The following is a 144179-nucleotide window of genomic DNA, read 5'->3' on the forward strand; positions in this document are numbered from 1 at the left end:
GGGGAGTGAAGTTGGGGAGCCAAGGCTGTTTGCAGGCCTCCCCTTCTTATCCCAGGCTTTTCCAAAGATGTTTGTTCTTAGGATATTGGTCTTCAGGTTGGAGGGTAAGAGAGGTGTCGTTATAAATACATAAGAGGTTTATTAATGGCTGGGCATGCACAGACTAATTGCTTCTTCCTGTTTATGCACAATCAATCACTTCTATGGTGGGAACCACTGGCGAGCGCAGAGTGGATCAGAAAGATGTCCAGGCGGAGAAGGGCCTCAGCTGCTCCATCCTTCAAGTTCAAGACTTTCCTGTCAAAACAAAACAACAGCAAGAAGAGCCAACCAAAACATGCTTGACCCCTTCCCGCTGTCCCACTGCCTTCTCCCCCTCTTCCCTTCCAGCAGTGTGGATGGAAGGTCTGTACTCCCTGTGTCCGGCTCTCATCCCAGCCCCTCCTCCTCTGCTCAACTCTCCTCTCCCTGTGATCCGTTACAGCCTCCTCCATCCTCAGTGCCACATGCCAATGGCTGATACCTCTGGTCCTCTCCAAGCTACACAAGCCAGGAACCTGAACTTGGTCTCTCATCACTCACACCTTGTGATGAGAGCGCAAATGAATCTGGACCACCACCATATCCCCATCTCGCCTCTGCTGCCTCTGGCCCCCAATTACCATGTTGTTTCTGCGTTGTATCTCGGGATCTGGGCATACTCTCTGGGCCCTCTGGCTACTACTCACTGCCCAAGATCATAGTCATCCAGACCCGTAACTTCATCTCATTTGAGCCCTTCCAGAGTCAGCTGTTCTATGCTGATAGAGGTCCACCCCGCAGGGCTCCTGCAGACCAGTCCAGGAGCTCTGTGCCAACAGCTCATCTCAGGGCTTGTCTTAGCCATTTCCATCGGTCCTGAGCTCCACTGGGAGTTCTGACTGTGTGAAGTAACCCCTCCTGGGTTGGCACAACCCCCCCCACTTCTGTTCTTACTGGACCTCAAGACGGAGGGGTCTCCTATCATAAATGCTTGGCCACGGCTCCCTCTGAGACTTGAGACAGACCTACAGCTCAGGCACCAGGTGACCCTGTGACTTCAGGCAAATCGCTCAACTTCCTATCTGGGGCTCTGTGCAGCCAGGGGGTGGGGGGAGCTACTGAGGACTTTCCACATCTGGAATCATGTGACAGCTCATGCACTGTTCTTATTAATCTTAATAGCAGCCCTTTGAAGTGAGTTCTATTCTTATCTGCATTATCTCTATAGAAATGAGAACCGGGTGGGGAGGGGGGTGACATAACTTGTCCAAGATGTCACAGATGTTAAGTGGCAGGCTCAGATCTGCCTGGCTCCACAGTGGGAGCACTTAGCCATGAGGTCTCCAGGAAGTGGGGGAGGGGAGCTGGAGTACTAGGGGAGTGCAGAAGTTCTAGATGAGGGTCATGGAGGCCCTGGGGAGAGCTGACTCCACACAGGTCCAGGCTATTGATTTATGGACTACTGGGCTTGCTGGCTGTCCCCTCACCCCTAGCCTGCCAGGGGAAAGTAGAACAGCTCACGTAGCCTGAGGAGAGGCCCATGCCGGGAAACCACAGGGAAGGGGTAGGGCGCTGTTGCAGAGACCACAGCTGGGCCTGACCTTCCTGCAGGCATGGAGCAGAGCAGGTTGCCTGGAGCAGAGCCAGAGCATGGACTCCTGGGCAGCAGCTGGAGAGGCCAAGATTTGTCAGCAGGCTGAAAAGAGTGTACGTTCTGGCCTCAGACCCACTCCAGACAGAGCCCTTGCTGTGTGGCTTTGGAAGGACCATCACCTCTCAGGGCTTTTGTCCTGGTTTGTAAAATGAGGACTCTACTACCCGGCCTTTAAGTTTATGGAGATTAAAAGACACCCAGCACACAGTAGGCCCGCGTGTCTCACTTCCCTGTCTCTGCTTTTCCCTCCCTATCTCAAGACCTTCCTCAGGGATCAGAAGGGAGCAGACCAGGGCTCATCAGCAGAAAGAGATGGTTCATAACCCTGATATTAAAAGATAACCTTCCTGTCACCCTGCCTTGTTGGGAGGGGAGCCCACATGGCATTCTGACAGCTGGGAGCAGCTCATTGTGTGTTGTGATGGCTTCCACAGATAGACAGACAGACTGACAGATGGACAGATAAATGATGAGGGGCAAAGCCAGGAGGCCAGTGTCTAGTGATAGGGCCTTGCTGGAGGTGGGGGGGAGCAACAGATGGATGGATGGTGGTGGCATCTCTTTAGACTCAAGACTAGCTGAGGAGGGGACCAAGGAGGTAGGACCCAGACTTGGATGCTGAGCAACCTGATGACCTGAGCCTGCTTTCCATTGTGAGGGTCAGACAGAGGGGTGGTGGCATGTCATTTCTGGAAAGTTCACATGCCAGGATCATAGCCAGGTCCATGTGGTACCAGCCTCCACCCTGCCAGCTACTCCCATCCAGGCCCTCACCTCAGCAGCTGTGTGGAGGAAGTTCTGCCCTCCCTTGCCCTGTGGTGCTAGTGGCCAGCACCAGTCATCAGTCACCGCTGTGGCAGCCCAGGGCTCCCTGGGGACAGCTTCCTCTCCCCCATCCATTTGTTACACAGGCAAGGACCCCAACTCCTCTTGCATTTCATTTCTTCTCCTGTGTTATTCGGGGCCTGCAGCCCGGGGCTACTGTAGGGCACACAGACCCCCCTTGGGACATTGCTAGCGTGATGGCGGGGAGACTGGACAGGCCAAGCCGACTAGTCACCAATTCATGACAATGAGACAGGAGAGAATGTGCAAAGACACTGTGCATGTGGGAGCAGAGGCGGTGACCTCAGAACCAGAGAGAGGAGATGACTCCCCTGAGGCCGCATGGCTGATCTCCCATCCCTCACTTACTGCTCTGGCCCCTCCAGAAAACCATCTCTCCACGGAGCCACTGCAGCAGAGAGGTCAGGCTGTTGGCCTGTATGCATGCCAGCTCCCTGAGTAGGAGGACTAGAGTGTGGCATGGTGAACCCCCAGCGGTGCAGGGGGACACACAGCTAGAAGGAGCTCTCATTGGTGAGGTGCTCATAGTGGCTGGGGGCTTTGCAATGTCCCTGTACACCCTTGGCCTTGCCCTGAGGCTGCAAGGGTCCCAGACCATTTCTATTAGGCTCCCTGGAGATTCATGGTGGGAAAGTGACTTGCTGAGGATCTGGAAGTAGGGAGGCTGAGATGTGGGCCTGAGATGCCAGCCCTGCGTATGCCCGATCAGCCAAAGGAGTCCCTGAGATGGATTTCTTGGGATAACTTGGAAGCTAGAGACCCATTAATGGCTCAGTTCTTGAGATGCCATTTTAATTTGGAATGGCCCCAACTGCAAACATGTACAGTGGGGAATAATGGAGAACCAGGGCTAGCCCTCCCCTCTAAAGAGCCAGGGCCTCAGGGGCCCAGCCAGAGGTCCCTGTGTCGGGGTGGCCTAATGCCTACCAAGCTAATCTGCAACTCAAGGTCATCTTTGAGGGAAAGAAAGCAGCTCCTGCCTGCCCTTGCTTCCCACTGAGCTTGGGCTCAGGCAGGGCTGACAGACAGCTTCTAGTGAAAGTCTAGGAAGGGGCTGGCTGGGGGAGGTGGTGACAGGCCCATGGTGACACAGTGTCTCCATGGGAAGCTCCCTGAGACTATGACAGCTTCATCTCTGGCTGTGGAGGAGTATCACAGAGGACAGAGATCAGCCCTCATGCTGCTTTGTGGCTTCCTGGGCAAGGGTTCAGCACAGGGTTTCCTCCCCAGGAACCCTGGGACTCATTGCTCTCCAGAGACCAGTGACCACATCCAACCCTGTTTAACTGTTGACTCTTGTCTCCTGGCCACAGCTTCAGGAGTTTTTCTGACTCTACCCCTGACCAGGGTGCTTTCCCAAAGCAGGGCATCCCCCTGCTTCTCAGCTGCAGCAATGCCCCGACCCAGGAAAAGACCTTCCATGTCTGTGGTGTGGCTTGTCCCTGTAGTTCACCCCACATCTCGCTGGCTCCGGGCCCTACATGTATGGTTCTTTCTGCCTCCCATGGACCTATGCAGGTGTCATTTGGACATCACCTCACCTCTTCCTTGATGCCTTTCCTGAACCAAAGCCCCAGTGGTGGGTAGAGTGAACCCACCCCCATCACATACCCCTTAATACCCCTTAATACCCTCTGTCATCACAGCAGGGTGCTCTAAAAGCCAGCTAACGGTGCTGTTTGCTGGGATGTGGAATTCCACCCCAGCACTGACCACGGGGATACTTGCTCATTTTTTACCCACCCAAACTAGAGGCCATAGAACTGCTCTTGCCAAAAGAGGAGGGGCGATGTGCCTACATAAGGGGGGAACCCAAGGGCTCCGACTTACCCAGCCCTCTTGCCACACATCACCCTCATGTCTGAGCTTCCAGTCCTGACTTCTGCTCATCTTGGATCTTCACGTCCTCACTTCACATGCCATACCTGCTGCTGGCTAGCTCTGTGCCATGATGGGCAGTCTGAGAAGTGCCCCAATCCTGGAGCCCACCCAGACCCGGCACTGGGTTTGGGCACGCTGTTTGCTGTCCCCAGAACAGCTTGTAAGCCCCGTAGGGGCTTAGCTCAGGCCCTGCCTCTTCCCCACTAGGGGAAGGGGCTGGGGGCTGGGCATGATGAAGTCGTCAGAGAAGGACGATGCTAAAGATGTAAACGAACCCATGAAATCCCGGGTGACAGCCGTGACCGCTGTAGCTCCAGCCATTAAGCACGGAGCTTTAGCGGCCCTGAAATACACCTGGGGCGCTTGTAGCTGCGCCTGCTCGACACAAGCACACACAGCTGAGCACGAGCATACCCCGCTGCAGCTCAGGGGGCGGAACAGAAGGCTAAGAGGAGGGCGAGCAGCCCCTTCCAGGGGGAGCGCGAGGCCTCAGACCGTCTTCTAGTCCGCACCCTCTTCCAGGCCACATTTGATATATGTCTGCAGCACTCACTCGTCCTCTGTGTCCTTCTAAAAAGGCTGTGGGTCACATGCTACCTGATTAACATCACACCTCCTTGTCCCTCAACCCACCCTCCAAATGTGTAGCCCGATGCCAGGCACTGGAAGAGATGAGCTAGGTGCCCTGGCCATCAAGGAGCAGTCTGGAGAAACTGGAAATCTGCCAAGTCCTATTGATGGAGCTGCAAAGCCTGGATGGGGACTCTGGGCTCTAGGTTCCAACCTTGGCTAGGGGAAAAGGGTCTCTCCTGCCCTGCCTTAGGGCGTGCTGTGGGTTTGTCTGAAATCGAGTACTGGGTGTTGGTGGGCAGTGGTTGCTGCAGCCTGGCGGTGGGCTCAGCACCTGCCTGGCCTCCCTGTTGAGTCATCTCATGCCATCATCTCTGCTCACTCAGCACTAGACATGAGGCCCATGGAGGTACCAGGGAATGCTGTGCTGGGGTGGCGGGGTGGGGTTGGGGGAGGGGGTGCTCGAAGGAAGGTGCCTTCAGCCGCACTGTTCCCAGCAGGTCTGTTAGGGACTCTGGCTCTTCTCCTCTCTGGCTGTGTGTCTCACCTCTCCTGTGCCTGCAATGGCCACCCTGAACTTCCCTTTGCCTGGCTGCTGTGGCCTTTCTCTAAGCTGGTGTGTTCTCTCTCTCCCCACCTCCCCCCTGCTCCGCCCTATTCATTGAATTCAGCCTCAAACCACTTCAAGTCTCCAAAAGACTCCCTGAGGAGGGCATGGTGCCATACTCCTGTAATCCTATCACTTAGGAGGTGGAAGCAGGGTGTTAAGTTCAGGGCTAGCCCGAGCTACATAGTGTAGCTCTGTCCCCCAAATCTAAAGCCTCCTGTACCTCTCCAGCCAGGCCAGGTGTGTCCTCAGGGTTTCCCCAACCTTTGGAATGTCCTGTCTTCTCAGACTGATCACGGTGGCACAGCGAAGTCAGGCCATACCGCCTTTCTCTTGAAGTGATGTGGGGACATCTCTAGTGCCATCAGAGGTCCTTCATTCCCTCCTGGACATAATTTCTGTCCTTTCCGGGGGTCACGTGTCACAGATGACAGGAAGAGAGTGTCAAGGACTTTTATTTTGAAGTCCACAAGTAGAAAACTGCCCCTTCATCTGGGCCTGATGGTAGTTGGTAATAAGACCAACACCCAGAGGGCTTTTCACAGCAGAAAGATCTGTCTGGCAGAGGCCAGGCAATGGCGGAGGGGCAGCCTGGTCTGACAGAGATAGATTCCAGATACCTCCAAATAGGAAGCCACCCTGTCAGGAGGGGCTGACAGCAGGATCTGTGACCTTAAAAGAGGCAGGTGGACATTTCCAGGGGACACCGCAGTGCAGGAAGTAACTGAAAACCAGACCTGGGCTTGGGGCCACTGGTGGTGTCTCTGAAGTGGTGGGCAGGGCAGGCATGTGGGATAAGAACTAGAAGTCACGTACCTTCTCAGCCCATTGGTGAAATGGAGATCGCGCCATAACATCATCTCTTGAAACAATGCCTAGGGCTTATGATCGGATGTTACTGATGACCGCGTGCTCTGCTATTGCCACTATTCTGCTAATGATCCTCTATGGAGCAGCTGCCATGGGCTGTGGGCTAGTCAGGTCATAATGAATTTATCCTCACCACGCCTTGGGAGTCCGTACTCTATGCAGAAGAGGCCTAGAAGGGCAACGTCAGTGGTCCTGGGTCACAGAGCAGCAGAGGTACAAAGACAACCCCGAAGCCAAATCTGACCCCAGAGTGCCCACTCAGACCTCACCCTCAGGCCAAGGCTCTAAGGGCAGGACCAGGGCGCCTCCCATCTCCTTGTTGCTTTCTGTTCCCCCATCTGTGGGAGAGGTGTGAGGCCCCAGCAGCGGAGCTGTGCCTGGGTGAGGCTGGTGGCTAACTCCCTGAGCCTGTTCTGTGGATGTGGCCAGCGGTATGGTCAGGAAGAGGGACCTCCCTCTCCTGGTGACCCTGCCTGCTGCCCAGAGCCTCAGCCCACGGCTTGCTTCCCACCGGGACTCATTTAAGAGCAGTGGCCAGCTTGCTAGGGGACTTCAAAGATAGTATTTGATGAGTTTTAGCAGCTTCAGCAAAACTCTAATTTGAATTTCAGGCGGTGGTGTGTGATTTCCTTGGTGACAGCTCCGAGGGACGCGCAGGCTCGGCTGTCATCCATGGGCTTCTCCATTGCTGCCGCCGCCGCGCCGCTGCGCCGCCTTCCCAGGGAGGAGAGGGAATCTGTGAGGAGCCCATTGAAGCTAGGGGAGGAGAGGGATAAACAAGTGACTAGGAGGGGACATAATAGCTGAGAGAGAGGGAGACAGAGTGGGAGGAGGAGGGGGAGGAGGAAGAGGAGGAGGAGGAGGAGGTCCTGATGACTGGAGAGAACAGGGGTGAGATTGGGGCCCGGGGGTAGCAACAGAGACCAAGAGACACCAAAGTGTGTGGGGGAGGGATGATTAGCTCCAGAGAGAAAACGAGAGAGAGAGAGAGAGAGAGAGAGAGAGAGAGAGAGAGAGAGAGAGAGAGAGAGAGAGAGAGAGAAGGCAAGGCAGACAGACAGACTGAAAAAGAGCAGAGATCCAGAGAGACTGGAAGACTTGGAAGCCAATGTTGACAGAGCTCTGAGGGAGACCCAGAGAACAGGAAAGGACGGGGAATGGCAGTGGACACCTACGGCGAACGGAGGGAATGCAGAGACACAGAGATGCCCACACAGCCAGCATGCATTTGCTGAACAGCTACTCTGTGCCCAGCGGACCCAAGACAGGTCTCATCCAGAGGGCATAGGGATGCCTGTGTGCTGCTGCCCAGCCTCTCTTACTTAGCCCATGGCTGTTCCCAAGATCAGAGGTGCCATGTCTATGTCACTGTCCTGCTGAGAGCTGTCCTGACCTTCATCTGATGCCCTGACCCCCTCGACTGGGCAGTTTACAGACAGGAGCTGTTTCTCTCTCTCTCTCTCTCTCTCTCTCTCTCTCTCTCTCTCTCTCTCTCTCTCTCTCTCTCTCTCACACACACACACACACACACACACACACACACACACACACACACACACAAACGCACACGCACACGCACACAGTAAGGAGACTGAAGCCAGAAGGAAGGAACTTTCCCCAGGTTCAGGAGCCAGAAAGGAGTGCTTGGAACACTGACCCGAGCAAGGGTCTTGGGGACAGAGCTAGGACAAGACCAGTAGTTGGTTTTCACCCTCTCCCCTTCCCTCCCCACCTCTGGCAAGTGCTGGCTGAGTTTTCATTAGGACAAGATTTGAAGGCATAATTTCCCAGAGTTCAAACACCTGCCAGGTGGATTAGGAACCTGAAAAGGCTCCTGCCAAGGCTGTCAGAAGATCCTGACCCCAGCCGGAGGCCTCATCAAAGACAGGGCCAGGGAATTCATGACACCACAGCCCGGAAGGAGTGCGCTCATTTCAAAAGCCACAGGGGGCTGGGGGGACCGGTCAAGCTGAACTGCAGCCGATTATGGTGTCTGCAGAGCCCTCCCATGGCTGAATAGAAGACAAGAATGAAGTCCTGGAGATATTAGCGGCGCCGTGCCTGGGCCCTGGGGACTCGGCTGAAGGCCCCCCGCAAAGAATAAAGACAGTGTCTTGAGCCAGAGCTGGCTGAATGACCTTGGCAAGGCCATGCTAGTGGGTGCAGGACCCTCTTTTGTGGCAGGAGGTCTGAATGTGAGCCTGGCGATCAGGCCAACCTGGCCACCTGAGTCTGCCACTTACTAGCCCTGGGCCAGCCTTTGTGGATCCCTACCTCTTCACCTGAAACCATGTGCTGTCTGCTCAGAGGATCAAGCGGTGACAGATGTGGGTGGCCACGTGGTGAAGGGAATTCACTCAGCAAGCATTTCCTGGGCACCTGCACCAGTCCAGCTGTGGGGACCCAGCAGCGAGAACAGCTGGCCATGTCCCTACCCATGGTGGGGACAGACCTAAAATGTTAAGGCTCAGTTCGGAGAGAAAGAAAAGGCATGTCGAAGGAAGGAGAATATGAGCTGTCCTGTGGGGCAGGAAGGCGCGCTGTCCTTGAAGGGGACAGCAGCGGAGTAGCATCTGGGTCCTGAACTGTGGCTTAGGGGGTCCATCACGGCTGCGCTGGCAGAACTGAGGCTCCGAAGCCTGATTTCTGGGGCTTTATCCAGTGCCACCTCGGAGTATGCCTTAGGCAAGTGATTTCCCAGCTCGGTTGCTTCAGTGTTGAATGGGGACAGTGGATTTACTGTGGGGGTGGCGACAGTCACTCTATCCCTAGAGGTAGCTGGAAAGATGGGCACAAAGACAGCAGAGCCCAGGTTCCAGGACCAGATGCTGCACAAAAGAGACCCCCCCCCCAAAAGCTGAGGGGTCATGTTTCCACACGGGGAGCCCTGGAGGCTCCCAGAGCAGAGCAGATTCTCTTTGGCCAGAACTGGGGCAGCAGACATGGGGGTGAGGTAATCTGAGTGAAGGATGAGGGGAGGGCAGAGTGATGGGGCTGGGGGACTGGAAGAGGTCAGGTCTCGGGGGAGCCTGACTGGCCAGTTAAGCTGCCAGGACCTCATCCTGGGTGCCACAGGGGTCCGTATCAGGCCTCTGTGTGGTCAGATCTGTGTCCAGTGTCGGATCTGACAGCTGAAAGACCTGTGAAGACAGCTCTGACCGCCTGGGCTCCCCCTTCCCTGCTGCGGGTCTCCAGGGCCTCCAGCTGCCCCAGCCCAATTCCTTAGTACGTGCCATGCTTCTTAACAGCTCTGGGAGAGCAAGATGGCGGCCCTTGGACAGACAGCCCAGGCCACCCCTAGGGAAGTCAAGCACAGGAAATCTGTGGGTGCCTGCCCCCGTCACATAAACACCCCCCCACCACATGCCCGTATTCTTAGTTGCTCTGTGCCTGCTTTCAGTCACTGGGCTAAAACCCTGGCTCAGTCCTACCTGGGTGACTTTTGAAAAGTGATTAACTTAGCTGTGCCTACCTCCTCACCTACAGAATGGGGCAGAATCTCTCCCTCACATGCGTGGACTCACTCATCCCTAGGCTGTAATCTTTGGTTTCCATGGGCTCCTCCAGTCAATAGTCGGGTGAAACAGGGGGTGGTGATGGGTGGGGTGAAGGGGGTTGTGTTCACCTCTCAATTCAGAGATAGCCAAGCCCAATCTGAGAGGGAGATGGCCTGTCTGGGGACACTAGACACCCACCCCCATACTAGTACTGGAATTCCGACATTAAATTAGGTAGCTACAAGAACACTATCTGCTGTTGAGGAACAGCAGGCCAGGATTTACCCCGAGCTGAGCCTCTGGGCCTCCTTCTCCTACCTGTCCAAAGGGATCAGCCTTCGTAAGCGCCAGTGTGCTGGCCTGTAGTGCCAGCCCGGTCCATGGAACCTTGAAGCCCAGCCTCTCTCCTCTCCTGGCCCCTGGCCTGGTGGCTCTGGCCACAGGGTGTCATGTTGCCTGATCTTGCATGCCCCTCACTAGATTGTGGGTGCAAGGGCAGTGTCCCCGAGCTTGCTCATCTTTATCCCCAGCACCAGGGTGGGCCACTGTATTCCCAGCCTTGACCCAGTCCTCCTTCCCGTGGCCTGGGCTGACCCATCTTATTTTCAGTGTTATTCCCCAATGATCCTTTATAAGAATTTTTCCTAATAAAAGTTTCATATTATTGATGGACTATATGTCTGTGTATGCAGCTTGTACACCTTGTGTATCTCTGTGCTTTCTAACAGGAAGCAAGGTTTTCCAGCCCAGTAGCTCATTATCACCCCCTTGAGGATGCACACCCCAACCCAAGCCGCCCTGGTCCTGAGCACACATGCTGGGCTGGTGTGATTGCCTCGCCAAGGCTAATCACTTCTCCAAGGAACTTTGTAGATGGCAAAATTGATGTCAGGGCACATTTTGCTGGTCAGCTGTGCATTCTAGGATGGCACAAGGTGCTGACACAGAGCCCTCCCCGAGCTTGAAAGATTAGGGCAGTCATACTGATCTTGTAAAGCCTGGGGCACCCGGAGACAGTCTGAGCCACATTTTACTGGAGGAACCTGGACATCAGAGACCTGGGGGTGGGAGCAGAAGCTGGAAGGGGAGGTTGGGGAGTCTGTAACTGGAGTGAGAGCCCCTGGAGTGGGGAGGTCAGGCCAGTACTTGCTCCCTGCTGAATCAATTGGCTGGGTCTGACTCAGGTTAGACAGGTCATATTGGGAGAGCAGATGGATGATGGATGGATGGACAGATAGACTGGAGGGTAAACTGACCCCTGTCTCTTCCTCACACTGAGGTGGTAAGTCAGAGCTGCAGCTAGGGTCTCCAAGGGGGTTTCTGTGATGCCAGGTGCCAGACAGGAGACAGCAGAGGAACACTGGCCAGCATGTTCTGTAATAGTAAACAGGCATCCAAGACTGCAAGCACCCAGTACATTCCTTCTCTCTCCCCAAAACATGCCTTTCTCCAGGTCCTCCCACAACCCCCAAACCCTGGGCAGCCATCCTGGACTCTTTTCCTTCCTTTGAGATCCCAAGTCCAACCCACCAGCAAATCTGCTTGCTTTCCTCGGCCACCCATCACTTTCCTCGCTCGCTCGCCTCAGAGTCTCAGAATTTTGTTGTTGCCCCAGTCTCATTCCATTTGTATATAGCACTGCTGTGAGGAGACTGAAGACCCCTTAACTAACCCCCCAGCACCCACCCTTTTCCTTCTGTTTGTTCTCCACACTGCCCAGTGCTTCTGCTCAAAACCCTTCTCTGGCCACACCTGTCAGAAGACCCACGAGCTCCCGTGTAGCCAGAGCCCTTGTTACTTACCTAGCTTTATCCACCAAGTGGTCTGCAGTTTGCCTACTCTGCCCTGGCCACAGCGACCACTTCAATATTCCACACAAAGGTTCCTGCCTCGGGGTCTCCGCACTAGCTGCTGCCTCCGCCAGAAACGTTCTAAGATATTTGTGTGGTCACTCCCTGAAAGCCACCAGGACTTCACTCGAATCCTTTGGCCAGCAAGGCTCGTCTTGATTACACTCACTGACATGGCTAGGATAGTTTGAATGTGTCATCCAAAAGATCACATGCAGGGAGCCTGGGCCCCAGTGGGATGCTTTGGAGGAAGGGAATCAGGTGATGGGATGCTGCCCTTGGAAGGTATTAACTCTGGTCTCACAGGATGAGTCAGTTCTAAGTGGTTAGGAGTCAAGGTCACATCACAGGCTTGTCTCTCTTTGCATTTGGCTGGCTCACTTCCCTTTGTCTGCCATGTAAGTGATGCAGCCTTGGGGGCTTCACTCACCAGAGAACACACAGATAAGCCACTGACTTTCTGCTTCCAGAGGTGTACATTAAATAAATTTCAGCTGGGCGTGTTTGCACATGCCTTTAGTCCCAGCACTCAGGAGACAGAGGCAGGTTGATCTCTGTGAGTTCTAGGCCAGCCTGGTCTACAGAGTGAGTTTCAGGACAGCCATGGCTATGTAGAGACTTTGTCTCAAAAAAACAAAAACAAAAACAAAAACAAAAAACCCTCATTTCCTGCCCTTTATTTTTATTTTGATATTAATGAGACAGTGTCTCACTGTGAAGCCCTGGCTAACCTGGGACTTGATGTGTAACCCAGGCTAGCCTTGAATTTATGATCCTCCTGCCTTTGCCTCCCTTGGATCACACCATGCCAGGGTTATAAATCTCATTTCTTTATGAAGTCCCCAGGCCCAGGCATTCTGTTATAACAACAGGAAACAGACTAAAACACCATCTAAAATGGTACACACTGCCTGACACCTGCCTACATGTCCTTCCCCATTTCAACTCTTCTCCCTGGTGCTTAACCACCACCAAGCACACTCCTCATTCCTTATCTGTCTGTTCTCTTAACATGAGAGCCCCACGGCACGGACTGCAGCCTGATCTTTTTACTGTGGTTATCCCAGAGCCATGACCGCCATCAAGCCACAGTAAGTGCTCAGTAAATCCTTGTGGGCTGACTGGAGATGTGTGACGGGTGTGCTAGGGTGCAGTGCTGGGTTGCGGCAGCCAAAGGTACGGCATTGCCTTTCTTCTGCTCTACTGCTGCTTTAGTGCTGGGGACCTCACAGATGCAGAGCTGCAGTCTTAGGATGGAACCCAGGACCTTGCCCATGCTGAGCCATAGTCCCAGCCGCATGCACTCTGAATCACTCGTCACAGGCTCTACAGAGCATCGAGACAACAGAAACACCACGCAGATCTTCTTCTGAGAGTTTGGTGAGTGACGGTCATAGTGAACCGGTGGCAGCAGGGCAGCGGGGGAGGGCTGACTTCTCATGGACAGGAAGCTTCTTCTGGGGTGATGAAAATGTTTCATGGGTACAGGGCTGTAATGTGGAAGGCTGGAAACAGCCTGGTAGTGAGGGGCATGGTGGGACTATGCCTGAAACTGCTCAACTTTTTACTTAAAATGAGGTGGTGAATTTTTATGCTTACATATATTTTATCACCCAAAAATAAAAAACCCAAACCCCCCAAATTAACATAAATGACCATGAGCTTAGTATTGTGTTTGCATATTGTCGGTGAATTCCAGGGAGCAGCCTGGTGAGGGGTAGCTATCTTAGAGTGCAGGCATTTGGATGGGTTGTGCAGGACATGGAGAAGCTGGGAGAAAAGGCAGGCAGTGGGTGTGGGTGGCCACAGCTGGGTCAGTGGCTCTGGGAATGTGTACATGTCTGGGGCACACCCTAGTGTTTGAAGTGCAGTGACTATCCTTACTCCCTAGGTTTGAACCCCAAGAAAGGCTTTCCCTTCTCAGGCCTCCTGAGTGATAGGATGAGGAAGCGCTCTGGGCTCAACTAGCTAGGCAGGTATGACCTAGAAGCCTCAACATCTGGAAGCACTGAATACCCCTCAGTGTTCAGCCCTGCCTCTCACAGCTGGCACTGAGGCCACAGCTGGAGGTTAACAGAAATCTCCTAGCAAGAGTCTCCCATCACTCATAGGCATCATGCAGCAGGCAGGAAATGCCACTGTCCTTACACCCTGCTGTGCTGGGCAGGGCTCTTCCCACTTTGGAAAACATCCTTCTTCCAGGCCACCTAAGTGGTTACGAGGCCCCACCTACGGAGGGGAGACCCCTTGGGAACTGTTCTCAGCCCTTGTCTGGCATCTTGGCCTAAAAAAGAACACAATCCCTCCACATCTGAGGACAGAGCTCTTCTTCCACCTCCTGAGTGTAGGGCCACGAGGCTGCAGGAGCACTGTACGCACAGCACAAAACCTAGAAAGACCTTCACTGCACACTGGCCCCGGGCACAAAATCTCACTCCTTCCTCATACTGCAAGTGGCATTACGGACAAAGAAGTGTTGGCATAGATGGGGTGCATCACGTGTGTGGTGGTGCATAGCTCATGTGCAGATCCTCTGTGCAATGGAGCCTTTTAAAGCTGTGGGAGGGAGAGCCTCCTGGCTGCCTCCTTGGCCTCCTCATTTCTCTTCAGTCCTGGTCTACCACTGGAGATAAATAGGATGGAGACTATGGGATTCTCCATTGACACCAGTATGACTCTGAAAGCTGAATGACCTTAAGCAAGCTCCTTTCCCAGTGTTCTGAGGATCCATTTGGTCCCTCTGGATGAGGAAGATGGTGAAGGCAGAGCTGGGATCCGTTTCCTAGGGGACCTCAGGGCAGGGGACAGCCTTAGGGCTGACACTGTCTTCTGAAGCTCACGGCTGAGCTGATGCCACCCATTCAACCAGTACCACCCAAATTAGGTGCCTCACCTTCCTGACCTGGTCACCAGTGGGAATGTCACGGGCTTTGGGACTGGATGGCAGAGCTGGGCTGGGAGGTGGGCTCTGCCACTTGTGGTCCTTGTCCCTGAGCCTAGTTCTCTGTTGTTCAGTGACAGTCACGACAAGCTGCATCTGATGCTGAGATGGAAATGAAAATCAGGTCCCTCGGTTGCACCACATTTCAAGTACTATCAGCCATGTGGGCCTAGTGATTTCCATACTGAATGACACGGTAGACTGCTCCCATTGTCACGGAGTCCCATGGGACGCTGCTGATCCAGGGCCCTGAACACAGATGTGGTGCCTGCACTGGGGATACTTACATTGGAAGGGAACAAACGGTGCCCCCATCACTGTGCTCTGCTGTGACGCATGCCATCACTTTTCCTTGGGAAGCAGCTGTTGTGACTGCTGGTCTGCTACTGTCTTCTCCTGTGACACAGTGAGCTGCCTTCCCAAAACAATGCCATGTCCTCCCAACCTCAGAGCACTGACACCAAGATCAACGAATAAACGACCAGAAGTGCCCTGAAATAAGGGGACCAGGACAGACAGAGGGACAGCAGGATGACAACCTGAGTCTGGAGTCAGGGAAGCCGGACTCCAGCTAGCTGAGGAAGCTTGAGAATGAGGCATCCATTCACTGCAGAGGGGGAGGGCTTCTGAATGTCCACATTGTAAGGATCAACAGAACACACACGTGAAACCGTGTGAAACAGCGGAGTGCTACCGGGAAGTGAGGCTCGACTTGACGTCTGTACCGCCCATCCACAACCGAGGCTGCCTTGTGGAGCCTTGGCCACTCTTCTGAGCTCTACCTGCCACAGAGCCGTGAGTCTTCTGGTGCAGACAGAAATACGGACAATAGATAAGATGACCTGTTTGGCCCACGCAAGAGGTGTCCCTGCAGGAGTGCTGGCCCAAGGCACCTACCTGCCCAGTGGCCTCTGCTATCCCTGTATACACACTTCAGAAGTTTCCAGGGTGCCAGCCATGGGCCTGGCACCAGGGAAGCAGGAACAGACAGACAGCTGGGACCAGGCCTTGCCCTCCGATACTGCTTCTCACCTTTTCCTCCAGTCCCACCCCACCTGAGCGCTAGCAGCACCTGCGGAGTCGCAGAGCCCGACTCATTACGTGACCGGTTACTATGGTCTCTGACGGCACCTCAGTGACCATGCCAGAGCCTTCCACATGTGACTGTCCATCTGTTTCTCCGCGAGTGTTCATCACCCCAGCCTACAGACAAGACCATCAGGACAAGACAGCACAACCAAAGGGACACCCAACGAGGGACAGGAGCCCAGATCTGAGCAACTCCAAAGCTGGCTCTGTCCTGATGCTTTCTAGTGTCTTCTTCAGATCTGACACTCTGGCGGCATGGATGTTGCCATGGGAAACATTTTGCTTTAGGAGCCCAAGGTGAGAGGGGAAGCCGGAGAACCTTCCCCCTAAGCTGCTCGGTAGGAAGGTCCCCAGTGTGCCGCACACCGTGCTGAGCACAGACACCCACACGGAGCCCTGGAAGGGTCTGTGACTGCGCTGCCTTCCAGGGGAGGCTTGGCTGAGCTGGTGGGTGTCAACTGAATACTGGTGAGGCTACAAGGGGTTCAGGGATCCAAAACAGGGACAGGTCACTGCTAGCTGAATACAGTGCCATACTGCATCTCAAGGGCAGGGCCAGGAGGGAAAGGAGAGCCAGCCTGCAGGGAATGCTGGACAGTATGCTGCCTGTGAAGGAGAATGGAGTCGGGGATCTGGCACTTACCTGGATGACCAGACAGTAAGCAGGAAACAGAAGGTTACAAACCATCTCCAGGTCAGACAGCTGGATTCAAGTTTTAGCTGTGCTCACTGCCACCGTGACTTCTCTGGTGTCCCCACAGTCATGGGGACATTAGTCTCTATAGCACAGTGTGCACTTGGATTTTATGTAACAGGAAATCTTTTTTTTTTTGTGCTGAGGACTGAACCTAGGACATTGTGTTTGCTAGGCAAGCGCTCTACCACTGAGCTAAATCATGGACCCCTGTAATAGGAATCTTAAAAGGTCCAGTATCCATTGTGTGGTAAGCACTCAACACCAATTACTAATGATGAGAATATTTTTGTGTGTGGTGCACATGGATGTGTGTGCATGTGAAGGCCAGGGGTCAATGCTGGTGTCTTCCTTAGTCACTCCTCCGCCTTTTAAGACAGGTCATTCACTGAACCTGGAGCTCAGATTGGCTATACACAAGCTAGGCATAAAGCCCCAGGATCCTATTTCCACCTCCCTGGCACTGAACTAACATAAGGGCTGAGGAGCTGAACTCACGTTCATGCTTGCATGGCAAACACCCCACTGGGTTATCTCCCCAGACAACTATGAGAGTATTTCTAAAAAAAAAAAAAAAAAAAAAAAAAAAACCTCCCCAAGACAAATAAATGAAAACTACACATCTGTAGTTCTTACAGCTTTAGTCTAGGCTGGCATGGTATTCTCGAGCTTGTGTCTGGTGTGTGGTCCCTTCCAGCTAACTAGTGGAAGTTTCCCAGGCACAGAAGCCATGCATCTTTTCAGTCTCATCCCAAATGTCCAGTGCATGTGTGTGGGATCAGTCCCTGCCAGGATCCCTGGTCTAACAGAGCCATGCAGTCAGACAATTGGTGAGGGAGGCCTGAACTCACCCTGTGACAATCTAATAATCTCACGGACCCAAGCTCACCTGTGTGCCATTTTACAACTTTCTCCCCTACATGCCACAGGAACATGAACACAGTCACCCTGTTCCTCAGCTGCAGCCCCTGGGCTCTGAGGCAGCTCCAGTGCTGGCCTTGAGGGTCCGCTTCTGTCCTGACATTGCCTGGATCAGGCACTTCTATCTTGCACAGGGTGAAAAGCTGCTGGGCCCCGTGCCAGTCCCCAGGGCTCTCCCCCACCCCGTCCATTTTTATCAGACCCTCCTGATGGCAGGACTACGAGATCTCTCCTGGAAAGGCCTGCGGGTCCCTGGACTGACCTTGTCCGGATGTGTTTGATCAGCTGCCCCTGGCCTGCGCTGGGGGAGCCCGGCGCGAGAAGAACGGCAGGCGTGCTGTTTGATCAGAGCAGCTGGGGAGCTCAGGCTAGCTTGCTCAGCCTTCTGCTAATCTCATCTCGGAGGACAAAGAAGGGAGGATGTTCCCACAGCCTCTCCCACAGGTATCTATGGGAGCAGCCTTGCCGGAGATGTGAAGCAGAGTTGGGATAAAGACAGCAAGCAGAGTATGGGTCCCCTTTGTTCCTAGAGAAACAGTTTGTCAGGTTTGGTTCCTTCCTCAAGGCTCAGAGTCCAGCAGGGATGGAGCTGCAGAACTGCGGCAAAATCTAACTTCTGCTGCCAGGAGTTTCCACTGTGCGGCAGCTGGGGAGGAAAGCCGGGCAAATCCCACCTCCGTGGGACTCCAGCAGCACTCGCCCCAGGCCAAGCTGCAGATGTGCTGAGAGCAGGGAGGAACGGATGGAATGATAGCACATGCCACCCGTGGGGAACATTTCCCGCAGGGCATGGGGGCACAAGTCCTATCCCTGCTCAACACAGTGTGCCTGGGCTGAGCTCCATCTCCAGTGGCAAGCAACACCTAAGCGCCCAGCGAGTATACTGTCCGTGACCAGTCCTGCAGACACACATGCCATAGCTGATGTGGGACTTATGTTCTGATAGCACTTAGCGAGGGAGCCGAGAGATGCAGAGACAGGGGAGCATGGTGTCTGCACATCCTAGGTGCCTCTTTTCAGAGAATCCTTGAGTTCTGGGCTCCCCCAAGCCATAGTGGTGATGATATCCACCCAGTACCTCATTCCTCCCATTTTCCTCTGTGTGTGTGTTTTGAGACAGGGTCTCATTATGTAGCTAGCTGGTCTTGAACTTAGAACTCAGAGGTACTCCTGAGTGCTGGGGTTAAGGAGTGTGCTACCTCGGCCGGAATTTATTTGTTTGTTTGTTTTTTTGTTTGAGGTAAGATCTTGCCAAGTAGCCAAAGCTGACCTCCAGCTTGCTCTGTGGTCCAGGCAGGCTTCTTGCTGACAATCTGCCTGTTTCTTCCTAGGAAGGCTGGGATTGTAAGGCTCATATCATCACACTAGGCTGCTTTTCTTTTTTTCCACCCAAGGACATCCATGATCACAGGCTCACAGAGACAATGAACAGTGGGCTGAAGATGCAGCCGAGCAGCTGGGAGCTTAGCCACGCTCACCAGACTTGGTCCGGTGCCTCTACTCTGGTGTGACCCTTCAGCTGAGCTGCAGAGGACTCCAGGAGCCCGTCTGTCCTAGGGAAGCTCTAGGCTTACTGCAGTGCAGCCTAGAGACCCTGTTCTAGCCTCCCTCCTCTCCAGTCCTTGGCCCTCACTCATTCCCCTGGAACCTATCACAAACAGCGACAACCATTTGGGAAGCTCTGTACTCAGGTACTTTAAAATGTTAATAACTGTTCACAATCACTCTTAGGAAAGGCTTGTCCAAGGTCATCTTCTTAGTAAGGGGTGGGAGTGGGGCTCCCATTTCCATTTCTCCCGTGTTGTGCTGCCTCTCTCAGCCAGCGACCCTCATCCAGGCAGAAGACTACTGGCTCACCAGGGATCCCTCAGCCCATTTCCTACCTCTGCGCACACCATCCCAGGCCAGGCCCCTCTGTATTCCCCTTCCTCCAGGGCCCAAGGACATGCTAGATCAGTTCAGTTAGATCTCACAGCAGTGCAGACACTCAGGACCACTGCCCTGGACGAGACCTGGCCAGCTCTGGCATCTCTGCGAAAACCTCATGTGGACAGAAGGGTGTCTGTGGGTTCTGAACACATCCATCTTTGTGCCCCAAGGCTGTTCCAGAAGTGAGTGCAGAGTCCCCCCAGTCTTGCCTTCGTAGCCTTGTGGGCAAGCTCAGTTCGAAGATGCAGCAGGCGTCCCCTCAACTCTGGTCCCTCCAGCACCACCTCTTGTCCCCTGTCAGCTGACAGCAATGTGACATCTCCAGCTTTGCTTACTTTAGTTATCTGCTGCACACCTGGCACTTCAGGGGCCACTGAGATTCAATCCATAAATGAAAGCAGTGGATGTCGTCAGGGTCTCAAGGGATTCCGGGACGGGGAGACAAGGAGAGGGGCAAGAAAAGATTCTCCTTGTATCAGAGAACACAGGAGGCCGGCCTGTGGGTAAATCTTCTGTACTAAACTCAGTAAATCCAGACTTTAACTTGTCCCCCAGCCCTCAGAGTAGCCACCATCCCCCTTCTTTCGGCTGGAAGCCCAGGAAGGAGCTGAGCAGGTGTCCCCCGGGGCCCTGCAGGTAGGATATCCCAGGACAACTCAGGTAGACACCAGATCCCATGCTCTGAAATGGGGCCCACACTGCTCCTTTGGAAAGAGGACTTAGAATGAAACCCCGCATGATCAGAGTTATCCCCCAGGCCACAAGCATAGCCTAAAGGTACACAGTGGTCTGAGGACACCATGCCCTTTGCCCAGAACCAAAAAGAAAAAGGGTCCACAACACCGGTCTCCTGAAATGTATTTTGCTTCCAAAGCACACACTTTATTTCTGTCCACAGTGCCTGTTGAGCAGAGTTCTAGTCTGCAGTCCAGTTTACACAACACTGCATGGGGCTGCTTGTCCTGGGCATGGGTGGGAACAAACATTATTGGCCTTGCTCGGGGAAATCATGACCATTTTCACAATCTGGAGGCCACGTACATTAGCCCAAAGAACAATTTCCCCAACAACAGTCCCCAAAGAATGTACCTACCACTCTCCTCTCTTTCAAAGGCCCAGTCAGACTGGAATAAGTTTGAGTTTCTTTCTGAGTTTTTAGAGTAAGTCCTCATTGCCCCAATGTTTCCATAACAACAAAACTATTAACCTGCCTCGGCCCCATGTCTTTCACTTTTCTTCCAGGCTACCAAGTGTCTGCTGGGACACACAGGGCCCTACAGAACCAGGCTGGGCTGGGAGAGCTGACTGGAGCAAACCAGTGTCACTGCCACCACCGGTCAACTTTCTAGTTCCTGAAGGAATCCTCCTGTCCCCTGGAAGCACTAGCCTGCTCTGAGTGAGGCCGTCAGTGTCTCCATCTTTTGTCAGTGCAAGTTCTCAGACACATGAAATTTAAAGGCACACCCTCCCATCCCCAAGAGAACAGAGATCCTTTTTCCTTATTTGGCATCTCTCTGTCCCTCATCTCATCCCTCAGCCCTGACCATCGGAACTCAGGCCCTAGGGACAAGGCTGAGGTTTCTCCTGCAGTCGGCATGGGCCAGAGGCTTCCTTGGAATGGCCAGCACAACACGCAGGCCTAGAGCCTAAGCTTGGGTACTGACTGAACTCAAAGCTTTTCCCACTCGAGCTTTAGAGACAGAGTCCAGCCTTATAAAACAGTTGAGAAAGACCTTTGTCTGTTGCACTGGCCCAAATGCTTGTGCATTTGGACAGCAAGTCTCACCTGCTCATGGCGGTCTCTGCTCTTCAGTCACCATGCACTGGTGACAGACCAACCAGACTTCAGCTTGGCATCTACCTTCCCCTCTTCAGCGGCTGGATCAGGAGCCCTGGCGGGGACTGGGGCCCATTGTTCAAACACACAAACTTCAAGGAAGCCGGAGACTCTGGCTGCAGCCCAAGGGCCAGGCAGGCAACATTCACGGGGATGAAGCAAACGGCACCACACTTCCATTGTAAAAGCAATGTGAACTAAGGAGCCCCTGACAATGCCCCCTGCAGCAGGTCAGGCCGCTGGGGCAGCCGCGGCCGACTTTCCCCAGGCTTCTTCGGAGGCCACCAGTCACAGCACACCACTGAGGACGGGGACGTACTCTCCGTGCTCCTGTGAGACCCAGCGCTGCAATGCTTCCAGCAGCGTGTGCTCCGGAGCTGTGCATCCAAGATGGGCAGCAAGCCCACCTGCCCTACGGCTCTTTACAGTACAGCGGACTACAGCTGGTGACTGGGGGGAGCATGTGCCTGAGCACCACCTGGGTCCCCAGGAAACCGAGACTGGGTTTCTCAGGCTGGGAAGACTCAGGTCTCTGACTTCCAGCTCTTTGTGTTCAGGCTGACTTTTCTCACATGCCCTCAGCAATGCATTATTTTGCCTTTTGTCGGGAAGAGACACTTATCAGTGGTGACACTGATAATGCTTCCTAACTCCACCACACAGCACGTGAGGTGCTGATCCAGACAGAGCCGGGAAGCATGTGCCGTTTCACTGTCTGTCAGTGGGTTACTTGATGCGGGGGGACCAGGGGACCATCACACCACTTACAGATCAAGAGCTCCCCTGGCCGACTGCCACAGGTCTGAAAGGCAGCAGGTCGGCGCATGTGGGAACGCTGAGCTTCCAGGGAGGTGAAGCCTTGATGTTTGAGCACCATCTTCTGGTCAGTGTTCGGTTTCTGAGGCTGACTGGCTTTGAGAAACATTTACTTTAGAAAGGGAAAGATTCGCTAGCTGATAAATTCAAGCAACCAGCATATACAGTGAGGAGGGTGGGCTTGACTGGGATAGGCTGGCCGAAGCTGGAATCCAGCTTGGAAACTCAGCAGGGCTGCCTGTGCTGAGCTGAGGGCAAAGGGCAGCCCTTGAACACTGCTGTCAGGTTCCATGGCGACCTCCCGACCTCTGCAGTGAGCCAGGTGCAGGGACGTAGCAATGCATCTCTACTATGACCAGACTGGACCCTCATCCCTGCACATGGTGAGCTGCACTTGGCAAGAAGGTGTGGGCTTCTCTCAGACAGCAGGTGGCTTAAAGGTAAATGACCACATCAGCGCATTCCCCTCTGTAGGGCGTCAAGCCACCTTAGGTGGCAGGGAGCCCTGGCGGATGGGCAAAAGCTGGAATAGCCCACTCCTATCTTTGGGCTTCTAGGAAAGGAAGATCAATGCAAGACCTTCTCTCTAAGCAGCAGGAACCAACATCTATCTAATCGCACTTCCAACCAGATCCCACAAGCCATCATTACCAGACTGTACTTGAGGAACTAGAGATAAAAGGCTCTGGGACACTCAGACTTGAACAGAGCACCACTCTGCGGTAAGCATGCAGCCAGGGGAAGTCCAGAGAGCAGGCCACCCACCAGGCATGTGGGCCACCTCGGATGCTTCTCATCCACCACATGCAGGCACAGGCCTGCCCCCAGGAGCTGGTTCATTAGGCCATCACATGCTCCAGAGGAAGCCAGCAAGAGGTCTCCAGGCTGAGGAGATGTTTCAGCCTCGATTACTGGAAGGTGTGGAAGGCCTGGGGATCCCAGGGAAGCTGTCCATAAGGAATGCAGTGAAGAACATCCAGGAAGGCAGACACAGCTGGACGCCCTCACTCGAAGCTGCCTCCCAGCAGCAATGCTCCAAAGCTTTGTTCTGGGAAGGGCAGAGCAGGAGGGATCCGGAACGACAACGAGGACTTGCTGTACGGTTAACACCGCCACCTGCTTCACAGCTAAACTCCGAGGGACACCTGAGCAGAGGGGAGGACGGAGGGGGGAAGGGGGGAAGGGCAGGCCGCCAAGCTGGGGTCCCTGGAGGCTGTGTTGGTGCTTTACTGGTAGAGGCACTGGTGGTGTCTGCAGGCTCTTTGTGGGCTCAGACTCAGGTAACCCCCTGCTCCAGAGGGTACCCAGCATGCTGTATATCTATCTCCTTGGCCACCCTGGCCACCAGCTCGCATCCACTAATCCTTCGAACTCTGATTTCCGAAGCCAGACTTCCCTGGGGGGTAGGTGGCATCTAGGCCTGAGCTGCAGCCTGGAGGACTGAGGCTGTCTGCCACCAAGGCGGTAGTGCTGGCGTCAGAGTGGATGTCTCAGAAGATCCACTGGATCCTCGGAGGAAGACGACGACGAAGCCTCTGATTTCCAAGTGAGAGCAGCAGGGTGGAGCTGAGCCAAGCAGCTCAGCACTTGGGACAGCAGCTAGAGCAGAGGCAGGCAGGCCACGAGCTTCCTCTCTGGTACAGTACAGTGCCCCTCTACTGGAGGGAGCAGCCATTCACTTGGCCTCACCACAGATCAGGGTGACGGTACCATCCAGCAAATCCTCCACCGTCACTGCTACAAGCTCAGAGCTGTTCTGAGAGGTCTGTGGATCTGGCAAGGTCACAAACACCTGTGAGCCAGCAAGCTGAGTCTCCTCTAAAGTGATCACCTGCTCAGCTGGGGCCGCTGGCTCTGGAGCTTGGATCACCTGAAAGGAAAGACAGGAAGGAAGGCTGCTCCGGGCAGTGTCCACAGTGAGCTCCCCAGAATTTACATGGCTCCCGTCTCATGCTGTAATGATGATATTTATGTTTTCACCTGAGGAGAGCAATTACTTACACCTAATGGGAAGAGGGAAGTTTCATACACCAGCGATGCAAAAGAGAGGCAGGCAGACAATTTAAATAACTCTGTGCACTAAATTGCTATAATTTCGCTCAGTACGCCACCTTGGGGTGCACGGACTCTGTGATTACACCCCAGTGAACACTGGTGCCGCGGTGTGCGCTGGTCTCTCCTGTCTCAGGGATGGCATTGCAGAGTAAGTGCCAAGCAAGAGCTCCCGGGAACAAGAGTACTCCACCAAGAGGATGAGAGTCTTCATGGTGAGAAACTGGCTCAACTGTGGCTTCTCACACTCACTCAGGCATTTGGCTCAGTGGCTGGTGGGGCAGGCATAGGCTCCTGTCCCCTCCACAGGCCACGGCTGCCCCTGCAAACCTGCACACTCGGTTAACAATGGCCTTCCCAGCTCTTCTGTGGTTCCCGCTGCACCTCCAAGCTGATACTGACAGCTTGATACCTTGACATTTCTAAGGCGGTGTGTTCCAAGGGCACGGCCACCTGGCTCTGGAGGACCAGCTAGGGGTGGAGAGTGGGCACTGAGCAGGAAGGCAGGCTCAGCTCTGTGGCCGGGTTGTGAGGATAACTGGTGGCCAGTCACCGGGTAGCTGGTCCAGGAGTACTGCTGTAAACTAAACTGTAAAGGAAGCTGCCTTTCTTTCTTCTCGGACTGGAGTCTTCTCCCACCCACCTGCAAGACACTCTGTCTACAAGCCTTGTTTCTAGGCAAGACAGAAGCAGAGTAGCTCAAGGTGGGATGACAACGGGAGCCTCACCTGGAATCCTGCCCACCTGACCTCACTGCTCCCAGAGGCTGCAAAACAAGACTGGCTTCCACCTGGACAGACAGTGTGACAGCCGGGCAGAGAAATCTCCGTGAGTACACAACCCTACCCCAACTTCTCTAGGAACCACTGACAGCTGCCAGAAGGCAGCTTCTTCTCCTTTCTGCTGCCTCTGGAGAAGGTGGGAGAGTGGGAAGCAGCAGGGAAACAGGCTGGCTCAAGCATGGCCTTCTCACATCAAGAGGCAGAATTTTCAGCAGGTAAGTGAAGGCAGAGGCTTACACGAATGTGTACTGTAACCATCTAGGGGGTCTACCCATGGGCCTTGACCCCCAGAGTACAGCCAGCCTTCTCCAGGGCTTCCTGACAACCCTCCAGACAGTGCTTTTCAGAAGGTGGGGAATGTGCGAGCTGGAAGAGAAATTGCTGTTCCGCCTTGGCAAATTCCTGGTCCAGGCTCCCTCCACCTAGGGGCCACCAACAGACTAGAATTTCCTGTTGTCGGACAGGCAGCTGAGAGATGCTAAGATCAGGAGGGCATCACGAAAAGGACCTGTGAGAGCCCCAGAGTGGGACTGGATGCCGGGACCGAGAGCCACAGAGGAGCCCTCGGAACTCTGTGCTCACGTTCTGCTCATCCACTGGCCCCAGACTCACCTGCACCGTCTGAGAAGCAGCTGCCTGGGTCTCAGTGCCCGTTACCTTTGGGTGCTCAGACTCCAAGTGGCTGTCAAGCTGGGCCTGGGAGGTGAAGAGCTCGCCACAGAGCTCGCAGGGGAAGGTGCTCTCCGACTGCTTGAAGTGCTCTGTGGTGACATGGTGCTGCAGCGCTCCGGGAAAGCGGAAAGTGGCCGCACAGTACAAGCACCGGAATGGCTGCGACCCTGAAGGAGGAGGCAGAAGACATTATCCGGCTGCAAGGGAAAGATGGCTGAGAGCAGGGGAGGTAGAAGGAGGCACAGTGAGGATGGGGGAGTAAGGCAGGGCTCACAGGACCTAAAGCTCATACATCCTCCTAAAACTGCACATACAGAGCAGGCTAGGGCCCTCGGGTCACAGTGCCATCTGCAGTGGATTCTGGCTGAGTCGCCTCTGCTAATGTCCGCTACTCACTCAATAGCAGACAGCCTGCCAATGGGACTACATTTCCTCAATCCAGGAAGCAGTTTTTTCTATGCTGGGAATTGAACTTGCAGCCTTCATATGCTAGGCAAGAAGCCTATCACTGAGCTATATTCTTCTCAGCCTCAGGAAGTGAGTGCACCTGAAGACTTCTGAATGGGGTGGATGGCACCTGACTGCTGCAGGCTGGACTGCAGTTGGGTGCATTATCAACAACTGTGCATGCACAAAACATCAAAGCTTGCAGGACCAGAGTCTGTGGCATAGAACATCTCTAAACAGGATGCAGCCCACTTTTACCTCCCAGGGATCCAGTGGTCTAAGAGGAAGAAGGCAAATGAAGTACTGGCTACAGTCTAAGACTGGGACCAAGGTAGCCCGATTTTTGTAAGGATTCAGGGCACCAAACCAATGGCTTCCTGTCCTTTGACAGAACCCTACAGCCTGTGCTCCGGATCAATGATCTGATGACAGAGTAACACTGGAAAAGAGACCAGAGAGTCTTCCCTTAATTTATTTCTTAGGTTTTCCTTCATACAAGGTTGGTACTAACGTGCCATCTTCCAGATGAAATGGAGGCACAAGTCAGTAAAAAGACTTAGGCTGGGCTGTGAGGCTGTGAATGGTGGAACCAAGACTCGCACCCCACTGTGAGCTCAGGGACACACAGAAGGGCCACTGACCTGAATGCTGGCATTTGACGTGAACCTGCAGCAGAGCTGGTGTGGGGAAGAGCTCCTTGCACTGGCCGCACTCATGGAACTTCAGATCTGTGAGTGTGAAAGGAAGGGAGCGGTGGAAAGGATAAAGGGTGGCAGGGCTACAGTGGAGGGGACAGGGCTGGTGGCCGAGGACCCACGTTCCACACAGCATCTGCCAAGTGTTAGGAACCCGTGCCTGCAGAGCTCTGTGGAACCTACTGGTAAAGAGCACTGATCTGGTCCAGACTGTGTGGATGCCAAGGGGGCTGGGAGAATTAAATGACAAACTATACAGAGCGCTTGGCTGGTGCCCTGCACATAGGAAATGCTCTGTAACTGACAGCTGCTGTGATTATCCCCAAATGTACCTGCAAGGGAGGTATTAATAACTTCCATTCTGAGGAGAAGAAAACAGACTCAGAAAAGAGATGTCACCTGCCAAGGTCATGCAGCTGCTAAGTGCTAGAGCCAAGATTCCCACCTGGCCCCATCTGCCATGAAAGCCGACACCCTTTCCAGGAGCTGGCTGGGAGTCCCGAGGCTGGTTGGAGCTTACACTGCTCCTTGCGTAGGGGCTTGAGAACTTAACGCTGCCACTTAAACTACAGCTCCTGATGGACAGGTGAGCCAGGGCAGAGCAGAGGCAATCACCACAGTGCCTGGACAGAGGACATGGCTCCCTCCACCCCCAGCTGCACCAGCGTCACCTGCATGCTCTGCTTTGATGTGCTTCTTGTGTTCGATGGTGCTGGAAAAGGTCTTGTCACAGGAGCTGCACTGCAGTGAGGAGAACTTGGGTGAGCGATGGTTCTGGGCAGCAAACACATCTGGATGGTGGGTCCGATTGTGGTACCACAGACCAGACAATTGCTGCAAGGCATTTGGCCAATGTTAGCTCCTAGAAAGTTTCAGCAATGACAGAAAGTTCTGAGACAAGCTCATGGATCGAGAATCAGGCCCCTGGAGGCTGATGTTAGTGAAGAGGTCACTACAGGCAGAACTCAGTGGATCCTCCGCTAAGTCCTCACTCACACAAGCTTGGAGGGGGGATGTAAGGATCCTCCCATCAAGGCAGACTACCACACAGAGGAGTTAGGGACTTGTCTAGGAACACATCAGCAAACAGTCAGACTAGAACCAAAGTCTGGCCTGATGGGAGCATTTATGTGTTCAGCACGCTAGGCTGGACCTCAGTGCTGCCAAGGCCCGGGGTGTGGAGAGTGACCTGCTGGAGCAGGGCCAGAAGCTGCATCCCTCTCTGTCTCCAGCTCTAAAAGTGCACCAGGAGCATCACTCTACAAATCCTTGGGCTCCTAGGGACCATACCCAGTCTTACTCCCCATCACAGCATGAGGCCTGGCACAGAGCGAGCCTTCCGTATCTCAAACAGTGGTTGCTCGGTCTAAACCTTAGTCATAAGCCAGCACCGGTTCTGTGACCAGTTTCTGACAGGTATGGTTTATTTCTGGACCTCTGTGCCATTTCACTTTAACTACACACAGGTCTGGACCCCTTTCCTGAGGCAAACAGCAAGCAGTGACTACAATAAGCACAGCAACCCTGGGTGAAGCTTCACTCGGCATGTTCTTCATGCCAGAGTCAACTGTCCACAGGACATGAGCACCCAGGGGAAAACACACTCACACAATGAGGCTGGGACCTTCTGCCAGCTAACACTTCCCCTCAGCATCATTCTGACCACGACTCCTCAGAGAATGTCTGCTGTTTTGGGATATTTGTACACTGTGTGAAGATATATTGCTGTGATTGGTGTGATAAAGAACTGACCAGCTAATAGCTAGTCAGGAGGTATAGGTGGGACTTCTGGGCAGAGAGAGGAAGTAGGAGGCGATAACAGAGGTGCACGGGGGATGCCAATGGAACAGATCGGACATACAGGACAGAGGAAAGGTAACTGAGTCATGTAATACAACATAGATGAATAGAAACAGGTTAATTAAGTTATAAGAGCTAGTTAGAAAAAAGCCTAAACTAAGGTCAAGCTTTCATAATTAATAAGTCGCCAAGTCATTATTTGTGAGCTGGTGGCCCAAAGAAAAATCCAATTATATATAGCATTCAACATGGGGGAATGTATTTCCACTAAGGCCTGAGAAAGCGGTCTCAGTGACTGCCAAATTTTGTCAAGATAAGGTAGGACAGTCCTTCAAAATTTCTGCTTCACAGAAAAGTCTGTCAGATATTCTAGGTCTGTTGGCCAAAGATGGATGCCCCAATGTTACAGAGGAACCTTGAGTGACTGTCCAGGCAGCCAGCTGTCCCTGTCGTTTCTATAGTTTTGGAAGCTGTTTGCTCTGTATTTCCCATTTACTTGGGTAATATTATATCCTTCTCAGGTCTCTAATGGAGTTAAACACAAGACAGTTATAGTTACAGTTTTCCTTGTTACCAAATTAAAAAAAGAAACTTACATAAGAGATGTAACATTTATAAAGTTGAGAAATATAAAAGGTTAAATTAGCCAGGTGGTGGTGGCGCACGCCTTTAATCCCTGCACTCGGGAGGCAGAGGCAGGCAGATCTCTGTGAGTTCGAGGCCAGTCTGGTCTACAAAGCGAGTTCCAGAAAAGGCACAAAGCTACACAGAGAAACCCTGCCTCGAAAAACAAAAACAAAAACAAAAACAAAAACAACAAAAAAATTATCTAACAAAATGTTTTGAGGTCTAAAAAGATAGTTTTAGGATGGTATTGCAAGTTATGATAAAAAAAAATGGTTTAGGTATAAAACTTTAAATTCATCAAGGTAAGATAGATAATAGAGTATTTTCTCCAAATACGCCAAATACAAATGGGCTGGACATTGTGAATGTAATTCTTACCTGATAATTGTTCTAATTGTATATAGCTTTACTATGTTAGAGTTAAAACTTTTCCTTTCTGTTTAGAAGATATATTGCTGTTATTAGTATAATAAAGAGCTGGATGGACAATAGCTAGGCAGGAGGTATAGGTGGGACTTCTGGGCAGAGAGAGGAAGAAGGAGGTAAGTGAGGCATGCAGGAGATGCCAATGGAACAAAGAGGACATATAAGACAAGAAGGTAACCAAGCAACGTGACAGAATGTGGATTAATAGAAAGAGGTTAATTAAATTATAGGAGCTAGTTAGAAAAAAGCCTAAGCTAAGACCAAGCTTTCATAATTAATAATAAGTCTCTATGTCATTTATAAGCTGGCAGCCCAAAGAAAAATGTGACTAGTCTGCTCAGGGTGTAACCCAGGGCCTCATGGATGCTAAGTGTGTGTTCATGCAGTACACCGCCAGGTTTTCTCAGAATCAAACTGTTTGTCACATCCTGGAGACAAGCTCGGACAACATGTAGGCAACAAACGGCAATGGGGAGTAGGCAGGGATGAGGGCATGCTCCTAGTGGCCAGGTCACCTGATAGGCCTTGTTGCAGATCCCACAGCTAAAGGGCTTCCCTCCAACATGGGTCACCATGTGCCGCTCCAGCATGGAAGGGGCGCTGAAGATCTTCCCACATGTGGGGCAGGGGTGGTACTCCTTGGAATGCACCTCGTGGATATGCTTCCGGTGATCTTGCAGTGTGGGGAAGCTCATCTTGCATTTCTTGCAGTCATAAGGATCTTCTATGTCTGCGTCCAGGCAGGGCATCCATGGGAGGGAGGGGCAGGGGGAGACAACAGCACAAGCAGCAGTCAGTGATGTGCCACTGCCTCGTACAGCAAGATGGAAGGCTGTTCAGCCTTCCTTCGGGGCCAGAGTCCAAGGACTCCAAGTCAGTGTGGCAGCACTCTGGCTCTACTCCCTTCCCCCGAGGATGCGGGACTCTTCCAGGCCTTTGGACTCACCACCTGTGCAGTGTCAAACTGCTCACCTCCACCACTTGCTTCCTGCTTACATGTCAACCCCCCTCCATCCTGGGTCTACTTTACAGGGAGTGCCATGCTTTTTCCTCCTGTCTGCAGCGACAGGTCTGCCTTCCACTTCCTGGCAGACCTCCCCAACACACCTCTAGAGTGTCGCTGTGTCTCCTGCCAGAGGCAGTAGGGGACACTTTTTTGGTCCCCACTTGGGACCCAACAGTAAAGCCTTTGCACAGACTCCTGGTGAACACTGGGTGGGTGATGTTCAGGAATTTTATGCATGTTAGTTCCCTCACAGCCTGGAGGGTCTAGTGTGAGTCTACTTTAGGAACATCAAGGTTTAGAGGTCAACCAACACTTTGCTCAAGGATCTAATTGGGAAGATATACATCCATGGACATGACAACTCCTCAGTGGGACCTCAAAAATACGAACTACGCCAGGAGGTGGTGGCACACGCCTTTAATCCCAGCACTCAGGAGGCAGAGGCAGGCGGATCTCTGTGAGTTCGAGGCCAGCCTGGTCTACAGAGTGAGATCCAGGACAGGTTCCAAAGCTACATGGAGAAACCCTGTCACAAAAAAACAAACAAACAAACAAAAAGGAGCTACTATTGGACACCTCTGCCATCTAGATGACAGAAAACATCAATCTTTTCTTAAAGTGACTGAAAGCAAAATATTTTGATAATAAAATCCTCTGCCCACAAGAAAGGTCCAAGCCATAAGCTCCACTTGTATACATAATAACTCTGCTTAATTCAGGAATCCTGCCCACAGCAGCCTTCAGAACCACAGGCTAGTTTCCCCATGGAAACGCCAGGTTCGCACTGTGTTTTAAGACACTTTTGACAGTTTCTATGAGCAATGCTGTGGTCAGGCAAAAGTGGGGCCTGAATGCTGAGCTTGTGTGAATGGTGTGCATTTTATGGTATGCCAGTGAGCTCTAGAGTATGAAAGATTGAGTGTGAAGTTTAAGTGGTCCCCTTTACCAATTCTCCTACTGCTGTGAAAAGAAGACTAAAGCAGAACATCATTTCTTGAGGTTGAGAAGACAGCGGAAGTGTGGCACTTCCACTCATCTGGAGGGCCACTGTGATTCGAGTTCTGGACAGTCTTGCTAACTCCTCGGGCGTACATGACCCAGGAGTCCTCACACATGCTAGGCACATAGGAGCTCTGGCAAAGTCCTCAATGGGTGGCTGACAAGAGATTTGGACATGTTTACAGAGAGCATATGCTGTGAGACACTGTGCCCACAGCTAGACACTAGTGTGAGAAAGAAAGTGGGGGCAGATGACAGCATGCACGAAACACACACTCTGCAGTGGCATATGGTACCCAACAAGGATGTGCTTACCACCCGTAACACCAGTCTCTGGCATTTAGTGAGCATTTCTGTCAGGCAAAGAATTTAGTCCTTTCCATGTGGTATCTCTAGGGTGGTCTGAACAGGAATGGCTCCCATAGCCTCATATATTTGGGTGCTTGGTCATTAGGGCGTGGCACTACTTGACAGGGATTAGGAGGTGTGGCCTTGTTGGACTAGATGTGGCCTTGTCAGAGAAGTGTGTCACTGGGGGTGGGCTTTAGGGGGTTTCAAATGCTCAAGCCAAGTTGCCTGTGGATCTGGATGTAGCACTCTCAGCTCCTCTCCAGCACATCTGCCTGCGTGCACCATGCTTCCCACCACGACGATGATGACCTAGACTTCATGGTGTTTCTTTACCACAACAGAACACTGACTAGGATAATCACATTTCGTTTTTGTGACAAGCCAAGGTGGTGGCATGACTATTGCTATTTATTCCAGTTCGGAAGGGGCAGAGAAGGCTTAGCAGGGCAAAGAAATGTATGTGGAAGGGTCAACATTCGAGTCTAAACTCATGTGACTGATTTCAGAGTATGTGTTCTCAGTCTACCTGCTGTGTTGTGTTGACTACATATGCTAATTCCATATATGTGACCATATATGTATATGGTTACAGCAAAGGAGGATGAAGAAAATGATGGGCCAATCACCCAACAGTGTTTCCTGGTGTGTGTGTGTGTGTGTGTGTGTGTGTGTGTGTGTGTGTGTGTGTGTGAGAGAGAGAGAGAGAGAGAGAGAGAGAGAGAGAGGCAGGCAGGCAGGCAGGCAGGCAGCTGGGGCAGCCCCAGATAACTCAGTGAAAGCCAGTGGCACTGTGTTTGGAGGGAACATGGTAGCACTGCCTAGCACAGTGAACATTAACTCAGAAGGAGCCAGGCTTGCTTCTTTAGAAAAAGTAGGGGTGAAAACAGGATGAATGTGGAGAAGGGGCAGGTAGAAAATGGAAGCTGGATGAATTGATGGAATTGTTCCAGTGCAGTGTCCTGGGAGCCTGACAGGGAAGACACTCTCCTTCCAACCTAATTTGCTTCTGCCAGCCAAACACTGTGAGGTGAGCTAAAGAGACAGGCTGGACAGAGAAGCAGGACACAGACAGAGACATGCTCAGGAGGGACTGAGGGTTTGACAACACTGGGAGGATAGGGGCCGGAATGGGGCCCAGCTCTGGTGCAGGGATCGCCCCGTTAGCACTGTCACAGGCCTCCTCAGTGCCAAGCACGGCCTGCGGTGCCTGACGCTGCGACGGCAGTACGTACTGTGAAAGGTGTGCAGGTGGATGGAGAGGCCATTGGCTTGCCGGAAGCCCTTTCCACAGTCCCTGCAGACATACGGCTTGTCCCCGGTGTGGGTCCTCACGTGCCGGGACAGCTCGATGGATTGGGCGAACACAGCATCACAGTACTGGCATGCATACATTTTCCCTGCAAACACACATGAGCGTGTAAGAACAAGCACTGAACACGGATGGCACTTCTGCAAACAGAACCTACGCTAAAGCACACACCAGAGAAATGTCACTGGGAGGTGACATTACCTCAGGCAATGCTGGGTAAGTCTGAGGCACCTCATCAAATGCATGTACCTCACAAACAACCCATCACACAGTGGGTGAGCACGACTGGACGGGGAACAAAGCTCTTGTCTCCGAGAGAACCTGCTTGTTTATCAGGTTTCCACAGAGAGGAAGAGTCCACTCCACTTCCAGCCAGAGATAGGCCCTGCTGTCCAGAAACATGAGTCAGATCTTACAAAACACAGTGTGTTCTTGCAAAACACAGCCTAGGTTATGGGAGACCCATCTCACAAGAGAACAAAGCAAATAACAACCAAATCTAGCATGGATTCCCACTACTACAAAGATGAGCCAGGGATTCAGAGGGGACAAAGCCTTCCAGAGACCCACTCAGTCAGCACACGGCCCTCAATTCCTTCAATTTCCCATGTGCATGAGAACGTAGCCAGAGTTAGAAACAGGTGAGGAGCAAGCCTGGAACCTGGCATCTGCACCAGGCCCCAGCTCCTCTCAGGCCAGGAAACAGCCACTGGGGAGGAAGGTTCCAGATCCGCAAGGCCAGTGCTAGGCCCCACGTCAGCTAGAGCAATGGCCTTGCTCTCGTTTTTTTTACTGACCAGGTTTTGAGTAAGATTTTGTACATGTACACACATGCATACAAACACATATGTACAGTATGAATCCCAGCCTAGCATCACTCTGATCCAAACTCTTTGGTGGCTTCTTGTAGCAAGAATCTGTTACTGTCACCTTAAAAGTCACTTCTGTGACTGAGTCATGTGTCTTGAGATGAGAGACTACACTATCCTATCCAGGTGGCCTAGGGGAATCCCAGATAAGAGGGAGGACACAGGGTCTAAGGAGGAGGCCTGCAATAGGTGCAGAGGCTGGAGTGAGGTGGCCTAGAGCCAAGGAAATGTCTAGAAGGTTCACAGGTCAGGAACTGAGTCTCCCGATGAAACCATCCCAGATGAAACCTTCGTTTTAGCATTCAGGACCCTTCTAAAAATAACTTCTAACTCCCTGGTGGTAACAACACGTGTTATCTCAGGCTATTATGTTCGGTAATTCATGAGGACAGAAGAGAAAACCCTGCACGTCTTAGCCCTCAACAGCCCCTCTCTGCTCACTGCCTCTTGTGAGGGTCCCTCATGATTCTGCTCCCAGCTCTCTGTGGTCCACCCGAAGCTCATTTGCACTGAGGAGAGGTGTGCGCGTCTTCCAGATGTCCCTCTGGCTGGACTGCGCATCTCTGAGGCCATCACTGATGATGTGAACAGCACACCCAGCCCTGTCCTTCCCCATGGCTCCCTAGCCTTAGTTTCCACCATAGCAACAGCTACCCTCTCCATTCCTACCACACATGTGCTATTTATCTTGCCTATTGAGATGTAAGTGCCACAGGAGCAGGGCAAGCGTGTCCACAATCATCTATGTCTGGAATAGCACTCAAGAAAGCCATTCACCAGCAAGTGTTTTTCTTTTTTGTTTGTTTGGTTTTTCAAGACAGGGTTTCTCTGTATAGCCCTGGCTGTCCTTGAACTTAGGGATCTACCCACCTCTGCTTCTGGGATTAAAGGCAGAGCCACCACTGCCTGACAAGCAAGTGTTTCTGAGGGCTCTTTGTTGCCATGCACTGTTCTAAGTTCCCTGGAAAGACTAGCAACTCTGTCATCACAGACCTGCGCTCTAACGGGACACTAGGGTGAAGAATTGTGGTGCCAATGCCCGTCACATGGTAAGCATGCAGAGAAAAGTGAAAAACAAAAACAAAAACAAAACAGGCTGAGGGCAGTTTCCACTAGGAGGCCAAAGAACCATCACAAGAAGGTGTGGGAGGGAAGGCCTGGAGGAGGGAAGAGAAGCAGAGACCTCTGAAGGGAGAGGCCCCCAGAAAGGAAACAATCCTGGAGGAAGTGCCTGGTGGGCCTGAGGCCTGGCAGGGAAACTAAGGCACACAGCAGATAACAGGAGCCATGAGAAGAGCTGTCAGAGTGGCGCCAGGGCTGAGTCAGGGTCGCCTGGCAGACTCCACTGCAGAGGAAAAGCACTGCAGTGTTGAGCAGAGGAGTGGACGGAGGCATGGCTACTCACACCTGGGGGCTCTGAGCCCTTCCCTGACCCAGCATTGGACTGGTCCCCACCACAGTCCCCTCCACCATGCTGGGATGCTACCTTGTGATGCACTGATAGTGCTCCCCCCATCTCTACCCCTCCCAGCCCTCAGGCCAGGAGGTTCAAGGGCACAAGGATTCCAGGCCAGTCATCTGGCACTTAGCATGGCCCAGCCACAGAAGTACTCCATCAGCTCTTTCTCTTGCTTCAACTCTATTGCAAGTGCAAACAATTCCCTGCTGTGTGTAAATACCGACCACAAAGTCCTGCTGCTGCTCTAGCCCACTCTTCAGAAGCCCTCCTGGAAAGCTTTCTGCTGCCTGTGCATACATGGTGACTTCTGCCTTTACTTCCCCAACTATTGTGCCTGCCTAAGGCCAAATGGATTTAGCTCCCCCAGTGGCACTCAGCACAAAAAAGGAAGGGTGCCCTCACCTTCTGAGTGCTTCTTCTTGGTGTGGTACGCCAGGGCTGAGGCCTGAGTGAAGGTCATCAGGCAGTGCTTGCACATGAACGGACGGTCCCCGGTGTGAAGGCGCAAGTGGTTCTTTAGGGTGGAGTTGGCTGCAAACTTGGCCCCACATTCTTCACAGGAGAAAGGTTTCTCGTCGAAGTGCTCGGTCAGCTTGTGGTACTGCATGCCTAGGTAGGGGTACCAGGCCCAGACGAAACACCATCAGTCACCTAGGAACACCGCCGGAGGATGTCCAAACAAGCTGCACTCGCCAGGCTCATGCCTGAGCCACACGCCAGGCCTCAGCGCTGCCCGCCAAGCCACTCATGCCCATGAGTCCACCCCGCTCCCCAGTCATCTCAGTCTCACTCCTGCTTGAATCTGACTTAGAGATTTTTAGCTGGCCTTCCCCACTCACTCCTCTCACTTTCATGTTTCATTAGGTTTACCAGACATTAAGGGCAAGGGAAAATGATTCTGACTTAATACCTTAGGGTTCGTATCAGTAAGTTTCTTATCAACAAGTAAATGGGACGTGGGCCCCAACAAACCAGACATCAAACATCTGGCTACAATTACAATCACCAGTGTGTGGTGCTAGGTGTTTTGTTCTTCTGTCTTTAAACTTCCTCACAGTGCAGAAGAGTGGGACGAGGGACCTCCCCAACAGCTGGGAGAGCAATGCTCTGGGGGGCCGACCCCAGTGCTTATGTTCTTCTCAGATACCACCATGCTTCTATGAATCTGTCCTAGAGCTGAAGCCACCACGCTCATGGCACACACACGGGGCCAGGCTGGAACCCACACTACAACATCTGCAGCCACTGTCCTCCACGACTGCCTTCTGACATACCTGAGGCATGAGCAAACTCTCTTCCGCAGAGGTCACATGCCACAGGCAGCCGCTTCTTCTTCTTCTTGGGGGCGTCAGGCTCTCCCGCCGTGCCGTGGGTCTGTAGCCGGTGCTTCTCCAGGCCCTTCTCCGAGTCCTTGGCCTCACTGCTGTCCTTACACTGCACCTGTCTGCTCTTGGCCACCCGGCAGCGCTTCATGTGCACCTTCAGACGACAGTAGAAATGGAAGCTCTTGTCACAGGCTTTGCAGATGAAGCTCTTCTTGGCAGGGTCCGGGGAGGCAGAAGTGTCTTTCTCCTGTTGCTCTGGCACAGACTCAGGTTCCCCCGGATCCTTTTGTTCCGTCGGCTGGCGGTCTTCTCTGGCTGTGTTGGCTGTTTTCTCCTCTTTGTCCTTGGCTCCAGAGTGAAAGCTATCACTCACCGTGAACCTCTCCTCTCCATTTTCCTTGGTAAGAAACCCTGCACAGGAGAACACTCGTGGCTCTAGGGCTCAGCTTCTATTATGCTTTGCAACTTTTCTAACACACTCTTAGAGGAGACTGGATTATGTGGATGCTCAGGAAACTCAGAAGTAAAATTGCTCTCATCTTTACTTCCCACTAAACCCAAATAGCATCATATCACACCTGCGCTCCTGGCTGCTAGGTACCAAGAGCACATAAAAGGAGTAAATATCTTGAGATACAACAACCTCTTACGTCAACCACTGTTTCTTCTACTCAATATAGAAAGTGCCCTGGGGTCTAGCAGGCCCCAACCCCTGTTCCTTACCACCATGGGCCAATTCCTGCATGAGGGGCTGCAGGCCAGAGAAAGACTTGTGGACACTACACAGGAGGCGACAGAGTGCAGTGGCCGAGACAGATTTCTCCATGCCCTTGCTCAGCACTGCTCTCAGGGCCACTTCAGGACTCACTGTCTCAGAGGATATGCTCAGCATCTAAATGAAAACCAGAGACAGAGCTGTGTTAACATCAGAGTTTCTCCATGTTCTTCAACACCAGGGGGTCGGGGTGGGGATGGGGTGGGTTGATGTGATATGAATTATAGAAGACACGGAGCTCTCTAGGTAGTTTACGTTTCTCCTTGAGACACTTGAAGAGCCCTGTTTTTCAAAGGACAAGAAAATTAGCAAAGTGCAAACCAGGGAAGCACATATCAAGACAGATGTGCAAACTGAGAAACAAATGGGGCACTGGTGTTTCCTACAGGACTATCTTCTTAGCACCTGGCACCTCTCAAGAGCCTTTCTAGAACTGAGCATGGGAAGCCTGGAGGGGGCAGGGTATAGGATTCCAGAAGTGAGCACAGGAAGCTTGTGTGTATGTGTGTGTGTGTGTGTGTGTGTGTGTGTGTGTGGCTATAGCATTTGGCAGCGGCTGTTTCTGTAGAGATCAGGGTAATTTTTCATAATATATAATTGTCTCCACATCTAGAAGTAATTCTGCATAGAGAGTGGCTTCATATTTTTAGACACTTAGATGTACCCTTTTAAACATCATTTTCTTTCATAAGAAACTCAGCGTTTTAAAGCAAGTTCAAATAGGGGCTTTAAAGAGGCCAGGAATATGATTTCAAAGCTGTCCTCTTTCAGAATGTTAGAGCTGTGGGCAGAGAGTCAGCACACTGAGAAAATGAAGTGAGACCATCCACAGATGGCCACATGGAACTTTCATTTCGGAAGGTATTTTATTTCTGCTCTTTTCGGGTCTATCTAAATAACCCTGATGCCCCTGGAGGCAGGCAGGAGACTAATTAGTGAGGCTAAAGCGATCAACGGCAGAGGCCCCAGCTCTGAAGTGCACAGCACTCTGGAGAGAGACGGGCAGATGAGCGTTGCCTCTGGAGCTCTGCAGGAGCGTGTGCCGCCTTCTTCCCGTCTGAGAGGCAGACTGAGGCGGAGCTGTCACCAGCGGGGATGGTTAGAAGCCTGCCCTTGTCTATGTGGATCAAAAGGACACTCCAGGTACATCCGTGGTTTAATTTTATGTTCTTTAGTATCCTCCCCTGTTGGAGATGTACATAGCCACGTCTGGGTATCTCTGAGTCTTCCTCAGCCCCCACCTAGATTCTGAGATGCTGGTCACATTGTGAGATGCCTCACTGAAAATGAGCTGGCACTATTTGCTGCCCCATATGGGTAAAGCTTTGTTCTATCTATGTTTATCTTGGCTCTTTCAAGAAGCCAGAAGAAAACATGCAATAAGACCAACTTCCTTCTTCTGAGACCAGCTGCTTCTGAGAACATGGTAGAGAAAGAGTCACCATTTCTCCAGCTATTCTAAGCTAAGGCAGTTGGAAGATGTGTTCGCTGGGGTTGTATTACTGGCTTCATTCAAATTCTGGCTTCAGCGCTTACTCGCCAGTGTCCTAGACCGGAAACACAAACCACTTACTCACCAGTTTCCAAGACTGGAAACCACTGTGTAAAGCCTGAACTCTTCTGTAAAGGCAGATGACATCACTTGCCACTTAGGGCCTGAAAGCTAAAGAGCAAGGGTGTTCTGTTGTGGAATATTATTTCAACTAGGCAAAGATGGGTTACATTTGTTTATGTGGTGGACTATTAGTTTAAGTGTGTGAAGGTGTGTTACATTTGTTCATGCTGCATTTGTTTAGTTATGTAAAGATTTGTTGCATTTATTTCACCTTGCCTGTCTAAAGTACCTGGATGGTCTAATAAAAAGCTGAACAGCCAATAGCTAGGCAGGAGAGAAAAAAATCTAGGCTCAAAAGAAGAAGAAGAAGAAGAAGAAGAAGAAGAAGAAGAAGAAGAAGAAGAAGAAGAAGAAGAAGAAGAAGAAGAAGAAGAAGAAGAAGAAGAAGAAGAAGAAGAAGAAAACAAGGGAGGAAGAAGGGAGACGTCTGGGGCCAGCAGACACATAAGGAAAGAAGGTAAAAGGCCCCAAGGCAAAGGTAAATAGAGAGAAACAGGTTAATTTAAGATAAAAGAGCTAGCTAGCACTGAGCATAAGCTAGGCCAAGCACACATAACTAAAACTAAGTCTCCTGTCATGATTTGGGAGCTGGCTGATGGCCCCAAAGGAAAAGCCTGGCACGGTGTTCTGAAGAGCTGGTGGAGCAGGAGGTGTGCAGTAGGCACACTGCCGCCGCCGAGGATGAAGATGGCTCCAGGCATGGACCCCGCAAGTTCCGCAGAACTCTATAATCACCGTCCTTTACCCACTCCTCCACTCCCCACCTCTTTCACGATCTCAGCCAGATGCTCATCCTCCGAAGAGAAGTGCTTGAGCTCCATCATCTGCTGGACGGCCTCTGTGACCAGCCTGCTATGCCTCAGGATTGTTTCCAACACAGTGCTCTCTGGGGCAGTCACTGAAAGAAAGGGAGGCCAGATACTCAGCCAAACCATGGGCATCATTTTCTCCCTCACCTCTCAACTCCACTCTTCACCAAGACACCACATGGCATCTGTTGCTTCATTTGGGCTAGGAGGGAGGAGGATAGCCAGCCACTGTAGCCAGAACATAATAATGAATAAGGGCTCATCAGCACCCACATCCCCGAATAGTTTTTGTCTTTCTTTTGACACACAAGCCTTTGTGTGTCCTGCCACCCGATGTTTACATGCTCGTGGATGCTGTGCCATGTTTGGATCAGGACTCTCTAGCTAGCTCCTCAAACACCACTTTCCTGAACACACACAAAGCACCTTGGTCACCTATGGTCACCCCACTGTGTAGGAGAACATGGGAACTTCATGCCACTGCTCCTGAGGGGAGGGACACAGATGGCAACTGTAAGGGAGCCTTCTTGTTTCCCAGGGGTCAACGGTTGTCTTTGTTGGGGCAACACAGTGGCAGAGGGCGGACAACTCACCTGCCCGGAAGAAAGCCCCGGCGCCAGGCTCCCTCCCCACTTCTTCCAGGAGCAGGCTCAGTGGGCGGGCCTGGGTCTCCGGAGCCACCAGCAGCAGCTGCCAAAGGGCTGTTGCAGAGAGAGTCTGCCTTTCCAGAGCTGCTGATGTCAGGGAACCGAAGGCTCCTGAGCCAGAGTCCTGTTTCACGAGAGTCTCCATAACCTTCGAGAGAGAGGCAACACAAACGTGAGTGGGAGACCGGTCAGGTGAAGGTGTTCTTGTTCTGGCAGGGGAGGTCTTTGCAACTCTCGCCTCTTTCAACCTGGCAGGCTTTTATAATCACATTTACTCTGTGTACAGGGGCTGGGGGATGGAGTCAGGGACACAGCCTAGTAGTAGAAAAGCTTATTTAACATACATGAGGCCTTGGGTGTGTGTATATACACACAAAATAATTTTAGCTCAAAGTGTCTCTCTCTCTCTCTCTCTCTCTCTCTCTCTCTCTCTCTCTCTCTCTCTGTGTGTGTGTGTGTGTGTGTGTGTGTGTGTGTGTATGGGGTTTGGTTTATAGGCAGGATTTCACGAGTGCATCCCAGGCTGGCCTTGAACTCATAATCCTTTTCTCCTTGGCAATGGGATTATAGGTGCGCACTACCAAACCTGGCTACTGACAGAGTTCTTGTTTGTGACAAAGTTCTTCATTCTTTTTCATGAATGCTTTTCTTTATTACTATAGAACTATTCAATGCAAAATATAGAAATACAACTCTTTAGGCCAGTGAGATGGCTGAGGGAGTAATGGCCCTGGCCACCAAGTCCAATGAGCTCAGTTTGATTCCTAGAACTCACCCGATAGGAGAGAACTGAGAGAAAGTTGTCCACTTTACAAACTAAATAAACAAAACTTTAAAAAAAAAAGAAAGTGTGAGAGAGCGGGATGTCCATCTTCGGGTCATAGTAATTGTGGTGTTGATTGGGAGCAAATTAAAAGTGGGTGATGTTGAGAAAGGCAAGAAGACTTTTGTTCAGAAATGTGCCCAGTGCCACACTGTGGAAAGGGGAGGCAAGCATAAGACTGGACCAAATCTCCATGTCTGTTTGGGAGGAAGACAGGTGTGGCCGCTGGATGATCAGACACAGATGCCAACAAGAACAAAGGGATTCCCTAGGGAGAGGACACCCTGATGGAGCATTTGGTAATCCCAAAAAGTACATCCCTGGAACAAAAATGATCTTCGATGGAATTAAGAAGAAGGGAGAAAGAGCAGACCTAATTGCTTAGCTGAAGAAGACTACTAATGAGTAATTCCACTGCCTTATTTATTATAAAACAAATGGCTCATGGCTTTTAATGTGTACCATAATTTATTTCATACACCAAAATTCAGGAGATCATGAATGGCTCACAGTGTTTTTGTTGGACAGTCCTGATTTAAGTAAAACTGACTTGTAGCAAAGTAGATATGATCTTTTAAAAGAAAAAAAAAAGAAAGAAAGAAAGAAAAAACTGCAACTGTTCTATTTGGCACTTACCCTTAGAAAACAAGTCACCTTCTAGTTCTCCTTCTTGGCATTTCTCAAGATAGTGGTGCATATGTATTTATAGAAAATGCAAATGTGTGTGTATACATAGCCATATTTCCCCTCCCTCCCTCCCGCTCACCTCTCTGTCTCCAGGGGCTAAGCTCTTCACATGTGAGATCATCTTCAGCAGCACCTGGTTGTCTGTGAGAACCTCAGACAGGTTTTCGTGATACTTTCTCAACAGCTCAGCACCATAGTCCTCAGGGCTAGGGAGGGCTGGAAGGAGAGCAGTACAACAAACAGTAAGGCCTGATGCTCAAAAGCAGCCACAGACAGGTGAGGGAGAACAGCAGCGGGAGAGCTGTTGGTGCCGCAGAGCGGAGGCCCGCGGCTAGCCCCCGGCTGCACACACAGCATTCAGGTCTCCTCTGGTCCACACAGAACCACCTGTGATTCAGGGTTGTTGAAACAGACTAGTGCCTGGTAGAAGGCAGGGATGCTCAGCGGGCGGGTAATGAGGAGGCTGCACTTGCAAGAGGCTCTAACGTACAGATTCAGGGGGTCGTCCTCACAACGCCCAGGGCAAAGGATCCATATGGTGATCCCAAACACCACCCGCCACCAGTCCAGGCTGTTCAGATGCCCTCTGAGCCCATCTGTTAGCTACTTCTTAAGTCAGATTTCCTTAAAGGTAAAGAAAATACAGGAAATCCACACAAAACTAAATCCCTTAGTTTATAAAGAGTTACGTTTTTTATTTTCCTCTTTGACCCAGTAAATCCACTTCTGGAAACTAAGCCAAAAAACCAACAATAACAACAACAAAAAAAAAAAAAAAACCCCGCCGGGCGGTGGTGGCGCACGCCTTTAATCCCAGCACTCGGGAGGCAGAGCCAGGCGGATCTCTGTGAGTTCGAGGCCAGCCTGGGCTACCAAGTGAGTTCCAGGAAAGGCGCAAAGCTACACAGAGAAACCCTGTCTCGAAAAACCAAAAAAAAAAAAAAAAACCCTAAAGGCAAAGACCCATTGCCATGTGGAGCCGTGGTGGAGCCGTGGTGATGACACTCACTGTGGAGACAGTATCTAATGTGCTGAGAGCCCACTGTGTGCCAGGCACTTTACTACATGTTTACTGGTGTCACTTCACAATGGCCACAAAAATGAATGTGACTGGTGCAACTCTTACACCCATTCCAGGGACTATGAGATTCATAAAGTGAAGCTGCATGCTAAAGGTCAAACAGCCACAAAATGGTGCCATGACTTCCAGGCTTCCCATCAGACCACATCTGCCCCAATCAGGGCACGTAGCATACCATGCACATCTGTGTGATAGAAAAGTATACGCCCTTCAAAAAAGATTGGAGTTTTTAGAAATGCAAGAGACTCTTTTGCTATTGTTAAGTGGGCAATCATACAACTAAAAGGTATAAGGTAATCTATAAACATGAGCACACATCTCAGTGTCAACAGTAAAGGACTGGGAGGGGGGTGGGTAAAGCAATAGCTGATTTTCTTCATTTGTGGAAACTGTCCCACTTTGTGTATATGTATATATAAATCACTATAAGCTGGAGAAAAGCCCTCCTGTTTCCCAGAAAGCCATCTTGGTCCTATATGCTCTGGGATGGGGCAAAGTAGTTCCAGCTGGGCTAAGAACGGAAATGAGCTCTCTCCCCCAAGCTGAGGGACACCAAGGGGGCTACCTGGGGACTGGAACACACAACTGGGAAGGGGGCAATCAGGATTTGAATTAGCCACTCACATTCACCCACACGGTCTGCTGGGATGCACAGCCTCCTGGGCTCCTCTGTCCTCCGTTCAGTTTCACAGGTGACCCTGGCTAGCCCTGTGGGAGGAGGGTCCATTAATAAGCCTGAACCATAGAGACCCTAGGAAGGAGCTTAATGAAGAAGAGTCCTCAGATTCCAACTGATCTGACAGCGAGCTTGCTTCGCAATGCAACGCCATTCCTTAACACAGCTCTTCTTCCCAGCATGGGGCCAGGAGGGAGCTTTAAACTGTGATTTTCTGTACAAGCAGCTCCTGTCCAGAGACTGAACAATTAACTAGTACCTGCAGTGCCAGGTGACTCCGCTACTTTCTGCAAATTCTCCAGCAGGAGGCCCAGGTTTGGGAACGCTGTCTTCACAGCCTGGAGGAGTTTTAGCAGGCTCTCCGCAGGCAGGGTCTTCTCTTCAGCCATTCTGTGCAACAGCTTCTCTATCGTCTCCTTGGGTGTTCTGCCCTCACAGCAGTTCAGAATCACCTGCAGGGGCATGCAATCAGGCAGACACTGTTACAGCAATTCAAAATGGATCGAACACTGCCGGAAAGCCAGCAAGAGAGAGCCTTACCGGATGCCATCTCCAAGCCCTCCCCAGCTGGTCTCCAGCACTACTTTTTGTCATAGTTCCTTTTGCTGGTTGTTTTTTTTTTTTTTTTTTTTTTTTTTTTTTTTTTTTTTTTAATTTCAAACATTCTCCAAACAAATAGCTCTATGAAATTCTTGCCCAGCGGTAAGTCCTTTGCTTCCAACAGCTTGCACTGTCTGAAAACCATTTTTAGAAACAGGACTGGCCTAGTACTTGTTATATAGCCCAGGCTTGCCTTGAACTCATGGCAATCCTCCTGCTTCAGCCTCTCAAGTGCTAGAGGTACAGGTGTGCACCAGAGCCAGCTGAAAGCCCTTCACACCTGGCTAGTATAGTCCAGGAAGTAGTGCACATCTGACCAGCTCTTTGGATCCTCTCTGCTTGAGACACCAAGACTGAGAAACAGGCCAGCGCTCAACACTGTTAAACACCTAACACTATCTCTGTTCCACATCAATTCTGTTTATGGACTTCTACTTTATTTGAACACTAAAAAAACTTTAGTCTCTGGTTACAAAACAATAAAGTGTTCTTTCAGATTATTTCTTGTAAAATCTTTTGTTTGGAGAGACCAGGTCTCACTATGGCTGTCCTGTCTGTCCCAGTACTCACTCTGCAACACAGTTTGGCCTCAAACTTAAGGAAATTCTCCTGCTTCACCCTCCTGAGCATTGAGGTTACAGTGTGTGCCCCTAGGCTTTTGTGTGTATACATGCCTGTACTCCTGTGCTGTCAAACACACACACACACACACACACACACACACACACACACACACACACACACACACACCCCTATGCTCTGTACATGCAAAGGCCAGAGGAAGACCTGGGTGTCCTGTTCTATCAACTTCTACCTTATTCCCTTGAGACTAGGGTCTTTCACTGAACTCAGATCTTGGCCTGCCAGCCCCATGATCCTCTCTGCCCCACCCCCAGCACTGGAGCTACAGGCACACATGGTGACTCTGCCTATTTAGTACCTGGGTGCTGGGATCCACACTCAGGTCCTCAGGCTCATGCAGCTCTCTTATCCATCAACCCATCTCCCCAGTCTCTCAATGGCCACACATTTCAGCTCCACTCACCACTCAACAGTCACTTTCCCTTGATCTTTCTTGGTTTGTCAATGGGTTTTCTCAACAAAAGGGTTACAAGGCTCTCAGAAATATGCTGAACAATTAAACATATGACAGACATTTTCCTACTGCCACAGAACTATTTCTTTTCTTTTGAGGCAGGATTTGTAGTGATATATTGTGTACCCTAATAAACTTGCCTGAGGATCAGAGAAACAGAACAGCCAGCCACTAGTTCTTACCTCAGGCAAGTTTATTAGGGTATACAATATATCACTATAAGGGTTTCTCTGTGTAACAATCCTGGCTGTCCTAGAACTTGTAGCCCAGGCTGGCCTCAAACTCACAGAGATCTACCTGCCTCTGCCTCCCAAGTGCTGGATTAAAAGTGTGCACCACCACACCCTGGCATAGAACTATTTCTTAATGGACCACGGTGCAATATGCATAGTATGGCTCTTACAGAATTAAGAGAGCAGATTATTTCAATGCATTTGGTTCATGGATCCACAGCAACTGAGCTGTGAGCCTTCCTCTGGGAAATGCCTGCTCTCAGGAGACAGTCAAGCAGATTAGTCACAGAAGCATGCCAGCAGCTGCCATTATCAAATTAGCTCTGTTATAAAATAACAAATTGAGCTTTAAAACCAAATTGGCTTTCTACATATGAAAGGAATATATATGATAATTAAGTTGTCATATTCCTTGTTAGTCATTTTTCTTTGGATAAAGTCTAATATATGGTAGATATCGACTAAGAAAATCATAATTTAAAATTTAAGAGCCTGTATTTTAAAACCTGCAGTGACTTCAGCACCAACCCTTCACTCTTGAGCAGCCTTCTGATGCCCAACGAAGCAGCTCAGGGATGGCTTTTATGGCCACACTGACCCAATTTGTACCCCAGTTCTAGCTATTCATGCTGTGTGACTTTGGGCAAGTTACATGATTCTTGGAAGCTCGTTTTCCCCACCTGCAAATGAAGATAACTGTATCAACTCCTGCACTGTCCTTCTGAGGAACCTGTGAGATGAGGCTGCTGCTTACAGAGCCTGGTGTGACTGCTAAGAACACACATGCTCCTTCAGAAGCATGCTGCCATTACCAACGAGACATGTGCACAGTGGTAAGGATGCTCTCAGTGTGCTCAGGCCCGGCAGAGCCCAGGTGAGCTCAGCAGAGCCTCGGCCTCCTCAAGTTCCCAGTTCTTACTTAGGAGGATCGTCTCTCTGTCCATGAGGTTACAGAGCTGCTCAGAAGGAAAATTTAGGAACAGCAGAGTCTTTAGTACATCACTTAGCAGGCCATATGCAGCAAGCAAAAGGCAACTATAGCAATTGCTATGCTTATGCCCTGAAGTAAGATATTTTTCTTTCTCATTTTTTCACAGAAAGAACTCAAGGCTTTTACAGATAAAGCATGAAAAGCATAATTTCATAAAAGAAGTTCTGAAAGGCCTGTGCTCCTTCCCCGTGGTGCCATGACACTGTGACCATGGACTCAACATTCACCTCTGGAGTCGGCTTGGCTGGGCTTCTGAGTCTTCTAGGAGCAGCTGCTGCGGCTGTATGACCCCAGCTTAAGAAGTGTTGCTGTGATTTGCAACTAATTTAAGTTCTGCCCAGCCTTTTCAAGTAAACTGAAAGTGACAGAAGAAAATGACAGTGTGGTCTATCCTGCAGCAGAGCTTAGGGCTGGGGCCGGTTCCACCTCTAAGTGCTGTTTTACAAGATAATGGAACAGCTCAAAGGCCACTTTCAGCCTAGCTCATCAGGAAAGAGCTGGGAGGAATAATCGAATGAAATCTCTCAACAGGGAATCAGAGGCTTCTGGTGCAATAAGCAACTTACTGAAACTGAGTGCCTAAGATTACACCTAATCTGAAACCTCAGGAGGAAAACACAAGCTCATTCCCACCATATCAGCACTGTCTATGAATTTTACAGAATTTTAAAACATCAATTTCTAAAATACATTTTTGAGATTAGAAGCTTCCCCCAACTATTTGTCTGCCTAGATAGTCAACCTAAGATGGCCCAGGCAGATGGAATCTAGGGCCCAGACCACTATGAACCCAGTGCTATCACACCAATGGTTTGGAAACCATCTCTCCTGAGCATCTAAGTCACTCTCTCAGTTTTAAGAAGTAATGCCACGAAAGTTCTCTCTCCCCACCCTTCCTTCTAGATAGACATATTTTTAGCACAAAGTTGAAATCGATAACACCAACAAATACAGTTATCTAGTTGCCCTAAGAAGTCATGCCAGCAGTTTTATGAGGGTTTTAGCAGCTAGCTGTTGGGAGAATAAACTGCTATGACCTTCCTGAAGGGCAATTTGACAATGTCCACAAAGACTTTTACGCTCTATTCTAAAATTCCATTTAAAAATTACCCTAAGGAAATAATATCGAGAAGTCTGCAGAGCTTTGCCTGCAAGGATGTCCTCTACAACATCATTTATAAGACAAAGTAGTGGCAACGAATGCCCAAGAATAAAGAGTGAATGAGTCATGGGATGCCCATTAGGATATAATGCTCCCCCATCCCTTAGTGCAGATAGAGATGTGTGGTAGCAGAGAAGAGCCACGAGTTTGTACTGCCTCATCCACGACTCCAAGGAGACAAAGGGAAGCACAAGCTACTAGCAGCAGCCTCTTGATTTTTCACAAATTCACTTTTGCTTGTTTTCTTCTGTATCTACACATTAACCATGTATCACTTCTGTAAACACGAAAAGCATCACAATCACAAATGTGCCACAACATTCAACTCTTGCTACAGTGGCGTCGCGTGAGGTCAGAGTCACGGCAGCAGTAGTGTCACCTGCCCATCCACCTGCCCAGTGGCCACGTGCTGCAAAGCTACTGCAAGAAACGGAAAGGAACATGCGGCAGGAACCTCCAGTCAGCCAAGGTGATTACTACGCAGAAGGTATCAAAACATCACAAGGCAGAAAGCGCCTCGTGCAGCAAAGGTGCCAGGAACACGCTCTGCAGAAGTTCAGAAGGGGCAGAGGCTTGACACAGTTACCCTTTTTTCGGAGACAGGCAGGAATTCCTCCTTGGCTGTTTCCAGGAACTCCACAATAGGTCTGAGCTGTGTTACACACTGGATCAGGTCCTCTTTGTGTTCCAGTAACAGAACAGACAAGGTCTTTCCCTCCCCTGCGCTCCCTGGGGGAGAAAGAATTAGAGACACACAAGAGAAGCTAGTCAATTTGAAGAAAATGACAGCGTGGTCTGTCGAGAGAGATCTAACAGAATAGTAAAGTGCTTCAGTGCACCTGAATGCAGAATCACTTTTGGAGAGGAAAATACTTTATTATTCTGTTTAAACTCTATGAAAGGAAAAATGTTTCATTTATCTGTCGAAATACAAAGCTTCAGAGGCAGCCAGAGGTTAACTTCTGGTAGGCAAGGCCACTGCTTTGTACCTAACCCAAATGAGAGCAACTTCAGCTTTAAGTGCTGGCAGCGAACCAGTCACTTGAGGCGCTGCTTTGGACATTTGGCTTTTTGAAAGGCATGAGGACAGTGACAGTAGCCTCAGTTTGTTGAGGTGCCAGCCTAGATAACTAGGGCTGAAATAGAGACTCACATGGAGCCTGTACATATTTAACATGCAGCTTCTGGGATGGCACAAGAACCTACATGAAAGCCACCAACGATACACATCACTGGCTGGAACTCTAAAAGCTGGGTCACCCAGGTGGCCAGAATGCCCTCCTACCTTCTGGCTGGAGCTGAGACACCTTCTCTGCAGGTGTGGACTCCTGGTACAGTCTCATCAGAGACAAGACCACCTGCACATCTAGGCTCCCATCGTGCACTTTGTCCAGGATTCTCTGGAATGCTGAGCCTCCTCCTTCATCCTTGAGACATCCCATTATGGTCTGTGAACCAAGTGCCCAGAGAGAAAGAGAGACTAATTACCCACAAGAACTACACCTATGGCGTAAGGGCTCTGACAACTTGACCTTACACCTCTCCCTCAGCCCTTCACCCACTGTACCAGCTTGTAGGTATAGCAACCCAACCAGCTCACCTGCCAGGGCACCCACTCCCATCCCCTAAGCCTTCCTTCAGGACCTCACAGGCCCACTTCCTCCCTGCTGGTCCTCCCTGAACTGGACACACACTGTAACTGTTTCATGACCGCTTTCTCCTTGGAGACTTTTGGGAAGGCAGCAATCATGCTCCCAGGACTCTACAGCCTCAGCCAGAAGCACAGCCCGCCACATAGTAGGTGTGCATAGATGTCTAACGATTGCAATGCACTTCTTGCCTAATTAGACCTTTCTGAATCTTAAGACACTGGATATTTCTCAGGCAAAGATATCTGAATTTCAAATTGAATGAACTGTCATTTTACTATTTGAGAATGCAATTAAAATCTTGGGAGTTAGGAAAAAAGAACACTTTAAGTCATTTACATTCTGAATGATAGACTATTTAGAAAGACATGGGCCTTATTACTTTTAGATATATTCTGTAATAAGGCTAACAATGTGTTGGCTTATAGGTGCCAGCTGTCAGAGAACATGGTTCACATATTAATTACCCCATGGTGATGGCTGCTTCTACTCTAGACAGGAAAGTGTCAAAGTTTCTTCTGGAAGCAACACTCACACACATCCTGTCCTGCCTCTTGCCCCGTGCTGACCTTCCAATAGCATTAGGCATTACTCCACCTTGGTGTCATGGTTTCCTGACATCAGGGATCCTGAAGTACTATGGTTAAAAACCCATTTTTGTGGCCAGCCCCTTTCAGCTTTCTCCCAAATCCATAAGCACAGCAGGATCTAAAACATTATTTGGAGGAGACTGGGAATTGTTACACAGCCTGGCTGGCCCCAGCCTCCTGCCAACCCTTGCTTCTTTCCCTGACAATCCTGTAAAGAGAGTCCAATCTCCAGGCCTCTTCTGATCCAGAGCCACACTACTCTGTGAGATATGCCTTAGACTGGAGGTCTCAGGACCACATCCTTGAATATTTCAGATCATAAAAAAGTATCAGCAACCCCAGTGGCAAAATAAACAAAATTAACATGCCTTTCTTTGATCTGACAGGACATCTCTTATGTAAATGGGAGGAAGGCCAATGGAAGGTGGAGTTAATATTTCCATTTTAACGAAAATTTATTTTGAAAACTTGAAGTTACCAAAACATAATTCCTTCATACAGTTGCATGTATACTTTTGTTTTTGTTTTTTCAAGACAGGGTCTTTCTGTGTAGCTTTGTGCCTTTCCTGGAACTTACTTGGTAGCCTAGGCTGGCCTCGAACTCACAGAGATCCGCCTGGCTCTGCCTCCTGAGTGCTGGGATTAAAGGCGTGCGCCACCACCGCCCGGCGGCATGTATACTTTTATATTAACCTTTAAAAGGGGTTTCTTTTATGGTTTTGGTCTCCTCCAAAAGTAAACGTGGACAAAAACCTAGTTTAATAATCTACACTTCCATGACTAAGAGCACTTGCTGCTCTTACAGAGAGGACCAGAGTTCAGGCTCCAGCACCCATGCTGGGACGTTCACAACCACCTGTAACTACAGTTCTAGAGGATCTGACACCCTTCTCTTCTGGCTTCTGCAGGCATCTGAACACAAACTGCATCTATACAGGTGCACACACATTAAAAAAATCTACATACACATTTTAGAAATAATTTCCATTAACCTTAGGTAGCATATTGTCTACTGTTAAAACAATGAACAAGAAATAAAGACATCAGGTGAATGCTTAAACCCCCTTTGGCCAAATTAATTCAACTTCTCATGCTTTTTGTTAGTTGGTCTACCATCTCTTTAGAACACCCTTCACTAATAGCAGTAGGCATTCTGGGGTCAACAACATGCAAAACAGCTCCCAAGACTTCCGCCTCCAGATATCTACACCCTTGGGCTGAGCCTCATGACTGACTTCTCAAGAAGAGCCTATGGCAGAAGCAATGGGATAAGCTTTGGGAGTTAGGTTGCTATGCTTTTCTGTCTGGCCCATGAGCACATGTGTGCATGTAAGAGACAGGGGAAGCATGAGCTTGCTCTACTCATCTGCTGTCCCTCTCTGCCTTGTTCTGGGAGATGCAAGCCACCATGTTTGAACTGCCCTAGGGAAGAGACCCCTGGGAAGAAGGATCAGGTCCAATTGCAGCAGAGTGCAGCGTGAAAACACACCTTCTGGAGCTCACTAAGGGAAGGATCAGGTCCAGTTGCGGCAGAGTGCAGCGTGAAAGCACACCTTCTGGAGCTCACTAAGGCCCTGGGGAGCTGAGCTGAGACAGCAACAGCTGGCTGACAGCCCAGCTGCAGCCTTGTGAGACTTTAATCAGGGACCAGGCAGGTTCCACCCCAACTCCGGACCTGCAGAATCTGTGGGAATAAGTACTGCTGTTCCCAGGCTGCTGAAGGGTGCAGTGGAAAAGGCAGCTCAGCGTCTCTCCTCACTCCTAACACCCTCAGTAAACACACCGCTTCCTGTTTCCTTTTCTTCCTTCCTTCCTTTCTTACTGAGATCACACAGCCATCTTATTCCACCCCAGGCCAGGCTGTTTCCTTTGTTCACCTACGGCTCTCTCACTAGTCCACACTCTCTGGGTATCGACTGTGGCTGGCATTATCATCTGAGCCGAGGGGAACGGAGCTTCCGCCAACAGTGGCTTCTGAAGTGCTCTGGTCTGCGGTCTCTCCCTCTGCAGAACTACTCAGCGGTGAAATGAAAACATTTGTTAACTTCATTGCTCAGCAGTGGTGCTGGGTGACCACCTGGGAGGAGAAGCAGGGGCGGGCTGATGGGAGGGCAGGAGGGAACCGTCAGCTGCCTGCCTGGACAGCCCTGCTCTTCACTCCTGCACCGACTGGGCATCCCCATCAGAGCTGGCACTCCAGGCTGCAGGCGTTCTGTAGCGCAGCAGGACCCCTTCTGCAGCAGCACTCTGCCCAGACAGCGGTGCCGAGGGGGTGCCATATATTGTGCGGAGCTGCTACCGTGTGACGTAACTCCAAGATCCCAAGTAAAGTACAGCCTTGTCACTGGGGCCAAGTTCTTCAACCAAACACTACAACGTCTTTGACTCTTAAGGGGTTAAAGGTACTTTAGTAAATCCACGTCAACACATGTTCACACAAGTAGTCAAAATTACCGAGTGAAATATAGGTACACACATTTAAAGATGAGGCAGCTAGTTCTCCTTCTACAACACAGGAAAGGCATCGACTCTGTCCCTTCACTCAAGCCTTTTCATTGGCTTTATGTACTTATCAACTGCTTCTGCCTAGGACCTTCACATGTGTTTGGGTGACAGCCAGGCCCTCCCTTCCATGCTGAGGGCCAGGGGACAGCAATAATGAGAAAGATGGGGCTGGGGTGTAGCTCTGTTTAGCATACATCAGGCCCTGCTCAATCGCTAGCACCAAAAATAAATAAAAAGAAACAATACAGACCATAAATAATAGTTCCACACCGTCCTGGACTGAGTGTAGACTTGCTATCTTCTTTACTCCTCACACTATCCCAGGATGCATTCCTTCTGCCAATCTAGATGAGCACTGCAGAGGCTAAGGAACTTACCAAAGGTCACAGGGCAGCAAGCAGAGTAGCCTGAGTGAAACACTGGATACATTAAATCCATCTGCACTGGATGCCCCCGGACCTACCAGAACCAGTCACTGAACACTGAGTAGGACACAGGTAATATGCACACCATCCTTCTCAGTCTCACTTCGGAGACCAGTACACAGTGCTCACACCAAGTTTAACTGAACCTTTTCCTACAACTGCAAGTCTTTCTAGAGCTCTAGCTGTGTGGCCCAGACTTGATGTACAGAGGCGATCTGAAAAACACCAACTGACTTTCACTTCTTGTAGACCTGTGAAATGATTGCCGGTTACTTGCTCTGAGAGGGTTAGCCCAGCCAGTGAGCACTGTCCTTACGACAAAAAGCTGCACCATACCACCACAAGGCAAAGCAGTGCCACTGCCGAGAACATCAGATTCTCAGAGCAGGACACTAGCTGCCTCTGAGATGCAGCTGAAGGAGCAAATGCTCCCTGGTCTCCAGTGCTGGGGGTCTTACTAGGACGTCAGATTTGAAAGTGAAATAAGACGGTCCAGAAAGGGCTGGAGAGATGGCTCAGACGTTAAGAGCACTGACTGTTCTTCCAGAGGTCCTGAGTTCAATTCCCAGCAACCACATGGTGGCTCACAACCACCTGTAATGAGATCTGGTGCCCTCTTCTGGCCTGCAGTCATACATGCTGTATACATAATAAATAAGCAAATCTTTAAAAAAAAAAAAAAAGACGGTCCAGAAATCCAATAGTGGAGAAGTTAGCTTCTTATTCCTGACAAAGATCGCTTTGCTATACACACAATTAACTAAAAGCAGAGACTTGCCAGGGATAAAGGAAGAAGACAATTAAAAGTTACAGCACAAACTGAAAGAAAGTATGGGCTGGCTTGAAACAGGTTTTACCACGTGCTTTCTTTAACGGTAGTGGCAGTTACAGTGCAGTCTGGCAGGAGATGCTCCCGCACCACAGCCCCAGGAGACCTGTTGTGATCAGTTCTGGCTGTGGAGATTCTCTGGGTTCCAGCGCCCAGCCTCTCTGTTTCAGCAATCATGCTTAGGGAATGGCTTTGCCACCTTTCATCAGGTAGCTTGGGAGATAAACATATCAGGACACCAGGAGCCCAAGTTCTCCCTGAACTCGGTCCAGGTCATCTGTACACCTTGCATCTGTGTGTTTCAACCAGAATCGGGTGCCACTCACCAGTGGCAGCAGGCCTCAAACGGCACACACAGTGGGGTACTTTTAATGGTGTCAAGGTACATCATGATGATTAGCCAATAACATTCAAAGTCCCTTGGGAGCTAAAGATGTAAGAACAGGAAAACCAGCAACGCCGATGAGAAAAGCCAAACCCTGGGGTTGTGCTGGAGCTTAAAACGTGCTCCCTGAGGAGCAGTTCTTGAGTGCTCTCCTCACAGTCTTACGGCAGGCCCCCCAGGAGCTGGCTATACTCGGAAGGATGGACACCCTGCAGTCACAGGGTCAGGGTGCCTGGTTCACAGCAGGTGCTCACTGAACATCTGCCGAATCAAAGGCAAGCAGAGCGACACTTGGAGAAAGTAGGTTCTCTCTGCAGCAGTTCTCAACCTGCGGGTCGGAACCCTTCACAGGGGTTGCCTAAGACCATCGAAAACACAGATATTTACATTAGGATTGATAAGAGTAGCAAATTAGTTATGAAGTAGCAGCGAAATAATTTTATAGTTGGGGGTCACTACAACATGAAGAACTGTATTAAAGGGTCACAGCATTAGGAAGGTTGAGAACCACTGCTCCACAGCCTTTTAGGACACAGGCATCATGTCCTCTGCCACCACTTACTATAGTAGTCTTGAGGCCATTAATTTCAGCAGTGCTTCTCAAAACAGGGTTCATGGCCCACAGACACCAAGGTGGCAGCCCACTGAGGACGCTGTTAAAGGCAGATTCCCAAGCTCTACCATGACCAGACTCTGGAGGCTCACATCTTAACAAGCACTCCAGACCACACAGGACACACTATTGTTCTAGACAAGGACTTTGTCTGAGACTCCACCCCTGCAATTCAGGAAGCTACTTCCACTCAAGAGGTTGGTACATCTCTGAAAACATGCCCGACAAATTAAGCCTAGGGTCACACAAACATCCCGTATGTCAGAGTGAAGCACTTAGCACTAGGACACTATGAGGCACTCCGTGAAAAGGGGGCACTGAGGCTGTTGAGGCCAACAAGCACGGAGATAATTACAAACCAAGGCAGCAGTTTCTACCCACTGAGCTCCTGCGGTGTGCCTGGCAGTTTGTAGATACCACATAAATAATCCTAATTATGTCATGATGACCCTACAAGGTGGTACCTGGTAACATTCCCATTTTATAAAATAAGAAACCAAGCCTTACAAAGACTAGGTTACTCAAGGTCAAAAGGAAGTAGTCAAGCCAGGCAAATAAACTATTAGGCTTGCAATGGAGCAACCCAGCCAGAAGAAGGAATGAACATATAATAGCATGGACAGATCTCAACAAAGTATGGGAAGGAAACCGACCCCCCCCCCCCACACACACCATTTATGTGATACTCTAGAAAACACAAACTAATCACAGAAGGCCAATCAGTGGTTACCCAGAGCCTGGCCCAACTGGGATCAGAGAACTGTGTGTGGTGGGGGAGGGGAGGCAGTATTACAAAAGATTTGGCAATAAAATGTTTCTGACCATGCAACAGTAAAAAAAAAAAAATCCAAGTTAAAATCAAAGGGGCAATAATCTGTGGGTTTCTGGCAGTGCTCACTGGGTCTGAGTGCGACCTCACTGGAGCCTTGGTTCTGGACACACACTGTGTACAGTTTGTTCCGCACACACCGGCCTGCCAGGCGGTGCCACCAAGGCTCCTTCAAGCGCCTCAGTGACCAGTCAAGACTCCTGCTTCTAGGAACTACCGGGCTCTACTGCTCTCACCACGTTTCTCATTACAGACACAGAGGGTTTATGGAAAACAAAGACTTGAAATATTTTTCTACCACACTGAATTAGTGCATTTGGGGTCGTGTTGTACTACAATGCTTGATTTTTCAAGGTGTTGTTTAAATTGCTAACTTGTATTTTATTTTTTAAAAAAAGGTCAAATGAATTTTGACTTGGGATTAGAACACTTTTACATCACTTCTGAAATGGCCTGAAACATAACTTGTGCCATTTTGTATTTAGCAGCACTCTGCAGTCACGACTGGGAAGCCCAAGTATTCATCAACTCGGAAAATGCTGAAGATGCTCTCTGCATCCTGTAGCATCAAATATTCAGCCAAGATTTACTGCTTCACATAAAAATAGACATCCATCTCATTAGTATGCAAATCTGCTTTTGTGTGTAATAAATGATGAAATTATATGTACACCAAAGAATTATCTTAAAATAAATTTCTTGATGATTTATTATCAGAAAATGTTAGATCTGCATATCTGCTTTATATACCTGTATACCCAGGGGTGTGAATAGAAAAGGGTGAAGCTTGACTGAAGGGATAAATGAATGGAGGGATGGATTACCAAAGGCCATGAGAAGGTTTGGGGTGCTGCATGTCCACCTTGACAGTGATAATGGTTTCTAGACATACACAAAAACTTGTGAAATTGTGCACTTCAAGTGAGCAGTGCACTGCAGCCAAGCATGCCTCTCTAGAGCTAGCTGAAAGGAACGAGAGCACGAGAACCTGGAACAAGATGGCTCCCCAACCCTAAACCTAAGCCAGTAATTCATTTTTTTGCAGTGATGGGGATCAAATCCAGGGCCTTCTGCTTACTAGGCAAGACTTCTACTGTGAGCTACATCCTCCGCTCTTATATTTAATTTAATCTTATGTTCTTAAAGACTATTTCCTTTTGCTTTCTGAAGTCAAAAGATGTATTATAGGCAGTTTAAAGTACAGCCACCAAGTGATTTTTAAAGCTGGTACTCTGACCTCTAAAATCGAGGAAGAAATAACATAAGCCTGTAATGATCACCAGCAGTGACTCACGGCTCTTCTAAAGCACTGTTAAAGTTACTGCCATTAGAAGATTAGAACAAGAATTAGAAAGGAAAGAAAGAAAAAAGATAGTATCCAACAGACCCACATAAAGATATATTTTTTGCAGTTTATTTTTCTTTTATGTATATGAGTGTTCTACTTGCATGCATGAATGCACATTGTATTTGTGCATGGTGTCCACAGAGGTTAGAGTTATGGATGGTTGTGAGCCTCCATGTGGGTGCTGGGAAGTGAACCCAGATCCTCTGCAAAAGCATGAGTATTTTCAACCACTGGGCTATTTCTCTGGCTCCTGCAATGGACACTTTTAGGTACAGTGTTATCCAAAAAGGGTGGAGACACAATTCAAATAATCTGAGCACTGCTGGTCTATGGAGTGCTGTCCAAGGGAAGTGGAGAAAGCCCTAAGGGAGGAAAGGAGGAAGTGTGTCTACAAGTTATCAAGGTAGCAAACCAACGACAAAAGTGATGGGTTAAGCTGTGAAGAGAACATGCAAGTGCCAAAAATATAAAAGCCATAACGTCCTTCAGAGCAATCAGACAAAGGGTGGTGGGGTTATGACTGAAACCCCAGGAGAGACGCCAGGGTTGACCCAGTCTTGTAAAAAGTATTACTCTCAAGGCAGAGACTTATGACTATGGACAGCTACTTGCTACTATGGTTAAAATCAATACTAAATCCTGAATTTGTGTTCTAAAATGTAACCTACAATGAGCCAGGAAAACAAGGAAATGCTGGGTGGCATTTCCTGACAGAATCAGCAGTCAACAAGCCTACAGCAGCAAAGGATCCTCACTCGACCACCCCCATCAGACTGTCGGCCTGCTGGAGGCCCCTGCTGGCGGCTCTCAGCAGGTTCCCCAGAGGTGCAGGTGGGATTCTCAGTGCCTGTGGAGTGAATCTGCAGGGTCAGGTGTGCAGAGCACAGGCGGGGATGGGTCTCAGTTACCTTACTGACGACAGAAAAGGGCAGCTAAGAAACAGCATGACAACCATCTGGCAGCTTCCTGGCAGGAGATTTCTAACGTGTTTACACATACGGGTCACTTTTGCCCTGCTGGAATCTGGATAACTCACTGTGCAGCTCTCGAATGTCAGAATTGGAGCTGAGGGCGTACTCAGCAGTACAGTACTTACTTTACAGCCACAAGGTAGGCCCTATGCTCTATCCTCAGGCCCAGACATAAAGTCAGAATCCTTGGGTTTTTGTTCTGACTCTGAGTCTTACGTGCTCTGTGTCTCAGCCAAGCTATTTCACCTCTTTGTATTTTCAACCATAAAACAGGATAAAAAATAGACCCATAATTTCTGTGAGGATTAAATGAGATAAGTTATGTATCAACCTTAGCACAACATTACCAAAGAAATGCCTATCATTGTGTTTTTAATGTTCAAAAGGGCCACTATATTCCTCACATGATACCATTTGCTGTGTGCTTCTACTAAATACTCTTTGTACATGTTCTGAGTGTCTGTTGTCTACCTCTCTGATCTGGGGTTATTTGAGACTACCTTGTTGTGGAATATTAAACTATGTAAATATGTGTTACATTTGTTTATGCTGCACTTGTTTAGTTATGTAAACATATGTTGCTGTTTTACCTTGCCTGCCTAAGGCACTTGATTGGTCTAATAAACAGCTAAACGACCAATAGCTAGGCAGAAGAGGGATAGGCGGGGCTGGTGAGCAGAGAGAATAAGTAGAAGGAGGAATCTAGGCTCAGGAGAAGAGAATGAGGGAGAAAGAGAAGGAGATGCCTGGGGCCAGCCAGCCAGACACAAAAAGCAGGAAGGTAAGACATACAGAAAGAAAGAAAGTTAAAAAGCCCAAAGGCAAACATAGATGAAGGGAAACTGCTGTGGATTATGCTCATTGGTTAATAAATAGCTGACAGGATGGTAACTGGGCAGGAAGTTAGGTGGAAAAGCCAAACTGAGAATGATGGGAAGAAGGAGAGCCGAGTCAGGAGAGATGCCAGCGAGCTGCCCAAGAAGCACAATGCTAGAGGACAGTAAAGCCCCAAGCCATGTGGCAATAGATAGACTAATAGAAATGGGTTAATTTAAATGTAAGAGCTAGTTAGTAATAAGGCCGAGCTACTGGCCAAACATTTTGTAATTAATACAAGCTTTTGTGTGTTTATTTGGGACCAGAAGGTTGGGACAAGAAAACTCCACCTCCATTTATAAGAAATAGGTTAAATTAAGTTATAAGAGCTAGCAAGAAATGTGCCTAAGCTAAGGCTGAGTATTCATAACTAATAATAAGTCTCTATGTCATGATTAGGGGGTTGGTTGGTGGCTAAAAGAAAGCTTGGTACAAGGCACCATGGTGCAAACCTGAAATTCCAGCACTTGGAGGCTGAAGCAGGAAGATGTTCAACACCAGTCTGGGTTACAGAGCAAGGCCCTGTCTCAAAACAAAACAAAACAAAATGATTAAAAAGTTGGACTCTCTTAGCCAGGCGGTGGTGGCGCACACCTTTAATCCCAACACTCGGGAGGCAGAGGCAGGCGGATCTGTGTGAGTTCGAGGCCAGCCTGGGCTACCAAGTGAGTTCCAGGAAAGGTGCAAAACTACACAGAGAAACCCTGTCTCGAAAAACAAAAAAACAAAAAAACAAAAAAATTTGGACTCTCATGGTGATCAAGATACAACTTCCTTTGGGAAATATACTGCTTAGCAGTCTTTCAAGACCCTTATTTTGGGAAAGAAGGGAGGTCATTTCATTAGGGAAAGTGAAACCCTGGGTGTTTTGCATTTTTCTATTTCCATCCTGTGAGGGATACTAACTTGATTCCTGAGATGTTGAACTAGAGATACCTACCTGCTTCTGAGAGTCTTTAATCTCTGGGCATTCTTCCAGTCTTTTCAGTGTGTCCTGGGTAAGCAAGACTGCATTTGAGAAGACACTTTCATGTTCTAGCAGGAAATTCAGCTGGTCCTGCTTCCTCTCACACTCTGAATAAAGAGCAGGGTGAAACAGAACAGGGCTTTATTACTTGAAAGGACGAAAGAGCAATTTCAGTTGAGGAGACCGTCAGTCCCAGACCGCCCCACCTAGCACATGGTGGAGAAGCAGGATGTCAGCATTTCGAGGCTTTTTTCTCCACACATCATCTGTTTGGTGACGGTCCTGGGGAGCTCTGGGAAGCAGAACACTGCTGTCTTAGTATTGCCTCTCTGCTCTGTGCTCACTTCAGCTTTCAATACCAAACACCAGGCATTTTTAAAACAAGATGCCAGTATGGGCTGCATTAGTTTCCTACCTAATGGTGATGTTTGGCAAACTACCAGTGAAACAAAGCATCTGCAGGGCATGCTGATGCATACCTGTAATCCCAGCACTTGGGAGGCAGAGGCAGGAGGATTGCCATTAGTTAGAGACCAACCTGCTCTACATGGTGAGTTCCAAGCCAACTGGGGCTCCACATGGGGACTTTGCCTCAAAATAACAAACAACAACAAAACAAAGAATTTCAAAAACTATAAACCATCAAATACTGTAATTGGCAATAGAGATCTGGACTTCAATTAAATATAAATTTATAAATGAAATGAAATACAAAATCAAACAACTGTTACCTGTTTCTGTGTTGGCTTCCTTTGCCTCACTTGGGATCTGTCCAACAGGGGAAAGGGAACAAACTCCAGCTGTGTGAAGGGTCACCCCTGTGACTTCTGCTGCCACCTGAACAACGGGAGGATCTGAGTTTATCTCCTGGGTCTTGGCTTTCTCAGGGTCTGCTGGCATGGCAGAAACTTCCAGGGAAGAAGAGGGCTCCTCAGGAACTTCAGAAGAAATGACTTCTACTTGAGGTTTCTCCGATTCCTTGCCACTTGCCTCTGAGGACAGCACTGAGATATCCCTTACCACCTGCCCCTGGACAGAGCAGTTTACAAGGTTGGTCAGAAGATTTTTACAACCAACAGCCACATCAAACATCTGCAGGCTATCTGCTAAGGAGATGATCTTGGAGAAGTTGTGTTTGCCCATGGGGAGCTTGCCCGTGTATGTCATTTCTAGCAAGAGGGCAAACTCCTCGGGGCTCACCACAGATGCGTCGATGGAGATGGCATCTGTGCTGTCCAGCAAGGTTTTAAACAGGAGGCTGGCCGCTGCCAGGACGAGCTTGTGGGCCCTGAAGTAGATGTTGCCAATGGAAATGGTGCAGTCACAGAAGCGCTGCTCCTTGCACAGGGCATAGAGCTGCAGCAGGAGCTGCTGGCTGTAGTTGGGGAGTTCCATGGTGTAGATGCGCCCTCAACACCTTCCTCTCTCCCTCCAGACTCCACCTAGCGAGGATCAGCCCTAGAGAGACCCACAAAGAACTGTGTCAAACAAACAGGCATTCAGGAAAGGTCTAGTGGGAGCCGCTCAACAAGTCAAAGGACAATTCACTCACTCATTCAATAACAGCATCCACTTCATTCATTCAGTGTTGCTCAACAGGGAGGGGCAGGGCACCAGGACTCCTGAGTTAGTGATCATTATAATAATTCTATGTGAATAGTTAGAGGCAGGGACTGTGCTTAGTGTCCTGCATGCATGGTCTCACTTGCTCCTCATGGTGACTCAGAGTCATCTTTCCTTCCCTATTCCCCAGAGTAGCTGAGGGAAAATCAGCTATGGAAGGGCCTGTCGTCATTACAGGCCGATCTGGAAGCTGTAATTGCTCCCTTGTATGCCATGTCTGCCCCCTAGGAGTGCTGGCCAGCAGGAGGAACAGACACAGACACAGACTGGAACTACAGCATCCTGCTGTGGGATGGTCTGTATGTCAAATTACTCTGGTAAATAAATAAAACACTGATTGGCCAGTGGCTAGGCAGGAAGTATAGGCGGGACTAACAGAGAGGAGAAAAGAAAGAACAGGAAGGCGGAAAGTCACTGTCAGCCACCCGCCAGGACAAGCAGCATGTGAAGATGCCGGTAAGCCACGAGCCACGTGGCAAGGTATAGATTTATGGAAATGGATTAATTTAAGATATAAGAACAGTTAGCAAGAAGCCTGCCACAGCCATATAGTTTGTAACCAATATAAGTCTTTGTGTTTACTTGGTTGGGTCTGAGTGGCTATGGGACTGGCGGGTGACAGAGATTTGTCCTGACTGTGGGCAAGGCAGGAAAACTCTAGCTACAGCGTCCCAGTACTCAAGCTGTCATAGTACTGGGCAGAGATCCCGACCCTATGGTGATATTTTATTTGTACTGAAATGTAATTTTAATTTTATGTTAATAAAGTTGCCCTGGGGTCAGAGCTATTAGAGCCATAGCAAGAGCGTGGTGGTTAGAAGAGCTAGGTAGATTTCTGTGTGTTCAGGGATACAGCCAGTATTGGAGACATATGCCTTTAAGACCTGGAGGGCGGTACTTACAGGCAGTGATGAGGCAGTCATGTGGTTGGGTTTAGAACCAATGAGAAGGCAGAACAGAAAGACTATTTAAACACAGACAAACAGGAAGTAGCTCTCTCTTGGGGAAGTTAGGAGCACTGCAGGAGGTAAGATTTTATCTCTGAGCTCTGACCTCTCGGTTTTCTCTTTTAAAAAAAAGAAAGAAAGAAAGAAAGAAAGAAAGAAAGAAAGAAAGAAAGAAAGAAAGAAAGAAAGAAAGAAAGAAAGAAAGAAAGAAAGAAAGAAAAGAAAAGAAAAAGACAATTACTAGTTTTAAATACTTTACATTATTACCAACTATTAGGATATAAAGAAATGAAAGTTAGTAGTTAGACATTACAATAGAACTTGTAGTCATATTAGATATGTTTTAAAAATTGAGCAGATGTATTTTAGACAGGTCATCTTCAAACCCTTCAGAGATCTACAGAATATGGCATTTAAAATGTTTTAATAACTTAGAAATTTTTCTTTTTTGAGACATGTCGGCTCCTGGCAGTACCAATCTACTTCAGAGAAAATATGGGCATTGAAGAAACTGCATATGGAGTTAACTTTCATTGTGGCAAAAGTTAGCCACTGGACAACAAAGTATCCTCAAATCAACAGGACAAAATGGACAGACAGAACACGAAACAAAGGACTACTGATTCTTGCCAAAACAAGTGTGGTTATGGCTTTATCAAAAGGCATCTTCTGAGGCCAGGACAATATGGCACCATCCCTGAAGTGGACTTCACAATCCGGAAAAGGTACAGTGTCCTTTTCTTTGAAGGCAGCTGAACAGGCAGTGGGCCGATGGCTTCTGTTGTGCAATGGAACAGCAACTGAAAGCTCACGCCTCTCAATAGTAGACTGGCATTTAATAGAGGGATGTGGAGAAGGGGATGCTTAGATGAAGCCATATATACACAGCCAAGAAGAATGGACAGCTGAATTAAAAAACCATCAACAATTTCCAGAATTTAAAATCCTGAATCATGACATGACACTAGTGGAATTCAGGTGTTTCTGGTACATGGACTGCTCTCACCCAATGTGAGGTTGAACTGTTGACCTTGTGTACAGCCTACTTCACAGATGAGTCTGTCGGATACGATAGGCCTATAGGCTGAAGATGATGCCCCAGTGCTGTGAAGAAACCTCAGGTGACTGTCCAGGCAGCTGGCTGTTTCTGTCAACTCAAAAAATTTTTGGAAGTTGCTTTTGTGCACTTCTTGTTTTTATTTTTGTTAGCTAATATTATTTCCTTCTTGGGTCTCTGAGGGAGTTGAAGATTAGTTAGTTATAGTTGAAGATTAATTAGGATAGAAAGTGAATTAGATACATTTTGGATTTACTAAAATAGGATAGATAAGGGAATTATTTTCTCTGATTTGTCAAATACAAATGGACTAGACATCGTTTAGGTATTTGTTACTTGTATATATTGTATATAGTTATTGTACTTTTGTATATAGTTTTTCTTTTGTTAGTTATAACCTTTTGCCTTTTTTCTTTTTATTAAAATAGAAAAGGGGAAATATGGTGATATTTTATTTGTACTGAAATGTAATTTTAATTTTATGTTAATAAAGTTGCCCTGGGGTCAGAGCTATTAGAGCCATAGCAAGAGCATGGTGGTTAGAAGAGCTAGGTAGATTTCTGTGTGTTCAGGGATACAGCCAGTATTGGAGACATATGCCTTTAAGACCTGGAGGGCGGTACTTACAGGCAGTGATGAGGCAGTCATGTGGTTGGGTTTAGAACCAATGAGAAGGCAGAACAGAAAGACTATTTAAACACAGACAAACAGGAAGTAGCTCTCTCTTGGGGAAGTTAGGAGCATTGCAGGAGGTAAGATTTTATCTCTGAGCTCTGACCTCTCGGCTTTCTTTTACATTGGCTCTGTATTTCTTATTTTAATAAGACGATTGGTTACATCTACACGACCCTCCCCTTGGACACATTTGTCATTTGGTTCATGCTTCCACTGACTCACGGGCCAGGCTCCCACTTTCTATGCTGGGCATCCTCATCACTTCTCCAGCTCCAGCCTCCTCTAAATTCTGGTGTATACTTCCAACAGCTGGTGTACCAGCTTCCTGGTGTTCCTTTTCAATGTCTCCGATTGGAAACCTAAAAGGCTTTTGAAACTTTATGTCTCCAAAGCTCCCGGCCATCTTCCCCACTTCCCAGAAATCCTATCCTAATTGCTCACACCAAAACCCTATAATGGGCTAGAGAAATGGCTCAGTAGTTAAGAGCACTGGCTGTTCTTCTAGAAGACCCAGGTTCTATTCCCAGCACCTATGTCTATAACTATCTATAACACCAGTTCCAGGGAATCTGGTTTCCTCTTTTGGCCTCCAAGGCTATCAGGCATGCATGTGGTACACAGACATACATGCAGACCAAATGCTCATACACATACAATAAAACAAATAAAAATCTATAGTTAACCCTGATGCCTGTGTTTCCTCATACACTAGATCTAATCCTTCGAAACCCCACTGGCTCTACCTGCAATATAAACAAATCCCAGCACCTCTCATTCCTTCATGGCCAGTCGAAGCCACCATCCCCATTTATCCAAATTTCCACAAAAATCGCACAGCTGATCTCCATACCTCTGCCTGCCCTACCTTCTATTCAACAGCCAGAGTGATCTACTTAGCACACAGCTAGAGCCTGGTATTTCTTTTACAGATGCCTTAAATGGCTTCAGTGTCAGATCAAAGTCAAGGTTCTTATAATGAACTGCACCAGCCCTTCATAATCCAGCTGTCACTGGCTGTCTAACCTCCTCTACATTCTGCTCCTCCGCCCTCAGCTCTAAGTGCATTGCCTTCCTTGCTGACCTAGGAGCACATGGAGTACACTTCAGCCATAGGGTTCCTCACAGTCCTGCCAGGCTGGCTCTCTCACCTCCACCAGCACACTGCTCAAGGGCCATACAGGTGGCGCATTTGTAATCTGAAATGCTTCAGAATCAGAAACTATTTCATTCTTTCTTTTCCTTCTATGAGACAGTGTCTTTTTTTATGTAGCCCAAGCTGGTCTGGAACTCATGGTCTTCCTGCCTCTGCCTCCCAAACTATAGAGATTATAGGGATATTGGCTTATAGGTGTGTGCTGCCATTCTTGGCTGCAAACCAGAAATGGCACCAACATGATATCACAGATGAAAAATTCCACAGCTAGGCTGGAGAAATGGCTCAGTAGTTAAGGGCACTGACTGCTCTTCCAGAAGACCCAGGTTCAATTCCCAGCACCCACATGGCAAGCTTGAAACTATCTGTTCTAGGGGACCCGATACCTTCGCACAGACATACATGCAGGCAAAACACCAATGCATTAGAAAAAGAAATCCACAGCTGACTTCATGTGACAGGTTCAAAAGTTAATACTCAAGTGTACTAACAATACTATATCTGTGTGCAATGAGCTTCAGGCTAGTGTGTAAGAAACAAGAATGATTACTGTGTTTATTTATTTATTTGAATACCATGTTTATATTTAGGGGCCTATCCTTAAGTCTCCATAGGCAGATGTTTCAAAATAGTCTGTGTCTGGAACATTCCCAGGTAAGAGCTCTTCACCCTGCCCTGCTTTCACCTATCACGCATCACCCACTGGTGTGTGGTGCTCTGGTTGTGCCTCACCTGTCTCCTAGGTAATGCCCAAGCTTTACTGGGAGAGGCTCTTTGCCACTCACTGTCTCTCAGTGCTTAGAATGCTGCCCAGCATACATATTGCTGGTAACCTGATAGAATAAAACACCAATTAGAGGGAAATATAATGATAGGGATTTGCAATATGCATGTAACAACCTAATTTTGGACAGAGGAGTCCAGAAGTTGGAGTAAAACTTGGAGGAAGAGTATTGACGTGTGTGTGTGTGTGTGTGTGTGTGTGTGTGTGTGTGTGTGTGTGTGTACACATATATGTATATTCATGTGTGTGAATGCAGACATCAGCTTACTTGGCCCATGAGTTTCTGGGTATTCTACTGTCTCCACCTTCAATCTCCCCGTAGAAGTACTTGGAGTATAGATGTGCTACACATTCAACTTGTATGTAAGTTCTAGAGATTTAAACTCAGGTCCTCATGTTGTGTGGCAAGCACGCTTACACACTGAGCCATCTCCCCAGCTCCCTGACCTGCATCTTAAAAAACGAGGAAGTAAGCCGGGCGGTGGTGGCGCACGCCTTTAATCCCAGCACTCGGGAGGCAGAGCCAGGTGGATCTCTGTGAGTTCGAGGCCAGCCTGGGCTACCAAGAGAGTTCCAGGAAAGGCGCAAAGCTACACAGAGAAACCCTGTCTCAAAAAAAAAAAAACAAAAAACAAAAAAAAAACGAGGAAGTAAGAAGGGTTGGGGGCTAAGACAGTGTGTGCAGGGCAGCTGGCAGGAGGAACACTGGGGTAGAGGAGGGTTATAAAAAAAGTCAGTGGTGTTAGAATATAAAGTAGGGGGCTGGGAGAGTCAAGATATGAGTCTGGAGAGGCACAGACTGATGACGAGGCCACTTCAAAGAACTTGGGTTTTCTCTTAAAGGCAAAGAGGAGCCATTGAAGAGATTTGTAGTAGAAAGTCACATGGTCAAGGATGTACTTTAAACATGTTATTTCTGTAATGCTTTTCTTTTCTTTTTTGGTTTTTCGAGACAGGGTTTCTTGTGTAACCTTGGCTGTCCTGGAACTCACTCTGTAGACCAGGCTGGCCTTGACCTCACAGAGATCACCTGCCTCTGCTTCCCAAGCGCTGGGATTAAAGATATATGCCACCATGCCCGGCATCAGTAGTGTTTCTACAGAATTTAAGGAAGATAACTTTAAAGGCAGACGCTTTCATCAAAGAAGATTCAAACAAACCAGTGAGGGTCTTCACCAGAGGTGAAGAGGAGAGTCCAAGTGATTTAGGAACTGAAGGGCATGAAGGAAGAGAAAAACATCACCCCAGGTCCCTAGCGTGGTAAGCAGATCACTGACAGGAAGGTCCAGATGACACTGAAGAGACAGGTAGTGAGGGCACAGTTCAGGTTTGGGTTTGTGGATTCTATAGTGATGATAAAATTGTAGCATCTCCAGAAAATAAGAAGGATAGAGAAACCTTTGTTTAAAAAGAGGAGAGAGAAACAGTAGCTGTCTTTGTTAAACAATCATAGCTGATTCTCTTTTTACCCACCACTAGTTTTTTTTCCTGATATCTGAAATGGACACATAAAAGCAGAAACAAACATATTTGGAGTCCAGGCTCCACTGTGCACTGAAGGGCTTATAAGGCACCATGGTCCTCACAATAATTAAAAAGCTGAATGACAGAAAAGCCTTGATTAGAGCAGAGATCACTGTTTCCCTAAGCTGGGTGCCAGGCAGACACAGAAAATTACCAGGATCTGAGGCCCAGTACAAAAGCCTCCCTTCAAACAAGCCTGTGTCAGGAAAACCTGATCCCTGCTGATGAACTGACCAAGGCTGAGAACCCAGGGCACAGGGCACAGTCACAGGGCACTCTTCTTACTTGCCAGAGTTCTCCCTCCTGGAGCTCCACCAGCACCCTAGGGTGACTTATACCCACCTGTAACTCCAGTCCTAGAGGTATGACACCCTCTCCTGGTCTCCACAGACATCAGATACAAACAAGGTGCAAAGACATAGACACTGACAAAAATACTCCTACACAGAGTAAATCTTTTTTAAAAAAAGGTTACAAAGTCATTTCCAAGAGACTGTAGACTTTGTTTCCACTTCTAGCCATTCTGCACCTCATGGGCATCATGATGGCTGGCATTTGTTAATTCATACAATTGTTTCAGTTTCTTCAGAGAAGTGGGCCAGTAGTAAGCACTTAGCCCTACCATTTGAGTTCAGGCTATCGTAACACTTATGTTCTAAAAAGGGGCATGGCTGTCTGTGGTGGTGCATGCCTGCAACCCCAGCAGGTAGGGATTACCCAAGTCTACATATCAACTGCCAGGCCAGCTGGGCCACACAAAAGCTCCAGAAGAGAAAAGTCCTGTGCGTTTCTAAATGCACGAACAGTCCCCAGGGCTGAGTGACCTGTGACAGCAGGCGGCAGCGTGAACAGCATGAGAATGTGTACCTATCTCATGGTACTTATAGCAAAAGAAAAAAGTTGGAGAAATTTAAATAATCATTGCCTATGGGATCTTATGGCAAACTATTTAGAAATAATAATGTAATAAGTTGATTATGAATAAACAGTTGGGAAGAATCTCTTTTAAAAAGAGTAACAAAGATTTTTATTTGTATTTATGTTATTTATATGGGTGTTTTGCCTGCATGTATGTAAGTGCACCACATGCCTGCAGTGCCCACGGAGGTCAGAAGAGTGTTGACTCTTATGGAACTGGAGTTATAGATCACTGTGAGCCACCTTGTGGGTGATGGGAATTGAACCTGGGTCCTTTAGAAGAGCAGCCAGTACATTACACAGTGAGTACACAGATACTAGCAATGTCATAAATTTGAACAATAAACAGAGAATGAAGGTAGTTATGGCCAAGAACAGTCAAGGGCAGGCAAGGGCTATTCAATCAATGTATAAGCGGACAATATTAAAAGTTAAAAAAAATACTAAAACTAACAGGGATGCTAATTTCAGAATAGACCTTTGGCAAAATAGCACACTGAGGTGATATAAAGTCATCTTTTCTACCACTACAGACACACAGAAATGCTAGATAAAACCCACAAAAATGCTTTTAAAATACATAGTCAAGTTTAAAAAAAAAATTCCCCAGGCACCTGAAAATGAAAGAGACATCAAAATCAAAGCTAGAATAGTAAGTGAGAGTTGAGACCAGCGGCCCTGTGGGGGATTCAAGCTCATATGCAGGCCCTGGACTTGAAGGACGCTGCAGTAATGCAGGCAAGAGATGTGACTTCCAGCAGGCAGAAGACAGGGAGAAGAACTGAGAGAGACCCTGTGTGAAGCCCGGGGCCTAGGCTCAACCCCCATGCTACAGTCATGCTGAGCACCAGCAAGTAGACAGCAGCGGCTAGTCATCTAGACCTGACGCAGAGAACCACACACAGACCCATGCCACACAGGCACAGCAAGCATTCTGTGTCTTACAGGAATCCCAATCTGAGAAATTACCACAAAAACTTGTCTCTGGTATGCATCAGAAGATACTGAGAAACTTTTATAATCCAAAGCAAATAGACTCACACAGAGAAACAGAAAAACCCAGGAAGGATGCTTGCCACCACAGACCATGTGAAGAAGGCAACTGGATGCAGGGTAACAGAAGAAAGTTTCAGAGGGGACCTTTGAAGTGGGGGTAAGAAAAGACTTCTTAAGTAGTGCCCTGAAAGAAACAGGAGGCTCATATTTTGAGTGTATAGATATCAACAGAGCTCTCTACAAAGATTTACAAACGGGAAATAACATCTGCAAAGTTGAAAGGCATCAAGGAATTTATAACTAGAAAATAAAACAAATTCCTATAATCTTAGAGAAAAAAGTTGAACTCCGCAGAGGCGGGCAAGCAAAGGGGCTCACAGACAGTGATGATGCTGTTATAAAATAATGACTCATTTTGTTGATTAACTCATTTTATTTTCATAACACTAAGGAGGCAGTCCCTGACACCGTCCCTTCTTTGAAGCATATGCTAATACTATCTATCCTCTTTAGTGATGAGAACACTAAGGTCCAGAGAAGTTGCTCAATTTCTTCACAGTCAAATAGAAACTGTAGCAGAACCTGGGTTTAGGCTATCACTGGGGGTATGTAATCCATACAGCTGTTTGGGGAAGGCGGTCTGGTCAAGAGTTCAGGAGACAGGCAGCACACATATGCCTTGCAGACTGGGAAACATTCTCCTGTGCACACACACGGGCCCATTAGGAAACAGCACTCACTGAGCACTGTCTGTGGTAGCAGAGAGACAAGAGGCATTTGAAATGTCCAAGTCTGAGAGAATAGGTGAGCAGACATGGAAGGTGTACACCATGGAAGACAGGCCACCAGACAGGAAAACATCCTGTCGTCGAGACATAGACATGGGCAGAACTTCAATACCCAACAGTGATTAAAAATACAAACCAAACCAGCAGGACGAGACAGCAGGCAATACCATGAGCACAGGTTACAAACATATCCAAGAGTATTATATATCGGTCAAGACCACACACACACACACACACACACACACACACACACACACACACACACACAGGAACAAAGGGAGCTAGTCACAGAAATCCATTCACTGCTCGACAGATTAGACAGCTGAAGAGAAAGGTACTCACTTGAAGAGAAGTCTGAGACAACTGCTCACTACAGACAGTAGAATTAAAAAGACAGAGAACAGAAAAGGAAGGCTGAGACTATAGAAGACTGAATACCAAGCCTGACAGGCATCTGGTGGGCATTCTAGATAGAGACATGCTGGGAACATGTAAGAAAATACACCATTTCTGAGAATTTTCTAAAATTAAAGACGGAGCTGAGAAGATGGCCCAGTGCATCACAGTGAATGCTGTACCAGCACAGGGATCTGAGTCTGAATCCCCAGCACTCATGTAAAAGCTGGCCATGGTCATGTGTGCCTAAGATGCCAGCGCTGAGAGGTGGGGAGTAGGCAGAGACAGGCAAATTCTGTTACTCTAGCCCAAACGGCAAGCTCCAGATTCAATGAGAGAGGCCCTGTCTCAAGGGAATAAGTCATCCAGTGACAGAGCGGGACGCCCACAACACTCCTTGGCTTCTGCCACACTTCTAAGAACATACAGGGACATGAGCAACCTCCCCAAATAAACAAACAAATAAATGAAATTACAGATAGACATATATCTTTAGAATTATTAACAGAAAAAGAATTTAAGCAAAGGGCATCCTGGGAACAGCAGACACGTTACCGACTTCCCAATCATGGTAATGGTGTCAAAAGAAGTGGAGAAGCGGTGTTCTCACCTCCAGGGACTGGCCTATAAACCAAGCATGCACAAGACGATCAAGTGCCACCTGAGATGAGCCTCCGAGTGTGAGACTAGGAGACCGTCAGTGACAGCCACTGTGAGGGAAAATGAGCTAGAGAGAAGAGACAGGGTACGAGAAACAGCAGCAGCAAAGACAGCACAAGGCTCCCAGCTCAGCTAGATAGGAAACGCTGGGAGTACTGAGGACTGGGACCTCTTCTGTCGGTTCATATATATAACTATCTGAGAAACCACACAATTATACTGATGGAGAGACTCCTGGCTACACAACATCATGGATGCATTTTAAAGAAACTGCCAGAGAAAGCAGACACAAAAGAGTATCTGACTAGATAGTCCTGCATACAAGACGCAAATGTAGGCAAAGCTGATAAAATCAGGTGGTGGCATCAGGAGGCTGTTGCTGGGCACAGAAAGAGACAGAATGAGGAACATGGGAGAACTCTGGCAGAATGCAGATGCTCTCCATACTTTTTTGGGCAGTGGTAATTCCTACTGTTTTCTCTTTTAGAGTGCCAGGTTTGGAAGTCAGGGCCTCACAAGGCTGGATAAACAAGTACTCTATCACTGAATTATCCCCACCCCCACCATGTGAGTTAGGTTTTACAAGCAAATCTGCCAAATTTCATCAAATACAGGCTGGGCATGGTGATGCATGCTTTTAATCCTAGCACTCAGGAGGCAGAGACAGGTGGATCTCTGTGAGTTCGAGACCAGCCTGGTCTATAAATCAAACTCCAGACCAGCCAGGGCCATACAGTGAGACCCTGTTTGTCTCAACCCTGTCCCACTGCCCCACCCCCACCCCAAAGTGTCAAACACAGAATACTTAAGATCACTAATGGTGATCAATGATGGTGTGCACCTATAATCCCAGCTACTTGGAGGGGTGAAACAGAGCTCTGAGTTCAAAGCCAGTCTGAGGGGTGTGGTTTCAGACACCAACCACTGACTCTTGGAATTAAAGATCAGCATCACGGAAGCTAAGAGAAGTGAGACCAGACTCATTTTCTGTAAGTCAGAAGATGCCCCAAATAACGTTGGCCTGTTAAGCATACATGGTGACATGTAAGAACATAAGGAAACAAAAGTCAAGGCTAGGGACAGCTCAGTGACAGGGTAGTCCCTTGCCTGGCATGCATGAGAACCTTGCTCTGATCCCTTAACAATGGACACAAAGAAAGAAGGAATTTACAAAACAGAGGTATAAGAAAGAATAAGGAAAATAGCAGTGAGCGGAGGAAAAGGAGAGCAAGAGAAGTGTACCAAACAGAAACAAAAAAGATGGAAGCAATAAATTGTTAAGTATTAGCAATCACAATAAGTAAACAGATGACAATTTTCTTATGAAGAAGTAGGGCTCCTCTGCTTGAATTTTTAAAAACTATATTGTTGTGTGCATGCATGTATGTGTCTCTGTGTTTGCACTATTAAAATAGTGTTGTGTGTGTGTATGCTTAAAATAGTGCTGTGTATAGTAAACATTAATGAATTAGCTATTTTTACTTTCAAGAGAGGCTGTGAAACTAACCTTCTGGCTTAAGCATCTGTCTTTAAAGAAACTAACTATACAGCCTTTGCAGACCACTTTGGGAAAGTGGGCTACAGAAAGCCCAGAGCTCGCTAAGCTACACTTGAGAAACAAATTATGCAAACTATACAACCTTTGCAGAACACTTTCTGCTACAGAATTCTATTACTAAGTAAATGCATGTGACAGCCATACAGATGTGACTTGGGGGAGGGAGCAACAGAAAGTCCAGAGGCTAAGCAACACTGGCCACAGCTGCCAACATGCTTTTCTGTTTCAGCCTAACTCCCTTTGCAGGAAGTCCCACGGAGAGGGAACAGAACACTCACCACAGTGTGGTTTGGGAGGTAAAGAAACTTACAACAGATCACCGAGTGTTGAAATCTCTAAGTCTTGAAGATTGACACAGGAGCAATATAAAGCATGTTACAAAGCACTTGCAGAAATTGCTAGGCTGGGGAAATTGTCAAAGGTCCCGTGGGGAAAACGTTTAAGCAACAAGAAAGAACTCCAGAAAGAAGGATGCTTCTCAAAGGAGCACTATTAAAGCCTCAAGAAAAGGCTATACTGACTCAGAATAAAGACACCAGACAGAAGAAACTTAATTGGCTGAACCAAGTGCTGTATAATGACCCAAAACACAAATGGGAATTCAACACAAAGTAGAAAACTAGGCCAGCTTTCTAAAAGAGGCACAAAGAATATTTATTTAAATTTCTATCCTGACTCCTTCCAAAGAAGATTTGGAAGTCTCAGGTTCCTTAGGTTCCAAGGAACACAAACCAGAGAAGGCAAGTGGGAACAAAGTCCAAGGAACACAAACCAGAGAAGGCAAGTGGGAACAAAGTCAGGGTCTGGAGGGAAGGTGACAGCTCTTTAAAGAACGCAGAAGGAGGAAGGAACACTGAGGACTCCAATGTCCACACTCACTGTGGAACTGAAACAGTTCTGCTTCGACAGCCGCAGGCAAGCTCCCTGACAAGGCACTAGTGAAGGCCTTTGCTGCCTCTACCAGAGAGCAGAGCACCAGATCTCCTGCACTTACTTTCCCATGAGTCTCAGGGCAGCAGCCCACACACCACCATCTACTTGGCACACCGCTAGGTGCTGAGTGGGAGCCAAGCGGAACATAAACCAAGTCCCTTGTCCACAGGGAGCACGTGGTCCACCCAGCCCCGGAAAAACTGAAAAGAGAACTCTCAAATGGGCTCAGTCTCTAAGAGACCAGAGAGGGGAAGGGAAGGAGAGAATGGACGGGCATGGCCCCTGCTGAGCAGGAAGGAAAGGGAAAAGGTTGGAGCTGTGATTACCACTTCAGTATAACCTCAATAGGTGAGGGCAAAGGTCAGGCATGCTAGCCAGAGGAGACACTTGGGCCCACTTCTTGAAGGGATCCTATGGCACTGCACCAGTGACAGAGGTCTCCAGTACACCATGTGACAACAGCGCATTGGGTGTGGCCAGCTACAGAGCAGAGGAAAGGGCGCCTGTGTTTAGAGGACAGAGCCCCCAGAATAGGAAGAGTGAAACCAAGTCAGAGCATTAGGAGTGAGGGGTGGGATGAGTGGATGCAGGAGAGAGACCAGTAGCGAGGGTGGATGACCTGATCCCAGCTGCATCGTCTACCAGCAGCCAGCTACAGGTGCCCAAAGGTTGGATTTCTACTGCAGGAGAGAAAGCAATTCTAATTCTTGGTCAAGGACTGTTAGCATGGGTCCCCTACTATTTCTACCTCTTGCGTTATCGTCTCTGGTGATAGTTCCCGTCTCCTCTGCAATCTTGCCTTCTGTCTCACGGCCTGGGTCTGTGGTAGCCAGAGAGCTGAGGGACCTTGGAGAGCCCTTTCCGTTGCTTGCACGGTGCAGGAGTTCATTACTTTCTCTGTCACGTACTCCTGTCACAGGACCAGCTGACCTTAGTCCTATCTCCTCCTTTTCAAGGGAGGAAACTGGGGTCCTGAGAGGCTGGGCTGCTCTCTGATCCTAGTCTGCCTTAACCCTGTGGCTCTTCAGTATCTCACAAACAACCAGGGCCAGGTGAAACAACTGGGCTCGCTCAACATAATTAGAGCAAAGATCACACACTCAGAGACAAGAAATGGGGGATTGCTCCACACGAAAAGATGATTTAAAATGTACGGTATCTGAGGAATCAGCCGAGTTAAAAGAGAAGCCCTGGCAATTATTTCTGAGAATGCGAGGAGGATTGGAGGGGTTAGCAAAGGGTAACTGTAGCTTTCAGCAGGCCTGGATTTCTCAAGTTCAAAAGCAGCTGTCATTTGGTATTTTCTCAAACACTGAGTGCCTGATAGGCAGAGCTGCAGTGTAAGGAATGCAGATTCCCCTGGGCTACTCTCTCACGTGTCTCTCACGTGGAATTGTTTCTAATGTTACCATCATCATCAGTCTGCCCCAACCCCCATGCTAGCCTTCTTTGGTTTCAACCATTGATCCTTTGTAAAGGTCACTGGGAATTCCGAGCAGCTACAATAGTTCCAGAGAATTCCAGCATGGAAGGGTCTAAGGGCTGACCCAGGCATAGCACACACCTTCAGATATTTGGGAGGCTATGTCTGAGTAAGGAGAAACATAGATACACAGCTTGCTTATGTACTGGGATTTACAGCTCACAATCCCATCTACCCTTGTGTGCAGATGCAAACTAAGGCACCGAGATATTAAATTCCCTGTGTAAGGATCAAAGAGCTAAAAAATTAGGGCTAAGTTCTGACTTAAGTCCAGGCCTCAACACGCAAGCCATGCTTATGTGCTCTACCATGCAGGGACACACTGGTTAGCCATCCACCCCTCTGCCGGCAATTCTCCTCCCAGGAACTGAGCTGTCAACTACTGGTTACTTAACAGAAGCACCTCTAGTCTCCTCCAGGAGACTGACTGGTCAGGGAACCCATCGTATCTACCGCCCAGCAGCTCAGGAAGACCGCATCTTTCTCTTCCCATTCATTCTCCATTTATTTCTTTGTTGAGGTTTTAAGGGATCAAACTAAAGGCATTCTGGGTGCTAACTAAGCAAATGCTGTACCACTGAGCAACAGTCCCAGGACTTGGTTTCTTAAAACAGGTTCTTGTTATACAACCCAGTGCCACTATATCTGGTGGCCAATTTATCTAAATTGCCAAGTCATGCCTCCTGTCAGGATTAACAACAACAGCCTAGTCTTCCTTTTTCAGATTCTACCAGTTTATATGAGGCTGTCACTTTTTTCAAAGAATCACTAATAGCCACCATAATGATGTACCATCCTACGACTCTAAGCACTTCTTAAGCTCTTTAACACTAACAACCCAGTAAGGTATTAAACTCCATTCACAAGAAGGCCTTGACAGTGAAGATGTTAAGTAACAGCCCAAGGGCACAGGCACTCAGTACAGGCAGTGAATGTCTCATCCCATCTGTCTGACTTGGAACTCAAGTCCTCTCATCCACCAGAACAACTTCCCAGGCTTTAATGTGCCCAAGAATCACACTGGGATCTTATCAATGGAAATTCTGCCCCAGAAGTTCTAGTGTGAAGCCTGAGATTCTGCATTTCTAATAGCTCTGGGTGATACAGATGCTGCGGAGGAACCAGGTACCGTCTGTCACGGCCTAACTTCAAGTCACATCCGTTCATGTCTAATTATTTTCAACTATGTTAAAGCAACATTTCATGTCTATGAAGTTACAAGTCATCCATACATCCCTCCCTTTTGCACTGGCTCTAGTCAAAACAAGAAGAGCCATAACACTCTAGTATCTCTGGGAATAATCTAGAGAATATCGAGAATTCTATAGCCAGACCAGTCTTAGGCAAACAGCTCCATAGCCTCTTGGCACCAACTCAAGTGCCTCTGGCCCGCATTCCAACAACCTGGTCTTCCAAGACACTCGCACTTCCCCGGCTGCTGCCAATCTAACTAGACCCAACAAGGTTCACTTTCAGGGCAAATTGCTCCTTACCTAAGGTGAAGAAGCAGTCGCCGGGACCTGGTTAGGCCTCTGAAGAGTCACTGATGGCACACTCAAGCCATAAATATATGCAGAACTGAGTACAGTGAACAGATCTTGGCTTATGCCACTATACATGACCAACTGCCGCATTTCTTTTCTAAACACAATACATCTGTCTTCCTCCACACAACTCGACCTCTCAGCAGCCTACTAGACAGAGCCTGGAAGCTGCCCTTAATAGCATTCAAGACCACTATTCTCTTTTGTGGTGTCAAAAATTAAAACTTAATATCGTATGCTGCTTTGGAATTTGGCACTATTGGGAAGGCTTCAAAGGACCTAACCCCAGTCCCTCTCCCCACTCAGCTCCAGGTTACTCAGCAGAACAATTTTCCTATCATAGACCACGTGCAGCTCCTAGTTATCCCTCAGTAGTGGTTTCAGCTTCCCCAAAAGTAGCTGAAGAAGCCAGTCACGTCTTCTGAGCTCTACAAAGGCTGCCTCCCATATGCACTTGGTGTTCACTGGGCTCCTGCACACTGCACATTGTTCTCGCCCTCTAACTGTCAGGCTTTCTGTGTAGGGCTAACCCCAGACTCCTAAGACAGGAACCCCTTCTCATCAAGGGGGTGAGCAGGAGGCAATTAAAACATCATTTTTGGCCAGCCCACTAGACCTGCCCTTTTCCATATCCTTTACTCTCAAATGCCAATGCCACAAGCACAGGACAAACGTCTGGTGCATGCTAAGCACTTTCCAACCCCTGTTTAATTCCCCTAACATCCCCATCAGATGGAAAGCTCACTATCTCCATTTTACAGTGGAGGAAATTGGTATCCAGCAAGAGAACTTGCCCCAGACTGCACAGGAGTCATTAATGTTAGACACAGCTCAAATGCAGATCTTTGGCTCCTTGCCCTTAAAAAAATTATTTATTGGAGAGTGGAAATATGTTACAGCATGCATATGGAAGTCAGAGGATAACTCTGGAGTCAGTTCTTTCCTTTTAGCTTTATGTGATATCCTAGTTAACTGTCACAGCCTAGAGGAACCTGGGAAAAGGGGTCTCAGAAAATTGCCCTGATCTGGCCAATGAGCATTTCTGTGGGGAACTGTCTTAATTGCTGGTTGATGTAGGAAGAGTCTGGCCCACTGTGGGTGACAACCTTCCCCAGGCAGCTGGCCCTGGGCTATATACAAGGAGGCTAGCTAAGCCTGAACCTGTGTGCAAGCCAGCAAGCAGTGCTCGTCCATGGTTTCTGCTGTCAAGTTTCTGCACTTGAAAACTCAAGTTTTTGAGTTCCTCCACTGTTTTCTCTCAATGATAGACTGTACGCTGAAGTGAACCCTCTCCTCCTTAGCTGCTTTTGGTCAGTGTGTTTTAGGACAGCCACAGAAAGTGAGCTAGATAGAACATATGGTGTATGAGATGGAGCTCAAGTCATCAGACTCACACACTCAGTGCCTTTCTCCACTAAGTTTTCCTCTCAGTTCCTGGCTCCCTGCTCTCATTTACAGCCTCAGTTTCTCTGGTTGCCAGGGCTCCCCAAGCCTCTCCCAGGAGAGATGAAGTGCTAGCTGGCCTGATGGCAGTGCCCATTTGAGGAGCCTTACTGCACTTTGCTAGAGACTGAGTGACGCTATGCGTCTAGGAAAGTGCTCCTGGCACAGGCCAGCTAACTGGCTGCCAAGAAACTTCCCCAGATGGCTTGAACTTAATTTACCAAAAGGTCTGACTTGGCTTTCAGCCTTGCAGATACATTAACCCTAACCTTGCACTCTCACAGTTGGCTGGACTTGAGAAACATAAATAACTCAATATAAATCAGAGCATCAATTCATAATGTGAGCTATGCCTATTCTTTGTAGTTATTTGGGAAAAGATAGCCAGAGCAGAAAACACCAGAAAGTCCTTTACAGATTACAGGTGAGAACCAAAGGAGGCTGGCTATATGGAACTGACATTTAGAGAAAGCCCTGTAAATCACCTTGGTCATTAAATAAATGCCTGGCTCCAAATTCAGCAGGCAAGTTTTAGGATCAAGGTGCAATGCCAAATGACAGTGTCTTGTTCTTTCCGCCACTGAGGTCCCATACTCTTCTGCACCCTGGTCTCTCCTGTGATAGGTACACACAGAACGCTGTTGAGCATTGGCCATGAGTTGAGGTTTTGATGGCTCCATCAGAATGCAAGGACCCTCACTGACTTTGGCCAAAGCCTTTCTTTTGCTCCGAGCATCTATCTGTTGCAGATCAGATCTCTCCCTCTTCCAAGCTGCCTAAGCCCAAGGAAGCTCCCAACTCACTTCAAACTTGCCTTCAGCCTGTTCCCTTTCATGTTGCCAACCACACATTGGCTGCAACAGACTCGCCCCTCATCCCACTCCTCCCTGGCTTTCTCCACATGCCTCATTCACAAACTACTTGGCCTACCTTCCTGTCATTCATCACCAGATTAAAATTTGGAAATTAATTCATCAACATATACCACCATGAAATGATCCTTTATAAGAAGGTGATGAAAGCGGGTGTGCCTGCAACCTCAGCACACAGAAGGCAGAGGATGGTGAGTCAGATGTCAGCATGGGCTACCCAGCAGGATCCCGTCAAAAACTAAGAAATAAAATTCAGAAAACTGTGCAATTAGATTATGCTTAGAGACCACGTAACTCAACCATATCCATTCATGGATGAAGGGACTGACAGAAATTAAGTGGCCTGCCCAAGTCACTCATGTATCTAAGTAATGCTAGGGCCAGAATCAGGATCCCGGTTTCTGGATCTTATGTTTGTATTTGGGCCAAAACTAAAACACCCAACAGAGGCCCTCAGCAGGGAGGGCTCTGTGTCACAGAACTGGACATGGCACACAGCACGGTTTTTACCCCTTCTTTGACTACGATTAAAATACCAACCACTGGGGCTGGAAAGATGGCTCAGTAGTTAAGAGCACTCGATACTCTTCCACAGGACATAAGTTCTATTCCTAGTACCCACATGGCAACTCACAACCATCTGTAACTCCAGTTCCAGGAAACCTGATGCCCTCTCTGGCCTCTGTGGGCACCAGGCATGCAAATGGTGCATAGACATACATGCAGGCAAAACATCCACACACATTAAAAAAAACAATTAAGAACATGAATACATTTTGGAGGCAATTAAATCAGGAATCTTTTTCAGTGATAATATTTAATTGGGAAGGAGTTTTATGACACAGGACTCACTGATAAACTTCCTTGGAAAACTCCATGGCCTGGGTAAGTCTCTTTAATTACTGAACTTAGCATCTTAACAGTGCTATCAACACTAAACACCCAGTAAGCATTAAAGAGAGTGTGTGTCTCATGTAGTCCAGGCTGTCTTCAAACTTGCTATACAGCTAAGGCTAACCATGAACTTGTGTCCCTTGTTCTTCTACCTCTCAGAGCTGGGATTTTAGGCAATGAACCACCCCAGCTTAGATGCTCACATTATTAAAAAAAAAAAAAATGCCAGCATGTTAATGCAAAAGAGGAAACAATGAGCTGGGCACTCATGAGGCCGAGGAAGTACATGCTGGCAAGTCATGTGGAACCTACCTGCTCATCTAGACCTAGAAAAATACCCTTTGACAAGATAGGAATATTTGGGGGTGGAGAACAATGTATTTTCTTGTGCCGCTGCTTGACTGTTTTACCAAAATGAATTCACATATCAATTATATAATTACGGAAAATAAGTAATCCCTGATAGAAAGAAAGCATTTCTCTAGATCCATTTTAGAATTCCGTCAATGCAGAGAAAGGAAGTGAAATGTTCACCTGCACTGTATTCAAAACAATAGTATTAATGGTAAAAAAAAAAACAACAAAAATACAAAAAACTCTGAATACTTAAAATACAAGAGATTTAGAAAAAAGAGATTTAGCTGGGCAATGGTGGTGCACGCCTTTAATCCCAGCACTCGGGAGGCAGAGGCAGGCGGATCTCTGTGAGTTCGAGGCCAGCCTGGGCTACAGAGTGAGTTCTAGGAAAGGCTCCAAAGCTACACAGAGAAAGCCTGTCTCAAAAAACAAACAAACAAACAAAAAACAAGAGAGATTTTTAAGTAAACATGGTATAGTGCCATATTGGGGAATATTATGCAGCCATTCAAACAGGCTGTTGGCTAGGGTATAGCTCATCAGGAGTATGCTTGCTTGACTAGCGTGTTAAGGGCCTGGGTTCAACACTCAGCATTGGACAAAGTTCTCTATGAAACCAAAGGACAAGTAACCATTGACAACAGAGAACCTGAATATCATGTCATCTTAGCTTTTCAGAGCCAGACATGGCTGGCACACACCTATGATCTGTGCACCTGTGAGGTGGGGACAGGAGGATCAGGAGTTCAAGGAAGCCTAGGCTATATAAGATCTCACAAACAAAACAACCAACTCTTCCGTATCAAAGGGCATCATTGCGAAAGTAAACAGGCAACTCAAAAAACATTACTTAGAAATCATCAATAGGAAAAGGACAGCATAGCAGAATTAGCTTTCACAACAACAAAAGGACCAATAAGCCAACCAAAAGTGAGCAAAGGATTGGACAGGCCAGACAGCCAATAAGCGCAGGAAAGGATGCATGCCAGGCTGTAAGGAAACAGACAAGGAGAGAATCACAGTGCTGCTAAGCATGTGGCGGCGCTGGAAGCCTACAGAAGTGCGGGTGGGCATGTGGATGGTGCAGCAGCCCTGGGGAGCCATGTGGAAGTTCCTCAAAAAGCTAACCACACTCACCAGATGTAATGGTGCACACCTATAATCCACCACTCGGGAGGCTCGGGCACATAGTGAGACTTTGTCTCAAGAAAACAAACACCAAATGACCCAGCAATTCCATTGCTAGTATACATGCGAGAGAGCTGAAAACACATCCACACAGAAACTTGTGCAGTGGTATGAACTGGAACATTAAACTCAGCAGACAGTGCCAACAATCAAACACACACACATCAGTACAACACACACCTACAACATAGAATAACATTCAGCCATAAAAAGAAGTGCATGCTTACCACACGCTACATACTGCATGAGAATGTCCACAGAAGGCAAACTCACAGAGCCTGCCAAAGGGTGAGTGGTTACTACAGACTGCAGGGAGGAAGTGAAGAGTGTCTGTAATAGGATTGTTTTGAAGTGATCTAAAAGAGGTCCTGAAATTAGCAAGTAATGGTTACAGACATTTAACCATACAATTTAAACTGAATTATATCTAAATAAATTAGATCTAATAAGTTAATATTAATAAATTACATTTAAATAAATTTTCGGAAAAAAATTAGACACTTCAAGATTTTTTTTAATAGCGTAAGGGAAATGGTTTTTTTTTTTTTTGGTCTTTTAATTTTTTAAGACAGGGTCTCATCGTGTAGCCATAGTTAGCCTGGACCTTGTTATGTAGACCAGGCTGCCTCAAATTCACAGAGATCTGTCTGCCCCTGCCTTCTGAGTGCTGGAATTAAAAGCCATGTGCCACCACACCCAGTATGTGCACATGGGTGTGCACACAAACACAGGGTTTCATGTGGCCTGGGCTACCTTCCAACTCCAGATCCTCCTGTTTGCACTTTGAAAGTGTTAGCATTACAAGCATGCACCCCCATGCCCAGTTTGGAAAAATGTTCTCTATCTACTAAATGGAAAGCAACCAGTATCTGATGGAATCTAAGTGCAGGTGTACTTTAAAAGCATGTGTGTGTATATATGCTAGGCAAGTTCTCTACCACTGAGCCTTACCTCCAGCTCAAATATGTGCTATATAGTCAGGAAATTTAAAAAATAGAAGCCCAGGGCCTAGGGTGTGGTTCAGTTGGTACAGCGTGTGCCTAGCATGCTCGAAGCCCTACATTCTAGCCCCAGCACCATATAAACAGGTATGGTGGTATATACCTATAAACATGAAGTCACAACTCAAGAAGCAGAAGCAGGAGGATCAGAAGTTCAAAGTTGTCCTTGGACACACAGTTTGAGGTTAGCCTGGGATACATGAGAATCTGTCTTTTAAAAAATTAAAAACTTGGGCTGGAGAGATGGCTCAGAGGTTAAGAGCACTGACTGCTCTTCCAGAGGTCCTGAGTTCAATTCCCAGCAACCACATGGTGGCTCACAACCATCTGTAACGAGATCTGATGCCCTCTTCTGGCCTGCAGTCATATATGCTGTATATATAATAAATAAATAAATCTTTTTAAAAAAATTAAAAACTTTAGAAACCCAGGTAAGCCTGTGTAGATGGCTTCAAAGTCAGGGTCTTCTCCAACACAGTCCACTCACTAAGCATTTACACTACTACTACATACCAATTGCAGTAAACAAGCCATTGTGCCAGAGTGGAGTTTCCTTAAGTGTAGGGTGGGGCTTAGGCCCACACAGTGTAGGGAAAGGGAAGTCCCAAATTCCTTACATTACCCACAGATGCCCAACCGCATCGTTTTCTGGGGGGAGGAGTTTTCTCTCCCCAGGTGTGGCTTACTACTCAGTGTGGTGTGAATTCCAACTGAAAAACAGACTATGTTACAAATTGTGGAGTCTAGGTGGCTGTTTCCTCACCTCCCAAACAGGGCTACTGAAAGGCTGGGTGAGCACAGCTAACACACTGACTGCCAATCTATCAAACAGCTGCTAGTCACCACCATCAGCATCACCTCCTCAGATCCTCAAGGAAACAGAGACGGAGAAAAGGGGGCTGGAGAGATGGCTCAGTGCTTAAGAGCACTTCTACCCTTCCAGAAGACGGCAGCTCACAACCTCCTGTAACTCCAGGTCCAGGGGATCTGATGCCTCTGGCCTCCCCTGGCACCTGCACAAATATACACTAACCCACACATATGCACACAATTAAAAATAAATCTTTAAAACTATTTAAAATTTTAAAAAGAAAATTAAGGATCACTGGGAAGGCTGGTTTCCACAACTCCAAGCTGGGAGCAGACATCTGATTCCTCCCTCGCCTCTAACAACCACCCTAGGCAACTAATTGCTTTTCTCAGATTCTCTCAATTTCTAATGAAACTCTTCTTGAGGCGTTCTAAAAGACAACGACGCAAAAACATTAAAATAGCATAGCAAACTGCTCCTCGCCTCTTATCGTCTGACTAATTCATAGAAACAAGCGATTCTGCAGGCCTATTACAACAGAAGGAGGCTCTGCAGGACTTAGGTGCCTTTCTGGGCACGCTGCTCTGATCCAGTTCATCCAAGATTACTCTTCACAGACTCCACTGCAAAATCCCCTGAGCAGCACAGCCGCCTAATGAGCGACTGGGGATTGTGACTGCATTATACTTAATGCCAACTTTTCCATCTTGCAGTCAAGAGTCTCAACAAGCAATCACTGCTTTAATGCTTTCAAATCCAGCCTCTTAGGTGTACAAAAGACCCTCGGCTTTGTCACTGATAGGCCTTTTGCTCTGACCTGAAAACCTGGATGACTTACAAGTTCTCATAACTTGATTATCTGAATACATCTTTCTTCGGCAGGGAATACATCTGGACTACACATTTAACACAGGGCCAAGCTCTAAACTCCAAATCCCCATCTAATGTACAAATGAAAGCACTCTGGCAGGGAACCAGTACCCCACTAAGCACTGTGATTCCAGAGGCTGTGCATTCAACAGTAAAGGTCTGGAGTGTGCTCTCTAGACATAGTGGCCCAGGGGTGAACACCAGCTTGGCCCCTTAATGAGCTAAGGCTTGAAGCAGGCTGATTATTCATGGGAACTCAGTTTCCTCAGTAAAAATGGGGATGACATCAGGGCTTGCCTCATGAGGTGTTGCAAGCTGATACATATTAGCAGCTCCAGTAGCCTCACAGACACTCATCAGAGTGAGTTGGTATTGCCCAGCACAGGACACTGCTTCAAGGAGAGAATACAAAAGTCCCCCTGCTGAAATGTTTGTTTTTATTACTGTGCATCATCATTTTTAAGTTATATTTTTATCTTTGATATAGGTGTCAGATATTATATAATGGCTCTTGAGAGCAAAGACTTGGTACAATCCTGCTGCTCATCTAACACAGCTGATTTGGGATGAAAGACAGCTAGGAAAGGATGACGCAGGATAACGTGAGGCCTCTCATAGACACACCAGGCTATGATCTGAGAAATTTCATACAAAATCCAGCATATAATGGGAAGGAGGAAGTTCTCAGGTGACCCTGGCCCAGTTCTCACATTTCACAGCTGAGGGTTTCATCTTGCAGTTCCTTAATGATAGAAGTCTAGAAAGACCCTTCCTGTTTCCTATCTTACATGTGCAGCTGCATCTCACAGTAATTGGTCCAGGACATCCTGTGGATACCTACCATTCCTCACTGATGGTCAACTGGAGCTGGGGATTAAACCCAGAGTATTAATACTGAGTATAAATATTCACCCCAGCCCTAAGTCTATATTGAATTCACAGTAATAAATAGCTGCTCCTTGGTACCCATCTGTATTGATTCTAGTCCCCTACAGTTATCAAAGCCTTTGGATGCCCAAAGCCTACAGAACATTGTGCAGAACTCCAAATAATCCATGCACATTCTTCTGTAAGTTTTCATCTCTTAAAGATGCAAATGCTATGTAAATAGCTGTCTTCTTCCCCAAATATTGTCAATGCAAGGTTGACTGAATCCATGGATGAAAAACCCATTGGCAAACAGGGCCAACTGTATATTCTAAATGGTAAAGCAATGAGGAAAACAATCTGGAAAGATGAAGACAGTTGTGAGGTTGCCATAGGGACCTATCTATAGTAGGTAACATGTATCAAGCATTTCTCGTGCCCTAAGCATGGTGGCAAGTATCGTATACAAGTGGCCTTACACAATCTCTTCAAAACCAGTGAGTCAGTTACTAATATTAACCTCTTTCCACTGAGGAAGTGGAGGCCTGGCAAGATGAAGGGATTTGCCCAAATAACCAAGTCAGTGAATGCCAGTCAGTAAATGACTCACACTGTCTGATGCCAGAGATGAAACTGTTTCGAGAAAATTATAAGGTCCTAGCCTGAGGACCTCAAATTCTATGAACCTTGGCATCTTAGTCTTCTCACATCTGGACAGCTTGCCACTGCTCAAAGGTATAGTACACACACAATAAACAAGGAAGTTTTAAATAACGGCAGGAAGCAGTGTGAAACTCCTGTGTGCAGCACTTATCTGGCATGCCCGAGGCCCCGGATTCCATCCCAGCACCAGTGAGGCTGAGAATAGAGTAAAACCTACCTATTCTCTGCTGTGTGAAGCCCTGGCACAGTGTGGACCTTAAGTGCTTTCACAGGCTCACAAGCTGAAGACTTATATTTCAGAACAGAGCTCCTGGGAGGTGGTGAAAATGTAAAAGGTGGGGTATATGGGAAGTCTGGGCCCTGGGGAATATCTAGAGGGACAGACAACTCTTCCTCCACGTGCTCTTAGCCTCACCACGGGCCCCAAAGCACAAGGCAACCAGCCAGGGACCAAACCAGGAGCCCCAAACCTCCAGACAATGAGCCCAAACTCTTCTCTTTATGACTTGCTATCTCTCGGGTATTCCATACAGCCCATGCTCAGTTTCCCAGAAGTGGCTGTGAATGGGGTCTGCCTGTGCACCCAGCAGAGCTCTGCCCAGCCCAGGCCAGTGCCCTTCTTGATGCCTGGCACTACATCGACAAGACACTTTGCTTTCAGGAAACTCATGGCCCAGCTGGGAAGAAGAGTCCTCTCTACCTACATCCGCCTTCTCTTCCACCTTTGTAAAGAAGAACGGAAGCACAGAGCGACTCCAGACGCCTGTCTTTCTGCACCATGTCCTACTGCAATGCTCAGATCATTCAGCCCTCAGTGCCCTCTGTGTGAGCTCCAGAGCCACGTCATTCTCCTCTCCTGTGCTGGTAACTTCTTCCTTTGTCTTTGAAGAATTGGGAATTGCTTTTATCTCGAGCTTTCCCCCAGTCCACCACAAGGGAGTATAACAAGAGGGTTATCTTAAGGAACTAACAAAAAAAAAAAAAAAAATGCAAAAGTGTAGCTTCTCCACCGCCTTTAACTCTGGCAAAGAGCCTGTGGGATTCCATCGTTATTTGCTCAAAAATGTTCAAAGAGAAACACAGAAAATTTCATCCTCATCATGCTGCAGCCCAGGAAAGAAACCCAGAACTCTAGGGGCCAATTACTCCACCGTCTGGACTTTGACCTTCAGAAGTCTCCCTCTGGTTCTAACCTGCCTGGAACTGAGGGCAACTGACAGCAGAGGGCCAGCTGAATGAGCAGCTTGTGTCCAGGGTGGTCACACTTAATGACTGCCAGGCCCTCAGAGAAACACTCCAAAGTTGCAGGGCCATGCCAAACCTACGGGCTAATCGAGCAAATTTCACTGTCACTTACTTTAAAGTCACTACCTTCGTGATTTCGTGACATCAGGCTAGGAGCCAGGCACTCAGAACAGGGGCAGCCCTGTGAAAATCAATCACTACCAAGGGCTCTAATGAAACCAGAGGGAGGAGCCAGAGCAGGCAGAGCGCACAGAGGCGGTGAAGCATGATAAGAGCTGCTGACTGCAGACAGCAGTGAGAAGCATTCTGGACCAGGCTCTTGCCAAAGCTGAGAATACAGCCAGGCTGAGGACAGCGCTCCTGTCTCCCTCCCTTCAGCCTTTCCCAGGACAACTGAAGCTGAACATTTGAAGAGGGAGGCCTTACACAGAACTAAGCCTAGTTTAGCTTTGCAGTTCTCGTACAGAGCCTTCAACATGTGCTTTCCCAAGCCTAAGAAGGAGCTCTGTGCCTTATCCTCAAATGAATACACTGGGAATTTTTCTTTAGTTTTTAGAACTGGGCACTGGGAGAAGTTGGAAGACTCTAGATCAGTGGTAGGGCACTCCCTAGCATGTCCAAAAGGCCCTAGTACCACCACAATAGTAATAATTTTAAAAACAAGACTAATAATTGCAACCTTAAATTGTAAAAGTAGACACATACAAACACCAAATGGACTCAGTAGGTGGGATTTATTTATATACACATATATGTAACAATAACATTTCAGAGGTCATGAAGTTGAGAAGTAGTCGGGTGACATGGGAAGAATAGGAAAGGGGAGATTGTGGTCAGGAAATGATGTAAACATTGGATTTGTGTATGAAATTCTCAAAAACAAAATGCTCAAATAATCAGTACCAAAGAGCTAAAAGCTGAAGTCATTTTGTACAGTGGACAAGGGACTACTGTACGGCATTTTCTTTGAAATGAGGATTGGCTCACAGGCTGCACACTTTTCCTGGAGCAAACTTGAATGACCCTACTCATCTTGAGTAAAACCTGTATTCACTGGCTTCCACTTTTGGTTAGAAAATGTGAAAATCTAAATAAAATAGGTGAAAGCTCCATATTCAGGGGAATATACCAAAGGAGGTAGGGGTAGGGCTAATAGTATCCAATGCCTAGTGGCTGTGAGGGACACACAGTTACATAGTTATGTAAAAAACCTAGTTCAGTGCATGGCACTTTGCGTGTGTTCAACAACAGTAGTTTCTATTCTGCTATGGTATTTCTGGGCACCAGTGGCTGCAGACAGAGGTGACCTGGGTGTGGAAGCAGCAGGGACCTCCCCGGCCTCTCACTGTTACCTTCTCTCATTTCCCCTTTTCTAGTGTGTTCATCTATTTAGTGCGTGGATACTGACTGCCTCCTAAATACAGGACAGAGTGCTAAGTACTGAACAGGAAATGGTGGAAACAGACAATAGAAGGGCCTTTGAGGGGGCAACGTCATGGGATGAAATACCCTTAAAGGGTAGCTATGAAGCATCTGATTACATGCTACAAGGCTGTTGCAACATCCAGCACATAGGTCATAGTAGCTTTAACCAGAGAGGGAGAAAGGGGAGCAGAGACCAACAGAAAAGTGGCTTCTACCACCATCTCCTGCTGACCCAAAGAGGCAACCCAACTAGACTTTACCATTCTGCAAGGTGATACAATGTAATACACAATCAACCACCATGTCCTACACACTAAAACAAAACAACAACAACAACAAAAAAAATACACCAGGTCAATCTAAACAATACAAAATTAGCAGCAGTGATGAAGCTGTGTGATAGGGTGCATGGTGAGCATGTGCAAGGTTCTGATTTTAATCCTTGGCACTGAAAAGAAAGACATCAAATATTTAAAAAAGAAGAAACAATTTGGGTTTTGTGGCCCATTCCAGTCAGCCTAGTACTTGGGAATGAAAAGGCAAGAGAATCAGGAATTTCAAGGTCATCCTTGTTGACACAGAGAACTCAAGGCCAACCTGCACTACTTGAACCCATCCAATGCAGGCAGGCAGGCAGATCTGTTAACAAGGTCGCTAAGAGACACCATCCATATCTCATTAGTCTTCTGTAAAGCACTAACATTCCCAAGGCGTTTTGAAGCATGTTCTTAAGTTTATCCATTATGTCTGACCACTTCATACAAGAAACAAAACCTAAAAAAGGACTTTGAAAACCCAGGTCAAGGGCCCAGATCTGTACAGTGACTGACTGCATGGCTTCAGTCTAGTGTTATATATGACATTCATTATCAGCTCTGCTCCTTTTGAGGGGTCAAGGACTCTGAGATCTGATTAAATTGATAGGCTCTTCTCCTGGAAGAATGGCATTCTCGAGGATTTGTAGGCATCTTCAAAGGATTCACAGATCCATCGGGAGTCAACATTCCCCTGGAGATTAACAATGTCAGTTTTTCACGGATCATCTATACTCCAGTTACTCTGTGTAAGGAAATGAGTTACTTGGTGTCAAAGTTTTGAGGATCCAAGTTACATAATGTCAGGGAAACAGAAGGAAAGTCGCTTTCTTTCTTTCCTTGCCCTATGTTCCCTGGAGGGCTGCCAGGGCCTCACACTGTGTGCTCTCTGCGAATGAAATACTGTACCCTCTGCACAGAGTAAAGAAAATGACAGCTTCATCTCTGAACTTAAATGTCCTTAAGATTTAATTCCTTCCTGGGTGGTTAGTAGCTTGCTTCTCCACATTATCCAGATGATGGCTTTGGAAGGTAAGCTATTGGAAGTTCAGAAAAGTACATACCCCAATTCAATTTCCTTGGAAAAATCAAAATGCTCACAGGGCTGAAAGCTGAGAACGGCTCAGGGGCCGATGCCTTCCCCAGGTGTGCTGGGGAGGGGTGACGTGGGTCCTGAGAATGAAGCAACAGGGCATACCAATTTTTTTTCAATCTATTTTCCTTCAGTTCAGAGCATCATCTCAGACAGACAGCCCAGGAAAACAAGCCGCTCTTTGGTTACTCTCAGTCTTCCTCAATCTGTAAACGCAGCTGAGTGTTGCCAAAGTGCGGCTTGTTTTCCTGGGCTGCCGTCTGCACTGATGCTCTGAACTGAAATAAAATAGATTGAAAAACAAATTGGTATGCCCTGGCTCCTCCTGCAGTTTCATACCATGCTTCAAAGCTGGCGTTACCACCTACTCTTTACTGGAACCCAACAGACCCAAATCACAAAGTAGAAACAGCAAAGCTCAGATGGAAAGGTCCCACCCTAACCCAAAATAGCAATTTAATTCTGGGCTTGCAGTTCAATACTGCATTAACATGCCACTCTGTGGCCAGATCCCAGCTCCATTTACTGGCCTGGATGACATCTTCTGATGACATGCCTAACATGGTTACTGCATACAGTATAAAGCAAAACCTGACATCCATTCTTCCATATGACAGCTCCAACATTCCATCGATTTAGCACAGCCTATAGTTTCTCATGCTCTTGCTCCATTCACACCTATTCAAAAGGTGTTTTTCAAGTATTCCACACCACGGTAAAGACGCTATGCTTTTGTTCTTTGAGACAGAGCCTCATGATTCTTGCTTTTTTTGTGGGCTGGCATCAGACTTCACAGAGATCCACCCTCCTCTGCCTTCTGAATGCACAGATTAAAGGTGTGTGCCACCACGCTTGGCTTAAAGAATGCTACTATTAAAAAGACATAGAAAAGAAACCCACAACCAACTGCAAACACACCCTAGAGTCACCACCCAGCATTTCCTCAAAAAGCCTTAAGAAAGTGCAGATATTGGGGCTGAAGGTGCAGCTCAGGCTCCGAGCACATGTTTGGTGTGCGGCAGACCTCAGTTCCATTCCCAGTGTCCCCCAAAATGCAGGTATCTCTGATGGAAGGACACTAACAGTTCTAAGCTTAAAGCACTAAAATAATGAAAAGCTTTCTGCGTAGATAATTGCATAGCTTGGTTTTAAAAACTTAACTCTGGGTTGGGTGGAATGGTTCAGTGGACTAAAGGTACCCACTGCCAAGTCTGTGACCTGAGTTCAATCCCTCATGGTGGAACCACATGGTGGTAGGAGAAAACCAACTCCTGTAAATTGTCTTCTTCCTTTCATAATCACACTATGACATCCAGGCACCTACACCCATCCACACTCTCCTCCCCCACCACACACACACACACACACACACACACACACACACTGTAATTTTTAAATAATTTAAAAGAACAATTAAATTCCACTTGGGAAGGCTGCCCTCTATGCCCTTAAACACTAAAGAAATCTATCTCCTCCTCTCCCCAAAAAACAGAAAACCACATCCTCTCGCCCCTCACTTTGCTTGTAACATGTCTGAATTTTCACTATTATTTAATACATATGGGGTAAAATTTGGGTTAGTCTTTCCAATTAAATGTAATTACATCCAATAGTAAGCACACTGTACCCCAGCACTCCATACTGGGGCAAGAGGATAGGTTGCATTACCAGTTCAAGACCAAGAAGACCCTATCTTGGAAAGAAAACTTGGGACCTACTAAGATATTTTCTCTTCTTCAATAAGCAACGATTTTTTTGAGGAGGCCCCACTGTAATAACAGACAAAAACTCTGCAATGTGCCAAGCCACCCAGCTCTACCAGTGCTCTTGGTGTAGAACAAATTTCAAATATTTGCTCAATGGGTGCTCAAGATTTGTATATTTACTATCTTCCTGAAAACCAAGTTGTGGCACTGGCTAGCAGCTGAGGCCCCAAAAGTAAGATGTGGCATTACTCTTGTGGACCTCACAAGCTGGCAGGAAAGACAACAGATGGAACACAGCATGGCATGATCTGTTTACTTCAGCTCCATGCTCCCTATGCATAAGCCATGTAAACTGGCCATCTCTCCCCTGGGGAAATGTTAATCCTAACACTATCTGTGTCAAAACTAAGTGACAGTTCACATTAAGCTTTAGTGCCAGTATCTGGCACAAAGAAATGCTCAATGAGTATTTGATTGCTATGATGCTACGAGATAGGTGTTTGAAATTATTTTTGTCAGATAGGCAGGAGTAATGTACAACTATAATTCTAGCATTTGGAAGCTAAGGCAATAAGATCTCAGTTAAAGGTGAGCCTGGACTGCACAGCAAGACCCTGTTTCAAAAGAGGGAGGAAAAATTATTTCTATGTACCTATCACCCAAGCCCACTGAAGAATTTAAATTCCACAGAGACAGAGGTCATGGTCATCTTGTGCACTAATACATTTCCAGGAATGTATTATATCTGCACACAGTAGAAGTGAACTACTAATTAAATTCACTTATGCAAGCATAGGTGTTAAACAATCAAAACAAAACAACTGTTAAATGTGTGAGGGGACTGGGAAGGGGGCACATGCCTGTAATCTCAGCACTTGGGAGGAAGAGGCAGGAGGATCAGGAGCTTAAGGCCAACCTTGACTATAGTTCCAGGACAGCCTGGGCTACATGAGACCAAGTTTCAACAAACAAAAGACAGGTTGGGAAACACTGTCACAGAAGAACCATGTCACCATGACCGGTGGGTATAATTTATGCCACGTACCAAAAATTTGCACTTTGAGATTGCTTAAACAGCAACTCATACAACTCAACTTAAACTCAACTACAACCCATACCAAGATTTGGATACAATTCCAAGGAATAACACTCCCAGAGGGAGAAAATTTAACAGTCTGAGGCAATCTGACCTAGGCTACAGGGGGTTCCAGTGACAGCCCTATAACCTAGTACACCCTAAAACAGCTTAATCACACTTCGCTCCTTTTGCAAAAGAAAAATATTTGCAACGCTATGTATAAACATAAAGTAGATGGTCTATTGCACGCACTGGGCAGATGGTAACATTGCAAAGTATGAGAAACTACCAGCTTGAGCGTGTCATGGAAGCCAGAGTACTGTGTCAACTGAACACTAGCTCAATCTACTTGTGCCTCGGGCCAGGGTTGGCAAACTTGTATAAAGCGCCAGAGAGAAATGACTCCGGCTTTATGGGCCTTTCCATCAAAGTCGAATAGAAGCCAAGCAACTGCGAGCACTCCCCCGCCCCGCGGCAGGGAGGCGGCGAGACAACACATAAACAATGAACAAGGCTGCGTCTTTGCAACTTCACTTCTGGGAGCTGAAGTTTTATTTCGTATGACTTCTATTTCCCCACAACTGTTTTAAAACGGATAAACCATTCTTGTCTCGCAGCAAACCAAAGCTGAGAGCAGGGACGGGGAGGGATCCCTGGGAGTGCGGGTGTCGGCCGGCGCGTCGCAGGGAGCTGGGTGATAAAGCCCGCAGTTGCCAGGCAGGGGTCCCGTGTCCTCCCGCAGGTGACCACGACCGAGACTACGCCCGGGGTGAGGGCCATCCCCCGGGCCACGTCCAGAGAACAGCGGCGGCTGTGACCGACGCGGAGCTCGCCACGTACGTAGCCCGCAGTGCGCAGGGGTCCCGGGGTGCCCCTCACTCAGGGAGTCTCTGGGGCCTCCGCCGCAACAGGGGTCTCCACGCGGAGTCCCAGCGCCGTTTCTATGGTTACCTGTTCAGTACCGATTCAAACTGCCGTTCTTTATTGACAGCGCCATAGAGGACACGAACACTCCTGCCCGAAGGGAACAATAAAGCTTTCTCCATTCAACAGCGCCAGAGACGCCAAAAGGCAGCCATCTTGGGGCCGGGGACGCTGAGGGCAGAGGCCCGGATGTGCTCACGCTAGAGTCACGTGCTGGGGGGGGCGGTCTCGCGAGAAGGCGGTGCCTGCGTCACGTGAGCACTCGCCACCAATGGCAGGCTCTCGGGACCAGCGGGCGAGTAGTCTGCTCTTGACCTCTGACCTGCGCCCCAGTTCCCAGGGAGAAGTTTACCTGGTGTAGTCGCCGCTTGCCCCGGGCAGCTCTGAGCTTAGCAGCGGGGAGACAACGAAGGTTTCTTTCCGTTTTCATAACAACACACACGGCCTCGTGCGGGGCGGGACTGATGTCTGGACCGGGCTCGGCGGGAGTGTTCGCAGCAATTCTTTTACCCTTGTTCGCTCTCGTTTTGCTCATAGCCGCACACGCTCGTTTAGAACCCCGATCCCGGCGTCCTGGCGGTCCAACGTGTGAGTGTTGGCTTCTCTTAACATCAGAAGTCCCATTGGCGCTGGCGCATGAACGCTGTCCCTGCATCACATCACCTCTTTGTCCGCACTACCGATGCCCAGATCCAAGCTTCTCGTTACAGTGTCGAGCCCCCTCGGTGTCCATCGGCAGTGACAGTATTCAGCGGTCCCCAGCACGGTCGCTGTCAGCCTGACTCAATGCAATGCCGTTTTTAATGGACCAGAGCTGTCACTTGAATTGCTGCTGTTACCTGGCCTGTCGTATTCACTGTCGCTGTGCGGTTTGCACCCACTGCCAGGCCTATAAACTTCGAACAGTTCTGCTCATTAGAGCACTCTAGCCAGCTGTTCTAGTTCATTTCTGATGTGATAAAATACCCTGACAAGAAGCAACATAGTGAGTCAGAGTTGGTGGCCCACCCTTTAGTCCCAGGGCTTTGGAGGCAGAAGCAGGCAAGTCTCTGTGAATCGGAGGCCAGCGTGGTCTACAGAAGGAGTTCCAGGACAGCCAGGGCTACATAGTAAGATGAAAGAGGAGGAGGAGGAGGACCAAGGGGAGAAAGATTTATTTCAGTTTACAATTGCAAGTTAGTCCAGAGAAGCCAGAGCAAGATAAGGACTTCAGACAGCTAGTCACATCACATCCACGGTCAAGAGCAGCGAGAAGTGAATGCACACATGCTTATTTGCTTGTGCGCAGTTGGATTTCTCACACAGTTCAGGACCCTGCATCTGGGGAGTGGTGCTGACCACAGTGGACTGGGGCTTCTGGCATTGGTTGACTCAAGACACCCCCAACACACACACACACACACACACACACACACACACACACACACACAGTGAGAGAGAGAATCCGCTATTGAGACATTCTTCCCAGATGAGTCTAGGTTGTGTCAAGTTGACAAAGCTAAACATCACACCAGTTGTCACAGCTGTTTTCACTGTCATCACTCGGCTATTGCCACAGTCAAACCAGTATTTAACAGGCCCCCTGCCTGGTACATAGTCACCTTTTGAGTCATCTCTCACTGTTATCCTCACAGGTCACTAATCACCTTCAGCATCAGATTTAGCACTTGTGTAGCCTTTAGAGCTTCACCTACAGCTGCTGTGACTTCTGATCCCCCACACCCAGCACCTTGAGCTCACGTACAGCAGAGCCCCACAATGCAGACCTGTTGGGTTTAGTAAGTACCTATGACAGTGCTCTTGGTAGTCAGCAGCTCTACCACTGAGCTGCATCCCCCAATCCCAAGAATAGGATTTTAAAAAGCTTTTTTCTTATTTTAAAAGGAATACATGGGACCAGGCAAAATGTTTCAGCAGGTAGAGTCACTTGTCACCAAGCCTGATGACCTGAGTTCCATCCCCAGGACCCCACATGCTGAAAGAAGATAATGGACTCCCACAGCTTGTCCTCTGACCTCCACACATGCTGTGGCACATGTCTACCCATATGCAAATAAATAATATACGTGTAATAAAAAGACTACATGGCTAGTGAGATGAGGCAGTGAATAAAAGCTCTTGTCAGAAGCCGAACCTGAGATCAACCGCCAGCACCCATGGGGAAAGAGAGAACCAACTCTAGAGAGTTATCCTCTGACCTCCACATATGTGCACTGTGCTCGCACATAGATACACGTCATACATCAATAATAAAAATTAGAATAATAGCTGGGAGTGGTGGCACACGCCTTTAATCCCAGCACTCAGGAGACAGAGGCAGGCGGATCTCGGTGAGTTTGGGGTTAACCTGGTCTAAAAAGCAAGTTACAAGACAGCCAGGGCTACACAGAGAAACCTCATCTCGAAAACCACACACCCTCAATTCAAATAACAGAAAATGCCTTCTCTAGTATACACACACACACACACACACACACACACACACACACACACACACACCCTTAACTGCAGTTTCCCAGTAACATTTACTTGAAGTTTTGCGGCGAGCTCCTCGGCCAGCGAGGAAGAACGACCACTCGAGGATTCTTCTCAGATCACACTTTATTGGAGCGCCTCTTGATTAAGGGAGAGCTGGAGGTGAGGGGCCCCTAGAACTAAATTGCAGCTGCTTATATGAGGACTCAAGCACACGGGTCAGTCCATGATTGGATCCCGCCAGAATGCGAGCACGGGGAGCCACGGGATAGGTTGAGGACATAGAGCCAATCACCATATACGCGCATGCGTGGGCCTCGGGACATGTAGTCAGTCCTAGGAGCATAGCCAAATATGGAGTTGTTTACAGCTGGGCTACCAGGAAGTCAGTGCCATCTTAGAATGGCGGCTCCCTACAAAATTTTACATTGAGAATCCCTAATTCAAGAGTCTGAAATCCAAAATGCTTCAAACTCAGAAGACTTTCCAGTGGTAATACAACATCATGGGTAGAAAATTCCACATCAAATCTCCTGTGGCAGATTGCAGTTAAAAGAGGTGAAAGGTCTAGAGAGCAATGGTTTAGTGGTTAAGAGCCCTGGCTGCTCTTCCAGAGGACCTGGATTCAATTTCCAGCACCCACAAGGTGGCTTAAAACCAACTGTAACTCCTGTCCCAGGGGATCTGATGTCCTCTTCTAGCCTCCTCAGGCACCAGGTACCCACATGATACACAGACATACATGCAGGTGAAACACCCATACACACACATATATACAAATCGGTACACTGACGATCTGATTTTATATAGCTTTCAGCCTATGTATGTAAGATGTACATGAAGTACCCATGACTTTTTGAGCCAGTCCCCATGATTTCTCATATGTATGGCAAATATTCCAAAATCTGAAATCCAAAATATTTCTAGTCCCAAGCATACTCAAATGAAACATTTTGAAGAATATCTTTTCCTTATTCTTTGGCAATTTCGTAGATATAAACGTCTTGACCATATGTGCCTCAACCGCCCCCCCCCCCCACTCCTCTGGACACTCATCAAAAAGTCCCCCTCCAACCTTCATGACTTTTTTTTTTTAAGTTTTGTAACCCACTGAGTCCAATTAGTGCTGCCTGATGGAATCCAGACTAATCTTGTTGGCTTGATCTTGTGCAGGTAACCATGGCTTCATGGGTGCAATGGCCATGTCATATCCCAAACACAGCATACACGCAGGCAGAACACACACACACACACACACACACACACACACACACACACACACACACACACTCCCAGCCTCTTGCTTTTACATTCTTTCCATCTCTCTTTGGAGGTGTTCCCTGAGCTTTGGAGGCGTGGTTGATGCAGGTGTGTCTGATGTAATGTTCAGTGGACACTTATTCCCAGCACTTTGACCAGTTCTGCATCTCTGCATTGACTGCTGCCCGCTGCAGGAAGGGAGAAAAGTGTTCCTTTTTAGTTTGACCATAGAGGAAGCAAGCACAGGGGACAGGTGTTCCAGCAATTGATTTTGGTGTTATGGGGATAAGTACCTCTTTTTGACAACCTGCAGGTGAACAGTCCCTCACATGTGAGCCTATATTTCAAAACAGCAAAACTCTGACTGGGCACAGTGGCACATGTCTATAGTCATAGCTATTCAAAAGGGTGAGGCAGTTGGATCACTTGAGCCCAGGGGTTTGAGGCAGTATGGTAACGTAGGAGGACCCTGTCTCAGGAAGGAGAAGGGTGGAGAATGGAGGAAGCCTAGCATTAGAGAGTGCACTGCACCTGCCTTCTGGCTGATTGCCCCATGGAAGAATAAGAAAACAGTGTCTGGACCTTCTAATACAGTAGACTCACTTTCTCAGAGAGTGGCAACAGCTTTTGTAAAAATAACATGAGTCTTCCCTTTGGTAGAAACTTGACCTTGATAGGAAGGTCACTTGGGGACTTTTCAACTCTGTCTACCTTAATAGAGTTGGTTCTGGGACCACTGTCCTATGTAAGATCCCTATGTAAGATGCCCTGTGGAAGATACCCGAGATGGTTCCAGTTCATCCATCCACTGTGGAGTCTCAGGAATGTAGGTCAGTGCTAGAGCGCTCGATTATTATTCAAGTGGCCCTGTTGGATCCCCATCAACAAAAAATGAACAAAATGAAAAGCTGCCATTTCCACAGTGCCGAAGACATACCAAGGACACTGAACTGGGAGATAAAGCAGCCACAGCATTTCACTGCTAATGAGAGCATTGCCATTTATCTCTTTACGCCTCCCTGCCACATGCCATGCCACATGGTGTCTAGAGTATCTCACTGAACTATAACCACTCAGTGATCTTGGTGTTGTGAGGCTGGAAAGACAGCTCAGCAGTCAAGAACATTTATGGCTCTTGAAGAGGATTTGAGTTTGGTTCCCAGTCCTTATATCAGGGAATTCACAACTGCCTATAACTCCAACTCCCAGGAATATGACGCCCTTTTCTGGCCTCTGTGGGCACCTGTACTCATGGGCACATAACCCCCCCCCAACACACACATAGACACATAATAAAAATAAATCTTTTTTTTTTTAAAGAGGAAACTGACTCAAAGAAAGAAAATAATTTGCCTACAAACACACAGCTCTTCAAGGAATTGGGTATTAAGCCAGGAGGTCTGACTTCAGAGTCTGCACATCCTTCAACCCTGCATATTAACTTATTTTTTATGTAATGAATGTGTTCACTGTAAGGAATGGAAAGATTACAGGAAAACACAGAGATAGTGGGAGGCCAGTGATTGTAAATCCCACCACTTAGCTGTACCCTGCCATTAGAGCTGAGCATCTCTCCATCTCTGGACATATTCACATTAGTAGGTGGCTGTGGAGATGATAATGACAATTGATGACAGCCTCTATTCACTGATCGCTGTGTGCTGGGCATTATTCTAAGCACTTTCCATGAACCAACATACTTAATTTACTCGGAGAGAGGTGGAGAGACATCATTTTACTAAAATGAGCTCATTGGACATATTCAGAGTTCACAGCAGCCAACCACCTGCTGATGTTTTCCCCAAATCTGGTCCTTTCCAATCAAATTCCAAGCCCAGAGCCCTGCGCTGCAAAAGCTGAGTCTTTAAATAGCGTTCTCCATGCAGCTGCTGTGGGGTCAGCTGGCTCTGCCGCTCCCCAAGGCAGTGGTGTTATTTGTGGAATCAAAGTCTGCTGCAGGCTGCACACGTGCTCTGTGTTAGTTTGAGCAGGTATTGGGCTTCAAGTCCCCCTTCCTTCCTTTTCAAGTGTTGGTTTCTCCTTCCTTGTCTTCAGTCCTTGTGAAGCCTAGTCTTCAGATCACGCCCAGTGGCCACCTCGGTCCCAAATGGTGCTGCTGTTGGAATTTGCCAAATACCTCAGAAAGGTCAGCTGCTGCTCATCTGGCCTAGAAGACAAAAGACAAAAGGGCGATCGTCTTGCTCTAGCTGTGATGCCCAGCCTGGAGCAGTTCTTGAGCCCTGCGCCTGCTGATATATTATAGATGAATTCAGTGTCTCAGTTGGGCCCAAGGCCAAAGGCACTCTCGCATTCAGAACGCTTGAATCAGTGTCTCTGCTGACACAGTGCACAGGCCCTTCATGTTCGTCTCACCCAAAACCCAAGTGATGGTTTCCCCTCAAGCCTGCTTCTTCCCTTCAGCTCAGAGATGGTAACCACCATCCACCATCCTCTTCAATGTTTCTCTTTCTAGCCTTCAGCCAGTCATCAGTGCCTGTGGATTTTACCTCTAATTTGATGTCCAACATCACAGGCATGTACACGAGTTCACAGACTCTCTCTCTCTCTCTCTCTCTCTCTCTCTCCCTCTCTCTCTCTCTCTTTTCTCTCTCTCTCTCTCTCTCTCTCTCTCTCTCTCTCTCTCTCTCTCTCTCTCTTTCTCTCTCTCTCTGTCGCCCACGGAGAGAGATTGTTTAAAATCTCTTTTATCATCTGAGCCTTCAGTGATGTATCTGTCTAGGGAGGGGTTGCTGGGGATGGAACAAGGCAGCAAGCACATGCTCCAAGCTCTACCTTTCAATCCAAAGTATAATCTTTTTGCTAGTGTAGGTTTTTGCACTGGTGTTGATGGCTGCTGACTGATCAGGGTGATAGTTGCTGATGCTTGGGGTGACTGGCAATTTTTTAGAACAAGACAATGGTGACTGTTCTGGCTAGTTTGATGTCAACTTGACACAGCTAAAGTCATCTGAGAGGAGGGAACCTCAACTAAGAAAATGCCTCAATAAGATTGGGCTGCAGGCAAGCCTGTAGGGTATTTTCTTAATTAGTGATTGCCGGGGGAGGACCAAGCCCATTGTGGGTGATGCTACCCCTGGGCTGGCAGTCTTTAGTTCTGTGAGAAAGCAGGCTGAGCAAGCCGTGATTAGCAAGCCAGTTAGCAGCACCCCTCCATGACCTCTGCATTAGCTTCTGCCTCCAGGTTCTTGCCCTGCTTAAGTTCCTGCCTTCACTGATTTCCATGATGAATTGGTAGACAGAACTATGAGTGAAATAAACCCTTTCCTCCCCAAGTTTCTTTTGGTCATGGTGTTTCATCACAGCAATAGTAACTCTAAAAGAGTGACCTTCAGTGAGCTGATTGACTTACAAGGGCCTCTTGCATACAGACAAATGCCCTACCACTGAATTAGATCACAGCCCAAGGTTTCAACATATACACCAAAACAGCATTAATCTCATTATATGTCTCCAACAGAGCTCCTGCATAACTAGATACATTGCCAACAGCAGTATTTTGAAAGGAGTCTTTTTTTCTCTCAACAGAGGGTTTAAAATAGTCAGTAAATCACATTGAAAACAGATGTGCACTCATCAAGGCTTGTTCTGTACCTACAAACAAGCAGAGGAAAGATTTCTTATAATCCTTTTTAAAATTATGTTTATAAACTTTATTATAAAAATCCTTGCAAATAAATAAAAACATCACATACTAAAATTAACCAGACTCAAAGTCTATACAACTCAGTGAACATCTATACAGTTAGAGTAGGCATTCAGAGCAGATGTGGAACTTCACCTTAAATTTTCCACATTTGGAGTCAAATATATTTTATGTTCTTATCCTCCACTAAAACCCAAACCAAAAAAATCTAGGAGTTAGAACTAGAAAAACAGTTATCTTTATCTCCTCCTTCATAACTGCTGTCCATTACCTGCATTCAGTTCTTCCTCATCCCCTTCTATTCATTTCTTATTCCCTTCCTCACATTATACTGTACCCACACGTGCATTTGCTTACACATATGCATATATTAACGGCTAGATTCCACATATGAGAGAGAACATGTGGTTTATTTCTGAGGTTGTGTGATCTTGCTTAATATCTTACATTCAAGCCCATCCATTTTCCTGCCAAGTTTTTAACTTCATTTTCTTTATAGCTAAGAAGTGTCCCGTTTCACATATGTATAAAATTCCCTTTATCCGTTCATCTGGGTTGTTGGAGCCCGTTTTCAGGTTCCTCATGGCTTTACCTAGCAGGTCCTCATAGAGAGAATGATTGGACCACGGGCCTGAGTGCAGGTGTCTGAAATGGTCTGCTCTTGGCTGTGCTGGGGGCGGTGAGGGGGGTCTTTTGCTCCACCCCTTGGCGTCTCTATAAATACCCTAGGGCAGAGACAGGGCTGTTTGAATAGGTTCCAGGCCCTCTCGAGGCTATCCTTTATTTTCTATCTGTTTATCTCCACAATCTAAATCCTCTAATATTTCCTGCTGCTCGCACTCAAGAAAACTCTGGGGAGCTGTGGGGTTGGTGGGTAAACACCCCGCACTGGGTGCAGATGGGCAACAGTTGGTTCCAGTTTTTTTCCACATTTTCTCCAATATTTGTCATCAGATTTATGATGACAGCCATGCTGATAGAATGGGGTGGTGTCTTACAGTCTTAATTTGCTTTTTCCTGGGGGCTAGGGATATTGAACACCTTTTTCTTTTGAGACAGGGTTTCACTGTGTAGCTCTGGCTGTCCTGGAACTCACTCTGTAGACCAGGCTGGCCTTGAACTATGAGATCTGCCTACCTCTGCCTCCTGAGTGCTGGGACTAAAGACATGAGCCACCAACCATCCAGCATTGAATACTTTTAAAAATAGCTGTTGGCCGTTTGCCTCCCTCCCTCCCTCCTCATTCTCATTCTCATTCTCCTCCACCTCCTCCTCCTCCTCCTCCTCCTCCTCCTCCTCCTCCTCCTCCTCCTCCTCTCTCTCTCTCTCTCTCTCTCTCTCTCTCTCTCTCTCTCTCTCTCTCTCTCTCTCTCTCTCTCTCTGTCTTGTTCATTTGCCCATGTGTTGATTGGCAGTTTTTATACAACCTTGGTATTTTACTTCTTCATTCTTTGTAAATTCTACACGTAAGCCCTCACCTGAAGTATAGCTAGTTAAGATTTTCTCCTATTTTGTGGGCTTCTGTTAACTCTGCTGATTGTGTCCATTTCTGTACAGAAACTTTTAAACTTGTGTATCTGTTGATACTGGGGTTACTTCCTGTGCTGTTGGTGTTCTATTTTAAAAGTTCTTGCTAAGGTGATGCCTTTATCCCAGCACTCGGGAGGCAGAGACAGGTGAATCTCTCTAAGTTCGAGGCCAGCCTGGTCTACAGAGTGAGTTCCAGGACAGCCCCCCCTCTCTCAAAAACAAAAACAAAAACAAAACAAACAAACAAAAACCAAATAAATGGTTTGTGCCTACCCCAGTATCTTGAAGTGTACTCTATTGTGTTTTCTACCATAAGTTTCAATGTTTCTAGTTTTAGATTAAGGTCTTTGATCTATTTTGAACTGGTTTTTGTAAAAGGTAAAAAAATTTAATTTATTCTCCTGCAGGCAACATCCATTCTGTCAGCGCCCTCAGTTGAACAGGCCATCTTTTTTCAAAGTATGTTTTTGCTATCTTTGTTATGAATTAGGTGGGAATTTGCCATTTTATTACCAGGGCCTCTATTCTGTCCCATTGGTCTTCCTTTCTTTCCTTTCTTCTCCTCCTCCTCTTCCTCCTTTTTTTTTTTGTCTAAGACAGGGTTTCTCTGTGTAGCCCTGGCTGTCATAGAACTTTCTCTGTAGACCAGGCTGGCCTTGAACTCAGAGATCCATCTGCCTCTGCCTCCCAAATGTAGAGATTAAAGGTGTGAGCCACCACCACCCGGCTCTTCTTTTATTTTTATGCCAGTCTGTCTTTATCTCTATAGCTCTGTAGTATAATTACACCCAGCATTGTTCTTTCTCCTTAGTATTGCTTTGGTTGTTTGTGGTATTTTGTGGTTCCATTTGAATTCTTACATTATTTTTTCTAAACCTGTGAGATATGACATGGGAATTTTGATAAGTATTGCATTTTGTGTATTTGTTTTGGTTACAGCTATTTCAATATTAATTCTGCCAATTCTGGAATATGGGATATTTTTCCATTATCTAGTATCTTCTGTGATTTTTTTTCAATAACTTGAATTTTTGTCGTAGAAATACTTCACTTCTTTGGTTAGATATATATTTCTTGTTGTTTTTGTGAGACAGGATGTCTCTACATTGTAAGTGTTACAGCTCTGAAGGGAAAGGTGTCCTGACTGTCGGAGCTAGGCTGTACCTCTAGCTGTGTTCCAGTGGCGGATGGTTTCCCTGCAGGAATGTAGCAATCCTGCTCCTCTCCAAGAGAGCCATCACAGCTCAGCTCTGCTGCACTCTGCTAAGACAGTTTCCCAACAGAGACGTCTGTTGCATCTCTGCTCTGGAGAAAGTTGTTACTTCTCTGACCATTAAACATTCCTCTGCATCAACAGTGAGGTTTTCTGCCTTTTGGTTGTTATTATTCCTTGCTTACTGAAGGGGTTGTTGTATTAATAATTTCCTTCATACAAGTTGAGGTACTAAGGCAAGAAGCCCACATTTGGCCTGCCATAGTTCCCGATGTTTCTTGGACTTGAACACTTAGAGGCCACTTAGGGTTATAACTTGGTCTGATTTCAGCATTGTCTTAGTGAATAAGAAAGCTGGAGGGGAGAGAGGGTGGAGTAACAAGTGTGTTTGGATAGAGAAGTCAGATGACACATAAATTCATTGGTTCAGCACATTATCTTTTCTGGGCATGGTCCATAGCAACACCAAACAATTAAAATAGCAGCATTAAAAGGTCAGTCATCAAAGGTCACTATAACAGGTATAATAATAATGAAAAGGCTTGGACTATCTGTGAATTGCTAAAAGATGACTCTGAGACCCAAAATATGCACAAGCTGTTGGGAAAGTGGAGCTGTCAGGCTTGTTCAAGGCCAGGCTGCCTTATGCCTTTGATTTATAAAACAAGAGGTACTTCAGGCTCAGTGTCTCAGGACAGTGTAAAGAAGACTGGTCTTACCTCAGAGACATGTGCCTATCCTACTCATTCATGCTGTTTTCACAAGGAAATAGAAGCAGCCTAGCTGTGCACTAGCTGATGGACTGATTAGGAAAATGTCACACACACACACACACACACACACACACACACACACACACACACACACACACACTGGAATTTCATTCAGTAATAAAGAAAACCTGCAATTATGAAACTGCAGGGAAATAGATGGAACTGGGAACTACATTAATAGGTAACCAGCCTCAGAAAGACAAACCTTATGTTCTCTCTTTTGTGCAGATACTAGTTTCAAACTGTTAGATGTGCGTTTATGTGCAAGTGAGTAGGGAAAAGTCAGGAAACTAGAAAAAGGCCTGTCAGATGGGGGAAAGAGATTTTTTAAAGTTTGTTTATTTTTATGTGTTTCAGTGTTTTCCTGCATGTATGTCTGTGCATCATGTATTGGCCTGGTGCCCTTGGAGGCTAAAGAGGACATCAGATCCCTTGGAACTGGAGTTACAAATGGATGTGAACTGCCATATGGGTGCTGAGAACAGAATCTAGGTCCTCTGCAAGAGCAGCAAGTGCTCTAACCACTATGCCATCTCTCCAGCCCCTTCCAGCATAGTTTTTAGTATTATTTTGGGCTTTCTTTAAGTGGATACATGAATACATAGCAATTTTACATGTTTATGGGGTCTAGTGTAATGTTTCAGTATGTATGAATAATACTTATATCAGGATAGCTAGCATATCTATCTCCTACCTATGAAGTGACAGTGTATCATTTCCTTCTTTGGAGGACATTCAGCATCCTCTCCACGAGCTGTTACTAACACTTACGGTAGTTACTAACCCTGGTTACCCTACCTGTCAAGTCCTCTTATCAAAGCTTACTATGTTACTGTAAGTTTGAATCACACGAACATATATTATTTGGTGTATTAAAAATACAATGAGAGCTGGGCGGTGGTGGCGCACGCCTTTAATCCCAGCACTTGGGAGGCAGAGGCAGGTGGATCTCTGTGAGTTTGAGGCCAACCTGGGCTACCAAGTGAGTTCCAGGAAAGGCGCAAAGCTACACAGAGAAACCCTGTCTCAAAAAACCAAAAAAAAAAAAAAAAAAATACAATGAGAAATATACATCAAGTAAATAAAAACAAAAGAAATCTAGGATGACAATGCATCTAAATGAACCCAAAGGATTGCAAAGTTTTTTTTAAAAGGGTTAAAAAAATCATTTCTCTGAGGACCCAGGGTGCAGTGATAACACAGGTGAGCCTGATGGTCCAAAGTAGTAATACCTTAGACTACTGGTGGGCCTCCACAGCAAGGGAGGCGAACCTGCAGTGGGAGCTACAGATGGGAACACATCCTTTCAGAACCTGACAGGGAGCAAAAGCAAAGGCATGGAGCGTTTGAGCACTCCAAATAAACCAATGGATTTAAAAAAAAAAAAAAACCCACCCCAAGCCTAGAGCCCTGACTGTCCCCAAACACAGGATCCCAGAGCCCTGACTGTCCCCAGTCACAGGATCCCAGAGCCCTGACTGCCCCCAGTCACAGGAGCCCAGAGCCCTGACTATCACAGGAGCCCAGAGTCCTGACTATCACAGGAGCCTAGAGCCCTGACTGTCCCCAGTCACAAGATCCCAGAGCTCTGACTATCACAGGATCCCAGAGCCCTGACTGCCCCCAGTCACAGGAGCCTAGAGCCCTGACTGTCCCCAGTCACAAGATCCCAGAGCCCTGACTGTCCCCAGTCACAAGATCTCAGAGCCCTGACTGTCCCCAATCACAAGATCTCAGAGCCCTGACTGTCCCCAGTCACAAGATCTCAGAGCCCTGACTGTCCCCAGTCACAGGAGCCCAGAGCCCTGACTGTCCCCAGTCACAAGATCCCAGAGCCCTGACTATTTCCAATCACAGAAGCCCAGAGCACTGACTGTCCCCAAGATTCACAGAGGAGGATCACATGCTGAGCCCCAGGAGAATGAAGGAATTCCTAAGAGTTGGAGAGTTCTGAGCAATTGGCTAAGTCAGGCAGGAATCAGTAATTAAAAGCTGCCTGGGTCTGGAAACTCAGAGTCAGGCCTCTAATCCCTGGGGCAAGGATGGTGTCACAGGAAAATTAATATCTAAGATAGAGATGCACGGGAAACAGTAAAATGTTACCAAGGCTTTTTGTTTGTTTGTTTGTTTGTTTGTTTTTGTTTTTTTGTGACAGAGTTTCTCCATGTAGCTTTGGAGCCTGTTCTGGATCTCACTCTGTGGACCAGGCTGGCTTGGGACTCATAGAGATCCGCCTGGCTCTGCCTCCCAAGTGCTGGGATTAAAGGCGTGCGCCACCACTGCCCTGCTACCAAGGCATTTCTTATAGGGGAAATTATACCTTTGAATGCATTTCTTAGAAGCCAGGAGGTAAAGACAGGAGAGTTGCAGAGGTTTCCAGGCCAGCCTGGGCTACATGGTTAGACTTTGTTTCAAAAAAGCTTAAAAAAAAAAAAAGACAAGGTAGAAATACTACATAAGATGATACACTTTTTACGTGTCAATTTTAAAAGGAAGTGAAAAGCATAGTGAATTGAAGATAGTAAACAGTATAATTAAAGGCATCATCAATTATGGAGGAGGGACAATAAACAGGATTAACAGAGTTGTTTTTTAAAGAAAGGTCTGTTGACTTGCTTCAGTGGGTGTTTAGTTTATTTTCCACTGCTGTGATAAAACACTATGGCCCGAAGCAACTTGTGGAGATGTGGTGGCTTAAAGAAAATGGCCCCCAAAGGCAGTGGCACCAATGGGGGGCGTGGCCTTGTTGGAGTAGGGTATGGTCTTGTTGGAGGAAGTGTGTCACTGTGGAGCAGGCTTTGAGGTCTCATATGTGCTCAAACCACACTCAGTAAGACAGACCATTTCCTGTAGCCTGTGAGTCAAGATGTAGAACTTTCAGCTCCTTCTCTAGCACCATGTCCTGCCTGCATGCTGCCTTGCTTCCCCATCATGATGATAATGGACTAAACCTCTGAATTGTAAGAGAGGCACCCCAATTAAATGTTTTACTTTATAAAAGTTGCAGTGGTCATGGTATCTCTTCACAGCAATGTTGTGCCTTGGGCGAGAGACCCCCGAAGAGACCACCAGAGACACGAACTCACCGAAATGCAAAAGCAAAGTTTATTGGAGTGATTCAAACAGTGCAGCAGGGACCTCGTCGAGTACACCAAGGCAGTGGAGGCTAGAGGAGGTGCCCACCCCTCTGCAAGCTCAGTTTTTAAAGGCAAAAACCACAAGGTTACATCAGTTAGGGGTGCTAGTATGGATACAATTCTGATTGGCTCAGGTTCTAGGGGCTTTCCAGAATTTCTCTGTTATCTTACTTTGCAGTTTTGACCGGTTGTTTGTCAAACTTTATAGACTATCTCCGGCATTGGGGCATTCTGTGGTTAATCAGTTGCTACCAGATAGTCCTATAAACATCCTGACTTTGTACTTTTGAGTTCCTGGGACCTATGTCAGCAGCTCTGAGAATTTCGAAACTCAGGCCTATTTTAAGCTGGGATGAGGGGCTTGCTTGAAATGGGGGTGTTTTGGTTCTTCAAGCAATAGAAACCCTAACTAAGACAGAAGTTGGAACCAGGGACCAGAGTATTATCATGACAGACCTGACTATGCTTTCGTTTGAATGAATGTGGACCTTGGGACTGTGGATTAGAAAAGCAGTTGAATGCTTTAAGTGCTGCTTAATGGGCCAGAATAGTAGGAGCTTGGAAGACAGTGGTGCTAAGTGTGATTTGATGAATTGTAGGGCCTGACTCAAGAGGTGCCAGAGGGAAGAATGTTAGTGTGTGGTCTAGAGACCCGTCTTATGATATTTTGGTGAAGAATGTGGCTGCTTTTTGCCCTTGTCCAAAAAGTCTGTCTGAGGCTAAAGTGAAGAGTTTTGAATTAATTCTGTTAGCAGAGGAAATCTCAAAACAGCCTAGTATAGACTTGGTCATATGGTTATTAGTGTTAACTCTAACGAAGATTTATAATGAAAAGGAGCAAGTTGAGCAAGGAAAAAACAAAATGTGAAATTTGAGGAGAAAAGAAACACCAGGAAGTGGATGGAGCTAAGTCCTGTGTTCAAGGAAATAAACAGAAAAAGAAATGGAAAAAAGAGAGTGGTGACCTCAGGTAGGATCCCGCCCAGCTAAGTTTCCAACTTGTGAAAAAAAAATTTAAAGAAAAGCTTCAAGCTAGGTGTGGTGGTGCATGCCTTTAATCTCAGTTCTTGGAAGGCAGAAAGCTGGGGGATCTCTGAGTTTGAGGCCAGTCTGTTCTCCAGGTTCAGTTTCAGAACAGCCAAGCTCGGGCAGTGAAGGAAACCATCAAAAACAGAAAGCTGGTGAAGATGTAATTGAACGAGGAGGCCATGTTCCAGCCCCAGAAAGCAGCAGAGCTTGGTAGCTCTGACCACATGGTTCTAGCTTTAGAGTCAAGGATAGAAGAAAGACATTATTATGGAATTTCCATCTGTGACCAAGGAAAGCCTCTGAGGCCAGGCCTGTGTCAGGTGTTCCTGAACGGAGGCCTAGAGGGACCATTGCTTGAAGCTGTGAAAGTGAAGCCTGGACTGCCGTGGAGACCCCAAGATGTTGTAGGCACCAGAGCCATGGGATACCTGCCGAGGAGAGTTGTTAACAGGGAGTGGAACCAGCCCAAGGGAGAGAAGTGGTTGCGGTCAACAAAGCTGAAAGGACTTGGAGATCTGAAGATGGTTTTGACACCAGACACGGAGATGCAGGGTTTGGAGTTTGCCCAGCTGCTTTTCAGTCTCACTTTGTGTTGGGTTGGAACCTCCAGCTCACTCCTGCACGGTCTGAGAAGCTCCATTCTTGTCTCTCCAAACCCTGTCTACTCAGAGAGTCTCTGAACAAAGGAAAGGCACCAAAAAGCCCAGTTCTGCATTCTTGATAGCTATGGCAGCTTCCTCCCCAAAGTTACCAGCCACCCAAGACCCTGCCTAAAGTGGTCAGCTTTTGGCCATACTTGAGCACAAACCCAGCTTGTGGCAGACACATCATCAGCCCTTGCCTACAACCTATATAAGCTCCCTGCTTTAGTTCGGGTGTGTGGCTTCTCCAGCCTCAATCATTGGGACTGGAGAACTCACCCTGGAGTTGCTTTGCTCAAATAAACCCATTGTTATATTTTTTCAATTTAGTTTGATCTGGCTACTGTGTGGGTGGAGAAACCTATTATCGGGGTACAGAAAACTTATTACTTTGCCCCATTATTTCCTCACTATGCTCCCTTCCCTATGTTTTAGAATGGTAAAGAATATTCCATGCCATTATATGTTAGAAGTATGTGATCTGATTTTTATTTTAATTTTATAGAAGATTACAGTTAAGAGATTGCATGAATCTCAGAAGAGACTTTGAACTTTAGACTTTTAAATAAGTTTGAGACTGTTATAGACTATGGGGACTTTTGAAGTTGGACTGAATGCATTTTTGCACTACCATTAGTGTGACCTTGTTGGAATAGGTGTGATCTTGTTGGAGGAAGTGTGTCACTATGGAGACCAGCTTTGAGCTCTCAAATATGCTCAAGCCATACCCAGTGATACAGTTCACTTCCTGCTGTCTTCAAGAAGTAGAACTCTCAGCTACCTCTCCATCACCATGTCTGCCTGCATGCTGCCAAGTCCCACCATGATGATAATGGACTGAACCTCTGAACTATTAGCAAGCTACCACAATTAAATGTTTTCCTTTATAAGAGTTGCCATGGTTATGGTGTCTCTTCACAGTAATAGAAACCCTAAGAGAGAAGTAAAGAGCATGTTACATCTTGCAGATTCTTCCAGTTCATCACTGGGAGAAGCCAGGACAGACACTCAAGGCAGGAACCTGGAAGCAGAAACTGATGCAGAGATCATGGAGGAATGCCACTTATTGACAAAGGGAGAGCAAATTAAGCACAGGATGAGGCCGGAGAGGTGGCTCAGCAGTTAAGAGCACATCTGCTCTTGTAGAAGGCTCAGCTGAGTCCCAACACCCAAACTCCTGTGGCTCCAGCTCCAAGGGACCTGACTCTGGCTCCTGCAGCACCTGCTCACACACAGCATACACTGTATAGATATATTTTAAAAATAAAAAGAATAGGTAGCTGCTACAAACCATTTATACACAACAGCAAGAGCTTTGCTGCAGCAGGATGCTCTGAGCTACAGATGATGAGGATGATCATGATGATATGATAGTGAAGAAGAGGAAGAATAAGGAGAAGAGCAAAAGAGGAGGAGGAGGAGGAGAAGAAATATAAATTAACCTAAAATAAATTTTAAAAATAGTCTTTTCTCCCTCTGGTAACAAGAGGCCCCAAAGTAATGTAATTAAGGACTTGTGTTAAAGTCATCAAAGCCAAGTTTCTTTCCATCTTCAGTGTATTTTTTTTTTTTTGGTTTTTTGAGACAGGGTTTCTGTGTAGCTTTGGATCCTGTCCTGGAACTCACTCTGTAGACCAGGCTGGCCTTGAACTCAGAGAGATCCACCTGGCTCTGCCTCCGGAGTGCTGGGATTAAAGGCGTGCGCCACCACTGCTCGGCTTCAGTGTCTTATCTTAATTTGCACACTGGGTCTCTTCTTAGGCATAAGACAGCTCTAGGAGCTCCAGACTTCACATCATCACAGCTATGGTCACTACCAGAAAAGGGACTCTTTTTTTTTCTGGTTTCCTATTTTGTCATAGAATCAAAAATAAATAAAAATTAAAAGAAAATCCCCTTTTTTAAAAAATCTGTTCCCTTCACGTGTCTTCTCCTTCCTTGGATCTGACACTCACATCTAAGCCTGTCACTGAGGCCACTATTTCCACAGAAGCTGAATCTGGGATCCTCTCCAGGACTAGGTGGGCCAAAGTCTCCCCTGAAATGTGTGACTGAGTAAAGAAAGATGGAGGGTATCGGAATAACTTCAGGAGAGGCAGCTGCCCATGTTAGGAACGAAGTGTGCCAACATTTTGTGAAAATCTAAAACAATGGATACATTCTTTGGGGGAGAAATTATACAATGCCAAAGTTAGTACAAGGCAAAAAAGCAGAATAAAACATTCTTTTCTTCACTCATTCAATAATTTAATTATTGAGTGTCTATTAAATTTTAGCCACTATTTCAATTCAAACAGAGTCAGTAACCATCCCCACCCCTAATCAAAATGTTACCAGGCCAGGGAAATTTTGCAGGCAAATTCTACCAAACTTTTATAGAGTGGCTCATTTCTATTTCTTCAAAGTTTTTGCAAAGAACAGAGGAGACAGTCTTCCAATGGATTGTTAAATTTAGTTAAAATTATAACTAAAAGTACAGTATGTGAAGACTGTTATAAACCATCCTATAACTACAAATGGGAAATTCACAATTAAAAATCACAGCAGGGTTTATTTAGAATCAGATAAATCTACCAAGATTCTTTGGAGAAAAATTATAACAGACACAGGAAAAACATCAAGTTGTGGTTAAAGTAGCTTTCTTACCCTGATACAGTCTCTCTATCAAAAACCCATGGGGCTGGAGAGGTGACTCAGAGGTTAAGAGCACTGGCTGTTCTTCCAGAGGTCTTGAGTTAATTCCCAGCAACCACATGGTGGCTTACAATCATCTCTAGTGGGATCTGATTCTCTCTTCTGTCATAAAGTCTATAGAGCACACATATACATTAAATAAATAAACAAACAAACAAATAAATAAATAAATAAAAAATATTTTAAAGAAAAGCCTACGGTGGAGCTGGGCATAGTGATATATCCTTTCAAATTTAATGCTCGGGAAGCAGAGGTAGGTGGCTTTCGGTGAGTTGGAGGCCAGCCTGAGCTTTACAGTGAGTTTCAGGTCAGTCAGGGATACATAGTGAGACCATGTTTCAAAAATAGCCCCCCCCTCAAAAAGCCTCCAAAATTTACTGCAGTCAGATGTTGTGGTCCAGATGTTGTGGTCCACACCTACAATCCCAGCACGTGAAAGATGAGGCAGAAGGATCAGGAGTCCAGACCATCTGTGGCTACATGAGTTGTTTCTCGGTCCTCACCTCTGGTGTGGAAATGTTTACTCTGTGCCATTGTACACAGAAAGTTTTAAATTTTTACAGGGGTGCTGAGGGCCATGGGCATATACAGCAAGTGACAGCTAGTGTTTGGCAAGTCAACCCACCAGACACATTATTCCCTCTTGGGGAGCCCTACTTGGCAAAGCCATGGGGTTACTGACTGCAAATGACTGGTTGTTTTCCGTCTGTAACCTTCTCAGGTGTCACTGCTATGCTTCCTATAAAGAATAGCTGTGGGGTCCTTCCACAGTCCATTGGTAGTGTGTTTTACATCTTTGGGCATACTTATAGTTGTGGATGGTCAGGTTATGATTCCTGATTAAGCTGTGTAATTCTGATGTATAGAAATAATACCAGGATATTCTTCTTTACTGACACAGGAAATTAACAGTATTCTCAGTCTCAAAGACAGCCTTTTACACATTTTGCAAAGACCTTAGAACGCGTCCAAAACAGACTAAACTGCCCCTGCAGAAAATACACAAAGACTGATTCCCAGATGTTGTTTATTGCTAAATCAAGGCCAGGCTGTTTACACTGAGATAAAGCTCCCTGCAGTACTTCTCTTTCTGCACGTACCCTGACTGCTCCAGGTTCAGCCAATTGTTTACTGTCTGGGACCCCTCACCAACTTAGAGGTATGTGCATGGGTCAGTGCCACATTACTAGCCTAAGAGAAACTACGTGAGTTGTCTCGTGTTGTGAGAATGGGTAGGGCCCAGAAAATGTAACTTATAATTGTCCAGAGTTTGGCTGTGAGAGCAGCAGCAACAGTGTGGAGAGAGACAGCTGTGTAGAGCTCTGTGAGAACCGCTGCAGAATGTGAGTGAAGTGTGTGTGTGTGTGTGTGTGTGTGTGTGTGTGTGTGTGTGTGTGTGTGGTGAGAGATGAAGAGGAAGCATGAGGGAAGTGTGAGGGAGTGAGTGGGTGAAAAAGTGAGTAAAGAGTGAGTGAATAATGTAAAAGAAAGATGTATGAGTGTGTGTGTGTGTGAGAGAGAGCTGTGTGTAAGAGCTGCTGCTCTGTAGAGGAGCTGTGCCTAGGAACTGTGTAAGGTGCTGTATGGAGAGAGAGCTGTGTAAAGGAGATGTTTAGCTGTGGCTGTGTGGAGATTTGTGACTGTGTGGAGGCAAGAAGATGAAGCTGTATAGAAAAGAGATATAGAAGAGAAATGTATGTAAAAGAAAGATGTGTAGCCATGTGAAAAGATGTATTTATGTAAAGATATGTAGCTGTATGCAGTAGCTGTGTGGAGACAGAAAGAGTCAGAGACTCTTAACATCAGAAAGCATGTGTATTTCCTTATTTCACCAGTCATAGATAGGCTAAAACTTATTCCTAAATACCCTCAGATAAAAATATTTCCCTTGCTACTCTGAGGCATTCCTTTTATTACCCTGAGCTGGTCATGGGAGCTGGTCTCTCACGGTCTGCATTACAGGGGCTCACAGCTAAAAGTTTGCCTTAGTTCTCTGAAGAGTCTGTGAGCTTTTGAGTGGTGTTGGGACTGTTAGGACCATGGGGACTTTTTAAATTAGGCAGAATGCACTTTGCATTGTGCAATGGCTATGCACTGGGGTGGAATGTTATGGTGTGAGTGTGACAGCCCTCCCTCCTGCCATATGTAAGGACACAAGCTAGTGGCACTGTTTGGGGAGGCTGTGGGACCTATATGAGGTAGGGTCTGGCTAGTGGAGGTGTCCCCAGAGATGGGCCTTTAAGAGTCATAGCCTTTCTGTGCTGGCTGTTTCATGTCAGCTTGACACACGCTATAGTCATCTGAGAAGAGGGAACCTCAGTTGAGAAAATGCCTTCATAATATCAAGCTTCTGGCAAGTCTTTAGGGCATTTTCTTAATTAATGATTGATGAGGGAGGGCCCAGTCCATTGTGGGTAGGACCACCCCTGGGCTGGTGGTCCTGGGTTCTATAAGCAATCAGCCTGCATGGAGAACAAGCCAGTAAGCGGCACTCCTCCATGGTCTCTGCATCAACCTGGAGGCAGCTTCCTGCCTTGCTTGAGTTACTTTTCTACTTCCTTTGATGGTGAACAGTGGTGTGGAAGAGTGAGCCAAATAAACCCTTCCCTCTTCAAGTTGCTTTTGATCGTGGTGTTTCATCACAGCAATAGGAACCCTAACTAGGACACTGGTCCTGCTTTGCATCCCATTCTCAGCTTCCTGATCCACACCACCTCCCCATGCTCCTGCTGCCACAGAGCAAATCATATCTGCTGTTCTGGCTTCCCCTCTGAGACGAGCTGCAATCCCTCCGAAACCATGAACCCAAACAAACCTTTCCCTGATCACTGTTCCTGTCCCAGTGAGAAAACCAGCTGAAACAATGTGCTGCTGTGAGGGGCGAAGATCGGTCCAGCCAGTTTGGAAAGCAGTGTGGTGACACGCTGTCTAGTGTCATGGACCACTTTATATCAGAGATGACAGCTGTGTTCCAACCTTAGGGAAACATCTGACCTAAACTCACAGAAATAAGTCCCAGCATTGTTACACCAACACACTTGGATGCAGCTTCAATGCTCTTCCTTAGATAATTATTCAGTAAAACATAATTGCATGACTGAAGAATTCAGTGTCGCTGTCAAAAGGACTAAATCCACACCAGTCAACATCAGCATACCTCAAAGAAAAAGAACGGCCGATACAGCCAAGTGTCAGTTATGTTCACTAAACACACATGAGGCAATGTGTGTAAGTTGTTTAGCTAAGTAGCTATGTGTGCTTAAAGTATAAATGCATTTGTAAGCACAGACAAAAAGGACAGAGAGCCTGAGAATCATGCTCATGGGATAAGAAAGATGGGGCTGGAAATAAAAGACAAATAGTCCAAGATGAAATTGAAGAATAAAATACTAAATCAAATGATAAGCCTGGACCAGACTGAAACCTTGTAAGAGCAGATATGAGTTCCATTCATCTTTCTTTTTTTAATCTTTTTGAGCTGGGATCTCAGGTAGTCCGGGCTACATGCAGAGCCCCAATTCACTGTGTAGCAGAGGATGACCTTGATCTTCTGATCCTTTAGCTCTGACCTCCCCAGCCCTGGAATTGCAGACACACACTACCATACCCAGTGCTGAGGACGGAGCCAGGGCCCCATGAATGCTGGGTGTGCACTCCGCTAACTGAGTCACATCCTCACACTCTCAGGTCGTTTTTCAAGTCAGCAAACATGGAGTGTTACAGACACCTGGCTGCTCAATAATAGTTCCTTTTCTCAGAGAGTGTCTTGCCGTGGAGTCCAGACTGACCTGGAACTCATAATCCTCCTGCCTCAGCATCGCAGGTGCTGGTATTACAAGCATTCACTACTGTGCCCAGCTAATATTTCCTGAATGAGCAGATTATTCCCCCACAAAAGAACATCTCTGAGTGGGTTGTGTTTCCACTTGGGACCTTGCGATGATTTATCTGAATATTTTCCTCTACAGGGCTCCGCATCATTTGCCTCCAACTGTTTAATCTCATCAAGCGGAGCGCTCACAATCTCCAGTTATTTTGTGCGAGGCCATTATCATGGCCGTCTTCGGTGTTGTTTTGTTTTTTCATTTGGAGCTGTATTTCTAAAGCATCACTTTCCCCGGCAGGTTTGAGCCATCTGCCATAAAGGAGGCACTTAAGATTTCAATAGCAGCGAAAACAGATTAAGCAAAGGTTTGCCTTTCATGTGGAGTGTATTTCTGTTCCGCTTTCAGGTCTGCTCCTCAAAGAGCCTTTATTTTGTTTCAGCCGATTGAAATTGAGGCCTGGGTACAGGATGAAATGCCTGTGCGCTCCTTTCAAGTGTGGAGGAAATCTCCTGCCTCAGATATCCGCATGGCTTCCTTCATGTCTCTGCTCAAATGTCATCATTTTTTATTTTGGGGTGTCAGGGTTTGAGCCCAGGGCCTCGCACATGCCAGACAAGTGCTCCACCACTGAGCTACACCTCCAGCCCCAATGTCATTTTTATTTTTTTTTTTTTAAAGCTAGGATCTCACTTTGTCTTTCAGGCAGGCCTAGGACTCTGAATCCTCTAGCCTCAGTCTCCCAAGTCCTTGGATTATGGGTAGGTGCCACTACACCAGGCTTGAATACCATCTTCTGGAGAGGCTTTTAACCATCTATAACAGCATCTCCATGCCCCCACCACCCATTTAGCCTGTTTTATTCTCTTTTTCTTTTTCTCCGTGTGTGTGTGTGTGTGTGTGTGTGTGTGTGTGTGTGTGTGTGTGTGTGTCTATGTGAGAGGTCAGCACTGGGTGTCTTTCTCAATTTCTCTCCACTATATATTTTTTGAAACAGAGTCTCTTGATGAACCTGAAACCTGCCAGTTTGGCTAGACTGGCTGGCCAGCAAGTGTCAGGGCTCCTCCTGCCCCGCCCCCTTCCAGCACTAGGAAGTCAGGCACGCACCACAGCCATCTTTTTACGTGGGCACTGGGGGTCCGACCTCAGGTCCTCAGGCTTCTACAGCAGGTGCTTCACCAGCTAGGCCATTGCCCCCCCCCCCCGGCTCGCTTTGTTTCTCTTCACAGCACCCCTGTGTCACACTGTGTGACTCTATCTGTTTATGATCTCAGTCCCTTGAGAGCAGGAGCCTTGTCTCCTCTGCTCACCATGTTATCCGAACGTCAGGAGCAGTGTCTGGAGTAGAGAACTTGCTCTCAGTCCGTGTCTGCTTGAGATCAGGAATGCGTCACTCTGTGAAGAGGTGCATACACACACCTCTCCATCGGAGACAGCTTTCTGTCCAGCCCACTCCCTGTAATCAACCTAATTTGCACGACCCCTTCTGTCGGTCATCTTCCCACCAACTGTACATTCATTCCGCTGATATTTATTGAGCCCCTGCTGTGTGCCAGATGTTGTGAGATTCGTGGCCAATGAGAGGCAGCAGGCCTCAGGGGCTTCACTTTCATTTCAGTGGTGTCTGTGACCTCGCATTTCTGAAGCTGGCCCAGTTATTAGAAGTCCGGGGCTGGCAAGATGGCTCAGCAGGTAAAAGTGCTTGCTGGGAAAGCTTGCTGGCCTGGATTTGATCCCGGCTCCCATGGTGGAAGAACAGAGCTGACTCCAAAAGTCTGTTCTCTGACCTCCATACATACACCACAGCACACATGCAACACACACACACACACACACACACACACACATACACACACACACACACTGTAGAGTTGACATGGTGTTACCTATAATCCAAGCAGTTAGGAGACAGAGTTAGGAGGACCAGAATTTGGCCAAAGGTACACGAGACCCTGCCAAAAACAAAATAAAAACCTTAGCCAGTGCTGAGTGAATGCTGAACACAGGCATCCTGGGAGGCATCCAGGCCAGAACCACGTCTAGTGGCGTCAGAGCCCTGCCAGGATCCTGCATGGCCCCTACCTGCTCCTTTCCAGCCTCCTACACAGCTTTAGTCGCTGTCCCTTCCTGGGGCTGGGGGAGGGGTGGGGGTGGGCTTCTCTCCTGCAGACACAGACACAGCTTGAGAGTTTGAACCTAGGACTCCTTTTCCATGACAGACTCTGCACTCGCTGTCCATTTGCTAGGAAGGATTCAGGAGACACCTAGTTCATGACAGTCTTACTATGTAGTTCAGGCTGATCCTCCTGCCTCAGCCTCCTGATTACAGGCATAAGTCATGCACCCAGCAGTTTAGGGTTTACTACATCATTTTAAAGACGAGGAAATTGGTGGCAGGTAAGTTTAGAAACTTCTTCAAGGTGTGTGGTGAATCCAGGGATCGAACCCAGCCTTGTCTATCAACCCTCCATCTCTTCCGTTGACTACTTTGCCTCTAAGACATCTACGGATTCCCTGTTAACTGGGGCAAATGTCCACCTCTGGTTACTTCGGAAGTTCAAATAGCTACTGCAGTGCTCAGTGAGAGTTCAGTGCACAGCTTGAAGACCTTAGTTCTGTCTCCTCCTCCCTGGGGGACCATGCCTCCCTTTCCATAGCCACTCTCTCTGTGGAGGGAGGCTCCCAGGACAAGGCCGCAAGAGCTAAAAACTGGTCCCACACATCTGCAGCCGGGAAGCAGAAAGCCATGATCTCTGCTGCTGCTCAAAATGCTTTCCCCATTTATATAGTCCAGGACCCCAGCTAGGAACTGGGGCCATCTACCATGGGGCAGGTTTTCTCACAATCAAGATACTCTTAAACACACAGACCTATCCAGAGGCCTACTTCCCAGATGATACTAGAGTCTCTCAGGTTGACAATCAACTCAAGAACAACAAAGGAACGTTTCAGGCTTGCTGGCAGCTGGGAACTCCTCCGAGACAAGTCATCTTGGCTTGATAGTACTATTGTTTGGACCGGGGTAGAGTGAGGGATGGTGGAGAAAGTAGATGGAGACAGCCAGGAGTGGCGGCACACGAACCTAGTCCCAGCACTTAGGAGGCTGAGGCAGGGGGATGGGGAGTTGGAAGCCAGCCTAAGCTATGTGGTGAGATGGAGAGTGGGGGTCAGCATTGAGAGGTCATGAACAGAGGAGGGGCTAAGGGACAGGTGGGCATCAGGATGGGCAGCTGAGTGGCTGAGGTACCACTACAGCATGTGGCTGTTAGCTGCCCACCAGCACAACTGAAACCTTAAGCTCATGAGGATGCTGTTGGGACTGCCCAGTGATGCTCAAACACATTGGCCAAAGGCCCAGGCCTCCCTTAAATCCGCCTCCATCTTTTCCCGAGGAGCAGAGACTCCTTGTCAAAGTGGGGATGCACCTGCTGAGCAGGGGCTGCTGGGAACAGCTGACATCAATGGCTGGGCAATGCGGGTTTCCTGGCCTCCGGGTTATTCAGGCCCCCAGGGAACCTGAGAAGAAATATCATCCAATAACCAGAAAATATTCCTGGCCTCTCAGAGATGCCGTGTAACTAATGACCTTGGTGCTAATGACCTTCAGGGGAGCATCCAAGCGGGCACAAAGGCAGCTGCAGAGACCCCTCCACCCGAGGAGCCCCAGCCCCAGAGGCTTCAAAGGGCATGGCTCCTCTCCCTGGCAGCGATTATAATTCTGTATTAAACAAGCCAAGATTAAGCAGGTGGGGCCGGAGTGAACGTCTGCCTTCACCGGGCATCTGGGCTTTGCTCCTGGTGAATCTCGGGACACAGGCTCCCATTCCAGGCTTGGCTCCCTAGTGCAGCGTGAGTTCCCACCCACAGCAGCTCAAAGCCCAAGTCTCCACCAGACCGAGAGCCTCTCCTTAGATGTCTCTGGCTGGAGTCTTGTTTGGAAGTGTGAGTAAACAGTGGTTGATCACATACCAACTTCCCTGGCCCAGTTGTCCCTTACCCATGGGGTAGCCATCCTACCGGAGGGGGCTAGCCACCTTACACAGGTCAGGTGATCTTGGAGAACATTTGGTTGCCCAGCTTGAACCCCAGTCTCGTTTTGGGCCTGCTGGGGATGCTGTTCTTTCTTGCCTAGCCTGTGGCTTCAGCACCATTTTGTTCCCTCAGCCTAAAAGGCTCCTCTTCCATCACCTCCTCTTCCTCCATCACCTCCTCCATCACCTCCTCTCCATCACCTCCTCCTCTATTTCCTCCTTCATTATCACCTCCTCCTCTAACATCTCCACCACCACCACCTCCTCTCTATTATCCCCTTCATCACCTCCTCTTCCATCATCTCCTCCACTATCACCTCCTCCTCCATTATCTCCTCTTCATCACCTCCTCCTTTATCACCTCTTCCACTTCATCACCTCCTCCTCCATCACCTCCTCCACCACCACCTCCCCCTATTTCTCTTCTTCCTATTTTTTCTTCCTCATCCTTATTTTCTTCCTCCTTTTCCTTCTCTCCCTCCCCCTCCTTTTCTTCTTGTTCCTTGAGTTACCGGGAATTGAACCCAGGGATTTTCCTTACACATACCAGGCCAGCACTCCACCACTGAGCAACATCCACAACCTAGCACTAGTTCTAAACTTTGAAAGTTTAGTATGAGACTTGTTGAGTTTGTCCCGGCTGACCTTGAATTTGCAATCCTCCTGCTTCAGCCTCCCAAGAGCTGAGATTACAGTAGTTCACTGCCACACCTGTCTCCTGTTCCTTCTTTCCCTGCCAGCTCTCTGCCTCTAAGGTGCAGGTCTATGGTCACATCCTCAGCAATGCCTGCCTGGCATTCTCAGTGGTCCAAGCCCCCCATTCCCAGTGCTGACACCCCACACTGGTGCCTCTGGGTGTCTACTTGATTTTCTCTCCCTAGACCTGTGGAGACAGGAACAGTACACCAACTTTCTTCATATTCCATGTGCCTAACTCCACATGGCTGTGGGCTCAGTTAAGGTTTGTGGAGGGAATCAAATCAACTTCAAATATTACATTAGCAAAAGGGAATGGACGATTTCAGTCCTGTACATGACTGTAGAAAGGGCAGTGTTCCTTTAAACCCACCAGGGTGGGAGGGGTGGGACCTCCTACTGCCAATTCATACCAACTTCTTGCTCTTCCTCAAGACAGGCTTTACACAGGTCAGGCTGGCCACATGGGATTGAGTCTGCTCTGCCACCCGGTGGCCGTGTGGTCCTGGGCATGGCCGGAATGAACACACGGCAGGTAGGAAGCTCACAAGGGCAGGCCCTGTGCTTGAAGCCTCCTGTTCTTTTCCTACTGCTCACGTCTGTATAGCACAGACAGTGTCGTCATGAACATGTTCTTAATGGACGCTCAGAGGACTGAGCAGCCTGCCTTGGCCAGCAGCGAGCCATGGCTTGTCCTTCAGTGCCTAACCTCTCCCCAGGGCCTGCCTCTTAAACTCAAGGCAGACCTGCCTCTCAGATGGATGCCCCAGAAGTCCCCAAGTAGCTGAGACCATCCCATGAGCCACCATGCACACACAGCTAGCAAACTGATACATACATACATACATACATACATACATACATACATACATTAGTGTTGGGGATAGAAAACAGGGTCTTGTGCCTACAAGGCAAGCTTTCTGCCATTGAGCTATACCCCCGGTATTCTCATATGCAGGTTGTTTCTACCTGCTGCCCTCACAGTCACTATGGAGGCAGCTTGTTCTCTGAAAGGCCCAGGACTTCGGCCTCTTCCCTCTTTCCTGGTGCTAACAACAGGTATGTCTCATGAGGATGCAGCCCAGGAGCTGGACAGACCTGCTCAGGAATTGCAGCCCTGCTGCACACCAGCCGTGCAGGGTGGACCTATCCCCTCCCCTCTCTGAGCTTGGAAATGTGCCTGCCATGTGGAGATGGAGCCTCCTACCTCAGCAGCCAGAAGGATGAAATGATGTAGGCAGATTGCCAAATATAGCACGTCAAATGCCTCAGGATGCTCTCCAACCAACTTGGCCTCCAGATCAACACCCTTAGGTATGGCGATGCCAGTATAAGACTTGGGGTGCACTTGTGTTAGAGAATGATTCTCCACTGGAGGCAGTCTCTGCTTGGCTGGACAGACCTAGCTGCAGAGGAAACCCTTGGAGCAGGCACCTGTCCTGTTGGCAGCAATCCATGAACTTTAGAAAGGTCTAGAGCAGTGATTCTCAACCTTCTTAATTCTGTGACCCTTGAATACAGTTCCTCATGTCGTCCTGACCCCAACACCACGAAGAAATAAAATTATTTCGTTGCTACTTCATAACTGTAATTTTGCTACATTATGCAAATAATGTAAATCACAATGTAAAGATCTGATATGTGGCCCTGAGGGGTTTCGACCCACAGGCTGAGAACCACTTGTCTAGCTCTTCAGTTGTGGCTCAGATGGTGGAGTACTGGTCTAGCACCGAAAGCTCTGGGGCTCATCCTCAGCACCACCGGTGGTTCACGCCTGTAACCCCAGCTTGGAAAGTGGATGCAGGAGCATCAGAAGCTCAAGGTCATCTTCAGCTACTTAGTGAGTTCGAAGTTGGCTTTGGCTTCATAAGACCCTGCTCGAAGGAAGGGAAGGGAAGGAGAGGGTGAGGGGAAGAGGGAGAGGAGGGGAGAAGAGGGGAGGGGGAGGGAAGGAAGATCTCTGTTGGGGCCTGTGCTTGGCATGCCCTGATTCTCAGGAGGTTGTGGGGACTCTGGTGAATTCACTTTGAAACTTGGATCTCACCTGAATGGGAGTGGCATCTGATTTGAATGGACAGACCCTGTATTTTAGCTGGAATTTCTCGAAACTGCTTTTCTGAAACACAAACTATGTGCATGGGTGCCTGACCAGTTAGTGGCTTGAGAGCCATAGCCCTTCAGGCCGGTGAGTCCCAGTCAAACTCAACCTCAGTTTCTCAGCCAAGGGCACCACCTTGTGGCCATGTCTGGCTTGCCAGTTGCCTTGCGGCTCTGGTGGTAATTTTAATATAGTGTTATCACGTGATGGCTATAATACACAGCACTGCACCCAGGACTCACACTAACCATTGAACACTTATGGGTGTCTACTCTTCCCCCCTCTTCTGTGTGCCTCCCCACTGTCCTCCAGGGGAGGTTCTGCCTCAAGATACCTCCAGTATCCAGGAGGTAGGATGGCTCCTGTGGGAAGCACGGCCCTGATATACCTGCCTTCTCCACACTTTCTGGGCCTTTCTTTCTTCTTTTCCTAATGGGGTGATAGGCAACAGCCTCGCTTCTTGTGGGGCTTACCTGAGGTAAGTCTGAGGCACCCAGGAACCTGGGTAGGCTCTGCATACATGATGGTTGTTGCTTTCGCCAGTGCTGGTCATGGTCACTCCCCACATCAGGAAGACATGTGGAGCAGAAGTGTCCGGTTTGCTGAAGACAGAAGCCACTTCGAATACCATCTTCATCATCAATGTCGTCATCAGCGGACTCCGGCAGGTGTCTTTGTGCCTTTGAGTCAGTTCTCTCCCCCATGTAAGAAATAAAAACAAAAACAGCTCCACGGCTGGGTTTAGAGGACATTGCTTTTATAAAGTCCTCCAAATGCTTCTGCCTAATTAGTGGATAAACATTGGCTCTTGCTGTTCCTTCTTCCTTGTTTAGCCACATTATCCATCCAACCAACTGTCCCTCTGTTCAACCATCCATCCAAACATTCAACCATCCTTTCATGCATCCAACTCACTCATTGATTCCTCAAGCTAGCTAGCCAGGCATCCTTCCATCCATCCATGCACCCATCCATCTTCCTGTTCTCCCACAACTCAGTTCATCTGTCTATCCATTCATCAAATCAACAAATCATCCTTCCCTGCATCCATTTAACCATCATTCCATTCATCCTATTCTTCAATCCATCCATCCATCCATCCATCCATCCATCCATCCATCCATCCATCCAAGAATTCACGCATCTATCCATCCCAATCATTCATCCATCTATCCATTCATCCCACCCACCCTTTTATCCATCTAGCCATCTACCTCCTCCCATCCATAGATCATTTAATCTATCTCATCTACCTGTCCATCCATCTATCCATCCATCTGCCCATGTGTCCTTCCATGTGTCCATTTATCCCATCCATCCTGCCATCTGTCCATCTACCCATCCCTTCATTTATCTGCCTGTAAATCCATTTATCTGTCTAGCCACCTATCCATCCATCCTAGTCATCTATCCACCCACCCCACCAACCTGTCTATCCTTCCATACATTCATCCATCTATCCTGATCCATCCATCAACTCTTTTCCTTCATCTACTCACCCATCACTCCATTCATTTAAAAAAAGATCTGTTAAACTTCTGCAGGCTAGATCCCAAGCTGGTTACTGGGGAAGAATAATAACTAAGACGGGATTCTTGCTCTGGCCATTGTCAGTCCTATGGGGGAATAGTAACAAATGGTCACTGCCATTTACAGAACATCTGTTATGTAGCAGACACTGGGCTAAGACTTTAATAATACATGCCCAGCAAATATCTTACAAAGCCCAGGTAAGCAGGCTGCAAAGGCCTTGCTCTCAGCTATCCCTCTCCCATCTCCCAGGTCCACTGGCCAGGAAGTGTGTCAGGTACAGGAGGAAGAGCTGTCCTGAAGGGTGGGTCTGCAGCAGGGAGCCTGTCTTCAGGGATGTCTGGAGCTGGGGAGGGAGTGAAGGAGGGTGACAGGAATGATGGGTGGAGGAGGTGGGAGTGGGGAGCCCAGGGTAGGGGGATCTTCTGGGTTTGTCCTTGCCTAGCAGGTTTGATACCACATTGTGTGTGTGTGTGTGTGTGTGTGTGTGTGTGTGTGTGTGTGTGTGTGTAGGTGTGTTCCAGAGCAGGGTGTGGTGGAAGGGTGGCAGCTCAAAGGAAGGCCTGGTGAGACAGAGTTAACTATAACCTGGCTCTGGAGAGAGAGCAATGGCTGGGGGTGGGTGGGTAGGCTGCTGGGAAGGCAGATAATGGACCCCCAAAGCAGCCCGTGAAACTACAGAATGGGGAGAACCTAGACAACCTCCTGTTGGTGGCTGCAGAGAAGATGCTACCACAGGACAAGGAGTCCAAGGAAAGAGCAAGGTTGGGTCACACAGCATCAAGAGTTCCAGCGCCTATTGCAGTCACTCTCCCTTCTCAGCACCCCGCCCCCTGCCCCCACGCTGCCTACGACATCCCTTGAAAGCAGGGAGACAAACGGGAACAGAGCAGATGCAGGGCAGTGAACCAGCCCTGAGTTTCCTGCTGGGGCTGCAGGGAGGGAGGTGATCTGAGCTCTAGTGGGTTCCATCCTGCCACCTCATGTGACCTCCTACAATCCCCCTGCTTCAATGATATCTCCTGTGTTTCTAGAATGTTCTTTTAAATGATAGTTCAATTTCCCTACAGGTTGAAATAATGGAATTATTTAAGAGCCTTGTGTTAGTAAAGGAGCCAGTGACCAGGGAGGGAAAGAGGCTGTGTTCCTTGTTCCCAAGAGGTGCTGGCATCGAGAAGTCAACGTATGCCTCGCTGATGCAGTGGCCACTGGGTGGCGCTTTCTGTCCACAGTTCTTGCTGAGCTCGCCTAGTGGGTCCGTGTGCCTGATGTCTGAGTGATTCAGAGGTTCTGTGCTAATACCTGGAAGGCTTCTAGACCCTGCCAGACCCACAGGAGCCATATGGAGCCAGTACAAGCTGAACCAGAGAGAGGATGTATCAGAGAACTGGCCAGAAGTAAAGAAGACCCGGAGTTCAGAGTGTTGACTTGTGGGGGACTTGGGGCAAATACTTCACCTCTTAGAGCCTCAGTTTGTACCTCTGCAGAGTGGGGACAGTGAGGTCTACCCTATGGGACTGTGGTAAGCGACACTGCTTTAAACTCAGGGGTTCCCTATACTGTTGTTAGTATGTCTGATCCTTTTCAGGGGTGGGAGCTAACATTTGTGAAGGGCCCCCCAGAACCTTAAAACTGCCTCAGACAGGGTCCGTCTCTGAACTTTGCCATGGCAGCTCCATCACACAGTTGGGGAAACCGAGGCTCTGAGTGGCTGTGGCTTCCTCTTGGTTCTCCAGCTCCTGGGTGGTCTGTCTGCCTGGACTCTAAGCTCCAAGCCTTCTGGGTCCATGACTCTGGCTTCCACTGCCAGCAGGACAAGTCCCCGGCTTCTCTGACAAGGAGACTTCAGGGTGTCCTTTACTGAGTCCTTTGGAGGTACAGGATCCCTGCCCAACTGCTTTCCTGTGTCCTTGACACAGCCACACATGTCCACAAGGTCCTGGCTTGTCCTCACAGGTCCCTCTGCCCTTGAATTTGTATGGGATTCCTCCTGGAAAACAGAGTCAGCCCTAGGGCATGGGTGGCTGTTCTGCAGCTTGCTGGAGCTCTGGCCTGTGTGAGGATGCTTGATTGTGGCTCTGGCTTCCCCCATACTCCTCCAGTGGTTCAAGGTAACGGACTTCGTGGTGAGGTGGGCAGCTTGATTTTCTGCTGGTGAGTGAAAGGCAGTGCTATTTTCATGGCTGTGGACTAGTAGAGCTGTGGAGAGGAAAGGACAGAGGGACAGCTAGGGAACTTCTGGTGTCCCCCAGCCTAGGGATGCTAGGGGTCCCAGAGGCACGGAACTGTGGTACCTGACGAGGTGAGGAGCTTCAGAGCTAAGTGAAGATAACTGTCTAGGGCAGAGAGGGGCCACTGAGGTTCAGGGAAAGGACCAGATGACCGGGGACTGGCTGGCTGGTCAGCCACAGGCTGGGACCAAACCCTGCCTTTCTCCTGGTCTCCTGCCAACTTGTTCTGCTAAGTCACCCTCCGGCTGGCATGCGGTCAGGTCAGAAGACTGGGCAGAGGAGCCAGGAAGGGGACTGCGGAGGGGACAGGGTGAGGCTGACCTTGCTCTTTGAAAGCACTAGTGGGGAGTCGATTGTCCTCCTCTGACGTCAGCCCTGGGCAAATAGTGGCCACGGAGAGCAAATATTTTGAGAGTAAATGTGTAAAGGAGGGGGAGCTTCAGGACGAAGTGACTGAGGGCTCCAGGCTTCTTAACTGTGCTGCTCTTCTTGCTGGGGACCAGAGTCTCATCCAAGATGGGAGGCTGGGTTCCCCGATGGACTGAAGTGAGCCGAGGGTGGGTGGGGGCAGTTAGGGAGATTTGGAGAACTGGGGAAATGGACATGTTCAGAGAGAGAGTATCTGGAAGCAGAAAGGACAGAGCTGTCCATCGGGAGCACCTGTCTGTGCCAAGGCCCAGGGGACACCCCATAGAGATTGTTCCATTTAAGTTGCCCCTTGGCAGCCATTGCTATTCCCACGTGGATAAAGACACTCCAGGTCAGAATGACCAAGCAACCTGCCCACAGTCAGAGCTCCAGATGTGGAGCCAGAATCCCATTCCTGCTCTGTCTGGTAGGTTTCAAAGTCTAGAGTCTCCTGCCTCAGCACCACCAAGAACCCTTCCGTATTAGTCAGGGTTCTCTGGAGCAACAGAACTTAGAGAATGAATCTCTCTGTCTATCTATCTATCTATCTATCTATCTATCTATCTATCTATCTATCTATCTATATCTATCTATGAAGGGGATTTATTAGAAAAACTTACAAGCTGTGGTCCAGCTAATTCAACAATGGCTGGCTGTGAATGGAAAGTCCAAGAATCTAGTAGTGATTCATCCACAAGGCTGAGTACCTCAATGGGTCTTAAGTATACACTGGAATTCCAAAGCTCTAATGGACTTGCTAGCAAGGCGAGGGCAAGCAGACAAAAAGCAAAATTTTCCTTCTTCCATGTCCTTATATAGGCTTCCAGCAGAAGACATGGCCCAGATTAGATCTGGATGAAAGGTGTGTCTTCCTACCTCAAAGATCTTCCCATTTCATATTAAGCAGAAATCCCTCACAAGTGTGCCCTCCATTTTGGGGTTTTAGTTAATTCAGATGTAGTCAAGTCAACAACCAAGAATAGCCATTACACCTTCGAAAAGAAGATTCTTTTTTTTTAATCTTTTTGGGCCAGATGTGGTGGCACATACCTTTAATCTCAGCATTCAGAAGGCAGAGACAGGCAGATCTCTCTGAGTTCCAGGCCAGCCTGGGCTATAAAGTGCGACCTGACTAAAAATAAAACAAAATAAAATGCAGTTTCTGGAGTTGGGGAGATGGCCTAGTTGGTAACGATTGTGCTAACTAGTCTTATATCATTTGACACAGGCTAGGTCATCTGAGTAGAGGGAACCTCAACTGAGAAAATGCCTCATATACAACTCTATGCGGACATTTTCTTGATTGATGATTGATGTGGGAGGCCCAGCACATGGTGGGTGGCTTTGCCCCTGGGCAGGTGGTCCTGGGTTCTATAAGAAAGTAAGCTAACCAACTCAGAAGGAGCAAGCAAGTAAGCAGCATTCTCCCTGGTCTCCCTGCTTTAACTCCTGCCTGGACTTCATTCGGTGACAGACTATGATGTGGGAGCCGAAGTGAGATTAAACCCCTTCTTTCTCAACTCGTTTTTGGTCATGGTGTTTTATCACAGCAAAAGAAATGCTAGCCAAGCAAATGTGTTCTCAGCACAAGCATGGAGACTTGAGTTCAGATCCCTAAGACCTACATACAGAGCTGGGTGAGTGCAGTGGTGCATGCTTGGAATCCCAGCTCTGAAGAGGAAGAGACATGAGGATCCCTGTTGCTCATTGGCCAGCTAGGCTAACTGAATCATTGAGTTTCGGGCTCAGTGAGAAACACTGCCTCAAAAAATAAGGTGGTGTGTGATCAAGGAAGACACTCAACATCTGGCCTCATATGCTTACATGCATGTATATGTGCACCCCACACATGTATACCCGTGAATACACACACACACACACACACACACACACACACACACACACGTCATAAACACACAAGATGATGCTCGGGCCTCCCTCAGACCTATATAATCAGATCTTTGTGGAGGCCTGGGAATGGTTCCTAAAGAGCAGAAGGAGGCACCCACCAGAACCTGGGGAAAAGTTCTCCATAGTGGAAGTTAGCCCTATTTTTCCACAAGGGGCTAGATGGTAAGTCTGGGGTTTTGCAGGCCTTCAGTCTCTGAGGCAACTCTTCTGTTCTGCCACTCTCCAGAGATTCCACACCCTGTCCCTAAGCATGCTGGACAACCTTAGAAGTCATTTTCCTAGTTCACATACTGGGTGAAGCAGACTTCCTCACTCCTTGAAGTCATTCCTCCAGTCAACAATGGGATTAAGCTGCTAGGCACTGCACTAAGCTCCAGAGCTAACCACAGTGAGCTCCTTTCAATCTGAAATTCCAAGGATTAAAGATTACCTCCTCCCACCATTTAAGAGTCACCACATGAGTAATGGACTCTTTGGCTCTTGTGCCTTGTGCTGGGATTCTCTGTCAATCAGAAGCTTATCTCTCCCATACGTACAGTGGAGCTTGGCAAGAATGTAGCACCGAATCCCACCCTCTAATTGACTCATCAATTCAACCACCCATATATTTGCCCACACATCCATTCATCCACCCATTTTATCTACTCACCCATTCATCTACACATCCATTTTTCATTCATCTTCAATCCACCCATCATTTAATCATTAATTTATCCATTCATCCATCTCCCCAATCCTTTATTCATCCATCTATCTATTCATCAACTCATCCATCTTTCCACCCACCCATCTATCATTCATCTAATTATCTATCTATCTATCTATCTATCTATCTATCTATCTATCTATCTTACCAATCATCCACCCTCCCAATAATCCATCCTTCTACCTTCCTTTTCCAACCATACATGCATCATCAACCCATCTACCCACCTACTCATCCATCTTTTTACCCATCCATTCATCTTCCCAATCATGCATCTAGTCATCCACACAGCCACCCCCTTCCCTTTCTATCCACCCACTTTCTCAGCCATTCATCCCTTTGTATCCACTGACTCACATTTGCAACCCTCCCTCCATCCATCCATTAGTTCTTCCCAACTGTTTGTTGATCACTCACACAATGCCTATTTACCCACTACTGTGAGTTCTGCTGAGGTTGTAGTAACTATGGTTTGGGTTAAAAGTGGTAGAGTACTTGAACTATAGGTAGCAATCATTCTCAATGTTCAGAATTCAGGAAATTTCTGGAATGTTCTTGGGCATTTCAAGGAGAAATAGGATCGGCCACTGAGCTCCTTAAGCTACCCACACCTCCTCTTTCTAAACATAGCTCCTTTGCCTGTTCTGCTCTGGCCCTAGAGAACACTTAAGTACTTGGTCTTAGACTTAAGTACACTCAGGATCATCCTACATAAGCACATGAATATTATACAGCCATGAAAGGAATGGAGTACTCACAATGCTACCATGTGAAACACTGCTAAGTGAAAAGATTACACATGGCAGGACTCCATTCATCTAAATGCCCAGGACAGACAAATCCAAAGGGACAAAAAGGACATTGCTAGTCACTAGAGGCTGAGATGAGGGAAGAATTAAGATTTTAGGATGATGGAATATTCTGTAATTAGATAATGATGATGACTGTGTGATCTTGAAACAAAGACCACAGGAGTGTACAATGTAGCAGCATAGATTATGTGGTTAGAGGGAAAAAAAACACATTAAAAGCCAGGCATGGTGGCACATGCCTGTAATCTCAGCTTTTGGGAGATGAGGAAGAAGGATCCAGAATTCAAAGTCATCAGCTTAGACTATGTGAGACTCCATCTCAAAAACAACACACTGAAAATATAAATAATATCCCTATGTGTTACCTCATTTGCTCTTCCCCACCTTCTTGGGATAGCCAGGGTAGGCAGTGCTAAAGATCTACAGAGCAGAGAAAAACGGAAGCCTGAGAGGATGAGGCACCTGGCGAGTAGGCTAGATAGGATCCTGACCGAGTGACCTGCCCTCATGTAGATATGCCTGACCAGCATGCAATGCCTCTGAACTGATCCCAACCAACCAACCTCAAGTCACCTCCACCCAAGCCCCAAGGCCAGTCGGTGGCCTGCTCAGGTCCAGTGCAGCAAGTGTCTGGTGATATGAATCATACCATGGCTTTCCTTTGCTCGGGGTTTAAGAAGTCTTCCTTCATGACTTGGATGGGTACTTTCTGTATCTCTGCTCTCACCTGGGCTTCCTCAAATACCCTGTGCTACGAGAGCAAACCTCTTCCCTCATCCGGTAGCCATTTGGCCTAGGCCTGCCTGCTCATGTCCACCATGCCACTTGGTGACCTGAGGCCTGATTGCCCTTGGACCCGTGAACTCTCATTATTCTCTGGACAACCTGGTCCTGGAGGTGCCAGCCACTGGTGACCTTCTAGAACCATTGGCAGTCAAACACAGGTCGGTATGGAGGGAAGGGGGAATGGATGTCAGCACTCTGGATGGCTGGGGGTGGGTGGGTGGGTGGCTTCTGAGAGAGTGCACATCCTCCTCACACAGTCTTGAGTCATGAGCTGGAGGGGGACAGTCCAGACCTGTGGCTGAGTTCCCTCTGACCCTCAGACTCTTCCTCCGTGGTCCAGAGTGAGCCTGGGGAACGGGGCACGAGATAGCTCTGCAGGTAAATGTGCTTGCCACCAAACCCAAAGACCTGAGTTTGATCCCAGGGATCCAAATGGTGGGAAAAGAGAGTAGTCAGCCTTGGCTCCTCCCCTCCTGGCTGGGCATTCTCCTGACCCACCCTAAGCCCTGCATCTTCCCCTCCTCTCTCTTCCCGAATCTTTCGCTTTTTCACACACCACCATTCTCCCCTCTTCCCCCTTCCCGAGTCTGGTCCTCTTCTCCACATCATTCTTCTTCTTTTTCTGTCTCTTCTCCTGTTGGTTCTCCTGTCTCTTACTTACGATGCAGAGCATAGATTATGCAGACTGGAAACGCAAGGAATATTGTCCTCGATGCTGGAGAGACGGCCATGATTTCATCCCACAGAGACATAGGGAGATCCGCAGCATGGTGTCCCCCATAATAAGACAGGAAAGCCACGAGACTTTTTGGCTATTAGGCTGGGCAGGCAGGCACCAGTGTCCTCCTTCCTCAGATGCTCAGCATGGGGCTGCGACCTCTCACAGAGCAAGGAGTTGACTCTGAGACCAGTGCTTTCCTCTATCTCTTCCATTACACTTCGTGTTCTAAATTTGTATTTACATATTTTTCTCAAGTCCTTCTATGTTTTTTGACTGACATGTCTTCCTGTGCATATCCATGTGGGACGGTTCGGGATTAGCTGGTATACCGGTGAGCACCATAGGAAAATGGATCTGCCCATCACTGCTATCCTCTATCCAAGTCTTCCAGCTAGTGTGAATTCCTGTGGGCGGTGGGCAGTGGTCGCCCAGCTGTGCTGTAGCTGGCTAGAAAGCAATCCTCCCAGATGTTTCTGAACCTGTTAACCGTCCCTTCTCCCTGACTCCCCTCGCCCCACCCCCTTCCTGCCCTGCTGACCACACTCCGCTTCCATGAGAGCAACTTCAGCTTTCACACGGGAACGAGCCTGCGCTCGGCTTTGTTCTCCTGCGCCTGGCTTATTTCACTTCATAACGTCCGCCAGGCTCTTCCATGCTGCTCCAACAGTGGGCTCTCGTTCTTCTTTATGGCTGAATAACATTCCATTGTGCCTGCATTTGTTTCGTATAGCTCTGACAAAAGCGACGCAGGAAGGAAGCGTCCATTCCGGATCACGGTTCGAGGGCGCAGTCTGCCAGGCAGCAGGTCACGTTGCATCTGCAATCAGAGAGATGGGTGCTCAGCTCATCTTATCCTTTTGATTCAGTCCTGGATTCCAGCCCACTGGCTGCTGCTGCCCACATTCAGGGTGGGTCTTCCCACTTCGGTTAGCCTCATCTAGAGACTCCCTCACAGTCAGACCCAGAGCTGCATCTCCTCGGTGATCCTGCCAAGCTGATATCAGTATCAGGCAGCACAGTGGTTATAACTACACTACATTCTCTCTCTCCAGTCATCTCTCAGGTTGAGTCTGGATCTTGGCTACTGTGGCTAGAGGTGCGGGGAACGTGGAAGTGTCAGACTGACTTCCTTTCCTTTTGGATCTACCTGGAGGAGCGGGGTTGTTAGAGTCCATGGTGGCAAGGGTGTGGAGGAGGAACATCTGGGAACGCAGATGAACACCTAGATGGTGAAAGACATTGAGGTGCTTCAGAATACTAGAATGGAGACAGCTTCCGGTGTAGCATTCCCTCTCTGGGTGTTTATCCAGAGACGTGAGACCTCTCTATGGAGGAGACCCTGTTCCCCAATGCTCATGGCAGTGAGATTCTCCACAACCAAGAAGTGGAGTTGACCTTGATACCCATGGATAAACGCACGGTGTGTGGGGGGCGGTACAGAGACAGACAGACAGACAGACGCATACAGGGGGGGGAGGGAGAGGGAGGGGGAGAGAGAGAATGAGCTGCTGTGAGACTAATAGTCAGGCCGTCGTTAGGGATGAGTTGGGGAGCATTGAGAAAAATCAGTCAGGCACATAAAGGTTAATTCTCTGTCTATCTGGTGCGGATGATGCTGGGTTCCAACCCTGAGCTCCCAACTGTAGTATGCCCAGGCTCCTGCTTCTGAGATTTTTACAAGGAAGTCAGAGTACTTGGAAGGGTGAACTTCTGGCCCAATAGTCAAAATACAAGTGAAGTTGATTAAACAAATTAATACGCATTTAGAAAAAGTGAGCCGAGGTTCACGTCTTTATAGAACTCCAGAGCAGGCAGAACGGGGCGTCAGTGCCCAGGCTTGCTGGGTGGCTAGGCAGACAACAGCTGAGGTTGCTCTTCTCTGGGTAGAGCACCCCAGCCTGGGCTTTCAGGGGGTGGGGATGCACTCCATGCTCACTGGGACCAGAACCACGTGGCTTTTATCTGTCTGGTTTGAATTAGAAGCTGGGGCTCATTAGCGGTTTCCTCGCCCAGCCTGGCGCCTGTGAGATGCTAACAGTTTATTGTTTCCTTGCTTTTTCTTTCTTATTTCTGTCTCTCTTTCCCCCCTTGCTTTATTATCTCAAATTTCCGTTTCATGCCACAAAAATGCAAAGGCTGCCACATTCCCCAGGGGACATGGAGACACAGTACCTCTCATGCCTACATCCCTCTCCACCCTCTAGCAGCTAAATCAGGTGCCACAGGCTGGGGACCCACTGATGCTCCTCACAGGCACAGCTCAGAGGGGTGTGTCCAATCCTGCCCCACACCTGACACAATGTGTAGTCCCAGCTAGCCATCTCTGGTGACGCAGGGGACGCTGTGTCAGCATTCCTGGAGCCCCAGTCTCTTCCACTTGGTTTTTAAACTCTGGTCCACCATTCATTCCTCTTCGTAACTCAACCTTTGCAAACTGTGAAGTATGTGCACAAAGAGCGTTTGTCTCTTACCACTGGAGTCAGAATAGAAGGTGCATAGCTCAGACTATACATACAGCAAGTGCTTAATAAGCAACCTCACTCTGCTGAGGTCAGGGTCAGAGCGCCTTTTCTGAAGCTGATGGATAAAAAGTTGCATTTGGTCGGTCACGGTGAAGGAGGCAAGGGACACACATTCATCAGCAGAGTCAGGGTCACTACCATCATCTAGTCATCGCAGTCACTGTCAACACCACTGTAGTTGCTGTTATGGTCGTCACTGTCATGGTCACCCTCCCTGGCATCGTCACGCTCCCTGACATCATCACCCTCCCTGGCATCGACTCTCACTATAGCTTGTGAGTCTACCCATTGCTCCTCAGCAGACAGTGGGACACACCCAGAAGAGAGGGAGGAGAGCCAATCAGACCCGGAGGAACCTGGATCCCGGAGCAAGAGAGATGGCTAAGCCAGAGGGGCCTGCCGGACAGGAGATGGAGGATGGGGAAGAAAAGGCAGCTAGAGACTGTCTCAGATCTGTTTCTAATTCACAGCTGGTGACAAGTGACACCGTGTGCTGGAGACCAAGGATACCTCTGATGATGTATGTAACCCTCTCAGTGATCTCAGACAGGGGCAGTGTGAGCCCCTGGCTGGAGCTGTCACATTGAGAATGAGGGGAGACTGAGATACTGCAGCAGAGTCCCAGAAAGCTACCCGTGCATGATCACCTTGTCTGGCTGGGACAGCTTGTGCCTGGAAGACTGGACCAGGGAGTACCCAGCAACTGGCCAGTGGCTTCTTGGGACTGTGCACAGCGGGAAGTGGGTCCCTCATGAAACTGAACTGGGAGCTTGGCGTCCGGAGACATAGGGACACTCCTCTAGGAAGTGGCTTCCTCAAGCCAAGGGGGTGGGTCTCTCTCACCTCTTCCTCTCCTTTGTGGGGTCTTTGAGCCCAGACCCTTTCCCTCCTGCCCGAAGGTCTTGTCCCAGGATATCATAGGTTCCTGTTTGCCTCCCTCCCTGGCCACGGCCATGTCTGCATCGGCCTCCCTCTCAAAAGGACACCGCTGGCACACCTGCGACACGTCCACACCCCCTCCCAGGCCGATCAATTCCTTGCTTTATTGTACTGACAAAACACTCAGCAAAAGCAGCAGAAGGAAGGAAGGATCCACCCTGGCTCACAGTTGGAGGGTGCGCAGTCCATCATGGCGGGAAGACATGGCGGCAGGAGTGCAGCTGCTCACACTGTATCCGTGGTCAGTAAGCAAAGAGCAATGAATGGTAATACTCAGCTCGCTCTCTCCCTTTTATCTGCTCCAGGACCTCAGCCTATGGGGTGGTTCTACCCACATTCAGAGTGCACCTTCGTACCTCAATTAATCAGTCTAGAAACTCCCTCACAGACATGCCCAGTGTTGACTCTGAGGGGATTCCAGACCCTGCCAAGGTGACAATCAACATTAACCATTGTGTAGGCTCTGTCTGTACCCTTCCTGGGCTCCAGCATCTGTCACACCCTCCCTGTGTGACATCCTGCATTCTGCCCCTGATCACTGAGAGGGTTACATACATCATCAGAGGTATCCTTGGTCTCCAGCACACGGTGTCACTTGTCACCAGCTGTGAATTAGAAACAGATCTGAGACAGTCTCTAGCTGCCTTTTCTTCCCCATCCTCCATCTCCTGTCCGGCAGGCCCCTCTGGCTTAGCCATCTCTCTTGCTCAGGGATCTCTGGTCTTATCATTCCAGGTTCTTCCTGGTCTGATTGGCCCTCCTCCCGCTCCCTCTCCTGGTGCAGCAGTCCCTCTCTGGGTGTTTATTCAGAGACAAGAGACCTCTCTAGGGAGGAGACCCTGTTCTCCCATGCTCATGGCAGTGAGATTCTCCACAACCAAGAAGTGGAGTTGACCTTGATACCCATGGATGAATGCATGGGAGACTAGGGGAGATACAGAGACAGATAGATAGACAGACAGACAGAGAGAGAGAGAGAGAGAGAGAGAGAGAGAGAGAGAGAGAGAGACACAGACACAGACACAGACACAGACACAGACACAGACACAGACAGAGAGAGACACGGAGAGCGAGAGCTACTGTATGTTGGGTGTGAGTCACACAGGCAATGCAGGGAGAGTCCCCTGCACACTGCTGACCCTTGTCCTCTGCCTCTCTCCCACTCTGCCTTCTGCCTGAGATTTTCTGGTTGCTCTTGGAGGTGTCCTGCCACCTCTCCAGGCAGATGGCGCTCTTGAGTCTGCTGCTGCTCCTCCTGTCTTAGTCCTGTAGGTAGGTACACAACACCCAGGTCACCTGGTTTCCAACCATGGAGTTGTCCTGCCTTCCCCCTCCACTTCCCACCGGCATCCATCCACCAGCAGATCTTGCAGGCGGTGATCTGGTCACAGATACTGACTTCTGGCACCGCTTGCCACCCACTCTGCTCCCAGCGGCTTGGTCCTTGGGCCCAGGCAACCTGCTCCATCTCTCGATTCCCTGTTAGGTGCTGTCCCCCAGCCCAGTGGTCTTTCAAATGTGGACATCAGATCTTATGGCCTCTCTGCCTAAGGTCTCAAAGCTTTTCAGGCGATGTCATAGCTGTCCCTGGGAATCCTGTCTCTCTTCTGCCTGCTCCAGGCCCTCCGTTCTCCCACTCACTCTTTCCCAGACCCAGCATCCTCTTTCCTGTTCCTTGGCGTTGCAAGCTTGTGGCCTCAGGGCCACAGCGCTAGTCATTCTCCATGCCTGGATCACACACTCCACCTGTGCCTACAACTCCCTCTCTCTCTCTGTTCAAGCCACTTTCCCCAAACTGTCATCCCAAAGGCCTTCCCTGGTGGCCCTTCTTGATGTCCAACCTTGCATCTCGCTCCCTCCCACCCCTGTGTTCAGCCCTTCCGCTGCTCTGTTCTTCACAGGACTGCCTGAACTCGGTGTGATCCAGCATCTACAGATGTCTCAGAGCTTCCATCTCTCTCTTGAACCAGGGGCTTTGCCTTGTTCTGTCCCCTCCTGTGCCTAGCACCAGGCCTGGCACACAGCTGGTGCTCAATAGGAATTGACAAGAGGATTGAATAAATGAGTGTTCATGACCTGGTGTTTGTTGAATGAATGAAGGAATGCATGCATGCATGAATGAATGAATGTGAGGTTGGTTTTTGTCTTTTAGCTGTCAGTTGCCTGATGACAGACTCTGTAGCTTGCTCCTCCTGGTATTGTTTATGATGCTCATGAAGCTGTGTGACCTTAGGTAAGTTACTTAATCTCTCTGGACTTCAGTCTCTTGGTCTGTAAAAATGGCACTGTCATGGTATCCATGTCCTAGGTTAGTGGGAAGATTAAATCAATGAACGTATAAAATGCCCTGAGGACACTGACTGGCACAAAGCAAATGTTCAGGAAACACACAAGCTTATCATCACACTGGTTTTGCACTGAGTGGGTGGTGTTAAGACTCTCAAGGTGGGTATCAGCAGATACAGTGCCACCTCAGGCTGAGCCCAGAGAAGCCTGCTTGCCTGGCCCATTTCTTTTCTCAGACCAGGAACCGAGGAATCACCCGAGAGCATGGACCAGACTGAAACCAGAGCGTGCTCGGTGCCGTCAGCTCCCGCCGCCAGAGTCTGTGGTCGGCCAAACCCCAAAGCCTTTCTTTTCTGCCTTGCTAGTTGGCCAGGGCGCCCTCATCCTGTGTTTGTGGGTTTTGCTTTATTTCTTGTGGTCTTTGGCTTTTTTAATGTTCCAGATTATAAAAGTAATATATGCCCAGCGTGGAAAGTTTACAATGAGCATAAAATTACAAAGGGCAGGGGATGAGCAGGCTGCAAATCAGCATGAATGTTTGATGCACTTGCGTAAAATGTTTTTGTAGATTTATAAAGAGAAATGGGGCTGCCAGAGAGAGAGAGAGAGAGAGAGAGAGAGAGAGAGAGAGAGAGAGAGAGAGAGAGAGAGAGCAACACACACAGAGAGGCACTTGGACCGATGGGAGGTTTGCTGGCCCATCATGTGGCTGAATACTACATGAATTTTTTACTCTCCTATTATTTTTTCCCTGATGCCTTTTGAATTTTTATAACAAGCATATCTTATTATTTTTCAGAAATAAAAAAACTTTGACAATCATTTAAAAATAGAAATCAAATAATTTTAGCCCCCTTTCTAAAATGCTGGGCGGCTTCTTCGTTCATTCTGCCATAGAAGTTGGGCAAAATGTGTGTCCCTGGCTGGGTTTTCTCCTTCCTTGACTTTGGGGTCCCCAGGGCTTCCCACGGTACTGCTCCTTCTAGCAATTCCTGCCTCCAGGTTCCTGCCTTAAGTGCCGGCCCTGACCTCCCTCCATGACAGACTGAGCTGTAAAACGAAACAAACCCTTTGCTCCCGACCTGGTGTTGATCATGGCGTTTACCACATCAACAGAAAGCGAGCCAGGACACTCGGCTAGCCCTGCTTGAACTTGGTTTTGTTGTCTCGGCTGCGGGGTCCACTTGTCATTCTGCCACCTGCCTCAGCTGTTTGAGTGGCGGTGGTGGCGCACGCCTTTAGTCCCAGGCAGAGGCAGGTGGATCTCTGTGAGTTCCAGGCCAGCCTGGGCTACAGAGTGAGTTCCAGGACAGCCAGGGCTACACAGAGAAACCCTGTCTCGGGACAAAAACAAAAACCCAGATGTCAGGCCACACTGAGGGAAAGCTGAATCTATACCAGTGGTGCTCAACCTGTGGATCACCACCCCTCTGGGGTCAAAAGACCCTTCCACAGGGGTCACTTGTCAGATATTTACATTATGATTCACAACAGCAGCAAAATGACAGGTACGTTTCAGTAGCAAAACTAATTTTATGGTTTGGGGTCACCACAACATGAAACACTGTTGTAAAGGGTGACAGCACTAGAAACTACGCTGAGAACCACTGGTCTACACTCTTTGTAGCACGTGTCATGGGAACAGAAGGAGACGGCAAGAAGACACAGTTCCGATGTCCTCCCTGCCCCGCGCTAGGCTGCAGCCCTGTGCTGGCAGGCACTCGCCCACCTTCTGGGCATCACCGTGGGGGTTCTGCACCTTCCACGGCAGACTCTTTTCTAGGTAGTAAGTGCTGCGCTGGTAAGTCCCTGTGAAACAAAACACTGAGTACACGCTGCTGCTGCGTGCTGCAAGCCAGGCTCCATCCTATGCGCCGGAGACGGAACCACTCACCAGAGGGCACCTGCGGCCTCACCTCGCTCACTTCCCAGAGTCCCACAAACCATGGGAAGTACAACATGAGGAAGGAATTTGTGATTGCAAGAAATAGAGACCTGGACAGGGACAGAGGGCCAGGAGGGGAATGCCGTCTTCGGCGGAAGAATCTGAGACGGACTCTCTGAAGCATGAGTGTTTGACAGTGATTGTGGTCATGGGCACACTTGAGAGAGTGGCCAGTGCAAAGGTCTTGTGTCAGGATATGCTGTGCAAATGCAGAGAGCAGCGAAGACGCTTGTGACAGGGACAGAGGAGCCAATGGGAAGGCTGTGGATGACGTCAGAGGGATAGCGGCAGCCACTGCACAGAAGGGTTTGCTCCCTGGAGGGCCTGAGCAGGGTAGGGAAGAGAAACCCCTGTTCACTTCGAAAGGAGTCATAAGGAGGGCTGGCCATGGCTCAGTGGCGAGAGCGCTTGCCTAGCATGCAGGAGGACCCGGGTTCAATCGCCTTCACCACATACCACAGACACGGTGGTGCATGTCTAATCCTAGCAGTCTGGAGGTAGAGGCAGAAGGATCGGAAGTCCGAGGTTATCTTCAGCTGTATAACAAGGTCCAGGCTAGCCCAGGTCCTAGGAGAACCTGTCTCAAACAAAACAAAACAAAACAAAACAAAACAAAACAAAACAAAACAAAACAAAACAAAACAAAATGACGAGTCCTTCTGACTGCACATGAACGAGAGGGTGTGGGGATCTGGCAGTGACTCGGACCTCATCACACACTGGCTGCAGAGGGTGGCAGGTGGACAGAGGCTAGGTATTTTGGTTTTCTAATGGACCCCACCACCACCAATAGAGTCAGGGTAGGGAATGGAAGAGTAGAATGACATGTGAGAATTCTCTTCAGGACCCACATTTCCATGGCATGCCCACCATGACAGAACCCCAGGATGATCAGCCGCCCTGGAACATCCCCAGGTCTCCTCAGGTTCCTCCATCACTGTTGTGTAGATACACATACAGGTGTGTGCGTGTATGTATGTATATAGTGTACAGGCATAAGTCCCTGTACACTGGCCTCCTCCACGGTTCTGCTTGGCACCTGCATGGCTGTGGGTTATTCATCCCCAAGGCTGTTTGGTGCTTATGGTGTGCACTAATGTTAGCCGAATGAATGAGACATTGGCACATTCAGGAGAAGGAACACCTAGCAGAATCCCCAACTGTGATGTAGGATTTGGCGATGAGTCAGACATGGCGCTGTGGTAGAAAGGCAGAGGCAAGGGGATGCTGGCTCCACCCTGGGATGAGGGTGGGCTTGTGGAGCAACACTGGAGATGGAAGCCTGGCTCTGCTGTGTCAGCCAGATTGGCTAAGTGCCAGTCTGGGTTCTGACTATTGCTGCTGCACGCTGGTTACCCGATAACTACTCGCTCTGCCAACTTTGAACTTTCTACTCTCTTAATCTGATGTCTTAAAACAGGCCTTTCGCCGGGCGGTGGTGGCGCATGCCTTTAATCCCAGCACTCAGGAGGCAGAGGCAGGCGGATCTCTGTGAGTTCGAGGCCAGCCTGGGCTACCAAGTGAGTTCCAGGAAAGGCGCAAAGCTACACAGAGAAACCCTGTCTCGAAAAACCAAAAAAAAAAAAAAAAAAAAAAAGACAGGCCTTTCACCCCATGGAGGAGCTGGACTTTCTATCCAGAGAGACCATCAGTCCAAACTTGGAGGCAATATGAGTGATTCTCCCCTGCCCTCTGCCTGGGACAGAGTACAGCATGCCTCACGAAGTCAGGATGCCTCAGTGGGTCTGTTAATGGGGTTGGTCTGTCTCTCTGCACATATGGGCTGTCCTCTCAGCTGAGCTGGCCTCAGGACAAAGGGTATGTCTCCATCACAGGGGCAGGTCAGCTTTGCCTGTCTGGTGATAAAGTGAAGTATACGGTGATGTTTGTTCTGGTTCTGAGGCCAGAAGAGGGTGTGTGAGGTTATCAGCAGCACAGGCTGTCTGATACATAGGAGGAGCACTGTCAGGAGAGTCCTCCACCAGGCCCTGGGCACCAATGGTCCAGGGCTTTGTGGTACTGGATCAGTGTCTCTGTGCAGAGTGTCGCTGGAGGTCTCTGGCTTCTGGAGGCTGGACTGTGGCGTGGGACCTTGGCAGGATGGGGCAGAGCCAAGGCAGGGATGGGGTGAAGCCCTGGCAGAAGTTGGGTAGATCTGGACTCTGCTCCCAGCTGTATGCCATTGTGGGACTTAGAGTGAGTTCCTGGGCTCAGATGGACCTTCACTTCTTGGCCTATTGAGCTCTCCCTGGCTGCCACTGTAGGTCTGAGTGGCTGTTACCATGTCCCTGATGTTTCTGACACTGTCACCATGGAGGTGTGATGGTTTGCTGAGAAGCATGCTCCTTGTTGCCATGATAAAATGCTTGACAGGCTGGGCAGCGGTGGTGCACGCCTTTAATCCCAGCACTCGGGAGGCAGAGCCAGGCGGATCTCTGTGAGTTGGAGGCCAGCCTGGTCTACAGAGCGAGATCCAGGACAGGCACCAAAACTACATGGAGAAACCCTGTCTTGAAAATCCAATAAATGAATGAATGAATGAATGAGTGAATGAATGAATAAAATGCTTGACAGAAACAGCTCCAGGAGAGGTTTAATCAGTGGACTTGGTTCCCTTACGGTGGAAGGCAGCTGTGGTGGTTTGAATGAGAAACGTCCCCCATAGGTTCATGTATTTGAACACTTGGGCCCCACTTGGTGCTACTGCTTGGGGAGGTTCTGGAACCTTTAGTGAAGGAAGTGCATCATCATTGGAGGCAGGTTTTGAGGTTTTATAGCCCCGCCCCACTTCTCGTGCTCCTTCCTGCTTCCTGTGTACGTATTAAATGTAACAAGCCAATTTCTTGCTCATGCTACCATGCCTTCCCCACCATGATGGACTGTTATCCCCTCTGAAACCACAGTCCAAAGCTCCTTAAGTTGCCTTTGTCAGGGTATTTTATCACTGACTACTTGCTTAGTTACTAGTAGTAACTAATATAGAAATTGGTACCAGAAGTGGGGCTGTTGCTGTGAGAAACCTGACCATGTGGCTTTTAATGTTATTTATTAAGCAGAGCTGTTTACCATGCAAGAAGCCATGAGGCACAACAAAACCCATTATAAGAGTTTATTAAGGGAAGGGAATCGAAGGGGTGTGCTTAGGCCTGTGGGATGACTGTGTAGGAAGAGAGAGAAGGAATAGGTGGAACCCGCTTTTATAGGTCTGTCCCCCACACATGTGCATATGAACTTACATAGCTACACCACACATGTGCATAGATTGCATGACCATGCTGCACACAGATTATGTGATCACACAGCACAGGGATTACAGATTATGCATGACGTAAGGCCCTAGGATGACTAAGCATCTTGCATGTCTACTGGACAGCGCCTATGTGGTCATGTAACTGGGGAGTGGCTAGGTATTCTAACATTTATACTTTGGAGTATTTTGTGGAAGGATTTGAAACTTTGAGTCCTGCATGCAGAGCTTAACGAGTGAGTCATTCTTGTGTGAGTTTAGAAGTTAACAGTGCCGACCCCTCCACAGTCAGTGAAGCCCAGCTCATGGGGTTTGAGAAGGAAGCAAGTGTTGGGACCTGGGCAAGGGGCCGATAGTGTGACAGTTCGGTTAAAAATCTGGCTGCATTCTGCCCGCGTCCCGAGAATTTCAAAGCCCCGTAACACTGAGTCTGCGGCCTCATCTTTACTGATTACTCTTTAGCAGGTCTACAGTGAAAAAGAGCAGCAAGTGGGTAGAAGGAAATAAAATGTACAGTCGGGGGGAGAGAAGAGCTCTAGGGAGTTCAGATTGCAGGCATAAGCCAGAGGCTTGCATTGCTAAGGAGATTAGCGCCCTTCAAGAGAAGCCTCCTGCTCAGCTCTGGAACAATGGAGAAGTTCCCCGAGGGCAAGACCATACCCAGCTAAGCCTCCAATTATGAACTGAGAGAGCCTAAGGGATTCCCCTGCTCCCAAAGCAAATACCCAGGGAAGCTACAGAACCTCCTAAACTGTGGCCCCAGCGGGTGGGGCTCCCTCAGGAGTCACCAGCTGAACGTGACAGTGCCACCTACTTGGCATGAGTTTTGGAGACAAGAAAGATGCAAGATTGAGGAGGTCATGGAATCTTACCATTTCAGAGAGCCACCAAGGCTAGGCAACCTGTGGCAGGGTCTGAGTCCCTGCAAGGAGGCTGTGCGTGGCCACTTGTGATGCCAGGAAAGGATGTTGGAGATGCCAGAGTTGGGAGACATCCACTAGGAAAGCTACACACGGGGAGTGGAACCAGCGAGAGAGAGAGAGAGAGAGGAGAGAGAGAGAGAGAGAGAGAGAGAGAGAGAGAGAGAGAGAGAGAGAGAGAGAGAGAGAGACGTATGTTACAGGCAGCAAAGCTGGAGAGGCTTTGAAAAGGAAGCCCCAGATACCGGACCTGAAGCTACAGGATTTGGTGCTTGTCCTGCTGGATTCTGATCTTTCCTTACTATGTCCCCATTCCTTTATTTCAGGGTGGGAATG

General features: G+C 48.2%; 1 protein-coding gene and 1 pseudogene across 8 annotated transcripts; one reads left to right on the forward strand and one right to left on the reverse strand.

Moving 5' to 3' along the window:
• Positions 1 to 20218: 20218 nt before the first annotated feature.
• Zbtb40 (zinc finger and BTB domain containing 40) lies at positions 20219 to 94001 on the reverse strand. Of its 8 annotated transcripts, none has more exons than XM_006980847.4 (19): positions 93842 to 94001; positions 60756 to 61482; positions 59998 to 60131; positions 49323 to 49485; positions 48624 to 48766; positions 44215 to 44407; positions 43904 to 43987; positions 42278 to 42414; positions 40635 to 40836; positions 39997 to 40130; positions 37566 to 37734; positions 36792 to 37253; positions 35920 to 36126; positions 33113 to 33277; positions 30040 to 30254; positions 27343 to 27505; positions 26618 to 26704; positions 25470 to 25696; positions 20219 to 23893 (listed from the first exon to the last, which is right to left on the reverse strand). In XM_006980847.4, the coding sequence occupies exons 2-19, from the start codon at positions 61417 to 61419 to the stop codon at positions 23699 to 23701; spliced, it is 3744 nt and encodes a 1247-aa protein (XP_006980909.2). In that variant the 5' UTR covers positions 61420 to 61482; positions 93842 to 94001; the 3' UTR covers positions 20219 to 23698. The 8 variants fall into 8 exon arrangements, with proteins under 8 accessions (XP_006980909.2, XP_015854759.2, XP_076421550.1 ...); XM_015999273.3 differs by having other exon boundaries at positions 25515 to 25696; positions 93842 to 93993; XM_076565435.1 differs by lacking the exon at positions 93842 to 94001 and adding an exon at positions 86734 to 86756.
• Positions 41413 to 41920, forward strand: LOC107401664 (cytochrome c, somatic pseudogene; annotated as a pseudogene).
• Positions 94002 to 144179: the final 50178 nt, after the last annotated feature.

Source organism: Peromyscus maniculatus, chromosome 2 (assembly GCF_049852395.1).
Source record: "Peromyscus maniculatus bairdii isolate BWxNUB_F1_BW_parent chromosome 2, HU_Pman_BW_mat_3.1, whole genome shotgun sequence".
NCBI lineage: Eukaryota > Metazoa > Chordata > Mammalia > Rodentia > Cricetidae > Peromyscus > Peromyscus maniculatus.

Bases quoted from the DNA above. Each gene is read 5' to 3' on its own strand.
- Zbtb40 (XM_006980847.4), bottom strand. From the start codon at position 61,419: ATGGAACTCCCCAACTACAGCCAGCAGCTCCTGCTGCAGCTCTATGCC. The intron at 60,132-60,755 runs GTAACAGTTGTT...CTCTTTATTCAG, and splicing joins GGAAGCCAACACAGAAACAG to AGTGTGAGAGGAAGCAGGAC. The intron at 40,837-42,277 runs GTGAGCGGGAGG...TCTCTCTCGAAG, and splicing joins TAGCCCCTGGAGACAGAGAG to GTTATGGAGACTCTCGTGAA.